Source organism: Thamnophis sirtalis, unplaced genomic scaffold (genome assembly GCF_051295495.1).
Source record: "Thamnophis sirtalis isolate CommonGarterSnake01/CBP01778 unplaced genomic scaffold, rThaSir2_p1.2 scaffold_2, whole genome shotgun sequence".
NCBI classification, from domain to species: Eukaryota; Metazoa; Chordata; class Lepidosauria; order Squamata; family Natricidae; genus Thamnophis; species Thamnophis sirtalis.
The window spans coordinates 104,382,175-104,526,353 of record NW_028261382.1 but is presented as its reverse complement, the minus strand read 5'-3'; the positions used below and the strand labels follow the sequence as shown (position 1 = coordinate 104,526,353).

Sequence of the window (144,179 nt, the reverse complement as noted above, 5' to 3'; positions counted from 1 at the left end):
AGAAGAAGTAGGACCGTTGTAAGATAAGATGGATCTATGGGATGTTAAAAAAGCAATCTTCAAGTATATTGTCAACAATAGGGAAAAATTGTTATAAATACATATTATTAATAACAGTTATGAGATCATATAATAGTGAATGTATATATGAAATTGATAAAATTAAAATAATTTTTTAAAAAAATCCTTCTGTATCTTGAGCCTGTCTTCCGGAGTGTTGGCTATTCCTGCCAGCTTGGTGTCGTCTGCAAATTTGATGAGATTTTGTGAAGGGTGGGGGGGCTTTGAAATTACACCAGAAGGATCAATGCTTCTCTTTGGAGAGTTGGCAGAAATAAGGAGGCTAAATTTATATTTATTGATTTGAATTTCCATGACCAACTCAGCACGGCCAACGTGCCATGGAACAACTTGCCCTGAGACAAGAGTTATACCAGTAATGAAGAAATCAACTAATAGAATCATTAAAGAAAGGATGCCGAAGAAGGGACAAAATAAAATGGGAGTGACAAAAATTCAAATATTTTAAAACTTGTGTTAAATAATTACACTGAATTGTTGAATTGTCCTGTGGGGAATTGTCCCGTTGCGAGTTGGCCATTGTGGGTTGGCTGTTGTGAGTTGGCTGCAGCAAGTTGTCCCATCCCCCACCAGGAGTTGGTGAGTTCTAGTCCCGCCTCAGGCATGGGAACCAGTTGGGTGACTTTGGGCCTATCACCAAGAGACTGTGAGTTCTAGTCCCACCTGAGGCATGAAAACCAGCTGGGTGACTTTGGGCCAATCACCAGGAGACTGTGAGTTCTAGTCCCACCTGAGGCATGAAAACCAGCTGGGTGACTTTGGGCCAATCACCAGGAGACTGTGAGTTCTAGTCCCACCTGAGGCATGAAAACCAGCTGGGTGACTTTGGGCCAATCACCAGGAGACTGTGAGTTCTAGTCCCACCTGAGGCATGAAAACCAGCTGGGTGACTTTGGGCCAATCACCAGGAGACGGTGAGTTCTAGTCCCACCTGAGGCATGAAAACCAGCTGGGTGACTTTGGGCCAATCGCCAGGAGACGGTGAGTTCTAGTTTCACCCGAGGCATGAAAACCAGCTGGGTGACTTTGGGCCAATCACCAGGAGACGGTGAGTTCTAGTCCTGCCTTAGGCATGCAACCTGGCAGGGTGATGTTGAGCAATCCTTTGGTTAAGCCTGGCTCACTTCACAAGCTTGTTGTGATAGGGAATACAGGAGGAGGAAGGAGTATTAGGTAAGTTGATCGCCTTGAGTCATTTATAAAAACAATAAAGGTGGGCTATAAAAAAGCTAAAATAAATAAATAAAAACCCTCCAGTTAGCGGCAATCACTTTTCATTTGAGTGGGAACGAGTTAAAACACATCTTTCCCGCTTTCCCTTCACTTCACATCACTTCCTCTGGGTTGAATTGTGCCAAAATATTTAAGAACTGGCATCTGCTCAAATTTTGGCAGAACTAAATATTACCAGCTGCAGGAGTCATGTCTACAAATGGGATTCTGGGCATTTAATGAGGCATTCATCAAATCTCCTTTTCTCACTGAAAATTTTAAATATCATCTGGGAGCGATTTGTTCCACTGAAAAGGCCGAAATTGTTAAATCAGACACAACTGGGATCATCTGATGATTTTGTGTGTTAAATCCCATGTTTCCCCAAAAATAAGACTCCAAAAGATGCATTAGGGCTTATTTTTCTGGCTAGGTCTTATTTTGGGGAAAATATGGTGCTAAATCAGGAGTGAAAGGCTACTGGTTTGGGCTGGCTTGCCTGAACTGGTAGAAAAAAATACTAAAAAAAGTTTTTTTTAAAAAAAAAAGTTCCGACAATCGCATGTTGCACAGCTGATTTTTGGAACTTTTTTTTAACCTTTTAAGCATTTTTTTTTACTACAGGATCACTAGAAATGCGGGAGTGGAGGTGCTGAGAAAGAAAGAAAGAAAGAAAGAAAGAAAGAGAAAAAAGAGGGAAGGAAGGAAGGAAGAAAGGAGAAAAAAGACAGAAAGAGGAGGAAGGAGGGAAGGAAGAAAGGAAGGAAGAAAAGAGAAAGAAAGAAAGAAAGAAAGAAAGAGAAGGAAGGAAGGAAGAAAAGAGAAAGAAAGAAAGAGGAGGAAGGAAGGAAGAAAGGAAGAAAGGAAGGAAGAAAGGAGAAAAAAGAAAGAAAGAGGAGGAAGGAGGGAAGGAAGAAAGGAGAAAGAAAGAAAGGAAGGAAGAAAGGAGAAAAAAGAAAGAAAGAGGAGGAAGGAGGGAAGGAAGAAAGGAAGGAAGAAAGGAGAAAGAAAGAAAGAAAGAAAGAAAGAAAGAAAGAAAGAAAGAAAGAGCAGGAAGGAAGAAAGGAGAAAGAAAGAAAGAGGAGGAAGGAAGGAAGGAGAAAGAAAGAAAGAAAGAAAGAAAGGAGGAAGGAAGGAAGGAAGGAATAAAGGAGAAAGAAAGAAAGAAAGAGAAAGAAAGAAAGAAAGAAAGGGAAGGAGGGAGGGAGGGAAAAAAGAGATGAAGGAAGGCCTACAAACCTGGCACTAGACGCAGCTTCAGAGGATAATCCAGGGCTGGGAGGGACCTAGAAGTCATCTAGTTCATCCCTGCTCCAGCAGGACATTGTTAAAGTGAGTTTCTGTCTTTTGATCCCCCGTTTACATGACTACATAGCCACGCCCACCCAGTCAGATGACCCCACAAAGCCACGCCCACAGAACCTGTAGTAAAAAAATTAGATTTCACCACTGCGCTAAATGCATCCATCTGACTGACCATCTTAACTGGGGCTTATTTTGGGGGTAGGGCTTATACTACAAGCATCCTGAAAAAAAATCACGCTAGAATTTATTTTCCAATTAGGTCTTATTTTCAGGGAAACTTCTGAGAGCAAGAAGAAAAAGAGAAAGGAAGAAGAAGGACTTCCAAATGCAGAAATTATGAAATTCTCACACCCAAAGAGACACAGAGGGGTAAGGATCGATTCAAAAACCACATAAATAGCAGAATTTTTGGACTGCTTGGCATTTATTTCCCCCAGTTAAAATTGCCTGCTGAACAGAAAGACTATTGCCTATGGCAGTCTTCCTCAACCTTCGCTGCTTTAAGCCATGTGGACTTCAATTCCCAGAATTCCCCAGCCAGCTGGCTGGGGAATTCTGGGAATTGAAGTCCACACAGCTTAACATAACCAAGGATGAGAAACAGTCTACAATTAAACCTCTGGTCACATAACCATAATTCGTTCCATAATTTTGGCTGTAAACCGATTTGGTCGTGAGCCAATCTAATTTTGGAAATTTGGCGCATGCAAAAAAAATGGCGCAGAAGGAGAAATCTTTCCCGCGGGGGGGAAATGTGAATTTTTGGGTTGGAACCCGATTTGGTCAATGATCAGAAGCATTCATCATCATTCATCTACTGTATTTCAGTGTCGACAAACCTTTTGGGCATTGAGTACCAAAAACGGGAGCTCGTGCGCGTGCCAGAAATCAAAAGAGCAGCCGCCTGGGACACATGCGCCTGCTGGGAAGCTGATCTTCCAGTTTCCAGAACATCTATGTGCACTGAAGTAGCTGGTCTTTGTGCACTCATGGATGCCAGAAACTGGAAGACCAGGTGGCTGGTGCGTATGCATCAGGGGTGGGTTTCGACCGGTTCGCACCGGTCCCTGCGATCCGGTTGGTCGCCGAACCCGGAAGTAAGTAACTTCCGGGAATGGCGAAGCCCCCCCCCCGCGCCCGCGCGCGCCCGCACACCCGCGCCCGCTCCTTACCCGGTTTTTTCGAATTTTGCGCTTTCCACGCATGCGCAGAACGCCTGCGCGATCCTCCAGGAGCAGCTGGAGCATCGCGCAGACGCTAGTATGCATGCACACGCTGCGTGCGTGCGCGAGGATGCCGCGTGCGTGCACGCACGTGCCACGTGCGTGCGCGAGGACGCCGCCGGCCTCGTTCCAACCGATCCGGTTGGAACGGGGCGAGAAACCCACCCCTGGTATGCATGCAGACCAGGTGGCTGCTTTTCTGGTTTCAGATGCTCCCACACGCATAAAGACTAGCTGGCTGATGCACCAGTAGGATGAGCAAAAGGTGACAGCTCGCGTGCCCGGAGAAATGGCTCTGCGTGCCACTTCCAGCACGCATGCCCTAGGTTGGCATCACAGCACTAGAGCGAGGAGGTAAGCAATGTTGATGAGGTGGCGCAGTGGTTAGGGTGCAGTACTGCAGGCCACTTTAACTGACTGTTATCTGCAGTTCAGCGGTTCTAATCTCACCGGCTCTAGGTTGACTCAGCCTTCCATCCTTCCGAGGTGGGTGAAATGAGGACCCAGACTGTGGGGGCGATATGCTGACTCTGTAAACCGCTTAGAGAGGGCTGAAAGCCCTATGAAGCGGTATATAAGTCTAACTGCTATTGCTATTGCTATTTATTCCCTCATCCAAATCATTGATGAAGACGTTGAAGAATATGATGTGTTGTCCCTGGGATGAGGGGCGTGGGGGGCTATTATTTGATTATTTTCTTCTATTAGTTTTTTTTTATTGAAGATGATTTTATATTCATGTAAGCCGCCCTGTGCAAATAGGTAGCAATATTAATTTTCTCAAGTAAATAAGTAAAATGAATAAATAGGAAGTTGGACATCAAAAATAAATACATCTATACCACATACGCAATCCGAACTATGAATATTCTCAACAATTTCTAAAAAGGCCTCTGATCAATGTAACATGAAATAAAGCCAGGTGTCAGGATTCCTTATTCCCTTTTTTCTTTTGCAATTTGTTAAAGAGTGGGAGAAAACCAGCCATCGCCCTGTGAGACTAACCAGAATCCTCCAATCTTTGTTCGTCACAAATAGGAAATAAAATATATTATTTAGTTAGATATTTGGTTATTTAAACTGTTAGAACAATTAATCAGTGGGACAATTTGCCTCCAGAAGTTGTGAATGCTCCAACAGCGTAAGTTTTTAAGAAGATGTTGATAACTATTTCTCTGAAGTGGTGTAGGGTTTCCTGCCTAGGCAGGGGGTTGGACTAGAAGACCTTCAAGGTCCCTTCCAACTCTGTTATTCTGTTCTATATTATTCAGTAGTGTATTATTGTTCTATATTATTCAGTACTCTTCACCTTCCTATGTTCAACAACAGGTTAATCCTGTTGTATGAAGAGAGCAAAGAATAACAATAGCTACTGCCACTAACAATCCCGGGCCAGAAAACCAGTTTGATGGAGCACCCACAACTTCTGGAGATAAGCAGTTTCACTGTTTAGTTAGTTTCCATCCATCATTTCTTCTCCTACCTTCTGGGCAAGGGTGGGTTTCTCCCAGTTCGCACTGGTACACCAGAACCGGTTCGTGAAATTTAGTGTCCCTTTTGGAACCCATTCCAAAAGGAAGAAAGGAAGGAAGGAAGGGGGAGAGTTACACACAAGAAAGGAAGGAAGGAATGGAGGGAGAGTGAGAGAAAAGAGAGAGAGAGATAGAAAGAGAAAGAAAAAAGAAAAAGAAAGAAATAGAAAGTGGGAGAGAGAGATGAAAGAAAGAAAGAAAGAAAGAAAGAGGGGGAGAGAGACAAAAGGAAGGAAGGAAAGAAAAAGAAAGAAAGAAAAAGAAAGAAAGAGAATTTATGATCACAATTGAGCCCAAAATTTTGGTTGCTAAGCAAGAGCATTGTTAAGTGGGTTTCAACATATTTTCCAAATTGGCCACACCCACCTGGTCATATGCCCACCAAGTCATGCCCGTCCGATCACATGACTGCCGAGCCACTCCCACAAAACAGGCCACACCTACAAAATAGGTTCTAAAAATTTTTGAAACCCACCACTGCTTCTGGTGCTTTGGAGAATAGGTCAAAGACCAAGATCAAGGAGGAAATTGGCCAGGTGAAACTGGAGTCTCTTCCCTCCCCTTAAGATGGGTGGTCAATCAATCAATCAATCAATCATGGATGGAAACTGAACAAGGCCCGCTTGATGTCACTCATGTCAGGGGTACCTCTGGTGGCCAAGTGCCAAGGCGGGACTTCCCTGAGAACCTCCCTCCCCTCTCATTATAATCTCCTTCCTTCCTTCCTTCCCTCTCTCTCTCCTTCCTTCCTTCCTTCCTTCCTTCCTTCCTTCCTTCCTTCTTTTCCTACCTCCCTCCTTCCGTCTTTTCTTCCTTCCTTCCTTCCTTCCTTCCTTCCTTCCTCACTTCCATTTCTTCTTTTTCCTTCACTTTTCATTCTCCTTTCTTCTTCCTTCCCCCCTTTCCTTCTTTTTACTTCCTTGCTCTCTTCCCATCTTCCCTTCTTTTTCTTTGTCTTTCCCCTTTCCCTTTCCTGTCCTTTCTTGCATGCTCAAATGCAAAAGGGGAAACATGTCTCCTTTTGTTTGGTTTTTAGTTTGCGGCGATAGCCCTCTGCCAGCGAAAACGGAGCCTGGGCGCACGATTCCCCCATGCCCCTTTTCGGCCCCTGCCTGCAGCCTCCTGATCCATCCTCTGGGCCTTGAGTTTGACACCCCTGTTCCAGATGTTCTTCTTGAACCTACACAGTAAAGATAAACATAAAGGTTTCCCTTGCACATATGTGCCAGTCGTTCCCGACTCTAGGGGGTGGTGATCATCTCCATTTCAAAGCCGAAGAGCCAGCGCTGTCCGAAGACGTCTCCGTGGTCATGTGGCCGGCATAACTAAACACCGAAGGCGCATGGGACACTGTTCCCTTCCCACAAAAGGTGGTTCCTATTTTTCTACTTGTATTTTTACATGTTTTCGAACTGCTAGGTTGGCAGAAGCTGGGACAAGTCACGGGAGCTCACTCCATTATGCGGCGCTAGGGATTCGAACTGCCAAGCTGCTGACCTTTCTGATCGACAAACTTAGCATCTTAGGCCATTGAGCCACTGCGCCACTTTTACCTCCCTAGTACATGTTCCTAGACTTGGAAGGCTGGAAATCCCGAGAGAGGTAGCCACAACATCTCAGGAGAACCACAATCCTTGGGGAAGCCACCTGAGATGTCAGAGGCAACAGTTGTCCCAGGGAAAAGCGCTAGCTTTGATGGACCCGATTCCCAGATCTCCAAACATTGTTTTTGGACTCTCCTGAACCAGAAGATGGCGAGGGTCCAACCTCCTTGTCCCCGGAGAGGCCACCTTTCCCCCCTTGCTTGAAAAATCCACCGCCCGGTCTGGTTCGGGGACAGGTTGGATCCCGACTGCCAACTTCTCCTCAGCTCAGCCAGAGGGCAAAAAAAACACACCAAAAAACCCAGCCGCATTCCTCCGTCGCCCAAGATAGAAAGTTTCCCATCGTTCTCCGCCGGCGGGAATGTCATATTTACAAGAGCAAACGGCTTCATCTGAAGTTAAAACAGCCGAGCGGAAAGGCAGAAAGGAAGATACGATCTTTCCTTGCTTTCAAGTTTGCTCAAGCTTGGGGTGGGGGGTGGGGGGGAGAGAAGAGAACCCAGATTAGATTTGTCAACATGTTTTTTTTTTAAAGGGCCTTTACTGCGATCGGCTGCATTCACATGTCCCTCAGCTCCATGTTGTCTTCCTGAATTAACCCCTAGGTTCGCAGACGGCACTGAGCCGCCCCAAAGCGAACTAACCCCGTTTGACTGTGGCGTGTTGTGTGAATGCAGCCCATTGTGGCTAATTCGGCCACCTGTGGCTTAGTCAATATAGATCAGGGATGGTGAACCTTTTCCTTACGGTGTGCCAAAATTGGCTCCGGAGGCTTTTCTGAAGCCTGGGGAAGGAGTATACGGCCTCTCCTGGCCCTCCAGAAGGGCGAGAAATCAGCTGGCTGGTACGCGTATGGGCGCCAGAGCTGACGGCTGGCGTGCCACCAAATATGGCTCTGCGTGCCACCTGTGGCGCACATGCCCTGGTTTCACAATCATGGATTTAGGTAATCTTGAACTTGCAACCATTGGTTAAGGGCAAGGGGTGGGATTCTACTGGTTCAGACCATTGAGCCCCCTTGGATGTCCACTAGATGGCAGCAAAGGAGTGTCACCTAGCGCCACCTGGTGGTCAGTAGGATTTTCATATCCCAGATTTGGGAGGCCTACCTGAAAAACAAGACAGGGGCCAAAATAACCAGACTTTGAGATAACCTTTGACCACCAACAGATGAGATTGTTGGATTATAAGAGCCGAGGTGGCACAGTGGCTAGAGAGCAGCACTGCAGGCTACTTCAGATGACTGCTAGCTGCAGTTCGGCAGTTCAAATCTCGCCAGGCTCAAGGTTGACTCAGGCTTCCATCCTTCCGAGGTGGGAAAAATGAGGACCAGATGGTTGGGGACAATAAGATGACTCTGTAAACCGCTTAGAGAAGACTGTAAAAGCACTATGAAACGGTATATAAGTCTAAGGAGTATTGCTATTATATAAAGCCATGTGTCAGGCCTGCAGCCATCTTTTTGGGGGGTCTTTGGCCTGCCACACTTTCTATTATTCTACTATGCATTTTCTATTGTGGGAAAATGGGAGGGGGGATTGTACGGAGTTAGATGATATGCAGCCATAACAACATTCTTTCTAGAAAGCCAAGGTCATCCTTTGTCTTTGCACCTCTGCACCTGACCAGAAGTGGATGGGTGGAAGCTGCCAGCATGGCAGTGGGAGATTGGACCATGGGATGGACTTGTGGGTGTGGGGGCAAGGTTCTTGAACTTCCAACTGAGTGGGGAAAACTTTCAGATTCGGGTTTTCCCAGATGTGCCAACATGTCTCTCTTAATTAAGTGGAATTTTGAGCAATACTTTGCCTTGGACTCTGATTTACTTTTGGATGCTATTTGGACGCCTGACACAGTGTTTCTCAGCCTTGGCAGCTGAAGATGGCTGGAGTTCAACTCCCAGAATTCCCCTGCCACACTAGCTTTTGAGTCTAGCCGGCGGGGGAATGCTGGGAGTTGAAGTCCTCTCATTTTCAAGCCTCCAAGATTGAGAAGAGTCGACATAAACGTTTACTCCAGCAAAAATCCTCATATCAATCATTGGATAAGAGTCACTAACACTCTGATAAACATTGTGGTTAAAACAAAAATTTTATCTTCAAAAATTTGTTGGGATCCTCTGAACGATACTGTCGATAGACCCCCCTCCCCGAACCGACTTGTGAAGTTCTACCTTGAACGGATTATTTCTTCAATAAAAGTTCATCGCTCTTCCAATCTCAGAGCAAAGATAAAAAATTTTCCCCCTTCTGTGCTGTGGGACTTTTCAGTTTATTGATTTAAAGTCCAGGATATTTTGGGCTTACGAGGGCCGGACTTCTGTTTGGTAAGCCTGCCCCTTATTCTCGTCCTCTTTCTAAAATTTGCAACGTTTAAATCTTCCCTGCGAAATGTTTTCTTTTCTGGGGAAAATAAATAGGCTGGTAACCAAAGGTTGAGTTGGTTAGAGGATGCCAGCTTTTGATGTCCCCCCCCCAAAAAAAATCTTGGCTTGAAGGGTGGAAAGTGGAAGGAGGAACACAAGGATGGAGTTGAGAAAACAAAGTTATTGCGATGTTACTGGCGACCTTAACAGAGAAAGTTACATCAATGCAAATAGTCCTTGACTTATGGCCACAATTGACCCCCAAATTTCTATGGCTAAGAGAGACAGTTTGCCCCATTTTACGAACTTTTCTTGCCATAGTTGTTAAGCAAATCACTGTAATCAAGTTAGTAACATGGTGTCAGGCCTGCAGCCATCTTTTCTTTTGGATCTTTAGCCTGCCACACTTTCTATTATTCTGCTATGCATTTTCTATTGTGGGAAAATGGGACTGGGGTTTGTACGGAGTTAGATGCTATGTAGCCATAACAACATTCTTTCTAGAAAGCCAAGGTCATCCTTTGTCTCTGCACCTCTGCACCTGACCGGAACTGGACGGGTGGAACTGTCCGCATGGCAGTGGGAGATTGGCCCATGGGATGGACTTGTGGGTGTGGGGGCAAGATCTTGAACTTTCAACTGGGTGGGGGAAACCGGGAAGCTTTCAGATTCGGGTTTCCCCAGATGTGCCAACATGGCTCTCTTCATAAATTAGAACTTTGAGAAATACTTTGACTAGGACTCTGATTTACTTTTGGATGCTATTTGGAAGCCTGACACAGGGTGGTTGAGTGAATTTGGCTTCGCCATTGACTTTGCTTGTCAGGAAGTCGCAAAAAGGGATCACACGACACTGAAACCGTCATAAATACAAGTCATTTTCCAAGCATCTGGATTTTGATCACGTGACCATATGGATGCTGCCAATGGATACAAGCATGAAGAAATGGTAATGTCACTTTTTTCAGTGGTTCCTTTCCAAGCTGGGAGAAAGACGCTGGAAACATGGAGGCTGATTGGAAAGAGGGTTTAATGGTGAAGCAGGACCACCAAGCACAGGGTCCTGGTTCAGCTGACCACATGGAGCTGAGAGTGAGGGGCTTTTATACCTTCTCTTGGGCTTTGCACTTGAGCTTCCTGTTCCTGTGCAAGAACATATATTTTATTGGCTGTTGTCAGATTCCTCTGGGGTCATTTTTGTCTGAGCTCTATCTATCTATCTATCTATCTATCTATCTATCTATCTATCTATCTATCTATCTATCTATCTATCTACCTACCTACCTACCTACCTACCTACCTACCTGTCTATTTTTACACATTTTTTATCTACTCATATAGTTATTTATACTTATATTTCTTCTATACCTATTACTCTTTCCGTGCACTTATTTCTATACAATACATCTTATATCCTTCCATGTACATATATTTCTCTTATAATTCTTACTCTGTGCTAGTTTATATACAATCTATCTTAATTTTCCACCCCCATCTTGCTAATTCTGCGGTTTTATGATTATTTTCTAATTTCTTAATTTTCCCTCCCTTTACTGCTTTCTTATTCTTTGCATCTTTCCTCCAGCCATTTGTACCATAAACTCCATACCAAGTAATACTCATATTCTTCTTTGTCTTTTATTTCTTTTTGTGAGTCTGTCCATTTCAGCGCCTTCTAATACATTTTTTTTTAAATCACCTTTTCTTCTGTTGGTGTATTTTTCTTTTTCCAGTTTTGTGCCTATAGGATTCTTGCTGCAGCTTTTACATGTAACATTAAATATTTGGTTTTTCCCACCCCCTCATAATTCCCAAAATATTTCATTCTTCTAGGAGAGAGCTGGCTGCTAACTTCGCCCAAGTGTCAGTATAATAAGTCCCTTTTTTGGTTATAAGTTTGCACGGTCCTTAAATAAAGCTGAAAGAGGCTTGGATCGGCCTGGATTTTGTTCCCGGGGCTGAAGATACAAGGCTGAAAATTGTTCCCCCCCCACCCCCCAAAAATGATAATTTGGAGGCAAAAAGTCATTGTTTGAACCATCTGATGATGTCACTGCCAATTCTTCTCTGTCTCCATTGGCATTTGCATGCGATATGTTTTATTTCCCACAGCCTGTGAAGTTTTACTGGATGGAGAAAGTCAAAGTTTGCTGGTTTCCTGCTTAGACAGGTTGTCAGGAAGATACAGAACAGGGCTTGGAGGTGTCCCCCCCCCCAAAGAGAGAGAAAAAACCATTAGTTAATTTGGAGACATGAGTGATTTGGGTGGGCCGCTGGGCTGGGTCGACTGGGAAATCACTCTGTCTGGATACGGAAGGTGCCAGCATCTCTGATCACTGCCCTGTCTGAAAATTTTGGAGAGGAACGTCTTCCTTGAACCTCCAGAGCCATCAAAGGAAAACGTGCATCTTCTTAGCCTCAATTTATCTCCGTCGTTCGAGCAGGTGTCTGGAAAACAAAGCACAGAGAATGCTTCCTCTCCCGCAATCTGTCTTTTACCGTTCAGTTATTCTTGCGGACCGGATTCTGGCTTAAAAGATGGTTAAATTAAATTCTTCCAGGCTCCCGTTTGAAGGAATCAGAGAAGGACTGAAAATATTGCAGTATTCCAGTATTTGAGGGCCTGCCATAACAGCAACAGTGTTGGAAGGGAGCTTGGAGGTCATCTAGCCCAACCCCCTGCTCACGCAGGAGACCTGCACTGCTGTTCCGGCAGGCCTGGGGCTGTTGACCTCACTGTTGAGGTCCAGCCCTGATTAGAATGAATGTATGTGGTGTTGTGATTTTAAACTGTCTTTTTCTCTCTCTCTCTCTCTCTTTTTTTTTTGTAAGCCGCCTGGAGTCCTTCGGGATTGGGCGGCATATAAATTTTGATAATAAATAAATAAATAAATAAATAAGTAAGTAAGTAAGTAAGTAAGTAAATAAATATAGGGTTTCCTGCACAACAACAACAACAACAACGGATGCCAGGAATAAACGGCATTTGCAGGAAATGTGATGCAAGTGTGAGAGAATGAGGTGGGTGGGTGTCCCAAGCTTAGCGTCGCTTGTGAACAGTTGTTTGGGGAAAGAGAAAAAAAGAACCCATCCTGATTGCAGTTGGGGAAGAGGGAGGGGGAAGAGAACTTAATTGGCGCTGTCAGGAAAAATAAAATGAATTGTGGCCGTTTGAGGGCAGGGGGTAAGCAAGGGGCTGTGAGAACACGCAGGGGGGGAAAAAAAGAAGGAAAGGTCACAACTGTAAACAAATAGATGTGGAAATGTATAGCGGAATGCAAGAACTTTCACATTCTCTTCTATTCTGAACTCAGCTTGCAGGTAAACAATTTAAGTGTTTAGTTGTGGAATAACGAGAACAAAGTCTCTTGGACATAATGTACGATTAGCGGGCCTTACGATTTCTCCCCCCCCTCCTGTTCTGCATTGGAGTTTCCCAACCGGTCCCAATAGGGATGAGTGACGGTAAAGGGAGCCGGGTTTGAAAACTTAGGAATTTTTCCCAAATCTTCTGACTTTGGGAATGAAATTGTCCTGCTTTCTTTCTTCTTCATCACTGCTTTCTTTCCTCTTTTATCCGTCGGCCGGATCCAGCTGGGAACCCAGAACATAGAATCCTAAGGCCTGGAAGGGTCCCGTCAACAGGTGGCGCAGTGGTTAGGGTGCAGTCCTGCAGGCACTTCAGCTGACTGTTATCTGAAGTTCAGCGGTTCAAATCTCACCGGCTCAAGGTTGACTCAGCCTCCGAGGTGGGTGAAATGAGGACCCAGACTGTGGGGGCGATGTGCTGACTCTGTAAACCGCTTAGAGAGGGCTGAAAGTCCTATGAAGCGGTATATAAGTCTAACTGCTATTGCTATTGTTTAACCAAGACAGAGTATAAAACTTTACTGGCACAGAAGCAGCAAAACCACCTCTGGGTATCCCACACAATAGAGTAGAATAGGCCTGTGATGGAGAACCTATGGCACTCATGCCAGAGGTGGCACACAGAGCCCTCTCTGTGGGAATGCGTGCCATCACCAGCTGCTCTTCTGGTTTCTGGCCAGCTGATCTTTGCGGGCGGAAAACGGCCAAAAACCAGGCCATTTTTCAGGCTGTTTGGGGGCTGTTTTGGGGCTGAAAAACGGCCCTGAAAATGCCGCCCAAATGGCCTGAAAACGGCCAAAAAACCATCTTCAGGCTTCGTGCTTCCAGGAGCAAAAGCATTGCTCCTGGAAGCACGAAGCCTGAAGATGACGAATGAGACTTCGTCGAAACGTCGCCAAGACACCTCCAATTTTACGCGGGAGAAAACCCGAATAACAAAAGACCTACATACTAACACCCGCGAAAACCTCAGAAAACAAATATATATATATGGAATACAGCCCAGGTTCGAATCCCAGTAAGGGTATGGCTAGCTGATGAGAGCTAAATAGCTTGAAATAGATCTATACTAGTCTCCCTTTATTTATTTATCAGCACACAGACACACACACACACACACACACACATACACACACACATATATAATCCTAAATAAAATCTGAAGTGGAAAAATCTCTGACAAACATAAATATGGAAAAATCGCCAGCCGTACAAAGACGCTCTTATTTCCCGGCAAGATGCAGAGAAACGTGAGGCTGTGAATGTGATGTTCTCGCCTTTCAGATAAATGAAAGTTTATTTGGTTTTGGAAACGGGGAATTTGTACAAAGGATGACAAGGTTTATACAGCGTCGACCGCAAGGAAGACAGAGAGGCAGCTCGCTTTCGCTTTCTGTCAAACTGAAAAAGGCTTTGCTTGGGCTAAATCTCGCTACAGACAGGTTCCATCTCCTATTAAATAAACAGGGCGGAGGAGAAGCCCGGGAAAACAGGATGCGATGGGACGAGGGAAGAAAGATAAATAAGCAGGAACTCTGGAAGAAACAGAACAGTTGGCTGTTGAGGGGGGGGGGACCCCAGAGCGGGGTGCGGGTCAAATTGAATCAAACCGTACACAAGGAGTCCTTGACTTAAGCGCAGCTGTTTAGCCACCGCTCGGAGTTACGACGGGACCTGAACAAGCTACTTAGGCCCCAGGATTCCAAGTTAGAACAGGTACGGTTAGTCCTCAACGCACGGCCACAACCGAACACCCCCCCCCACAATTTATGTGGCTGTGAGAAATTGGTCTTGCCACCTTTTACGACTTCACCACAACCGTCATAAATGCGAGCCCTTTGCCAAGCATCTGAATTTTTGATGGTGGGATCATAGGGGCAGCAACGGCTGTAGGTGTGAAAAATAGTCACAAGTCTATTGTTTTTTCCAGTGCCGTTGTAACTTCGAATGGTCACTAAATGTAGTGTTGTAAGTCAAGGACTAGCTGGATAAGTCTACTGCCTCACCTTTCTCTTACAAGAGACAAGTTCTTTATGTGGAAATCGAAAACCTTCAGGTTGTTTACAGCTATAAACTGTCAATTTATTCAGGACCATCAAATAGCACCACGCATCCCTTACCCTCCTCTCTGTCTTTCTCTCTCTCTCTCTCCTTCTCTCCCTCTCTTTTCTTCTCTCCCTCTCTCCCTCTTTCCTTCTCTCTTTCTCCCTCTCCCTCTTTCCTTCTCTCTTTTTCTCTCACCCTCTTTATCCTCTCCCTCTCTTTCCTCTCTCTCTCCCTCTTTCCTTCTCTTTCTCCCTCTCCCTCTCTTTCCTTCTCTCTTTTTCTCTCACCCTCTTTATCCCCTCCCTCTCTTTCCTTCTCTCTTTCTCCCTCTCTTTCCTTCTCTCTTTTTCTCTCACCCTCTTTATCCTCTCCCTCTCTTTCCTCTCTCTCTCCCTCTCTTTCCTTCTCTCTTTCTCCCTCTCCCTCTCTTTCCTTCTCTCTTTTTCTCTCACCCTCTTTATCCTCTCCTTCTCTTTCTTTCTCTCTCTCTCCCTCTCTTTCCGTCTCTCTTTCCCTCTCTTTTCTTCTCTCTTTTTCTCTCACCCTCTTTATCCTCTCCCTCTCTTTCCTTCTCTCCCTCTTTCCTTCTCTCTTTCTCCCTCTTCTTCTCTTTCCTTCTCTCTTTTTCTCTCACCCTCTTTATCCTCTCCCTCTCTTTCCTTCTCTCCCTCTTTCCTTCTCTCTTTCTCCCTCTTCTTCTCTTTCCTTCTCTCTTTTTCTCTCACCCTCTTTATCCTCTCCCTCTCTTTCCTTCTCTCCCTCTTTCCTTCTCTCTTTCTCCCTCTCCCTCTCTTTTCTTCTCTCTTTTTCTCTCACCCTCTTTATCCTCTCCCTCTCTTTCCGTCTCTCTTTCCCTCTCTTTTCTTCTCTCTTTTTCTCTCACCCTCTTTATCCTCTCCCTCTCTTTCCTTCTCTCCCTCTTTCCTTCTCTCTTTCTCTCTCTTCCTCTTTCCTTCTCTCTTTTTCTCTCACCCTCTTTATCCCTCTTCCTCTCTTTCCTTCTCTCTCTAGGCTCATGTACATCCTGCAATGTTTATAATGAAATGGAGTGAAGTTGCTTGAAAGACATCTTTTCAAGCAACTTCACTCAATTTCAGTATAAATATTTTTATATGGGAGGGAAAATATGTTCATATTTTCTTCTCAGTATTTGCAGAGGGCCTCACATCCCTTTTTGTGTAAGGGGGGGGGATCCCCTACTGGTTCCCAAGTGTTACTAAAGAACCGCAAATCCCCCCCCCCCAAATAGCATCACACAACGATGCCAGCTAATCCTGTCTCAATTGTGAAGTTTCTGGTTTCATATCTATACTCTTATACATTCAAAATAGGCAACAGTGTCAGCTAAAATTGCAGCCCAGACCCTTCCAATTATCGTTGCAATCATTTTTTTCCTGAATGGGACCTGCCTTTGTAAACGGAATATAATTATTCTGGCTATGAAAAAGGACACCCAGCCAGGCACCCCAGCTCTTCATTAAATTTCATGTGGAAAAATAATTAGGATTCCATTTCTATCAGGTCGCAATAAAGCAGCATTCTAGCAAAGCTCAAGAATCCTTTTTTTTTTTTTTAAAGCATACCTTAAATTAAAATAGGGTTTTCTGCACTTCTGGGCCAAAAAATATGTCTTAAGGATTAATGTAGAATTTTGAAGCAAACTTTTGATGATGTGCACTTCAGCTCCTATTCCTTTATATCATTTATTTATGTAATTTTCCCGTTCCTCAATGAATCTTCAAGCTATATACCGAAGAAAGTTTTTTTTAAGAAAGGAGGAAGAGGAGGAGGAGAAGGAGAAGGAAGGAGGAGGAGGAAGAGAAGGAAAGAGAAGGAAAGAGAAGGAGGGGGAGGAGGAGGAGAAGGAGTAGGAAGGAGGAGGAGAAGGAGAAGGGAGGAGGAGGAGGAGGAGGAGGAGAAGGAGAAGGAAGGAAGGAAGGAAGGAGGAGGAGGAGGAGGAGGAGAAGGAAAGAGAAGGAGGGGGAGGAGGAGGAGAAGAATTTGGCTTCCCCATTGACTTTGCTTTTCATGCCTGCAAGCCATCTTTTATTTTGGACTTCAGGCCTGCCACACTTTCTACTCCCACACTTTCTAATGTCACACTTTCTACTTTCTATTGTGTGAAAATGGGAAGGGGGATTATATGGAGTTGGATGATATGTAGCCATAATAACATTCTTCTTTAGAAACTCAAGGTCATCTTTGTCTCTGCACGTGGCTGGAGCTGGATGGGAGGAATCTGCCTTCGTGGCAGTGGGAGATTGGACCATGGGATGGACTTGTGGGTGTGGGGACAAGGTTGTGAACTTTCCTCTGGGTGGGGAAAACCAGGAAGCTTTCAGATTTGGGTTTTCCCGGATGTGCCAACATGGCTCTTTTAATAAATTGGAACATTGAGGAATATTTTGCCTCGGACTCTGATTTAATTTTAGATGCTATTTGGAACCCTGAAGAGGAGGAGGAGGAGGAGAGGGAGAAGCAGGGTGGTGGTGGTGAAGGAGGGGGAGGAGGAAAGGGAAGGAGGAGGAGAAGGAGAAGAGAAGAAGGAGAAGTAGGGTGGTGATGGAGGAGGAGGAAAGGGAAGGAGGAGGAGGAGGAGGAGGAGGAGGAGGAGGAGGAGGAGGAGGAGGAGGAGGAGGAGAAGGCAAAGTGGGGTAGAGGTGGTGGAGGAGGAGGGGAAGGGAAGGGAAGAGGAGAAGGAGAAGAAGGAGAAGTAGGGTGATGGTGGAGGTGGAGGAGAAGGGAAGGAGAAGGAGGAAAAACATGGACAATTTCAAAACAAGAAAGGTTTCCATACCCTGAAAGACATTTGAGAGACAGAATATTGCACTATTGTGCTGTGGAAAGACTATAGTAACTTTCCTCCTTATAAAAACAATTGAAAAAAGAAGAACGTTGCTGTAGGTTATAAAACCCAGGAAGATTTGGGAAAGAAGCCATAAACTTTAAAGGAAGGCCAATAAAACAACAACCATAATTTCCTTGCAGACCTTTTCCAGTCTTCTGAAATCCTGAGTGATGCAGCCCCAGTTTGCCTTAATTTCTGACGGGGCAAGTCGTCTTAACCTCGCGTAAAAGCCGTCACCCTCCAGACGCTTTTATCGCTCAGGCCCATTTTGAGCAGCGCAGATAAGAGGAGGCTGAGCCAGCAAAGGCAAAGAGGCCGGCCAGCACTTGCTGAAAGCAGTCCAGGAATCCTCCGGCTGTTCACTGGCTGGGAACTGGGAAGTCTGGGCTTACGATTAGGTGGAAGAGCTGCAGGGCAGAGTCCAATGAATCAACATGGCACCCACCCTGGGCCATCAGAGCCCCCCGCTCACCTTTGGGTAGAGCACATAAAAATGGCGAAATTGTGATCATACCAAAGTGAGTACCATAGCTAAGGGCTATGGCACATCTGTCTGTCCACCCACCCACCCATTATCTATCCATCCGTCCGTCCGTCTATCTATCCACCCATCCACCCATCCATCCATCCATTATCTATCTATCTATCTATCTATCTATCTATCTATCTATCTATCTATCTATCTATCTATCATGTATCTATGTATCTATGTATCTATGTATCTATGTATCTATGTATCTATCTATCATGAGCCGAGGTGGCGCAGTGGTTAAATGCAGCACTGCAGGCTACTGCTAGATCAGCAGTTCAGCGGTTCAAATCTCACCGGCTCAGGGTTGACTCAGCCTTCCATCCTTCCGAGGTGGGTAAAATGAGGACCCAGATTGTTGGGGGCAATATGCTGACTCTCTGTAAACCGCTTAGAGAGGGCTGAAAGCCCTATGAAGCGGTATATAAGTCTACTGCTATTGCTATTGCTATGTATCCATCCATCCATCCATCCATCCATTATCTATCTATCTATCTATCTATCTATCTATCTATCTATCTATCTATCTATCCATCCATCCATTATCTATCTATCTATCTATCTATCTATCTATCTATCTATCCATCCATCCATCTATCCATCCATCTATCTATCTATCTATCTATCTATCTATCTATCTATCTATCTATCTATCCATCCATCCATCCATCCATTATCTATCTATCTATCTATCCATCCATCCATCCATCTATCCATCCATTATCTATCTATCTATCTATCTATCTATCTATCTATCTATCTATCTATCTATGTATCTATCTATGTATCCATCCATCCATCCATTATCTATCTATTATCTATCTATCTATCCATCCATCCACCCATCCATTATCTATCTATTATCTATTATCTATTATCTATTATCTATTATCTATTATCTATTATCTATTATCTATTATCTATTATCTATTATCTATTATCTATTATCTATTATCTATTATCTATTATCTATTATCTATTATCTATTATCTATCTATCTATCTATCTATCTATCCATCCATCCATCCATCCATCCATCCATCCATCCATCCATCCATTATCTATCTATTATCTATTCATCCATCCCTCCATTATCTATCTATCCATCCATCCTTCCATCCACCCACCCATCCATTATCTATCTATCTATCTATCTATCTATCTATCTATCTATCTATCTATCTATCTATCTATCCATGTCTGTCTGTCCGTCCATCCGTCTGTCCATCCGTCCGTCTGTCCATCCGTCCGTCTATCCACCCATCCAACCCACCCACCCATCCATTATCCATCCATCCATCCATCCATCCATCCATCCATCCATCCATCCATCCATCCATCCATCCATTCCTGATCTTAAGCATAGGCTATCTGGAATTTCTTAGTCCCATATTTATTTTGTATATAATCAATCCATTTTTCCAGTCTCGTTTATATCTCTCATTTGAGTGGTCTTTAAGATATGCACCTTCGCAACAGAAATTTTGAGCTCAATTACGGTGGTAAGTTAAGGATTATCTATATTTCTTGAGCTTTCCAGGGATTTCAAAAGCCATTTGAAGTGGGCAATGTTCACAACTGATGGGGGTGGAAGGCCCTTTTGCAAAATGTTTGCATAACTGGAGACGGTTGAGAACAAAATGTTTAAATTCTTCCATATCCTACCATTTTAGGCCAGCTTTCGGATGGAGAGTTTTGAAACTTTTGTGTATATCGAATGTTTGAAATATAGCCTTTTTTTTTAGAGGGTCTTATTCATACAGATGACATATAAAAAGAGCTGTGCTTTCCATACTGTAACTCTTTGCTATAAACACGTTTTTTTAAAAAAAATGCTCATAAACCCAAACTGCAGTTTGAAACACAAGCATCGTAAATTTCAAAATGTGATTTGTTGCTGTCCTATCTTAAATTAGGACCATCTAAGGTTTCTGCCTCAGATAAAATCCCCACTTCAAGGAAGGTTGACAGGAAAGTCTGCTTAAAATTGGATGCCTTCACAAGGGTAGGTTTGCAGGGGGAAAAAACACATTTTATTATATATGTCATGCGTTTTTGTTATTCCATTAATTTTATCTTCAAAGGCTGATGGGGAGAGGATTTATCAAGGATTATCAATCCCCCTCAGGATTTTTGCTCACTAAATTTTAAAGATTTTTTTTAAAAAAAAATAAATTCTGAGCAATCATAGAGAATAATCAGAGATGATACTTCTTCAGAGCTGGTAAAAAAAAAACCTTCTAACAATTAATAATCCAAAATTCTTTAAACATAAAAGTTATTAATTCCTTAATTTAGTTCCTTAAAGTGATTTTAAGACATTTGGGTCTAGTATAGATTAACTTTGGGGTTGTGGAAAAGGAATGAATCCATGGTCCTTTTATGGATTTTTCCTTCCCCCCCCCCCCCCTTACAGGTATCAAAGTGTTGATCACAGCATCTGCCCTATCTTGGGTTATCTGGAAAAAGCTTAATTAGGATAGGAGACCACTAGGAAATAACAGGATATTTGAATAGGAGACCACTAGGAAATAACAGGATATTTTGCTAAATGGGGAAGCTGCAAAAGATTTGGGGGTTGGGGGGAGGGAATAGCAAACCACTTTTACAGCCGAGGTGGCGCAGTGGTTAGGGTGCAGTACTACAGGCCACTTCAGCTGACTGTTATCTGCAGTTCAGCGGTTCTAATCTCACCGGCTCAAGGTTGACTCAGCCTTCCATCCTTCCGAGGTGGGTGAAATGAGGACCCAGACTGTGGGGGCGATATGCTGACTCTGTAAACCGCTTAGAGGGGGCTGAAAGCCCTATGAAGCGGTATATAAGTCTAACTGCTATTGCTATTGCTTTTATTCTGTTGCTAGGAAAACTATGTCATCATGTCCAGTGGTGAGTTTCACATTTTGTTACCACTGGATTACTGTCCGTGTGTGACCTCGCTTTGCTTCCGCACATGGGCCTGGCATTCTGTGCATGCACTTTGCTCACACATGGGCCTTCCATGCATGCGCCCGGCCTCAAAAACATGCCTAAATCGGATGGCATAGAGCCAGAGTGGGTGGGCAAGGCCCACCCACTCTTTCCGCTACCAATTTGGGCTAATTGTTCTGAGCTAGCTGAATACCACCTCTGATCATGTCTGTTAAATTTCTTTATGTATTTTTAGATCTTTAAAAATCCTGGTTTTATTATTGTTATAAATAACTCAAGGTGGTGAACATACTTAATATTCCTTCCTCCTCCTATTTCTCTCACAACATCCCTGTGAGGTGGGGTGGGCTGAGAAAGTGAGGAACTTAAAGTCACCCAGCTGTTTTTCATGCCTGGCGTGAGACTAAAATTCACCGTCCCCTGGGCACTATCTAATAAAATGAGATTCAATGGTGAAAAGAGTCAGGTTCTACATTTAGGCAACAAAAACGAAACGCACAGGGACAGTATAGGTGGCACCTTGCTCAACAGTAGTAACTGTGAGAGGGATCTTGGAGTTCTAGTGGACAACCATTTCAATAGGAGCCAGCCGTGTGCAGCAGCTGCCAAAAAAGCCAACACAGTTCTAGGCTACATAAACAGAGGGATAGAATCAAGATCACGTGAAGTGTTAATACCACTTTATAAGGCCTTGGTAAGGCCACACTTGGAATACCGCATTCCGTTTTGGTTGCCACGATGTAGAAAAGATGTGGAGACTCTTGAAAGAGTGCAGAGAAGAGGAACAAAGAGGATTAGGGGACTGGAGGCTAAAACATATGAAGAACAGTTGCAGGAACTGGGGATGTCTAGTTTAATGAAAAGAAGGACCAGGGGAGACATGATAGCAATCTTCCAATATCTCAGGGGTTGCCACAAAGAAGAGGGAGTCAAACTATTCTCCAAGGCACCTGAGGGTAGAACAAGAAGCAATGGGTGGAAACTAATCAAGGAGAGAAGCAACTTAGAACGGAGGAGACCTTTCCTGACAGTTAGAACAATTAATCAGTGGAACATAAGTTGCCTCCAGACGTTGTGAATGCCCCAACAGTGGAAATTTTAAGAAGATGTTGGACAGCCATTCGTCTGAAACGGTATAGGGTTTGCTGCCTAGGCAGGGGGTTGGACTAGAAGACCTCCAAGGTCCCTTCCAACTTTGCTATTGTATTGTATTGTATTGTATTGTATTGTATTGTATTGTATTGTATTGTATTGTATTGTATTGTATTGTATTGTATTATTGTATTGTATTGTATTGTATTGTATTGTATTGTATTGTATTGTATTGTATTGTATTGTATTGTATTGTATTGTATTGTATTGTATTGATTAGCCCAAAGTCACCCAGCTGGCTTTCCTGCCTAATGCAGGACTAGAACTCACCCTCTCCTGGTGATTGGGGCAAGCTCACTCGATGGGTTTTCATGCTTAAGGTGGGACTAGAACTCACTGTCTCCTGAGGATTGACCCAAAGTCACCCAGCCAACTTTCGTGCCTTTTGTGACCACAAGCAAACCAGAAGTCACTCCGGAGGGCGAAAAACGGTCCTAGGGCCAAACCGGAAGTCACCATTCCCAAACTTCCGGGTTGCCCGTAGGGCCGTTTTTCGCCCCCTGGAGGCTTCAGGGAAGCTCCTGAAGCCTTCCAAGGGCCTCGTGGGGGGGGGGGGGAGATTGTTTTCACCCTCCCAGGGTCCTAAAAAGCCTCTGGAGCCTGGGGAGGGCGAAAAAAGCGTGCCAAAAGGGGAGGGGGAGTCACGCTGGTCACGCTCTGTGTGTGTATGTGTGTGTTGCGTGCGCATGTGGATGTGGGCCCGCTTGCGCACAACTCCCCCTGCTTTTGGCACACGATCCAAAAAAGCTTAGCCATCAGTGGGGTAAGTCATCTGTGTACCAAGTTTGGTTGAAATTGCTCGAGGCGTTCCAGAGTTACGCTGGAACACACACACACATACGTCAGTGGTGGGTTCCGGATCCCGTTGCAACCCGTATTCTGCCACGGGGCCCGGCGCCCACCCCCACGTGAACGCACGCAGCACGTGCACGCGTACTTACTGCCTGCGACGCTCCAGCTGCTTGGTGGAGCGTCGCGCAGGCGCTGTACGCTCCGTGCGCGAAAGCCCCGATCAGCTCAAATAGCGGTAAGGAGAACGGGCGGGAGGTTGGGCCCTCCAGAGCACCGGAGGTACCTGGTGCTCCCAGCAGGCACCGGTACCAGGGCGTACCTGTTGTAAACCCACCACTGACGCACATACACAGAGCCGTTTTTATAGAGAGAGATTTTCAGCTTTCTGAGCTCCAATCACCCCGTGTTTTCCAAGGCTAGGAGGACAGTTGGAGTTTTTAAGCAGTAATTTTTAGCTAGCTGTCTCCAATGACAGGGGAAAGAGAGGTGGGTTCAGGGACCCTTGCCAACAGCTAAACATCCGCTTGCAGGGCCTGTCCAGAAGTGATGACAACCAATGGTTTGTCTATCTGGGTCTCTGTGTGTGTGTGTGTGTGTTGTGTTTAATAAGCAACACAAGACACAAAACAGAGCAGCTGGACGTGGATTGTGATGATTGGCATCGACGCAAAACAGTGTAAATCCTCTGTAGCGGTTAAGGAACATTTCCTAACCCTCCCAGGTTCAGCTGCTGTTTCGAACCTCTCAGAAAACTACAATCGTGTTCTGCAAATGGCAGACTGAATTGTGTAGTAATATCAGAATAAAAATAGTGTTGGAAGGGACCCTGGATGTCCTCCAGTCCAACCTTCTGCTCAGGCAGGAGACCCTATACCAGTGAGGGCTAACCTTTCTCTAAAGGGGTGCCAAAACTCTGTGGGTCTGTGCTATCGCGCATGTCCGCATGCCCACCCACTTGTCCATGCATGCACAAACTTCCAGTTTGCCTGTTGGGCCTGTTTTCCGCCTTCCTCAGGCTCCAGGGACTTTCCTGAAGGCTGGGGAGGGTGAAAACAGCCTCCCCCATACCTCTGGAATGCCAAAAATCAGCTGGCTGATGTGCATATGCACCAGAGCCGAGGGCTGCCATGTCAGCAAATATGGCTCCATGTGCCATCTATGGCATGCATTCCACAGGTTTGCCATCACGGCCATATACCATTCTGGACAAATGGCTGTCCAGAGCTGAAGAAGCTTCTTGGATGAGAAGCGAAATGTCTTCAAAGAAAAAGAAAAAGTCTAGGTGTTCTTTGAAAAAACACCTTTGGGACAGCGATGACCTGGATGATTGAGAATCTCCATTGGCTGTCCAATCTCTTCTTCTTAAAGACTTCCAGTGGGCATTCACAACTTCTGGAGGCACCTTCTGTTCCACTGATTAATTGTTCTCACTGTCAGGAAATTTCTCCTCAGTTCTAAGCTGCTTCTCTCCTTGATTAGTTTCCACCCGTTGCTTCTTGTCCTGCCCTCAGGTGCTTTGGAGAATAGCTTGTCTCCCTCTTCTTAATTTGCTTAATTTTAATTAAGAAGGACAGGATTTAGGATTAAGAAGAAGAGGACATCACCTTTAGGACCTAATAGGATTAACCCACTACTATTGAAATAGCAAAAGACACAAGGCTCACTACATTGCACAACCCCCTGGAGCATCTCAAACACAAAACGCCAAAGAATGTATAAACGCCCACCTCTCCCAACTTCATATTGCCAGCTGTCCCAGAACTGCATGCTGTTGTTGGTTCTTCTTTCCAGTCAGCCTCCATTTTATTTCCAGCGTCTTTCTCCATTACCTCCACGCGACCTATTAGATCTCATCGATTAGGCCTCCTCTGAGTTCCATCTGCCGGTCAATGCCGACTGGCAACTACGCGGAGGAGAGCCTTCTTGGTGGTAGCTCCGACCCTATGGAACGATCTCCCCGTGGAGATTCGTACCCTCACCACCCTCCAGACCTTCCGCACAGCCCTCAGAATCTGGCTATCCCGTCAGGCCTGGGGCTAAGACTGTAACCCGCCCGAATGGTATGAATGTTGTGTTTTTTAATTATGTATTGTCTTATATGTTAAAAAGTTTGTCTCCCCTTCCCCCTTGGATTGTGAGCCGCCCTGAGTCCCCCCAGGGAAAAGGGCGGCATATAAATAAACTTCTATCTATCTATCTATCTATCTATCTATCTATCTATCTATCTATCTATCTATCTATCTATCTATCTATCTATCTATCTATCTATCTATCCTGGCTTGGAACCGGACTGGATATTTCCTAACAGTGAGAATAATTCACCCTGCGGAATGACTTGCTACCAGAAATTGTGGGTGCTCCATCACTGGAGGGCTTTAAGAAGAGGTTGGACCACCGTTTGTCTGAACTGGTGCAGGGTCTCCTGCTTGAGCCGGGGGTTGGAGTAGAAGTTAGAAGGTCCCTTTCCACTCTTGTTATCCTGTTAAATGAAATTGTCCCATTTTTTCAGGGAAAATAGACTTTCACTGGGAATTTAGCATGGATGATGGTGATGCTCTTTCCCCCCATTCTGAGCACCATTCCTTTTTTTTTCCCCCCTTTGGTAAAACATTGAACCGAACGCTGCAATTCCAGTTTTTATTCCGCATCACATTTTAGCTTATAACAGTGTTCCTCAACCTTGGCCACTTGAAGATGTCTGGACTTCAAGTCCCAGAATTCCCCAGCCAGCATTCGCTGGCTGGGGAATTCTGGGACTTGAAGTCCAGACATCTTCAAGTTGACAAGGTTGAGAAACACTGGCTTATAATAAGGACTGGGGGGAACCGTAGATTACATTGCAGGCCAAATTCTTTTGAAGCCTTGAGATATCTAAAAGCTGAAAAGTTCCCCAGCGTTGCATTGTGTGTTCAATTTTTTTTAAAAAATGAATATATTCTCAAATAAAAAGTTCTCTGAGTCGGAGAACTCGGCAGATTGGATGCATTTAAAAGAAAAAAGGACTGACCTCTTCCCTCCCCCCATTCCTCGGAGTAAACTTATTATTATTTTTTTTGACCAATAATCTTCAGAAAAAAACAATATATATAAAAGAGGCAATGTTGACCTCTGGAAAGCTTGGAAAAACCTGCCCCCTTGTTAAACCTTGCAAACTTTGAAGCTGGTCGCAGTGGAAAGAACTGAAGGAACATGGGAAGAACCAACCTTTTCCATCCCAAAGAGAAAAAAATTAAAGTTATGACATCAGCCGCTGTGACGCAACTATTTTGAGTTTTGGAAGGGATGACGCCCCTTTTTCAAGGCTGCAGCCAGATAGCAATAGACTTATATACCGCTTCATAGGGCTTTCAGCCCTCTCTAAGCGGTTTACAGAGAGTCAGCATATCGCCCCCAACAACAATCTGGGTCCTCATTTTACCCACCTCGGAAGGATGGAAGGCTGAGTCAACCCTGAGCTGGTGAGATTTGAACCGCTGAACTGCTGATCTAGCAGTAGCCTGCAGTGCTGCATTTAACCACTGCGCCACCTTGGCTCTTGTCATGAATCTTACTCTTCTTGGAAAAATAGGATGGCTTTCCTTGAAATGACAAGTATGGGTAGTCCTTGAGTTCCCACCATTCGCTTAATGACCGTTGAAGTTTGCAATGTCGCTGAAGAAAAGCGACTTCTGCAAGGAATATCAGTCCTTCCATTCCTAACCATCCGGTCAGAGCTGAAGAAGCTTCTAGGAAGAGAAGGAAAACGTCTTCAAAGGAAAAAAAAAACAGAAAGTCCAGTTGCCTCCTGAAAAAAGCACCTTTGGGACATCTATGACCTGGATGACGGAGAATCTCCATTGGAGACTTCTTTTCTCAAGGATCTTCCATTAAGTTCTCCTTTTCTTCTAGCCTAACCATGGTTAAGTCTGCGGGGGCCTTCGTGCTCTCTGAGCTTGGTGGTTTTGGTGCAGATGTTTCATTATTGCACTGATGATGTTACTTAGTTTGGTAATGAAACGTCTGCAAACTTCTGCAAAGAAGACCAAGGACCCCACAATAATCCTCCTCCTCCTCCTCCTCCTCCTCCTCCTCCTCCTCCTCCTCCTCCTCCTCCTCCTCCTCCTCCTCCTCCTCCTCCTCCTCCTCCTCCTCTATACAAACCCACTCCCTTCCACCACTGAGAACCTACTTACCTAGTTTGGCCAACTATCTGACTATATATTAGAGCCATGATGGTGCAGTGGTTGGAATGCAGTATTGCAGGCTAATTCTGTCGACTGCCAGCAGTTCGATTCTCACTCGCTCAAGGTTGACTCGGCCTTCCATCCTTCCGAGGTCGGTAAAATGAGGACCCAGGTTGTTGGGGGTGATATGCTGGCTCTGTAAACCACTTAGAGAGGGCTGTAAAGCACTGTGAAGCGATATATAATTCTACATGCTACTGCTCTTAGTCCATTATGAAAACTCATCCCGTGCAATGAGTTATATAGTTCTGTGTATCCCATGAAGCCAGCAAATTGGCTCAGTTGAGCCAAAATGAAGCAAAAAGTTAACTAAGAGTTTGATGAAGAGAAGGCCCAGGGGAGACAGGATAGCAGTCTTCCAATATCTCAGGGGCTGCCACAAAGAAGAGGGAGCCAAGCTATTCTCCAAGGCACCTGAGGGTAGGACAAGAAGCAATTGGTAGAATGGAATGGAATGGAATAGAATAGAACTCACTGAACAAATGTCTCACTTAGCCACCGAAATTTGGGGCTCCATTGTGGTCGTAAGTCGAGGACTACCTGTAGTTACAAAAGGGATCTCAAGATTTATGTTGATTTTGGCCAGATGGTTGAGTGACGCCACCTTCTGGCTGTGTTGAATGGTTGCACACAATTTCTCCATGTGAAATCTAACAAATAGAGAATAGAGTAGAGTAGAATAGAATAGAATAGAATAATAAAATAAAATAATAAAATAATAAAATAAAATCAATAAAATAAAATAAAATAATAAAGTAAATAAAATAAATAAAATAAATAAAAAAATAAAAAAAATAATAAAATCAATAAATAAAAAAATAAATACATAAAATAAATAAAATAAATAAAATAAATAAAAAAATAAAATAAATAAAATAAATAAAATAAATAAAATAAATAAAATAAATAAAAAAATAAAATAAATAAAATAAATAAAATAAATAATAAATAAAATAAATAAAATAAATAATAAATAAAATAAATAAAATAAATAAAATAAATAAAATAAATAAAATAAATAAAATAAATAAAATAAATAAAATAAATAAAATAAATAATAAATAAAATAAATAAAATAAATAAAATAAATAAAATAAATAAAATAAATAAAATAAACAAAATAAATAAAATAAATAAATAGAATAGAATAGAATAGAATAGAATAGAATAGAATTCTTTATTGGCCAAGTGTGATTGGACACACAAGGAATTTGTCTTTGGAGCAGATGCTCTCAGTGGACATAAAGACATGAAAAGACATGGAAACTAATCAAGGAGAGAAACAACCTGAAATTAAGGAGAAACTTCCTGACAGTGAGAACAATTCAGAAGTTGCCTCCAGAAGTTGTGAATGCTCCAACACTGGAGGTTTTTAAGAAGAGATTGGACAGCCACTTGTCTGAAATGGTGCAGGATTTCCTGCCTGAGCAGTGGGTTAGACTAGAAGATCTCCAAGGTCCCTTCCAACTGTTACTCTGTTAAGCGTTCTCAAAGAACGGGCAAAACATAGGAATTGTTCCTCAAGAACCAGAGAAAGACGACTGTCGGCCTGCCTTTATGTGTTTACAAGAAATTCCTTATTTATGACATTCCCTGCAGCGGTTCACCATTTTTGGGAAATGCTACCTTTTTAACTACTTGCAAAGCTTGAGAATGCAGCTGGCGCCCTCTGTTGGCTTCCTTTGCACCAAACCCCCCTGTCGATGATTTCCCCCAAAACGCAAAAGCAAAAAATCCACTCCCTCGCTAAATGGGAAAATGTTATTACTCATCTGCAGGACCTAGGCAATGAAACCAAATCCCTCTGGTGTAATTTATTTGACAACAGACAAATGGAGCGCGACCTTATTATTTATCAGCAGCTCTTGCTGAGACGGGTGGAAAATGAAATGTATTTATAGCTTCGGAGCCAGTTCTGCACTGCAGAGGTAGTTCCTTGACTTCTCCGCTTATGCTGCTGCCTGTTTCATTTTGCCAACTTCAGAAATTCTAGGCTGGGGCGCAGTACGGGAAGAAGGAAGAATTGCCTACTATTCAAGAATGGACGTTAAAAGTAACAAACTTAGCAGAGAAGACTAAAATATCAGCATATTTGAAGGACCATTCAGATGAGAAATACAAATTGGAATGGAGAAGATGGACTGATTATATTCAACATAAATATGGGACTAAGAAATATCAGTTAGCTTATGAATGAATGAACAAGGAATGTTGCAATTTATCTAAAGTTAGCTTTACAAAAGGGGAGTTAAAGTATAAGCGAAGGGACGATACTAAAGTTTGTTAGTTTATTTTAGTTTATGAATGCTAAATGTTTATATCCTGTATTTGCTCTGGGAGGTGGGGGGGAGGGTGGGAGGGGAGGTGGGACTGGGGGGGAGGGAGGGAAGGGGAAAGGTATATAATTGTAAAACTCTCTAAACTAGCCTTACCCAATTCCTGCAACTGTTCTTTACATGCCTTTAATCATCTTAGTTGCCCTTCTCTGCACTTTTTCCAAACTCTCAACATCCTTTTTGTAATGTGGTGACCAAAACTGGATGCAGGATCCCAGGGGTGACCTTACTTTATAAAGAGGTACTAATACTTCATGTGATTTTGATTCTATTTTGATTTTATTTTATTATATTATTATTTTATTATTTTATTTTATTTTATTATTCTTTTCTATTCTATTCTACTCTACTCTACTCTATTCTCTATTTGTTAGATTTCACATGGAGAAATTGTGTGCAACCATTCAACACAGCCAGAAGGTGGCATCACTCAACCATCTGGCCAAAATCAACATAAATCTTGAGATCCCTTTTGTAACTACAGGTAGTCCTCGACTTACGACCACAATGGAGCCCCACATTTCGGTGGCTAAGTGAGACATTTGTTCAGTGAGTTTTGCCACATTTTACGACCTTCCTGGCCGTGGCTATTCAGTGAATCACTGCAGTTGCTAAGTTAGTGACCAACCGTTGTAAAATGAATCTGGCTTCCCCATTGTGGGAAGGTGGCAAAAGGGGATCAGATGACCCCCCCCGGGACACTGCAACCGTCATAAATATGAGTCAGTTGCCAAATGCCTGAATTTCGACCATGGGGATGCGGCAACGGTTGTAAGTGCAAAAAACAATCTCTCTTTTCTCAGTGCCGTCGTAACTTTGAATGGTTACTAAACAAACTGTTGTAAGTCGAGGACTACCTGCAACCTGCAATCCCTTTTATTACAAGAGAGACATTTTTGTGAGCCGCTGCTCCCATAGTCAGTTGCATTGAATGTCTATATAGGTGTACTAGCTGGATACCCGGGCTTCGCGACGAAACTATGTGATTGGGCCATGCAGGAAAAATTTGATTCACAATCCATTGGCTCAATAGTGGTCAGTGATTGAAACACATAAGGGAATATCGTTCCCGCCGCCTTGAGTCTGGAAGCAGTTCCATAGGTGGAAGGGTTCGATGAGGTACTGACATTTAGTAATGTAAGGAGTACCAGGCCGCTCCTGAGTGAAGGAGTGGAATGTTTGCCAGTTTAACCTGAGGTAACGGAATGTGAGGCGGCTGGCAGTTGGAACAGAGTTCTTTTCAGGTGGGGAAGGGGAGTAGAACTCCTTAGCATCAGAGCAGATTAATTACTGTATAAGAATTTCGAAAAACCCTTTCTTAGCGAGCACCTAGAAGCCAAGAGGAACATATGTGCCAAATTTCGTAGGCTTTATGGTTCTGGAGATTGATGAGGTAGATAGATAGATAGATAGATAGATAGATAGATAGATAGATAGATAGATAGATAGATAGATAGATAGATAGATAGATAGATAGATGATAGATAGATATAGATAAATATAGATATAGATATATAAATATATAGATAGATAGATATACAGAATTCCTCATGCAGGTTGTTCAGAATTTCAAATATTGTGTTGAAATGTTGTGTTGTATTGAAATGCCGTATTTCTCAAATATATATCGCGACCCCATGGACAACATTCCTCCAGGCCATCCTGTCCTCTACCATCCTCTGGAGTCCATTTAAGCTCACATCTACTGCTTCAGTGACTCCATCCAGCCACCTCCTTCTCTCCCGTCCCCTTCTTCTTCTTTTGCCCTCCATCGTTCCCAGCATGAGGCTCTTCTCCAGGGAGTCCTTCTTCCTTCTCATTAGGTGGCCAAAGTATTGGAGTTTCCTCTTCAGGATCTGGCCTTCTAAAGAGCAGTCAGGGTTGATCTCCTCTAGGACTGACTGGTTGGATTGCCTTGCAGTCCAAGGGGCTCGCAGGAGTCTTCTCCAGCACCAGAGTTCAAAGGCCTCCATTCTTTGGCATTCAGCCTTCCTTATGGTCCAACCTTCACAGCCATCCATTGCAAAACCACAGCCTTGACTATAGGCACTTTTGTTGGCAAGGTGATGTCTCTGCTTTTTAGTATGCTGTCTAGATTTGCCATAGCTTTCCTCCCCAGGAGCAAATCACTTTTAATTTCAAGTCCCCCCATCTGCGGTGATCTTGGAGCCCAGGAAAATCATTACACATTTATTTTTTTTATTGATACCAATAACCACAACTTTCCATTCATTTAGACAGTTTCAGAAAGTGCTGGTTCTGCCAGCAGGCCTGGGGAACCCAGAGCTGGATGGAGCCCATTAAATGTTCTTGTGTGAGGTGCTGTTGCCGGGGTGTGTGTGTGTGTGTGATTTTTATTATATTCATTTATGACTCTTCTTTTGCTAGTTTTATTGTCTTTATATGAGGTTTTATATTCCGTAAGCCACCCTTGAGTCGCCACGTGGGAATTATAAGTCAGAAGGATGGAAGGTGGAGTCAAGCTTGAGCCTGGTGGGATTCGAACTCTCAAATTGCAGGCAGCCGGCAGTCAGCAGAAGTAGCCTGTAGTAGTGCACTCTAGCAATAGCAATAGCAGTTAGACTTATATACCGCTTCCTAGGGCTTTCAGCCCTCTCTAAGCGGTTTGCAGAGTCAGCATATTTGCCCCCAACAACAATCCGGGTCCTCGTTTTACCCACCTCGGAAGGATGGAAGGCTGAGTCAACCTTTGAGCCGGTGAGATTTGAACAGCCGAACTGCAGAACTGCAGTCAGCTGAAGTAGCCTGCAGTGCTGCATTTAACCACTGCGCCACCGAGGCTCTTGAGATGATGGAGTTTGTTTCCATGTTTCCTCCTTTAGAGGTTTAGCCTTCGTTTGACTTCTTTGATGGCTTAGGCAGATGTCAGTTTCTCTATCCAAGCGGAGAAAAAATAAACCAGGAAGGGCAGGAAATCTGGTATTGTCTCACCGCCTTCCTTAACGGATGGGAAGAGAGCAGCCTACAGATTAGACAACTCCGTAAAGGACTTGTTAAAAGTTTCAGCTTCTGGGCTCTGAATGAGGAGGGAGGGGGAAAATAAAAGCATCTTTGGGGACATGGATTGGAAGGAGCAGATTGCATCTCGGAGAACCAGTTTATTTTGGCAGCCGTGGCAGAACAAGCCGAGGTTAAAAGTCAACGCTTTCTCTCCCATCAGAAGCACGGCTCCATATCCTCAGGGGACCTGCCTCTCTTCCACTTGGTAGTTTTCCTATCTGCAGTGGGTTGCACGGAAGAACATGGGAAGGCCCCCCCCCCAAGAGTCAGCGTGCCCAGACTCTTCACGTGAGGAAGAGTCGGTCAAGATTCGGTCCCAAGGAAGGCTGAGGGGGGGTCACCTAATCAGCATTGCATTCAAGAGGACATCTATCGTTTGCATGGAAAGAGGGTAGAAAATGTGTTTGATGTCTCGGGGAGGTCACCCTTCCTCACTCGCATCTCGCACTAGGTCCTACGCAGATGATCTTCGGAGTGAGGGAGGAGGAGGAGGAATAAGAAGAAGAAGAAGGAAGAGGAAGAAAAAGAGGAGAAGAGGAAGGAGGAGGCCGCGTGGAGGAGGAGAAGAAGAAACGGAAGCAGAAGAAGAGGAGGAGGAAGAGAAGGGGGAGGAGGGGGAGAAGAGGAGGAGAAGAGGAAGTAGATGGAGGAGGAGAAAAGAAGGAGGAGGGAAGGGAAGGCAGAGGAGGAGGAAGAAGAGAAGGAAGAGGAAGAAAAAGTGGAGGAGAAGAGGAAGTAGATGGAGAAGGAGGAGAAAAGAAGGAGGAGGGAAGGGAAGGAGGAGGAGGAGGAGGAAGAGAAGGAAGAGGAAGAAAAAGAGGAGGAGAAGAGGAAGTAGATGGAGAAGGAGGAGAAAAGAAGGAGGAGGGAAGGGAAGGCAGAGGAGGAGGAAGAAGAGAAGGAAGAGGAAGAAAAAGAGGAGGAGAAGAGGAAGGAAGATGAGGAGAAGGAAGTAGAAATAAAGGAGGAAGAAAAGAAGGAAGTAGAAATAAAAGAGATGGAGGGGAAGGAAAAATGGAGGAGTAGGGGGAGAAGAAGAAATGGAAGTGGAAGAAAAGGGGGAGTAAGAGAAGGAGGAGAGGAGAAGGGGAAGGAGGAGAAGAGGAGGAAGAGGAAGAAAAGGAAGAGGAGGAGGAGAAGGAGAAGAAGAAATGGAAGTGGAAGGAGAGGATGAGAAGCAGGAGAAGGAGAAATGGAAGTAGAAGAAGAGGATGAAGAGAAGGAGGAGAGGAGAAGAAGAAACGGAAGTGGAAAAAGAGGAGGAGGAAGGAGGAGGAGAAGAAGAAAAAGGAGAGAGTTCTTAATGATCTTGCTTACTCTGAAAGGGAATAGAATGACATCATAATGGGAAAGTCTAATTCCTTTATTCATTGTTATACTTCAGAAATAACCCACACATTCTCTTAGCTTAAGTATTGAAAAACTTGTGTTTTCATGGAATAGAGACAAATAAGAAAAAAAAAACCCAGACAGCTGTCCTTCCCTTCACTCTGTGGTTTAGAGTAAACAATGTTGTTTATTCTATCTGCAGGTGTTGTATAAATGTTAACACACTCTTGGTAGGAAATGTAGCCGTATTCCCCCGCCAACATAACAATCAAAGCGTGAAGTCTGTTTTGGCTGGGTAAAAGGGTTCGGTGAAACAGCCCAGCAACTCACACGCACCACAAGCCACAGCACACCTCGAGACGGGCACCATCTGCCACCCCTCACTGGAGGTGTGTCTTATCACCTGGGAAATCAAGGTCTTCCAACGGCTAAGCAAACCACATCCAGCCAAACATCTGTGGAAGCTGGGATAGGGAGAAAACAGCTGTTCCACGAATGCACGGGAACAATAACATTGAAAGAATCCGATTCCTAAGATAATGGAGGAAGCAGGAAATGGGCTTGGATTACAACTGAGAATCAGAATCGAGCTGGAAGGGTTCTTCGAGGTCTTCTAGTCCAGCCCCCAGCTCAAGCAGGAGACCCTATACCAATGATGGCTAATCTTTTTTTGTCATCACATTGCACAATGCAATGTGTGCGCGACACCTCCCGCCCCCTGCACATGCGTACGCGATCTCGCTATCATCCATCCATCTCTATCCGTCCTACCTATCCATCTATCAGTATCCTATCTATCTAGCAATGGGTGGAAACTAATCAAGGGGAGAAGCAACCTAGAACTAAGGAGATGTTTCCTGACAGTTAAAACAATTAATCAGTGGAACAGAAGTTGCCTCCAGAAGTTGTGAATGCCCCAACACTGGAAGTCTTTAAGAAGATGTTCGATAGCATTTGTCTGGAACGGTATAGGGTTTCCTGCCTAGGCAGGGGGTTGGACTAGAAGACCTCCAAGGTCCCTTCCAACTCTGCTATTGTATTTTTGTATTATCTGTATCCTCTCATCCATTCATCCATCTCCTATCATCCATTCATCTATTTGTCCTATCTGTCTGTCCGTCCATCTATCCAATCTATCTAACGTCCGTCCGTCCGTCCATCCATCCATCCATCCATCCATCCATCCATCCATCATTTGTCCTATCTGTTTGTCCGTCCATCTATCCAATCCAATCTATCTAACGTCCATCCATCCATCCATCCATCCATCCATCCATCCATCCATCCATCCATCCATCCATCATTTGTCCTATCTGTCTGTCCGTCCATCTATCCAATCCAATCTATCTAACGTCCGTCCATCCATCCATCCATCCATCCATCCATCCATCCATCCATCCATCCATCCATCCATCCATCCATCCATTCATCTATTTGTCCTATCTGTCTGTCCGTCCATCTATCCAATCCAATCTATCTAACGTCCGTCCGTCCGACCATCCATCCATCCATCCATCCATCCATCCATCCATCCATCTGTCCTATCTGTCTGTCCGTCCATCTATCCAATCCAATCTATCTAACGTCCGTCCGTCCGACCATCCATCCATCCATCCATCCATCCATCCATGTTTTTTTCCCCTTCGAAATCTGGGTCTCACCCAACGTCTAGATTCCGTTGGCTAAATAACTCAACTTAATTACCCCACGTTTCGGGGAGGTAGCAGCAGAACTTCCCAAATGAGCAAGGGCTGAGTAATTGCTCTACTACTTTCCTACGAGTCTCTTCGCAAGCCGCCCACGCCCGCCTTGAAGTTACTCATAACGTTTACCATTCAAAGCAGTGGGCTTTGTCTCCCAGGTGCCATTTCAGGTGCTTCTGCTTCTTCGGAACGTGATGCTTAGCTGCGCTGCGCAACAAGCTGCAACCGGCCAGCTTTCTCACTTCCTCCTAGCCTTTTAATCACCGTGCATCTGGTGAAGCCCACAGCCAAGTTCACACGCAGTTCATCAATGCAATTTAACTGCTGCACTGACCTGCATTTCAGTCAGTGGGGTGTTATGCTCAGCGGCTGTGCGCCCCCCTCCCCGCCTATGCTAGGATGCTGTTCTAAGATAACAGAGGTGGTGGAAGGGACCTTGGAGGTTTTCTAGTCCAGCAGTCACCAACTGGTGGTCTGTGAGAAAATTTTGGTGGTCTGCAGAAAAATTATTTTTTTATATTGCACTAAATTTGGGGGTCCTCAAAACCACGGCTGCTGGGACGGGCATGTGCAATGAACGTTTGTGTTGCTGCAGTCTCTCCCGCTTCGGGGTCTTTTTGTGAGGGTCGGAGGGGGGCAGAAATTCTGACTTGGGGTCTGCTTCAGCCTCCTGGTGGGGGGCTTTGGGCGAAGGTTGGTGGCAAAGAGTGGCCTGGAACTGGCTGGCTATCTCAGCCCGCTGAACCTCCAGGCGCCAGTACCTGGCCTTGCACTCAATACAATAGCAGAGTTGGAAGGGACCTTGGAGGTCTTCTAGTCCAACCCCTTGCCTAGGCAGAAAACCCTATATCGTTTCAGACAAATGGCTATCCAACATCTTCTTAAAGACTTGCAGTGTTAGGGCATTCACAACTTCTGGAGGCAACTTCTGTTCCACTGATTGTTCTCACTGTCAGGAAATTTCTCCTCAGTTCTAAGTTGCTTTTCTCCTTGATTAGTTTCCACCCATTGCTTCTTGTTCTACTCTCAGGTGCCTTGGAGAATAGTTTGACTCCCTCTTCTTTGTGGCAACCCCTGAGATATTGGAAGGCTCCTATCGTGTCTCCCCTGGTCCTTCTTTTCATTAAACTAGACAAACCCAGTTCCTGCAACCGTTCTTCATATATTTTAGTCTCCAGTCCCCTAATCCTCTTTGTTGCTCTTCTCTGCACTCTTTCTAGAGTCTCCACATCTTTTCTACATCGTGGTGACCAAAACTGGATGCCGTATTCCAAGTGTGGCCTTACCAAGGCCTTATAAAGTGGTATTAACCCTTCACGTGATCTTGATTCTCTCCCTCTGTTGATGCAGCCTAGAACTGTGTTGGCTTTTTTGGCAGCTGCTGCACACGGCTGGCTCCTATTTAAGTGATCGTCCACTAGGACTCCAAGATCCCTCTCAGTTACTACTATTGAGCAATGTACCACCTATACTGTACCTGTGCATTTCGTTTTTGTTGCCTAAATGTAGAACCTGACTCTTTTCACCATTGAATTTCATTTTATTAGATAGTGCCCAATGTTCAAGTTCATCAAGATCCTTCTGTATCTTGAGCTTGTCTTCTGGAGTGTTGGCTATTCCTGCCAGCTTGGTGTCATCTGCAAATTTGATGAGTTCCCCATTTATTCCCTCATCCAAATCATTGATGAAGATGTTGAAGAGTACTGGGCCGAAAGGAGAGCCTCGGGGTTCTCCACTACATACTTCCCCCCATGTATTATTAGTGGTCCGTGGGATTTAAAATTATGAATTTAGTGGTTCCTGTGGTCCGAAAGATTTGAGGACCCCTTTTTCTAGTTCAACCCTCCTCCCTACTCAAGGCAGGAAACCTTATGCCATTTCAGACAAGTGGCTGTCCAATCTCTAATTGGAGATTGCTTGACTGTTTGCTAAAAAAAAACTTTTCCTGCTTGTTGCGGGGGCCATTTTGTGTGAAGTCCAGCTGCTTTTGCATTGTGTGTGTCAGTTGTGCAGCTTTTGTGTTATTTTTGTGTGAAGTGTGATAATTAGTTTTTGAGCTCTGACTCCGTGAGGTTCCTGCTGGTTGCAGGGGCCATTTTGTGCCAAGCCACGCCCACCCAGTCACATGACCAACAAGCCACACCCACCCAGTCACATGACCAACAAGCCACACCCACCCAGTGACATGACCAAGCCACGCCCACCAAACCGTAGGGAAAACTTTGATTTCACCACTGTTAAGCGGTAAACATTTGATAAACAAATTACACAATTATTGTGTGTCCCATCCGACAACGCACATCCCCAATGAGAAAAACCCACTGCCACACAAGAGTCTCATATAAAACAGTGAAGCCTTTTATTTTATTTCACTTTGTTGTGGTTGGAGGCCAAAAAAAAAATTGCCTTAGGATGTTTTTTCCCCCAAGAATTCTCTCACCACTCAGAAACAAAAGGATTATTAAAAAAGACATAGTTTTGTTTTTTCACAGGACTTGAGCAAAAAACAGGTACATCTTATTTTATTTGTAAGGGGGAGGGGAAGTTGTTTGTCATGATTATAAAGTGTCAAGATTCTAGATCTCATTGGCAGACCTCAACATCAATGTTTTACCTGATAAAAAGAGCACCGGAAAAGTCATCCCCATCGTAATTAAGCAGGGTTCGGAATAGAACAGGGGTGTGTGTGTCAACCGTGGCGACGTTAAAACCCATGGACTTCAATTCCCAGAATTCCCCAGCCAGCATAGCTGGCTGGGGGATTCTGGGAGTTGAAGTCCACAGGTCTGAAAAGTCGCCAACGTTGGACCCGCCCACTTTAAAGTCACAGCATCCATTTCTCATTTTGTGAACCACCAAGACTTTTGCCACTTTTAGGACCTGTGGACTTCCACTCCCAGAATTCCCCAGCCAACATGGCTGACTGGGGAATTGTGGGAGTTGAAGTCCACACGCCTTAAAAGCAGCCAAGGCTGCACACCCCTGCTTTAAAAGCCTCAGCATCAATTCCTTTTTTTTTGTGAACTACCAAGACTCACGGAGTTGTGCGGCTGACGAAGTCAATTAACGGGGGCTGTCCCGGACATAAATAACGGCCATTGCGATCCGCGATCCTTTTCCAATTAAGAACAATAAAAATAACCATCACAATTCTCCTCGCACATTATATTAGCTACTAATTGCACATTATATTAGCTACTAATTCTTCCTCCGATTTACTGCCAGGTGTGCTGGATGACTTACAGACACGAAACCTTACAATTCATTGAATCGTAATTTTTAGGAGACCGTCAACCACGTGAAGGCCTCCTTTTCAAGACGCAAATTTGGCACCAACCATCCCCGGCACCTTTCCCGCCTCGGTATTTCTCTCAGCTGGCCAGAAAACGGAACGTGTGAATGTGTCACAGGACAACCACACCTTCAGTGTTCCGGATTTTCAATCAAGAGGTAGGGAAGAGTCAACGGGAAAAGCAGTTTCTATGGATGGCCAAGAGTGACTTGGGTGTAAGAGGACAGGAGATGCTGGTGTTAAGAAAAGAGATGGACATTTTTCACTTTCCTCACTGTTCCTCCTAAACCCACTTCAGATGCCACTGGAATTGGCTCTTTAATAAACTGATTTTGGGCATGTGCCTCGGAGAAGAAGGCCTAGATGTTCTCCTGGGATGTTGCCTTTTGAGCTTGTCAACTTTCTCCACCCTGAAGATCCTCCAGATCAGGGGTCTCCGACCTTGGCAACTTTTAAGCCTTGGCCGCCAAGGCTTAAAATTCCCAAGGTTGGAGACCCCTGCTCCAGATGGGTGAACTTCAATTCAATTTCTGGGATTCCAAAGTCCATGCTTCTGGGAAAACCCCTGGGTTTTATACCTCAGGTACGTTTGTGCATGAGTGGAGCATGGAACCTTTCTGGAAAAGATTGCACTGAATTTCTGGCATCCAAAGTAGCAGGGACCCCAACACAAGACCCACAATTCTCACTGTTGCCTTTTGCAACATACACATTTCACATTCTCAGAAGCTGCGTCGAAAGGATCGAGAATAGATTAGGGATGTGTTTTTTTCTCTCTCTCTCTCTATTTCCCAGGGTTTGATTCCAATAACCACGTACAAAGGCTATATAACGTGTCTTCCTCTGCAACAGTTGTGAAGACACCCCGTCCCCCCCACCCCCCACCCCCAAAACACAGAGGCGTTGCAGTTAATTCTCTTTTTGTTCATTTCTATACATACTTCTTCCAGCTAAGATTACACACACGCTTTTATTTTTTTTTAATATTCAAAACTTTTTCACACTATAAGGCTATTAAAAATGCTGGTATGTTTGTAAATGACTAATTCTGAAATCATCTCTGAAAACCACCTACGTGCTCTGGATGTTTTTCTCTCCCCCCCCCCCAAAAAAAGAATGTTTTTGCAAAGGGACCGCAGGATGAGAGGAAGAAGATCCATCGCCATTAAGAAAAAAACCCCACTATGATCTATTTTATAAAACTTTTGGAGTTGCGCCTTTGAAAAGACATTCTTGATCTACAACGTGAGAAGCTGTCTGTCTCTTCCACCTTCTCTCTCTTCAATACCCAACGGAGGGTATCAAGATATGAGTGCCTTTCATTTTGTGTGTGTGTGTGTGTGCATGTGTGTGTGCGTGCGTTCGTGCATGAGTGGCCCATGTGTCTGTCCATACATCAGTTGCTCCTACGCCATGAGGTAATGGGCTTGGTGGAAGGAGGCACATGTGGGAATGGACTTGCCCTGAAAGATGTCCTCCATCAGCCAAAAATCACTCTCTGGGAATAAAGCTGTGATCATGACTGAATTCGGGTGGACCACAATCTTCTGAATTAATCGTTCTGGAGTCTCCACCTGATCCTAAGGCCAGTGGAAGCTGTGCTTCATCAGCTGGTTTTGGGAAGGGAACTAGGCGTGAACATTTTTACCACCTAAAGAGGGAGGGTCCAATCTTGGCTACTCTGAGATTTGTGGACTTCAGCTCCCAGCTGCCTGGGGAATTCTGATTGTTGAAATCCCACAAGTCTTAAAAGTTGCCAAGGTTGATGGGAAAAGGAGAGGAAGCAGTGAATCAGAAAAAGGTTCCTCTCCTTCCAACAAGCTGGATGTCTCCACAAAGTCCAGATCATCAGTCTGAAATAATTTCAAACCCTTTCATGTTCCTACTCCAATTCGGCACCAGTTCTGGTTCAGAAGCAAAAGAGGACCACGCCGGATTGTAATTTGAGATCCACACTATTCAACGTGGGGCGTTATTTTCTTCCCCGTTTTTGTTTAAACTTTCAGGAGAAGTCCAAATTTGGGCAAGTCAACTCAAGAAGCCAATATGCCTTCTTGGTCCATCACACCCACACTGAAGCTCTCCACCCAGAAGAGCACATTCCTCAAATCCAAAAACACCAGAGATGACTGCCTACTTTACACTCAACTCCCAAACAGAACCAAAGTACCAGAAACACTAAATCCCTAAGCCTCAGTTGGCCGAGAGACGTCAAGGTCCGTCTCCAGCTATTCCAGAAAAAAAAAAAATTGAAGCTTTTATTTTTTAAAAAAAGCGGAAGCCCGTCGCTCTGCGATTTCATGGCAATAAATAGAATTTCACTCCTTTTTGCGTTGCTCAAATTTAGCCGCTAATTCAGCCTGCCAAATATCTTTCTCCAAATAGCAACACTTTTTTGGGGGGGAAAAGAAAAAGAGCATTTATCCGTTATTTTAGCTCCTCTACCCTGCACAAAATTGCTTCTTATGCAATCACTGCTTCCAGAGATGCTGCAGAATCTGCCTGCCTCCTATTTAATTCGATGCTGATACACAAAAGAGCCAAGAACAGGGGAGTGTGCAAAATATATTCATCCCAAAACAGGCCAATTTCAAAAATCACTATTCTTCTTTTTTGGGGTGGGGGTGGGGTGGGGAGCTATTTCCAAACGTCCTACTCTCACAAAGGGGACCTGAGTGACCCAGCATTTGCCAGAGGTAAGAATAGCCTGCACTCTGCAACTCTCGAACTTACACAACTTTTTAAACAGCCACAAAGTGCGGTGACGCTTTGACACGGAGGCTGTTCTTGTGAAGCACCCAGGAAAAAAAAAAAGAGTCTTTCCAAGCAATGAATCAAGCCAGAATCAACTGGATCACCCATGCCAGGAACAGCACCAGTGGATTGAAAGAGACACACATCAAAACCTTGCAGGGAGAACACGCTTAGTCAAGCTTTATCTCCCTAGTTAGAATGAGGAGCAGACTGCAGGCCACCAGGACTGTCTCTAAAATTTCATTGTTTTTTTTTTTAAAGAGAGGAAAGTTTCTAGATCTCATGATCTTGAAGGAAGCGTCTGGACAACGGCCGAGATTACAGTACTTAGTAAGACAGTTTGTATCTTGGTAGGAGCTGAGAGAGAGAGAGAAAGAGAGAAAGAGAGAGACCACATGAAGCATCTCTGCAAAGATAAGGACTCTCCAAAATTTAAAAAGTCCCTTGAAACATCAGTCGAGAGTTTATGCCAGATGTCTGGAGCCGCATGTGGCTTTTTCATCCCTCTGCTGCGGCTCCGTGTCACCGGTTGGTGCCTCAATTTTGAGAGCAGCTTCCAGGTTTTTTTTTGGGGGGGGGGAAGCACGGACGGCCAGGAGGAGACTCTATGGCAAGGGGTGGGTTTTCCAGTTGGCTCCACAATTGATAGGGCTTTTGGTTAGAACAGGTAGAGGAAAAAGGACACTCTGCTAGGAGGAGCCTCTATGGTGGGGGAACTGGACTTCCAGGTTGGCTCCAGAATTGAATGGGAAGGTTTCTGGTTAGGACCTTTGTGGCTCCCGGTGTTTTCCTTTTTGTGAGTCCAAATGGCTCTTTGAGTGTTTAAGGTTGCCAACCTCTGGTTTATGCAGTGATGCTCACACAAGGGAAAGCAACATGCCCTTTTGGGGGGGGGGGGGTTCTAGAATGTCTCCCAATCTACAAAGAGCTAAATCAAACTATGATCCAAGTTCTCCTCTGCCCAACTGCTGAATCCTTGTCTCCCCCCAAAATCACAAGTCCTCCGTAGGTATCAAGGCAGGTGGCAAAATGTCACTTATTCACTGGTCTCCTAATACCACCAACCATACCAGCGTCCAGAATCTAAGCTCATTAAGTCTCTTTCTGGGACAATTGGATCATCCCTAAATAAAGCCGACGGATGACATCTTATTTCATCCATTTAAGGTTCTCCGTTTTCAACAGAGGTGGTATTCCGCCACTTTGGACCGGTTCCCTCGAATCGTTAGTGGAAATCGCGGGTAGGCCCACCCAACTAGGCTCTAGGCCCTGCCATGCGCGGAAGGCTGAGTGCGTGCGCGGATGGTGGCGCTCACATTTGCGAACTGGTAAGGAAAGTTAAGTGAATACCACCTCTGATTTTCAACCTCGTGATTCCTTTTCTCTCTCCACGGAGAACCTCAGAAATGATTGTGGAGGCACATCACAGCGACTGACAAAATTGGGATTTAAGCCCGGGGCAGGAAGACTTATGTTATAAAAGGAACTAAAAATGGCTCTGCTTCAAGAGGGAGGAGCGGGGAGGTTCAGGACTTCAGAACAGCAGGGAAGTTTCTGCCGTAATATCCTTCCAACCACATGCCAACAGAGGACGCAGAGACAAAACCCAGCGGTTCAAGAAAGGGAGAAGGGGCCACCAATGTCCTTGTCCATCTTGAACTTTTACCAGCCGGGATTTATTTCAAGCGTCTTGGTGTGAAACCTTTCTTATTTGTCATTTCTACGTTTCAAATCCCAGCCCTCAAGATTCTCATATCCACCCGCATTAAAAAAAAAAGAAACAAGTCAGCGATTAAAAAATATATATATATAAATATATATAAACAGGAGGACAGATTAAAAAGTCTCAACTCCTTCATGAGTTCAACTGGAGTTGACAGGCTGGATTGACTCAGGAGATTTTTCTGGATTAACAGAAACAAGTTTTGGGGAGCAGGTGATGACGCCCCCAGATCTACGCAGGAACCTGTGGTTTCTATGGATAAAAGACAACTGGCAGTTGGAGATATCAAAGAACTACACGAGAGGCTGTAATCGGTTCTCCTGAGTAACCAGGACTGAAATAAGATATAGTCCTGGTGATTTGTGAGGGCACAAGTCTCCTCACAAGGAGTGTCAGGTGAGGACGTATGTACAAAAGTGCATTGCACACACATTGGAGAAAACTGTAAAACTCAAAAAGAGTTCCCTCTACCCTCTGTGGACTTCCACTCCCAGAATTCCTGAGCTAGTAGCCATGTTGGCTCAAGGATTCTGGGAGTTGAAGTCTAAAGGTCGTGAAGGGACCGTAATTGCCCAGTCTTGCTCTAGGGTCAGTGGGGGGGGGGGGGGGAGAAACTAGGGCCCTTTAATGACTTGTGGACTTCAACTCCCACAATTCCTGAGCCTGGCTGAGGAATTCTGGGAGTTGAAGTCCACATAAAAGGGCCCTCGTTCCACTCCTTGCTCTAGGGCTGTGATGGTGAACCTGGGGGCATGTGTGCCATTGCCAGCTGCTCTTCTGCTTTCCAGTGTGCCAGCTGGTCTTTGCGGGCGCCCAAAAATGTCCAAAAAACAGACCTTTGGGGGGGCATTTTCCGACCTTTTCCAGGCTGCTTTTTAGGCCAAAAACAGTCTGAAAAATGGCCTGGAAATAGCCGCCCCAAAACAGGCCATTTTCTGGCTGTTTTGGGGCTTTTTCTGGGCCATTTTCTGCGCCGAAAAAGACCAAAATGGGCAAAAAACAGGCATCTGTGTGCTGGCCAGCTGGTCTTTGGTGTTTCCAGTGCTCTGGCTCATGCAAAGATCAGCTGGCCAGCTGATCCGGTTTGGGCACTCAAAAGGTTTGCCATCACAGCTCTAGGATCCATAAAATCACAGGGGGGATGTGAAGAGGCTTTATTTAAAAAAAAAAAACATCAATTCCACAAAGTCAATACTGAATGTTTACGAAAAATGATTCTCGGCCAGCTACTTCCACAAGACAAAAAGAAAAAAAACCTAACCCTTCAGAAAAGGGATGTTCTCAGCTTCCTCCTCAAAACCTCTGAACCTATTGTGACCAATGATACCGAGACCCCACCCCAAAAACAAGTGCCACTCCGTACGATCAATAATTCCCACCTCCCAATTCCCCCACCTTCCCTTCGGTTCTCTCTCTTCAACACAGGCCACCTTTCCTCTCTCCAACTCTCCAACCTCAACCCCTTTCTTCTCCAAGAACATCCAAAAGTAGCAACACTTATCCGATCGATGGGGAGTTTTATGACTTCATGGGCATAAAGGGAAACGGCATACCGTTGGAGGTGAGGGGGAGTGGAAGACACCTCGGGATCAAGGGATTCATCTCTACCGACTAGGTGGTCTCCTGTTCAAGGGGATGGCTCTCAACCCTGGCAGGAAAGGATGACCCATCAACCTGTTCAAACACGAAAGCCAGGGAGCCAATGAACCAAGCACAGCACAGCACAACACCCACTTGTACCCCGCAACTAACTCAGCTTCCACGGTGTATCTAGGTTTATCTCGGCCCAGAAATAAGTGGGCTTTAACTACAGGCCTGTCCAATCCCTACGGCCCTTCTACTTTAGCTAATTCATTCCTTAACCCATCCCATCAAGTTCTCCGGAGGAAAAGAGAACGCTCCGGAGTTATTGCATTGAAAGTTGATGTCGTTATACAAAGAGTTTTACGGCAGGACAAAATATTCGGGAAAAGGAGGAGAGAGGGAAGGGGGGGGGGGAGGAAAAACCAGCGTTATTTCAAGGCTTTGAAACCAAACGAGGGAGGGGCAAACCAGCGTTCTCCTTGCCTGGGAACGATTCAAAAAAAAAAAAGGGAGGAGGGGAAAATTGTGACAAAAATGTTCTCTGCAAACATCAGAAGTACAAGCCCTGTGCATTTTGAGTGTGGCATGGTTCGTCTCCCCGTGCCCCCCCTCGGGTGGGATTCCGGGCAAGAGACCCCACGGAGGTTACATGATGCAGCATTTATTCTTGTGGTTCTGGGGGTCCTTGAAACGCAGGCGCTGCTTGGGGCGGTATTTCTCCAAGTAGGTCAGCTGTTTGCTGTTGATGGCTCCTCGGCGTTTCCTGCAGGAGAGGAGGAGGAGGAGAAAGGCATGTTGGGTGCTGCTCAAAATGTCTGAAAGCGAAGGGCATCTTTCCAATGTACGGGTGAGACATTCTGGTTTGGTGGTTAAGGCTAGAAACCGGGAGATGGTGAGTTCTAGTCCTGCCTTAGGCATGAAAACTGGCTGGGAGACTTTGAGCCAATCGCCAGGAGATGGGGGAGTTCTAGTCCTGCCTTAGGCATGACAGCTGGGTGGGTGACATTGGGCTAATCACCAGGAGACAGTGAGTTCTAGTATCACCTTAGGCATGAAAGCCAACTGGGTGACTTTGGGCCAATCACCAGGAGAAAGTGAATTCTAGTCCTGTCTTAGTCATGAAAGCCGGCTGGGTGACTTTGAACCAACCACCAGGAGATGGGGAGTTCTAGTCCTGCCTTAGGCATGAAAGCCACCTGGGTGACTTTAGGCCAATCACCAGGAGACAATGAGTTCTAGTCCCGTCTTAGGCATGAAAGCCGGCTGGGTGACTTTGGGCCAATTACCAGGAGACGGTGAGTTCTAGTCCTGCCTCAGGCATGAAAGCCAGCTGGATGACTTTGGGCCAATCACGAGGAGACGGTGAGTTCTAGTCCTGCCTCAGGCATGAAAGCCAGCTGGGTGACTTTGAACCAATTACCAGGAGATAGTGAGTTCTAGTCCTGCCTCAGGCATGAAAGCCAGCTGGGTGACTTTGAACCAATCACCAGGAGACAGTGAGTTCTAGTCCCGTCTTAGGCATGAAAGCCGGCTTTGGAAAAGTCACTCTGAAAAATACGGTAGATTGTAAGCAGTTTCTCATGCTTAAGACAATGCATGAATTACAGTTTTGTTACGGATTGGGGAGGGGGGATTTCAAGCACCTCCCCATTTATACCCCGAAGTGGTACACCCCAGCAGGGCAGCTTCCTATCAACTGTCTGTTCCTTTGGGATGTAAATCATGTAAATGCATATAAATGAAATAAATCCTAATCCTAATGTCCAGGTGGTTGGCCACCGACCTGGGGCCGTTCACCTCCACCAGAACAGGTGGCGCAGAGAGTTTCCAGAGGAGAAACTTACTGTCTAATGAACTGGATGGCGTCTTCGTATTTCATCCCGCTCTCAATTAGGGCCAGCGCAACCAGAACTGGAGCCCTAAACATAAAAAGACAGAAGTGAGATCAGGCCGACAAAGTGATGTTAGTCCAATCTGTAAAAATTCAAAACTGAAAAAAAAAAAAAGAAAGATACTTGAATGTGCAGAAATGGAATTATAAACACCATCAACATAAAACGGAGCTCGCTCAGAAGCTGAAATACACCAAGTAGATGAGATGGAGAGTGTGAAGTAGAGGAGAGAGGTAAGGGAAGAAGAGAGGGATAGGAGAGAGGGCGGGGGGGGGGAGAGGAGGAGAAAAAGGAGGAGTGGAAAGGGGAGAGAGGAGAAGGAGAGAGGAAGGGGAAGTAGAGAAGAGAAGGATGATAGAGGGAAGAAAGGAGGTACGGAGGGAGAGGAGAGAGGGAGAAGAGAGGGATAGGAGAGAGGGCAAGGGGGGGAAGAGGAGGAGAGAAATGAGGAGTGGAAAGGGGAGAGAGGAGAAGGAGGTAGGAAGGGGAAGTAGAGAAGAGAAGGATGACAGAGGGAAGAAAGGAGGTACGGAGGGAGAGGAGAGAGGGAGAAGAGAGGGATAGGAGAGAGGGCAAGGGGGGGAAGAGGAGGAGAGAAATGAGGAGTGGAAAGGGGAGAGAGGAGAAGGAGAGAGGAAGGGGAAGTAAAGTAGAGTAGAGAAGGATGACAGAGGGAAGAAAGGAGGTAGGGAGGGAGAGGAGAGAGGGAGAAGAAAGTGATGGCTAAGGTACAAATATGGTGTATGGAGAGCAGAAGAGCCAATAATTGTTTTTGGGAGTTGATGGCAAGATGAACTGATGAAAACATTTAATAATACAATACGATGTTGACTATGTAACATTATGTGATTTATATGTTATGAAAATGGAAAAATAAAACACACAGGGATGGCACTCACCGTCCCAGGCCAGCTACACAATGGACAGCAACGCAGCACCCGGGGTCCTCGCAGAATTTGGTTTTCAGCAGGTTGAGCCAGTCGTCCACAATTTTGTTGGGTGGTGGCGCTCCATCGTCAAAGGGCCAATCCTGGAGGAGAAGACCAGAGATCAAGGGGGACATTTTCAACTAACAGGAGGAGGGTTAAGAGAATATTTTAACTTGTTTGTTAAATAAGTCCTCAAAATGGGAGTACGGGCTGTCCTCATATTGCATTCATTGAGTGACTGTTTGAAGTTAAAATGGTACTGGAAAAAAGTGACTTATGACCGTTTATCGCACTTATGACGGTTGCAGCATCCCCATGGTCATGTGACCAAAAGTCAGATGCTTGTCAGCTAAGTTGTATTTATGACAGTTTCAGCATCCCAGGGTCACACGTGTTGTGGCCCACCAGTGGAGCTGGCAGCAGATTCAGACAGTGAGGAGGGTTGGGGAGGAACCTGGGCCAGTCCTGGAGTCTGGGGAAGGCTCGGATGAGGGCTCTGTGTCGGAGGCAGAGAGGGGGCCAGGGCCGTCCGACAGTTATCAGCTGCCTTCGGAGTCAGACATCAGTGAGGCAGATGAACAGCTGGAGCCTGTTCCCAGTGTGCGCATGCACAGAGCGGCCAGACAAAGGGAACAACTAAGGAACAGAAGTCGACTTGAAAGTAAGGCCACAGGTGGACGGTGAATGGCCCCTCCCAGAGGGAATAAAAGAGGAGCGACAGGGGAGTGGAGCTTGCAGGAGACAATTAGTCCATTCCTGCATTCTTGCCAAGCATTGCGGCGTCTGAAAAGATATCGGCCTGGCTGCTCTCCAAGCCTGATAAAGGTTGACAATTGTGAACTATCTTGAAAGACTGTGGGAGAGGAAAGACTTTGCTGGAGAGGGATTCACTGTACATTAAATAAAAGAGGCTTATCGGGACGAGGACTCGGCTTCGTGCTGCTGGGGAAGCCTCGGTCAGGAAGCGCTTGAAACCCCACATTCACACAGCCAGGAAAGATACCTCTGGACCCCGGAAAAGAATCCTGGGGGTGGGGTGGGGTGGGTGGATTTCGGAAACGAAGGAAGTTGCGTAATGAATGAAGAAGTGGTAACGTTCCAGACTGACAGCTGGGATGAGGACGAAGCAGGATACATGAAGCGGCTTGTGTTTTTTCAATCAAAAGATGAGTTTTTTTTTTCATACTGTTATCCCCCCTCCTTGTTTTAAAACGGAAAGCCCAGAAGGTTAAGTTTACAACACCTGCATCCGAGGCGTTCTTTGATCCCATCCTGCACCTGCAGCTCAGGATTGGCTCTCGGCCGCGGGCAGGAAACCACCGCGGAGAGGCTCCCTAAGTCCTCCCTTGCCTCACAAACCGTACAACACAACTCCCTGAAGCCAAGACTGGGGGGACCTGGTGGGAGATCTTCCGATGGGAGGTGGACCCACAACCTCGCAGAGGTTTACCCCTGATTCGCACATGCACACTTTCTTCGCGAGCGTGCGTGCCTTCCACGCATACTTTGCTTGCACACATGCAAACAGTTTTAAAAGGGGAAATCAAATGGTCCCAAGGTATGTATGTATGAACTGGTTGTCAAGTGTCTGAATTTCAATCGCGGGGAGTTGCAGTGGACGTTAAGTGTGAAAAATGGCCATAAGAGCCTTTTTTCCAGTGCCGTTGTAACTCTGAACAGTCACCAAGCGAACTATGGAGAGTACTTGTGAGGAAATGTATAAGGCAGCAAAGCTTGCATCCGAAATAAAACCCTACAACTGTGCTTAGAAGTACAGGTAGTCCTCAACTTACGACCACAACGTGGTTCTCGCTATGTGAGAAATTGGTTGAGTGAGTTTTGCCCTCGTTCTACAACGTTTTTTGCCCCATTTGGTAGGTGAATCCCTGCAAGTTGTTAAATTAGTCCCATGGTCGTTAAATAAATCTGGGTTCCTCTCCCTCCATCGACATCGCTTGTCTGAAGGTTGCTAAAGGGGATGAGATGACCCCCGGGGGATGGTGCGACCGTCGTAAATAGGAACATCGCTTGTCTGAAGGTTGCTAAAGGGGATGACATGACCCCCGGGAGATGGTGCGACCGTCGTAAATAGGAACCACATCGCTTGTCCGAAGGTTGCTAAAGGGGATGACATGACCCCTGGGGGATGGTGCGACCGTCGTAAATAGGAACATCGCTTGTCCGAAGGTTGCTAAAGGGGATGACATGACCCCCGGGAGATGGTGCGACCGTCGTAAATAGGAACCACATCGCTTGTCCGAAGGTTGCTAAAGGGGATGACATGACCCCTGGGGGATGGTGCGACCGTCGTAAATAGGAACATCGCTTGTCTGAAGGTTGCTAAAGGGGATGACATGACCCCCGGGGGATGGTGCGACCGTCGTAAATAGGAACCACATCGCTTGTCCGAAGGTTGCTAAAGGGGATGACATGAACCCCCGGGGGATGGTGCGACCGTCGTAAATACGAACCAGTTGCCGGGGGGTCTGAATTTCGATCACACGACCATGGGGATGCTGCTGCGGTCGTTAGGTATGAAAAATGCCACTTTCCCTAGCGCCGTTGTAACTCCAAATGGTCACTACTGTTGTTAAGTCGAGGACTCCCTGTAACGATCCATTTCTTCCCATTCGTGATGCCTGTTCTTCCCGGCGGCTTTAGCAGAGATTAAAAAAAATAATAATAATAATTTCAAAGCAGGAGACTCACCATCACTTTTATGCCATCCTTTTCCAGGGGAGTCTTGTCATAGGTCACTTCACACACTCTCACAACTGTGGTTGCGCCGTATTTCTTCAGGTCCTGTCGGAGAGGGAGGAAAAAAAAGGGGAAAATATTTTAAGATTACCTACTCTCTGGCTTAGATTGCTGTCGTAGCAATTCTCTATAAGAATCAAGATCACGTGGAAGTGTTAGTACCACTTTATAATCCCTTGGTAAGGCCACACTTGGGATATTTGCATCCAGGTTTGGTCACCACGATGTAGAAAAGATGTGGAGACTCTGGAAAGAGTGCAGAGAAGAGCAACCAAGAGGATTAGGAGACTGGAGGCTAAAACATATGAAGAACGGCTGCAGGAACTGGGTATGTCTAGTTTAATGAAAAGAAGGACTAGGGGTGACATGATAGCAGTCTTCCAATATCTCAGGGGTTGCCACAAAGAAGAGGGAGTCAAGCTATTCTCCAAGGCACCTGAGGGTAGAACAAGAAGCAATGGGTGGAAACTAATCAAGGAGAGAAGCAACTTAGAACTGAAGAGAAATTTCCTGAGAGTTAGAACAATTCATCAGTGGAACAACTTGCCTCCAGAAGTTGTGAATGCCTCAACACTGGAAGTCTTCACTAGACTGGCCCACTTTGCTTGTCGGAATGTCGCAAAACGGGCTCACGTGACCTCGGGACACGGCAATGGCCATTAAAGCATGAATTTTGATCTCAGGATCCTGGGGATGCTTCAGAGGCCGTCGTTGTGAAAAAAAATCCCTTTGAACCATCACTAACTAAACTTTCGCAATCCGAGGACTCATCTTACCAACCCCATAATCCCTTGAGGGGCAAAGTCTAGGCAACTGAATGGAGCTAGCTAGCAGTGTTTGAATGGCCAGATGCCTTTCCTGTTGCCGATGAGGAGTTCTGTTCAGCAGATACATTCTCAGCATCCTGAGAGAGAGAGAGAGAAGAAATATCCGCATCTACCTGGGATCGAACTCACAGCCTCCCGATTGTGAGGCGAGAACTCCACCCCTAGGCCACCACACACCACTCCTTGTATATTGTTGTTAAACACTGAAATGCAAGATCTATTGATACCCTGACCTTAAAGGCCTGCCAAGCATGGTCCCTTTGGCCGAGATAAGATTTTAGAGCTATTTTCGGTACCTGAGGACTGCACTAATTCTTCTTAATGGCCAAAACATGGCTAGCAAGCTATGTTGGTGGAAATGTTGACCACGGGAGGAAGGAGCGTGGCCAATGCTCTCGGGTTTCTTGGGCGGGAAGAATGTTGTTTTCGAACATCTCATGCTCAGTTTAGTGCTTACACATCCTCTCCTTGGCCATCTCCTCTTGAGACGGCCCCGAGCAGTTGCTGTTGTCAGATTCTTAGCGATCTTAAGTCAGAAGACTTGAGGACTTGAAGGTCCCAAGGTCATTATCTGAATCCCCTTGATTTCTATAAAGTTGGGTCAAGTTAGGACAGTTCCAATGCCTATCGAGACTGGTTTTCTGTGGCGCATCTGCCAATTTTGGAAATAATTTAGACAATATGGGGGGTAGCCCTCATCGTATGATTAAAATTGAGCCCAAAATGTTGGTTGTGCCACAGTTCCAATTAATTAACTCTGAGGCTAGAAGTCCCTCAAAGTTCCATTTTATTAGAGATGCCATACTGGCTTGAAAATATAATTGCTATATATGTATACTTTTTTTTCCCCTTTCAAAAAAAGGAGGAGGATGATATATGTTAAAACTAAAGATGTGTATTAAAATGAAATTATAAATACCATCAACATAAAATGGAGCTCTGTAAAATACACCAAGTCAATGAGATGAAGAGTGTGAAGTAGAGGAGAGAGGTAAGGGAAGAAGAGAGGGATAGGAGAGAGGGCAGGGGGGGGGAGAGGAGAAGAGAAATGAGGAGTGGAAAGGGGAGAGAGGAGAAGGAGAGGAAGTAGAGAAGAGAAGGATGATAGAAGGAAGAAAGGAGGTATGGAGGGATAGGAGAGAGGGATAGGAGAGAGGGCGGGGGGGAGATGAGAAGAGAAATGAGGAGTGGAAAGGGGAGAGAGGAGAAGGAGAGAGGAAGGGGAAGTAGAGAAGAGAAGGATGACAGAGGGAAGAAAGAAGGTAGTGAGGGGAAGGAGAGAGGGAGAAGAAAGTGATGGATAAGGTTCAAATATGGTGTATGGAGAGCAGAAGAGCCAATAATTGTTTTTGGGAGATCTTTGGGGACACCCTGAAGAATTGCAGCTCTTGGAATGGGACAACTTGCCACAGACAACTTGCTCTGGCCACCTCACTATGGACAACGCCCCATGGACAACTGCAGGACAATTGATCAATTCAATGTAATTATTTAAGGTAAAGGTTCCCCTTGCACATATGTGCTAGTCGTTCCCGACTCTAGGGGGCAATGCTCATCTCCGTTTCAAAGCCAAAGAGCCAGCGCTGTCTGAAGACGTCTCCGTGGTCATGTGGCCGGCCTGACTCAACGCCAAAGGCGCACGGAACGCTGTTACCTTCCCACCAAAGGTGGTTCCTATTTCTCTACTTGCCTTTTTACATGCTTTCGAACTGCTAGGTCGGCAGAAGCTGGGACAAGTAATGGGAGCTCGCTCCGTTACACGGCGCTGGGGATTCGAACCGCCGAACTTTCTGATCGACAAGCTCAGCGTCTTAGCTACCGCGTCCCCGTAATGATTTAAAATAGCTAAAAATTCATCGGAATTTTGGCCACCCACCTTCCTTTCTTTAATGATTATATCCCCTTCCCTGGTTTGATATTGCCGTACCTCTTGTCCCGCAGTGAATTTTCATAGTGAATTTTCAGTGAAAATCTATCCCAGCCTGTCCATCTCTCGCTGATCCAAAGAGTAAACAAGGGTATTTATTTTTAATCCTCCCAGGTATGCAACAATTTTGGCAAGTTGTAACCCAGAGCAACCTCTGTGGAAAACGCAGCCTCATTGGAGGGAAGGCAGGGGAAGGTACGGCTATAAACAGCACACACCTTGGCTAAGAGCCATGTATCACAGCAAAAACCAACAACCTCTTACATATCTATGCGCTCTGCGCACGCTAAAAAGGAAGAGAAGATCAGGAAGGGAACAGATGGGTGGAAAAGTGCCAAAGACTCACAAAAGGGGAAGGCATCGTTTGGGATAAGATCTTGACAGACTTGAACCCTATCTAACAAAATGAAATTTGATGTAGAGAAAAGTCAAGCCTTAAAACTTAGGCAATTAAAACCAAAGGGACACATATAGTCTGGGTGAAACCAGGCTTAATAACAGGAACTGTGATAGGTATCTTGGGAATCTTAGTGGACAACTAATTAAATATGAGCCAGCCCTGTGCAGTTCTAGCCAAAAAAAGCCCACTGCAATCCTAAATTGCATTAACAGGAGGATACGATCAAGATCCAGGGAGGTAACTAACACCACTGTATAAAGCCTTAGTAAGACCACACCTAGAGTACTGCATAGCAATAGCAATAGCAGTTAAGACTTATATACCGCTTCATAGGGCTTTCGGCCTTCTCTAAGCGGTTTACAGAGAGTCAGCATATTGCCCCCAACAACAATCCGGGTCCTCATTTTACCCACCTCGGAAGGATGGAAGGCTGAGTCAACCCTGAGCCGGTGAGATTTGAACAGCCGAACAGTAGCCTGCAGTGCTGCATTTAACCACTGCGCCACCTCGGCACTATGCATCCAGTTTTGGTCACCACACTATAAAAAAGATGTTGAAACTCTAGAAAAAGTGCAGAGAAGAGCAACAAAGAGGATTAGGGGACTGGAGACTAAAACATATGAAGAACGGTTGCAGGAACTGGGCATGGCTATTCTAGTGAAGAGAAGGACCAGGGGAGACATGATAGCAATCTTCCAATATTTGAGAGAAAGGGGGTCAAACTATTTTCCAAAGCACCTCAAGGCCAGACAAGGAACAATGGATGGAAACCGAACAAGGAGAGATTCAACCTAGAAATAAGGAGAGATTTTCTAACAGCGAGGACAATCAACCCGTGGAACAGAAGTTGCCTTCGGAAGTTGTGGGAGCTTCGTCCCTGGAAGCTTTCAAGAAGAGACTGGACTGCCGTCTGTCAGAAATGGCGTAAGGTCTCCTGCTTGGATGGGAGGGGTTGGACTAGATGACCTACAAGGTCCCTTCCAACTCTTGTTAATCTGCAAAGCACGGAGGGTTTATGACGGCTATTGCGTGAAATCTCTGTACAGGCACTTGGAAAAGGAGGAGGAGAAGAAGAAACCACCAACGCACCTGGTCCAGGTGATCACACTGCACACCTAAACCTGTCTGAACAGGCTCAGTTCAGCTGAGGGGGAAAACCCTGCAACCGTTTTCCCAAAATAAGAGTTGCTTTGAAGGATCTCAAGTGGGCCCCATGTAAACCTTCTCAAATCAGGAGCCTTTCTTGAAGATTCAGCCCATCCTCGACTTACAACCGTTTGTTTAGTGGACTGTTCAAAGATACAACGGCCACTGGGGGGGGAAAAGGGACTTACGGCTCTTTCTCGCGCTGATGACCTTCGCAGCATCCCCCTGTGGCCGTGGGATCAAAATCAAGAGGCTTGGCAGCTGGCATGAACTAATGACGGTTGAAACGTCCCGGGGTCACGTGGCAAGCGAAGTCAGAAGGTCGCAAAAGGGGAAGCCAGATAACACTTGGCAACCGCGTTACTTCACAATGGCGGTGAGTCGTTTAACAGAACTGGGGCAAGAAAGACGGGGTAAGGCTCGCTTAACCACAGAAACGTTGGGTTCCATTATGGTCGTACTTGGAGGACTACCTTGCCTCGGAAAAACTCTCTCTCTCATGGTTTGTTTCGGTGTTCCATCTTGAATATGGTTTCCAAGACGGAGAAGGTACCACAAAGAGATCCAAGCCAGAAGAGTTATAGCCATAGCCCTGCCTCTCTGCAAACGTCCCTGTAGATATTGAGATAATCTCCATCAAAAGGATCAGGTATGAAGGTAGTTGGAGAGAACCTTCTTGGAATCATAGGGCCGGAAGGAATCGTCGGAGACCAAATCTTTGACCAAGGTAGAAGACCTGTGATGGCGGACCTATGCCACAATTGCCACAGTTGGCACGCCGAGAGCCCTCTGTACGGGTATGCAAGCTGTCGCCCCAGCTCCGCTCCACGGCACATGCGCGCATGCCTCCTGGCTAGTTTCCGGGTCTCTGCCACGCATGTTGCGGGGGGTGGGTGGGGGCGCATGTGGGAGATGCCTGTGCATGCAGGGGTGAGGTGCACGTAGGGGGAAAGGGCGCACGGAAGTGGTGCCGTTCACACGCTGCATTATGGGTGCGCGCAGACGCTTTTGGCACTCAGCCACAAAAAGGTTAGCCATCACTATTTTACACCAGTGGTCTCCAACCTTGGCAACTTTAAGACTTGTGAACTTCAACTCCCAGAACTCTGGGAGTTGAAGTCCACATGTCTTAAAGCTGCCAAGGTTGGAGACCACTGCTTTAGACCATCTCGGACAAATGGGTGTCCAATCTTTTTTGGAAAAAAAACCCTCCTGTGATGGAGCATACACAACTGCTCGGCTCTTCAGGATTCACAGGTGTGTTTTCTGGGTGAGCCTTGAGAAGGTTGGCTACTATCTATGTCAGAGATACAGACGTCTCACACCCACAGAGAACATCGTCAGAGTTGGAAGGGACCTTGGAGGTCTTCTAGTCCAACCCTGTTTAGGCAGGACCAGGGACGGCGAACCTTTTCGGCACCGAGTGCCAAAATGGGAACGCACATGGGCGTGTGTGCCAGAAACTGGAAGAGCAGCTACGCACTGGGAATATCTTTTGGTTTCCAGCCTGCGCACGCACACCAGGTGGCTGCTCTTCCCGTTTCTGGCACGCATGTGTACACGAAGACCAGCTGGTCAGTATGCACGCACATGACAGAAACGGGAAGATCATCTTCTCAGTGTGCATGCGCGCTGGCCGGTGCTCTTCCAGTTTCTGCCGTTCCCGTGAAGACCAGCTGGTTGGCGCACCAGAACCCGGAAGAGCAACAGGCAACGGCTCGCGTGCCCCAAGATGACTCTGCATGCCACTTCCGGCACGCGTGCCACAGGTTCACCATCGACTGTTGCTCTGTGTCCTGCTTTTTTATTTTTTATTTTTATTTTTTTCCCCTTCAGGTCACCCTCTGAAGAGGAGAATATGTAAACACAACAACGGTTAGAGTGGATGGAGGGAGGAGTAGAAGGAAAGATAGGAAGGAGAGGAGAAAGGAGAGGAATAGGAGAAAGGGAAAGGCAGAGGAAGAATGGGAGGGAATGTAAGAGTAGGAAAGAGGGGAGGAATGGGAAGAAGAGGGGAAGGGTAAAGGGGAGGAAGGGGAAGGAGAGAAGGGAAAGGAGAGGAGAAAGGAAGGAAGGAGAGGAGAAAGAGAAGAAAGGGGGGTAAGAAGGAGGGAGGGAAGGAGGGAGGGAAGCAAGGAGGGAAGGAAGGAGAGAAGGAGAGAAGAAAGGAGGGAAGGAAGGAGAGAAGAAAGGAGGGAAGGAAGGAGGGAAGGAAGGAATGTAGGAGAGAAGGAAGGGGGGAAGGAAGGAGGAAAGGAAGGGGGAAAGGAAGGAGAGAAGGAGAAAAGAAAGGAGGGAAGGAAGGAGGGAAGGAGAGAAGGAGGGAGGGAAGGAAGGGGAGTAGGAGAGAAGAAACGAGGGAAGGAAAGAGGGAGGGAGGGAAGAAGTAGGACCATTGTAAGATAAGATGGATCTATGGGATGATAAAAAAGCAATCCTCAAGTATATTGTCAACAGTAGGGAAAAATTGTTATAAATACATATTATTAATAACAGTTATGAGATCATATAATTGTGAATGTATATATAAAATTGATAAAATAAAACAAATAAATAAATAAAAAAGAAATTTTTTATCTATGTTGTCTGATGTAGCACCTTGGTCCTGGGGAAACGTTGTTTCGTTTCACTGTGTACTATACTGCATATTGTTGAAATGACAATAAAACTTGACTTGACTTGAGGTTGCTTCCCTCCTTAATTAATCTCCATCCATTGTTGCTTGTCCTGCGCTCATGTGCCTTGGAGAATAGTTTGACTCCCTCTTCTTTGTGGCAGCCACTGAGATATTGGAAGACTGCTATCATGTCTCCCCTAATCCTTCTTTTCATTAAACTAGACATACCCAGTTCCTGCAACCGTTCTTCATGTGTTTTAGCCTCCAGTCCCCTAATCCTCTTTCTTGCTCTTCTCTGCACTCGTTCCAGATTGCAGATTGTCCTCCACTTACGACAGTTTATTTAATGACCGTTCAGTTACAACAGCATTGAAAAATGTGACTTACAACCATTTTCCCGCAGTTATGATCTTTGCAGCATCCCCCACCATTATGTGATCAAAATTCAGAGCCTTGGCAACTGGTTCATACTTACGACGGTTGCAGCGTCCCGCAATCATGTCATCAGGTTTTTTTTTTGCGACCTTCTAATAAGCAAAGTCAACAGGGAAGCCCGATTCACTTAACAACCAGCTTTTACTAACTTACCCACCACAGCGATTCACTTAACAAATGTGGCCACAAATGTCATAAAATGGTGCAAAATTCAATCAATCCTCACTTAACAACATAAATGTGGGGCTCAATTGGGGTCGTACGTCAAGGACTACCTATAAAACTTGCCTACAATGCTGGGGGGGTGGTTGGGTGGTTCTTTCATTAAGTTCTAACCAGGCCAGAACCTGGTTTGTCCTGAAATTTCACAAGACCAAGAATCTCTGTGACTTTTATTTACATCCAGTGGCGGGAGATGCTCTCTCTCTCACTGGTATCTTACCTCAATGAAAGTGTTCAGTGTGGCATTTGTTGGGTTGTGGGTTATCAGGAACCTCATGTTCTTGTAGCACACTTCCACAGGGGCAGGCCTGTTCATGCGCGCCATGGTGGAGACAAGCAGAGGTGGCCTCTTGAGAAAAAAAACCAATTGCAAATCCAAAACGGGACCAAGTGTCGAGAGCCGGACCAGACTCTCTCCTTTCCCGCCTTCACAATCAACACAAACGTTGTGCAAATAGGATAACGCTGGATTCTCTAAAATCCTCGAATTTTTTTAAAAAAGGGACCCTGTGCTTGAGACTGAGTAATACTTGTTTTCCTTTTTTTTAAAAAAAAAAATCCGTAGTGTGCAATTTTAAGTAGTCGTCCTTCAGTGCTGCCCAACTTCCCTTCTTAGTTCTCCACTTCTTCTTCTCCTCCTCCTCCTCTTCCTCACAAAGGCCTCTGCATTCAGCGAACGCGCTGGTGTTATCTCGCAGGCTTTCACGTTACCCCATCTGGATATGTGAAATATTTGGGGGCAGCGAGAGGAGCCCGGGGCAGCTCAGAATTGGGTAAGTAAAAGCTTCCCGCGGACTGCAACAGCCATCCACGGGGTCTCTGAATGGTGAAGCCCAAGGGGCTCTAGGAGGCCAGGTTTGGGCGGGACACTGTCCTCTTTCAACGGGAGGGATGCTGTGCGTGGCAGTGCTCAAAAGTGCGCCCAGCCCCCTCCATAAATCCACAGGCGATCAGCATGCAGGACGATCTGGAAGGAGAAAAAGAGACATTTCGGTTAGCACCAGGATTCTACCCAATGGTTTCTAGGTTGCGAAAGGGGTTCAAGCAGACAATCGTATACATTTAGGACCTGTGTGTCAAAAAAACAACAACAACAACAGAAAATGCATAACTCAGAATAGAATAAAAGAGTTGGAAGGCACCTTGGAGGTCTTCTAGTCCAACCTCCTGCCTAGACAGGAAATTCTCCTCCACTTCAGACAAATGGCTATCCAATCTCTTCTTAAAAAACTTCCAATATTGGAGAATTCTCCTGCCTCCTCCTGTAGAGGGCGCTTTTTTAGAGGCTTTTTTAAACAGTTAAGCAGAGTCATCCACGGTGACTCTGGCAGCAACTAGCCCAGCCTGACCTCAGCTCTTGCCTTTTTCCTTTTACATTTTTTTTTTCTTTCCATGATGGCAGGCAAGAGCAGAGTTGAAATCCCCTCTGAAACAGCTGGAAAAGGTACGTGTGGGTCGGAGGGAGGAATTAAAACCATCCTCCTGGTGCAACTTTGTGTGTGTGTGTGAGAGAGAGGGGGGAGGGAGGGAGGAAGGAGGGGAAGGGAGAAGAAAAAGAAAGAAGCTTATTTAGCAAAGGAGAAAAACAAATGCTGTTGCTTTAAATCGGAACTGAGCATGCCTGGCTGTGGAATTCTGGGAGTTGAAGTCCACAAGTCTAAAAACATTGCTGCCTCACCAGCCGTAAACCTCACTGCATGTCACTGGTTCTACCTGTTGTGGTCCGTCAGTGGCCAGCAGAGCTGGTAGCAGTTTCGGGCAGCGAGGAAGTTGGGGAGGAACATGGGCCAGTCCTGGAGGCTGGGGAAGGTTCATACAAGGGCGCTGCGTTGGAGGTAGAGAGGGGATGGAGGCCATCTGGCAGTTCTCAACTGCCTTCAAAGCTAGACAGCAATGAGGCAGAGGAACAGCTGGAGCCTGTTCCCAGTGTGCGCATGCGCAGAGCTGCCAGAAGAAAAGAACAGCGTAGAAATCAGGGTCGACTTGGGAGTAAAGCCACAGATGGACAGTGAATGGCCCCTCCCATAGGAAATAAAAGAGGAGCGAAAGGGGAGTGGCCTTTGCAGGAAACAATTCGTTCGTTTCAGGAGTGTGAAGATCTGTCCATGAATCTCAGAGACTCTGTGCCCAGTCTTTCCTTGCACAGCACCTCGTTTGGAAAATATTTAAATGGCAGCTTTCCCAGCTAGATTAGGTCTGTGGTCATAAATTCACCTTTGAAAGACTGTTTGCCAGGCCTTTGCTGAATGTGAATGAGAGGAATTCACATTTGTTTAATAAAAGGGGTTTTGTCGGGACCAGGAAATCTGCTTCATGCTTTTTGGGGAAGCCTAGGTCTGGACACTACCATCACAGTATGGGACATGTGAGGTCATAATAGAGAACAGGGGAAGGGGCACCCTCCCTCTAACCCTCAAGGCTCCCCCCCTTCCCCGGGCAAACCAAGGTAATTCAAGGAATGGGACAACGATTTTTAGAACCAAGGAGGTCCAAAGGGACTAGAAACATGACTGAAGGTTAAAGTTGACCTTTTAGAAAGCCTGGTGATTTGGGTCCTCTTTAATTTGATTGTGTAAATGAGCCTTAGAGCAGGCCAGGTCTTGGAGGAACACTAGAAGCTCCCTTAGATCAAACCAGCCCATGTTATTAAGACCTCAGGGCCTTTCTTGTCATACAGCTGGTTAACCGGTCTTCACAGCTGGAATGCGCAAATCAGCCACAGATTCAGGACTGCCAGATGTTGACTTTAAGTCCTGGAAAATTACCAGCACCTGCTCTGCAAAGAATTACAGAAAGACCAACTATCAAGTAAGCGATTCCCCAACCACGAAATTGCCACAGTAAAACAGCCCAACCAAAGAATTCCCTAAGCCACCAAGAGAGGCAAGATACCAGAATATAAATCTGGTAACAAACACTACTCCTTTACTAGCACAGATGTTACCTAGTTGGGTAATGAAACGTCTGCAACAAAACAAGCCAGCACAGAGAGCACCAGGGGACCCTAATTACAGAAAGGCTTGAGGTACCCCCATATTTCCAGCAAATCTGACATAAAGAGTTTCAGCCAAAAGCGTTAATGCAATTGTAGGGATAAACCAGGAACAGAACTGAGATTGTTATTTCTCTACCTGAAAGCAGGACAAGAAACGATGGATGGAAACTAATACAGGGGAGAAGCAACTTGGAATTAAGGAGAAACTTCCTAAAAGGGAGGACAATTAACCACCGGAACAGCTTGCCACCAGAAGTTGTGGGTGCTCCAGCACTGGAGGTTTTTAAGGAGAGACTAGACAGCCGTTTCCCTGGAATGGTATAGAGTTCCCTGCCTAGGCAGGGGGTTGGACTAGAAGACCTCCAGGTTTCCTCCAATTTCCCATGCTGCCTGGGGAATTCTGGGATTTGAAGTCCACAAGTCTTAAAGTTGCCACGGTTAGACATTCTTGCCTTAAGGAGAGGGAAAAATAGTGTCTAAACCAAATACGATGAAGATCTTTGCAAAAGAGAAGAATGGTGTGGTGGCCGAGAGGTGGAGCTCTTGCCTCACTATCAGGAGTCTGTGAGTTCAATCCTAGGTAGAAGCAGATAGCTCTCTCTCCGAGCACAATGGGAATATATTTGCTGAACAAAACTCCGCATCGGCCAGAGGAAGGGCATCCGGCCATTAAACGCCGACTTCCGGACAGAGAGTCTTCTGGACAGAGTGTCTTCCAGCAGCCGGCCCACCATAGAGAGCACTCCTAGAGCGGCCGATGCTGGAGGACTCGGCAGCGGAGTTTTGGAGTTTGGAAGTTATGCTCAGAGCGTGGCGGCGGCGGTGCCCTGGTAGAGCTTGCGTGGTCACCTCATGGCTGCTTCGCCCCTGAGGCTGTGCCCGGCTCTTCGGGAGCCCGCTCGCAAGGGAGCAGCCACCCAGCAGCTCCCCCCTCCGGCCAGGCAGAACACCACTCCCCAATCTAGCGGTATCCTGAAGGCGGCAAGCAACGTGAGCGCCTTTCCCTCCCCCCTCCCATGGCTTGGCTCCTTCGGGATACCGCTAGGTCGGTGAGCGGTGCTCTGCCTGTCCGGAGGGGGGGGGGTATTTTCGGGGGGGGGGGGGGCTTATATTAGATTAGATTTGTTTTATTTATATGCTGCCCTTTTCCGGGAGGGACTCAGGGCGGCGAACAACTCAAAAGGGGAAAGGGGAAACATAGAACACAATACAAATAGTTAAAATAGCCAAGAATCACACAACCACACAGGTCGAGAGGGGAGGGGAACTCATCAACCCCAGGCCTGCCGGCAAAGCCAGGTTTTGACGGCTTTCCGGAAGGCCTGGAGAGAGGTGAGGGCCCACACGAAAAATGTGGCAAGGCGTTAGTTCCGGGACAGGTCATATTTTCAGGGAAACATGGCATTGAAATCTATGTTGAAAAGGTACCCTAGAAAAAAATATCCCACAGCTTTGGGGGGTGGGGGGGACATCAACAACAGAAGCAGATGCAGATCATTAAGGAATAGAACAGAATATATAGAGCACAGGGTTGAATTGCGGCATTTTGGGCGATTTCCGAGTCTTTAGTTTATGTACTTGGAGTGCACTGATGAGGTTACCTAGTTGGGTGATGAAATGTCTGCAGGCAAACAGTCAAGCATGGCTGGCTGGGGAATTCTGGGAGCTGAAGTCCACTGGTCTTAAAAGTTGCCAAGCTTGGAAATCCATGCCTTAAGGAGAGGGAGCTGTCAAGAATCACGAGAATGTGTAACTTTTGTTTGATGAACTAATTAAAAAAAATGAAATAAATTGTGGTCCGGGGCTACCTGTCTACAGTTTTCAGTTATGTACCTAGCCAGCAAGGAGAGATTACAGAGGTAGTGGAGAAATCTCACTCTGCAGACACAAAGATATTTCCACTGCGACTGATAATCCCTGAGAAGCACATGACTTAATCTGGTATTAAAAAGTCTCTTCTCATCCTGTTCTGAACCCAAGGCACGAGGCGGCCCAAAAGGGAACGCAGCACGAACTCTGTAATACGCTTAACAGCATCGCAAGGAAGGCTCATTACGGGAATTTATCAAGGATTTATCAACACAACTTTGAACTTTTGGCTGTTTGGCCTAAACTTGGTGGAACCCCAAATTTAACTGAGATTGGCTTCCTTCCTTCCCTCCCTCCCTGTCTCTCCTCTCCCTCCCTCTGTTCCTTCTCTCTCTCTCTCTCCTCTCATTTTTCCTTCTTTCCTCCTCCCTGTTCCTTCCTTCCCTCTTCTCTCCCTCCCTGTTCCTTCTCTCTCTCATGTCTCCTCCCTCCCTCCATCTCTCCCTCTTTCTTTCCCTCTCCCACTGTTCCTTCTCTCTCTCTCTCCTCTCATGTCTCCTTCCTGCCCCCCTCTTCCTTCCTTCTCTCTCTTTTCTCCCTCCCTCCCTTCGGTAGTCTTCCGTTCAAACTTACAACAGCCTTGAAAGATGTGACTTATGACCATTTTTCACACTTATGACCGCTGTAGCAATCCCATGGTCACTGATCCAAATTCAGAGCTTTGGGAACTGACGCATATTTATGACCGCTGTAGGGTCCCGGGGGTCACATGATCCACTTTTGTGACCTGCCTAAAGCGGGACTAGAATTCACAATCGCCTAGTGACGGGTCAAAAATTCAACCAGTTCTCATGCCTCAGGAAAGACTAGAACTCACAGCTGCCTGGTGATTGGCCCAAAAAGTCACCCAACCAGCTTTCCTGCCTAAAGCGGGACTAGAATTCACAATCACCTAGTGACGGGTCAAAAATTCAACCAGTTTTCACGCCTCAGGAAAGACTAGAACTCACAGTTGCCTGATGAATGGCCTCCAAAGTCACCCAACCAGCTTTCCTGCCTAAGGTGGGACTATAATTCACAGTCGCCTAGTGACGGGTCAAAAATTCAACCAGTTTTCACGCCTCAGGAAAGACTAGAACTCACAGTTGCCTGATAAATGGCCTCCAAAGTCACCCAACCAGCTTTCCTGCCTAAGGTGGGACTATAATTCACAGTCGCATAGTGACGGGTCAAAAATTCAACCAGTTTTCACGCCTCAGGAAAGACTAGAACTCACAGTTGCCTGATGAATGGCCTCCAAAGTCACCCAACCAGCTTTCCTGCCTAAGGCGGGACTATAATTCACAGTCGCCTAGTGATGGGTCAAAAATTCAACCAGTTTTCACGCCTCAGGAAAGACTAGAACTCACAGTTGCCTGATGAATGGCCTCCAAAAAGTCACCCAACCAGCTTTCCTGCCTAAGGTGGGACTATAATTCACAGTCGCCTAGTGATGGGTCAAAAATTCAACCAGTTTTCACGCCTCAGGAAAGACTAGAACTCACAGTTGCCTGATGAATGGCCTCCAAAGTCACCCAACCAGCTTTCCTGCCTAAGGCGGGACTATAATTCACAGTCGCCTAGTGACGGGTCAAAAATTCAACCAGTTTTCACACCTCAGGAAAGACTAGAACTCACAGTCGCCTGATAAATGGCCTCCAAAGTCACCCAACCAAGCTTTCCTGCCTAAGGCGGGACTATAATTCAAATCGCCTAGTGACGGGTCAAAAACTCAACCAGTTTTCACGCCTCAGGAAAGACTAGAACTCACAGTTGCCTGATGAATGGCCTCCAAAGTCACCCAACCAAGCTTTCCTGCCTAAGGCGGGACTATAATTCAAATCGCCTAGTGACGGATCAAAAATTCAACCTGTTTTCACGCCTCAGGGAAGACTAGAACTCAGTCGCCTAATGAATGGCCCCAAAAATCACCCAACCAGCTTTCCTACCCAAATCTTGTAAAAACATTCCTCCCCCACTCTGCTTGTTTTCCTCACGACAACAACCCTGTGAGGTGGCTTCGGCTGAGAGGGACTGGCCCAAAGTCACCCGGTTGTTAAATGAATGCACGTTAAGTTGAGGGCTACCTATATTAGCCCGAAAGGTGCTTTTTTTCCTCAGGAGACAATGGGACTTTCTTGTTTTTTCTTTTTCTTTTGAAGACATTTTGCTTCTCATCCAATTTCAGCTGTGACTGGACTGTGGGGAACAGAAGGATTGATATTCCTTGCAGACAGCTGGTCATTTGCATCCTTTGAGGGCAGGGGTGTCAAACTGGATTTCTTTGAGGGCCAGATCAGCATTGTAGTTCTCCTCCGTGGGCCAGCCGTGGGGGATGATGGGGAGATGGGATGGACGTTCTCCCACAGCCTGTTTTCGGCCTCCATGGCCTCCTGCAGCACTCTGCTGGCTGAAAACGGGCCATTGGAAGGCCTCACGCCCTCCGCCCCTCTCGTGGCCCGTTTCGGCACAGCGGGCCAATCCCCTGATATTTCTAGGCCTGGCCCGCGGGCCGGATCTAAGCACCTTGTGGGCCGCCTCTGGCCCACGGGCCTTGAATGCCACACACCCTTGTTTTAGAGGTTCGTTGAAGCACTTGGGAGGTTTATCTCTGTCCTCAGGGTCCCCTGAGTGGTGCAAATGGTTCCTGTAGTCTGCAGTTGTTTTCCCTCAGGAAATCCATTCCTACTCCCACACCATTCGAATGGTCTTCATCCCAAATTGTATACCTCCTAAAATTCTCTGGAGATTCTCAAGTCATCCAGGTCATGGTTGTCCCAAAGACAATCTCTACAGACTTTTAGCTGTATCAAGACCCCAAAAACATATCCTTGAAGACCAAGAAGTTCTCTGAGGAATGGCTCCAATATGGAGTCCGAAAGCTTGAAAGAACAAAACTTCTCAAACCCACTCAAGATTTGATCATGTATTACAGTTGCTTCCATTCACAAGACCTCCAAAATATGAAGGTGAATCCGTGAATCCCTTCCAGAAGACCACCAAGAAGGCATTCAGATAGTCCTCGACTTACAACCGTTCGAAATTACAACGGCACTGAAAAAAAGAGACTTATGACCATTTTTCACCCTCATCACCGCTGCATCATCCCCACAGTGACGTGACCAAAATTTGGATGGTTGGCAGCTGACTCATATTTATGACGGTCGCAGTGGCCCGGGGGGCGGGGGGTGTAACGTGACCACCCCCGTTAGCGACCTTCAGACAAGCAAAGTCCACCGGGGGTGGGAGGGGAAGAGAGCCAGATTCACTTAACAACCATGTGGCTAATTTAACAACTGCAGGGATTCGCCTAACAAACGTGGCGGAAAATGTTGTAAAATGGGGGGGCTCAAAACTCACTTAACAAATTTCTCGCTTAGCAACATAAATTCTGGGCTCTGTTGTGGTCGTAAGGCGAGGACTATGTGTACCTCTAAGCACAGTTTTATTTTTTAATAAAGGGGTTTTATTTTGGATGCAAACTTGGCTGCCCTACGCATTTCCTCACAAGTACTTACAACAATTCATTTAGTGACAGTTCAAAGTTACAACGGCACTGAGAAAAGAGACAGACGACCATTTTCCACACTTATAAATCATGCAATCCCCTTTTACGACCTTCTCACAAGCAACGGGGAATCCCGATTCGCTTAACAACCGAGTCACCAACTTAACAACTGCAGTGAATCTCTTCACCAGCGTGTCAAGAAAAGTCATAAAACCGGGGGAGGGAAACTCACTTAACCAGTTGCTCACTTAGTAACCTAAATTCTGGGGTTCAACTGTGGTCATAAATCAAGGACTTCCTGTTAAGAGAACAGCTCATTTTCTTTTTTAAAAAAATAAATTATTTATTTATTTATTTATTTTCAAAACAAACATATATTGTAAAAAGTATATCAGCTGGTTACAAAAAGCTTTTGTGCATCTCTTCCACCGTCATCAAATATAATTCATATCAATTCAAATATCTTAACTCAAATATTTACTATATTGACATCATCATACCTCCACTTTTATTTGACTACAGTTATTTAAACATCCTTCATCCTTAAGTATACCAAGATTCAATCCATAACCACATGCTGGCATTTCATTTACTTATTTATAAAATCCTCCATTAACATTAAGTCCTCATATCCTGTTTTAGCTAAACATCCATAATATTTAATACCAAAGTTTTCTAATCCTCCATGTATATAATTTATTATCATTATCCTTTCTTTATTTAACTATATCCTATATCATAGCATTTTCCCCCTATTAGTTAAAATTTAACTCTATATAGTTTTGTTTTTTAATTTTTTGTTTTTTTAATTTTTAATTTTTTAATTTTGTTTTTTAATTTTTAATTAAATGGTCCTTATCCCCGTCAGGCCTGGGGATAAGGACCATTACCCCGCCCGAATGGTGTATGCATGTTGTGTATTATTTTATTATGTGTCGTTGTCTTAGTATTGTATTGTATTGTATTCCCCTTTCCCTGGTTTCTGTGAGCCGCCCTGAGTCCCCTCAGGGAAAAGGGCGGCCTACAAATAAAATCAATTCCAATTCCAATTCCAATTATTATTGTTATTAATAATCTTTATATATAGTCCAAAAATATTTCTAACCTTCCCTTCTCATATCCAATTATTACTTATCATAACAGCTCAACATTATATACATTACTATCATTATCAATTTTTATTTAACTATACCTATTACCAATGGATTTAACTAAGTTTAGCTAATTTTAAATTATACTCTTCCATCTATCAACCTGTATCTCTCCAATAACAGAACAGTCTTATATCTGCTGCCATTTGTGGATCCGATTCTCCAAACATCTTTTTGAACAAAAAATCTCATTTTCGAGGGAACAACCTACAAATTTAACAACCGCAGTGAATCCCTTAAGCGTGTCGAGAAACGCCATCAAATGGGGGAGGACGGGGAGAAACTCGCTTAACCGATTTCTCACTTAGCGACATAAATCCTGACCTCAACCGCGGCCGTAAGTTGAGGACTTTCCTGCCAAGAGAACACCTAATTTAGGAGCGAAACGATCAACTTGAGAGACCGCCTGCTGCCAATTACCTCCAACAGACCCATTAGATCTCACAGGGTTGGCCTCCTCCGGGTGCCATCTACCAGCCAATGCCACCTGGCTATTACCCGGGGGAGGGCCTTCTCTGTGGCAGCTCCGGCCCTCTGGAACGAACTCCCCGCAGGGATTCGGACCCTCACCTCTCTCCAGGCCTTCCGAAAAGCCGTCAAAACCTGGCTTTGCCGGCAGGCCTGGGGGTGATGAGTTCCCCTCCCCTCTCGACATGTATGGTTGTGCGACTGTTGTTTACTTTTATTATTTGTATTTTGTCTTTCTATGTTCCCCTTTTTCCCCCTTGAATTGTTCGCCGCCCTGAGTCCTCCCGGAGAAGGGCGGCATACAAATAATAAAATTGCAATTCTAATTCTAACTTTCAAGGACCCAGAAAGACTCCAGAGAGAAACTTCATCTCCGAGCGTTGGGAGAAAAATCCCTCTAAAACGATTGTGCTATTTTGGGTACAATATTCTCACTTGGCAAAGCAGGTACGAAATTAAGAACTAGAGATTGAATAACCAGAATGTGCAAGCAAGAAAGGAGGGGGGGGGAGAGAAATCTCTCTACGCCTTACCTGAATGTCCAGAGCTTCCCAGGCGACAGATATAAAAGCACACAATACCATCCAGGGTTTTTTTTGGGAGGGTGGGTGGGGAATAAAATAAAGAAAAGCAGAACGAGCTGCAATTCCTCGTGCTCCCAAGGAGCACAATTGTTATGGACAGACTATTCTTAAAACTTCTGAGGTCACCTTCCCTCTTCCTGCCAAGCTGGTTTGGTCATTTCCTCGGAGGAGGAACGCGTCTTTCTCCTTCTGGGTTTTTAACTTTCCTTCTGATACCGGAGGGACGCTCTCGGTTGCAACCGAAAACCTGTCTGTGCGTGACACCAGGACGGACAAGAATATGCCTGCGTGTGCAAACTCCCGAAAGCTTTCGACACACTTAAGGAGGCAAGCCAGAAGCAAGCACGAGAGAGTTAGGGAGATCCCTCCTCCAGAAAGGGATGGGTGTGCCGGGCATCGTCAGCGGACAATTTCCTCTTCTTTTCCACCCTGAAAGTGTCACGCTGACAGAGAGAGACAGACGTCCGCACATCAGAAAGCTAATAAAATCAAAAAGAGGCTTTAGCCAAAACCCACGTGAGAAGCTGGCTGACTAAAGGAACCATGAGGCACAACACACGATGTTCCTTGAACGACAATGCCTTGGACTGTCAGGCGAGGCAGTCAAAAAGACAGAGGAATATTTTAGTTTCGGATAAATAACTACAGGTAGTTGTCACTTACAACCATCTGTTTAGTGAATGTTACAATGCGGTGAAAAAAAGGGGACTTTTGAATATAAACTAATTGGCATTCATTAAAATGAATTTTTGTTTCGTATAGCTCTCAAAAAATTAACAATAGTTAATATATATTAATCGTTTCTGTATGTCCGTGGAGATTCCACACCCATCGTCCAATCTGTGAAAATCCCCCACCATCCAAGCTGAAGAAGCTTCTTGGATGAGAAGCGAAAGGAGGAGGAGGAAAAGGAGGAAGAGAAGGAAAGGAGGAGGAAGAGGAAGAGAAAGAGGAGGAGAAAGAGGAGGAAGAGGAAGAGAAGGAAGAGAAAGTGGAGGAGGAGGAGGAGGAGAAAGGAGGTTAGGAAGAAGAAGAAGGAGGAGGAGGAGAAGAAGAAGAAGAAAACAGGAGGAGGAAGAGGAAGAGAAAGAGGAGGAGAAAGAGGAGGAAGAGGAAGAGAAGGAAGAGAAAGTGGAGGAGGAGGAGGAGGAGAAAGAAGGAGAAGGAGGTTAGGAAGAAGAAGAAGGAGGAGGAGGAGGAGGAGAAGAAGAAAACAGGAGGAGGAAGAGGAAGAGAAAGAGGAGAAAGAGGAGGAAGAGGAAGAGAAGGAAGAGAAAGTGGAGGAGGAGGAGGAGAAAGAAGGAGAAGGAGGTTAGGAAGAAGAAGGAGGAGGAGGAGGAGAAGAAGAAGAAGAAAACAGGAGGAGGAAGAGGAAGAGAAAGAGGAGGAGAAAGAGGAGGAAGAGAAAGTGGAGGAGGAGGAGGAGGAGAAAGAAAGAGAAGGAGGTTAGGAAGAAGAAGAAGGAGGAGGAGGAGGAGGAGAAGAAGAAGAAAACAGGAGGAGGAAGAGGAAGAGAAAGAGGAGGAGAAAGAGGAGGAAGAGGAAGAGAAGGAAGAGAAAGTGGAGGAGGAGGAGGAGAAAGAAGGAGGTTAGGAAGAAGAAGAAGGAGGCGGAGGAGGAGGAGAAGAAAACAACTCCAGTTGCCTCTTTTGGGACAACCATTTGCAGAACATAAACCTTTCTGGCAAACCCCAAAACTTCGTTTTCTCTATCCCAAGCATAAAGTCCAGAAAGAGTTTCCAAACAACTGCAGTGATGCACTGAACAGATTGTAAACGGGGACAAAAGTTACTTAACAACTGTCTTCCTTAGCAAGAGAAATTTTGAGCTAAATTGTGGTTGCAAGTGAAATCCAACCCCCCCCCCCAAAAAACCCCTAAAAAGTAATCCCTGTAGAAAACGAGCTTGCTAAACATCTGGGCCACTTTCAGTCTCCCCTGCCTCGGTTTTACCTTTTGCATGAAGAAAAGAACTTCCTGCTCGGCCGAGCGCCTTTCGCAGCCAGCTTTTCAGCTGTTCCCCTCTGGCTGGATTCCCTTCCGAGAAGCCAAGCTGCTGGTGTGATCTGCTCAAAAGCTCGTTTTGCAATGCCTACCTTCCTCTGGGTCACAGGCTGCTAAGCGCTATGTGGCCGCGGCCTCAAAATAGAACATACGCATGTAAATATATGCAGGAGAGGGCAGGTTTTTGGCAAGCCGATGAAGCAAAGGGGATGCGCAGGGAAGCCGTCGTCGCAACTGTGTATGCCACACAACTGAATCACGAACCAGTCGGACGTGTTTTAGCTTAGAGGGTCCTTTACGAAACTGAAGAAGTGTCACTTTCTTCAGTGGGTGGCATGAAAGAGTGAGAGAAAGCAAGGAAGGAAGAGAGAGAGAGAGAGAGAGAGAGAGAAGGAAGGGAGGGAAAGAAAGAAAAAAGGAAAAGGAAAAAAGAAGAAAAGAGAAAGGAAGGAAGGAAGAGGGAGAGAGAGAGAAGGGAGGGAAAGAAAGAAAAAAGGACAAAAGAAAAAGAAGAAAAGATAAAGGAAGGAAGGAAGAGGGAGGGAGAGAGAGAGAGAAGGAAGGAAAAGAAAGAAAAAAGGAAAAGAAAAAAAGAAAGAAAAAAGAAAAGAGAAAGGAAGGAAGGAAGAGGGAGAGAGAGAGAGAAGGAAGGGAGGGAAAGAAAGAAAAAAGGAAAAGGAAAAAAGAAAGAAAAAAGAAGAAAAGAGAAAGGAGGGAAGGAAGGAAGGAGAGAAAGAGAGAGAAAGAAAGGAAAAGGGGGAGAGACTAAATAAGAAAGTGGGCAGAAAGAGAAAGAAAGAAAAATAAGAGAAAAAGAAGGAAAGAAAGGAGAGAGAGAGAGAGAGAAAGAGAAAAGGAAGGAAGAGAGAGAGAGAAGGAAGGGAGGGAAAGAAAGAAAAAAGGAAAAGGAAAAAAGAAGAAAAGAGAAAGGAAGGAAGGAAGAGGGAGAGAGAGAGAAGGAAGGGAGGGAAAGAAAGAAAAAAGGAAAAGGAAAAAAGAAAGAAAAAAGAAAAGACAAAGGAAGGAAGAGGGAGAGAGAGAGAGAAGGAATTGAGGGAAAGAAAGAAAAAAGGAAAAGGAAAAAAGAAAGAAAAAGAAGAAAAGAGAAAGGAGGGAAGGAAGGAAGGAGAGAAAGAAAGGAAAAGGGGGGAGAGACTAAATAAGAAAGTGGGCAGAAAGAGAAAGAAAGAAAAAGAAGAGAAAAAGAAGGAAAGAAAGGAGAGAGAGAGAGAGAAAGAGAAAAGGAAGGGAGAAAAATATTGATTTAATAAAGACCTAGGTTCCCAAACTTTCTGGGTGGACGGGATCCTCAACATCTCAACACTTTTGTTTTTGTGTCACTCCTAGTGTGACAACCCTGCCCAGTGGCACGCCAGGAATAGTTAGGACTATTATGTTTATGAAGGAGTAAAATTACCCAAGGGTCCTGGCCATGCAGCTTGGGAACTGCAGCTGTAAGACAATGGCATTTAGTCTTAGTGAGTCCTATCAGAAGCCCAAATCAGCAATAAAAGATACCAGTGGTCCCAATCCGTTCCTTCAAAGCACCTGAGGACAAGGGAAGACGTCATGGATGGAAACTAATCAAGGAGAGAAGCCACCTAGAATTAAGGAGAAATTTCCTCATCGTTAGAACAATCAGTGGAACAACTTGCCTCCAGAAGTTGTGAATGCTCCAACACTGGAAGTGTTAAAAGAAGATGTTGAACAACCATTCCTCTGAAATGGTGTAGGATTTCCTGCCTGAGCAGGGGGTGGACTAGAAGACCTCCAAGGTCCCTTCCAACTCTCTTATACTGTATGGATTCAGTATAAGGTTTGCCTTTAAAAAAAAATAGCCCACCAGCTCTTTAATGCCAGCTTTATTCTTAGGATAAACTCCTGTTCACATAACACAGAGGAAATATTAAATCGACAAACACAAACAGCCATTTTCAGGCCTAAATACTTATGAATTTATTTTTTTACTTGGCTCATAATGTCAGCTACGCAAACTTTGGGCCCTCAAATCACAGAACTGATCTTTCTGATGGGCCATTATTCCTCCACGTAAGACTTATATTTAGGTTTCATATTTAGGAAGCGCTCGCCTGCCTCACGGAGCAACTTTGGGGTGTGTAAAAATAGAGCAAAACAAGAAATCTTATGTCTCTTGGGCTATTAGGATGTTTACACAGGTGTGCATCAACACCTACACCAGACTAAAAAAAAAGGTTGTATATGTCCTGTAACTTTTCCGCTTGATTCAAGCCACATTGGGGGCAGCCACTGACTTTTGTTAAATGTCTTCCTAGCTTCCTAGCGGTTCCACCACAAAACCGCGGAGAACAAAATCGCGCTCGACGAAAGCGCGCATTTGACGTCATCACAGCGTGACGAAAACATTGTGCTGTGATCGAAAAATGTAAAAATAAAGCGAAAACCTTACCCTAAACCCCCAAACGTAACCCTAAATCTAACCCTAAACGTAACCCTTAACCTAACGCTAAACCTAACGCTAACCCTTAACCTAACGCTAAACGTAACCCTAACGCTCTAAACCTAACCCTAACCCTTAACCTAACCCTAACCCTTACCTTTATGTGAATCGGCTTGCTTTAATTTTAATTTTATTTCAATTTTTAATTTTTTTCATCGCGCTATGATGATGTCAAATGCACGCTTTCGTTGAGCGCGATTTTGTCCTCCGCGGTTTTGACGGGTCACGCTTCCTAGCAACCCTACACAGTGGCCTACAAAAACCCAGCCTAGATTTATATGATGCAGGATATTGTCTGGGTTCACACAATATTCTTACTGTGAGTTAACAAAATTGCTATGTTCAGGAATTAAATGATGCTTAAATGAATCCTATAGTGCAGTGGTTCTCAACCTGTGGGTCGGGACCCCTGGGGGGGACGGGACCCTTTCACAGGTCGCCTAAAACCATCAGAAAACACATATTTTTGAAAAAATACGGAAAATTTAAAATAATTTTATGGTTGGGGGTCACCACAACATGAGGAACTGTATTAAAGGGTCGTGGCATTAGGAAGGTTGAGACCCACTGCTATAGGGTTTTAACAAGGGGGGGGGCTAGGCCAGCATTTCAAAAACCTCAGTCTGGGCTAAAAACTTTGGCTGTGCAAAAGAGCTAGATAAGTGGCAGAAACTACGGGACCGAAATGTTAAATTGCATATAATGTCAACTGCACAGAAAGAAAATTTGTACAAAATGTTTTAAGGATGGCACTTTGCACCAGCAAGATTGACCAAAAATGCATAAAATAGGTTCAGGTTGGAATAGGTTAAATGTTAAATAGGTTAAATGTTGGAAATGTAATCATTTTTTTAAAATAATTTTTTTATTTTATCAATTTCATATATACATTCACAATTATATGATCTCATCACTGTTGTTAATAATATGTATTTATAACAATTTTTTTCCTACAGTTGACAATATACTTGAAGATTGCTTTCTTACCATCCCATAGATCCATCTTATCTTACAACGGTCCTACTTCTTCTTTCCTCCCTCCCTCCCTCTTTCCTTCCCTCGTTTCTTCTCTCCTACTCTCCTTCCTTCCCTCCCTCCTTTCTTCTCTCCTTCCCTCCCTCCTTCCTTCCCTCCTTTCTTCTCTCCTTACCTCCTTCCTTCTCTCCTACATTCCCTCCTTCCCTCCTTTCTTCTCTCCTTCCTTCCCTCCTTCCTTCACTAGGTTCATACTATCATATGTGGTGGACCTGCCACAAAGTTAAAAAATTCTGGATGAAAATACATACTTGGTTGGTAAAAATGATAACGCAGTATATTGATTTGAAACCTGAGATTTTTTGGGGGGAGGGGGGCATTCTACCGGAAAAAATATGACAAAAAGACTACATATCTGGTTTTACAGATATTAACTGCATCTAGAATTGCATTTGTGCAACAATGGAAAAATGATGAAATACCATCAGATGAGAGTGTAAATAAGAAAATATTAGAATGTGCAGAAATGTACTGATTAATACTCATTATTAAGGATAAAGGAGAGTATTTCCTGATGTGGGGCGTATTCTACCAATGGTTAGACAATAGAAACAGAAGTTAGAAAAAAGGAGATACAAAAAAGGAGGAAATGTTAATGTGGAGAGAAGTTGATGATGATGAAGATGTTATGTACTATTGTAATTGTATTGCTATATAGTTATATTTATTAATAGTATTGTGATGAATATTATAACAAATATGTGGATTTTGATTGTCCAAAACCTACACTGTTCGGTGGAAATGGGAAGTAATAGAAATAAAATAAAACAATAAGTCTAGATAATAGTTGAGATTCCCACCAAATGCTGAGTCCTGGACGCAACTTTGCACCCCATTTCAATACCCCGTTGCGTAAATCCAGCACCCAAGTTGTGAAGCAGAATTTACAAACCACAACAACACACACACACAAAAAGAACCAAATCAAGCTAAATAAGCTGTTTGGATGAGAAGCAAAACGTCTTTTGATTGATTGATCTTTATAGAAATGGCTTGCTCTTATTCTTACGGAAAAGCAAAAAGTTGTGATTCGATGTTAACGCAAACGTGGTTTGTTTTACTGCAAAGGAGAGTCGGAAGTCAATCAATGCTTCTTTTTCTTTTCCCCACCCTTCTCGTCCCCCTCTTCCTCCCCACTGTTTTCCTCCTTACTTTTGTATCTTATTTTTTTCTTCTCATAACTTAATAAAAATGTTAAATGAGAGAGGCGAAAGATCTTCAAAGAAAAAAAACAAACGAACAAAATCCAGTTTGGAAAAAACAACCAAATCAATCGTTTTGTTGACTTAACGCTGCAGATTATTCTGCACTTAAGTCTACATTTGGGTCAAGTGGATGGTTCTGGCCCACTGCCTTTTCTTTTTACACAACCGGCCTTTTTCAACCCAACACGTGTGAAGTTGCTTTTTTTTATTTTTAATTTTTTCTTTTCTATTTGAAGATTGCTTTCTTACCATCCCATAGATCCATCTTATCTTACAACGGTCCTACTTCTTCTTCCCTCCCTCCCTCTTTCCTTCCCTCATTTCTTCTCCCCTACTCCCCTTCCTTCCTTCCCTCCCTCCTTCCCCTTCCCTCCTTTCTTTTCTCCTTCTCTCCTTCCTTTCCTCCTTCCTTCCCCCCTTCCTTCTCTCCTACATTCCCTCCTTCCTTCCCTTTCTTTTCTCCTTCTCTCCTTCCTTTCCCCCTTCCTTTCCTCCTTCCTTCCCCCCTCCCTTCTCTCCTACATTCCCTCCTTCCTTCTCTCCTTCTTCCTTCCCTCCTTTCTTCTCTCCTTCCTTCCCTCCTTGCTTCCCTCCCTCCTTCCCCTTCCCTCCTTCCTTCCTTCCCTCCTTTCTTTTCTCCTTCTCTCCTTCCTTTCCCCTTCCTTCTCTCCTACATTCCCTCCTTCCTTCCCTTTCTTCTCTCCTTCTCTCCTTCCTTCCCTCCCTCCTTCTCTCCCTCCTTCCTACCCCCCCTCTTCTCTTTCTTCTCTCCTTCCTTCCTTCCTCCTCTCCTTTCCCTTCTCTCCTGTGTGAAGTTGCTTTTGTGTGTGTGTGTGTGTGTGTGTGTATCTCTGGAATGACAGAGAACAGGTCTTCCCCCTTGGCCTTTATTACATAAACCTCTACCAATTTCAGGCTATGCCTTGAGCCGCTGGCCACGATCGGAAGAGGATGCCATAATATCTTTGCTGCCAAGGGGCTCGGTTTTGAGTTCTTCCACATCTTTTCAAAACTGCACAAATGCTCACTTGGCTCGAGTGATCCCTTCAACCGCAGATCCAGGAGGAAAGCTAGCTGAGAGAGAAGGACGGGGGGGGGGGCTATTTAGACGGCAGGAAAAAAGAGCTCCTTGCCTCGGGCTCTATTTATAACCGAAAAATCACATTACACAGGAATCCCCCCCCCCCGTCTGCAACGAGGGTGCAGCTTCTTAGCTGAGGTTGCTTTGAAAGACATTTCCTGTGCAATGTTTTGGGGGCTGTTTTGCTGCACCTGCTTTCTGTTTTCAAGACACAAACCACAGCACGCAACAGTTGGGGGTGTGGTTAGATTATTCCCCCCCCCCCCTTGTGTAAGAGATTCACACCAGGACTCAAGAACAGAAAGCCGTTCGGTAGGGCCAGTCTGAGCAGGTGCGACCGAGTCAGGGGCAACGTTTAATGAACACCTAAGCCAGGGGTCCCCAACTTTTTGGACTTCCGGGACCACTGAATTCATAATTTGAAATCCCGCAGAACCACTAATATGATCTGCTAATAACTGGCTGGGTGGGTGTGGCTAGGTGGTCATGTGACTGGGTAGGCGTGGCCAACTCGATGCCAGTCCCGTCAAGGGGCGCCTCGCCCGCCTCTTCTCGCTCCTCCCCTCCCAGCTACTCCTCGCCTGCCCGCCCGGGGCTCCTTAAGGCCCCAATAGAAAGCAGTTGCTGGAGCTAAGCAGCCACCACGAGAAAGAGTTTGCAAAACAGCTCAGTTCAAATTGGATCGGACCAAGAAGGAGGCGCTCAGCAGAAGCACCTCACTGAGGACTAGGAGCATAGGCTTTCCAAGCAGACCTGCAGGAGTGCAAGGCCAGGTGCCGGCGCCTGGAGGCTCAGCGGGCTGAGATGGTCAGCTAGTTCCAGGCCCTGATGCAGTCCCACTGGAACAAGCCCCACTCCGGCTCTTCGCCACCAGCGGCCTTCCCTCTAACCTTTGCCCAAAGCCCCCCACCAGGAGGCTGAAGCAGACCCCAAGTTGGAATTTCTGCCCCTCCTCTGACCCACATAAAAAAAACCCAAAGGGGGAGACTCTCTGCAGCAACACAAGTGTTTATCACATGTATCTGGGTTAGGGGGCATAGTTTGAGGACCCCTGATTTAGTGCAATATAAAAAAATGCAAATAATGTTTGCATTTCCCCCCAAATTTTCACCAAAATTTTCTTATGGACCACTGGTGGTTCATGGACCAAGTTCATGGACCAAGAACTGGTTCATGGACCACCAGTTGGTGCCCACTGGACTAGAAGACCCCCAGGGTCCCCTCCAACCCTATGATTCTACATTCTATCAGAGTCAGCCAGTACAGAGAATAGGGGAAGCAGAAGAGAGAGGAACAAACAAGGGGAGAATGTATGGCATCCAACAGTGCCATCCATGTCTGTTAAGTATTTGACAACTTGACAACTTTAAGACCTGTGGACTTCAATTCCCAGAATTCCTCAGCCAACCCTGGTCATTTCATACTTCAAATAAGAACTCTTAAAGGACTTGTTTTGTGAACATGATTTCTAGCTCTTTACAAGCTTCAACACATCAGATGTCATCAAGTTTCAAACTAGACAGTCCTCGACTTGCAATGCTTCATTTAGTGGCCGTCTGAAGTTACAACGGCCCTGAAAAAAAAAACTGACGTAGGACCACTTTTCATACTTACACGAGGGCTGTAAGCATCCCCAAGGTCACATGATCAAAATTAAAACCCTCGGCAACTGTCTCATAAGAGCCGAGGTGGCGCAGTGGTTAGGGTGCAGTACTTCAGGCCACTTCAGCTGACTGTGATCTGCAGTTCAGCGGTTCAAATCTCACTGGCTCAAGGTCGACTTAGCCTTCCATCCTTCCGAGGTGGGTGAAATGAGGACCCAGACTGTGGGGGCAATATCCGGACTCTGTAAACTGCTTAGAGAGGGCTGAAAGCCCTATTAAGCGGTATAGAAGTCTAATAAATAAATAAATAAAATAAATAAATTGATGATGGTTGCAATGCCCCAGGGATCATGGATCCCCTTTTGTGACCGTTTGACAAGCAAAGACAATGGAGAAACCAGATTCACTTCTCATCAGGGTTACTAGCTGAACAGCTGCAGTGATTCACTTAACAACGGTGGCAAGGAAGGTCGCGAGGCAGAGAGGGGGGCCCAGGGCCATCTGCTAGTGATGTGCTTGCCTCCAGGGTCTGACATCAGCGAGGCAGAAGAACTGTGTGAGCCTGTTCCCAGTGCGCGCATGCGCAAAGCTGCCAGAAGGCAAGAACAATTAAGACAAAAGGGCCGACTCAGGAGAAAGGCTTGGAGATGATTGCCCCCCCCCCCCCCAAAAAAAAATAAGACAGAAAAGAGGAGCAAACCAATGTGAGCCTCTGCAGGAAGCAATTTTGTTCGTTGTGGTCGGTTTAAACTCTGAAGCTCTGTTGGACTCTGTGCTCCGTTTGGCCTTGCAAAACGAATTGGCAATTTAGGTCTCTGGCAGCGTTTCAAGGGAGAGAAAGGTGGGTGCTTAGCAGCCTTACCCTGAAAGACTGTGGCAAACTACTGTCGGACTCTTCACAGACTGGTTGTCAATCATTATGGGCTGTGAATAAACATAATTCACAGCCGTTTAAATAAAAATAGGGTTTTAAGCAGGTGATTTTTTACTGTTTCAGGAATCCTAGGTCAGAACACCCGGTAAATAATGCCGGGATTACCAAATGCCCAAATTTTGACTGTGGGGATGCTGCGACCATGCTAAATGTGAGGAGAAGTCCTAAGTCAGTTTCCAGTTAGCGTCGTAACTTCAAAACAGTCATTCATCTGAGGACTACTGTACTGAGAAAGAAGATTCTGCGGCCATGCCACCTCAGTCTCCAAGTGTTTATATCCTGAAGAGTTGGGAGAACCTGTCCGAGTCCAGGATCTTCCCAGCAGCTCCGAAGGGCAAAGGCAGGTGGGGCTGAGAACTGAACTCTTGGCTGGTGGAGGGGGGACAGATTTGAATACAGGTGAGAGGAGAGGAAGGTGCCAATATGGAAATCCTCGGGGATCGAGAGAGGAAGGGAGGGAGGGGGGAAAGGCCGGGTCTGCCCCACATTTGCATGCAGAATGGCAGCAGCTTGGCAGACATTTCTAGTCATGCCCAACGCAACACAAAGAGATGACTGTGTTGCATAACAAAGGGTGTGGGACTTGACAAGTTTTGTCTCCTCCAGAACATCTATTTGCCCCCCCCTTCTCTCTCTGTTTCTTTGATATGTGACTATGCTCATCTATCAATCTATCATCCGTATTCATCTCTTCCTTTCATGCATATTTATTTTCTATCAGTCTCTATATTCACATCTATCTCTATCATCTCTCTCTCTCCCTCCCCTGTTTTATTGGTATCCCATCATCTCCCTCCCCTGTGTATCTATTGGTATCCTGTCTGTCTGTCTACCTCTATCATCTCTCCCTCCCTCTGTATCTATAGGTATCCTATCTGTCTTCCTCCCTCCCTATGTATCTATCAGTATCCTTCCTTCCTTCCTATCCATCCATCATCTAATTTCTCTCTCCATGCATCTGTGAGTACCTTATCTCTCTTTCTCATCCCTCTCTCTCTCTCTATGTATCTATTGGTACCCTGTCTGTCTGCCTGCCTACATTTCTATCTTTCTCATCTCTCTCCCCCTCCCCTATGTTCTATTGGTATCCTATCATCTCCCTCCCCATCATCTCCCTCCCCTGTGTATCTTTTGGTATTCTGTCTTGTGTCCATCTCTATCATCTCCCCCTCCCTCCCCTCTGTATCTATTGGTATCCTGTCTGTTGGTCTATCTCTATCATCTCTCCCTCCCTCTGTATCTATAGGTATCCTATCTATCTTCCTTCCTCCCTATGTGTCTATCGGTATCCTTCCTTCCTATTCATCCATCATCTAATTTCTCTCTCTGTGCATCTGTGAGTACCTTATCTCTCTTTCTCATCCCCCTCCCTCCCTACCTATAGATACCTATAGATACCTATAGATACCTCTGTATCTATAGGTATCCTATCTATCTGTCTGTCTTCCTCCCTCCCTATGTATCTATCGGTATCCTTCCTTCCTTCCTTCCTTCCTTCCTCCCTTCCTATCTATCCATCCATCATCTAATTTCTCTCTCCATGCATATGTGAGTACCTTATCTATCTATCTATCTATCTATCTATCTATCTATCTATCTATCTATCTATCTATCTATCTATCTATCTATCGGTATCCTGTCTGTTTGCCTACATGTCTATCTTTATCATCTCCCTCCCTCCCTATATATCTATTGATATCCTTCCTTCTTTCCTATCCATGCATCATCTCATTCCTCCCTATGTATCTATCGGTATCCTTCCTTCCTTCCTTCCTTCCTATCCATCCATCATCTAATTTCTCTCTCCATGCATATGTGAGTTATCTATCTATCTATCTATCTATCTATCTATCTATCTATCTATCTATCTATTTATCTAAATATCTATCTAAATATCTATCTATCATCTATCTATCTATCTGTCTGTCTGTCTGTCTGTCTGTCTGTATCCTGTCTGCCTACATGTCTATCTTTATCATCTCCCTCCCTCCCTATATATCTATTGATATCCTTCCTTCTTTCCTATCCATCCATCATCTCATTTCTCTCCATGCATCCATGAGTATCTGATCTCTTTTTCTCACCTCTGTCTCTCTCTCCCTCTCGCTATGTATCTATTGGTATCCAACCTATTATCCATCCATAACCCGAGGACTACCTGTATGAAGCATTTGAAGCCAAGCATCTGAATTTCGATCAGGTCACCATGGGAGACTGCAACAGTCGTTAAGTGTGAAAAATGATAGTAGGTCACTCCCCCCCTCCCCGCAAGTTTTGTTATCACTCTGAAAGGGACACTAAACAAATTATTGTTAGCTTAAGGACGACCTGCATTTAATTTGCTTTTTTCATACTTTCGAACTAAGAAAGCCACACCTTGCTGTGTGGTAATTTTTCCCTGCTTTCCGGGGCGGATTAAGAGAGCTTTGCAATTGAGGACAACGGCGGTGTGAGATGTAACACCTGCTCGCAACTCCTGAGAGCTGCTAAGTCTTCAGGTCACGTGGCTGATCTCTGTAGGTGCCCGTGCGTGCCCGGGAATAGAGGGGATTTGCTCTAAGGAGAGGCGGAGAAGCTGCTTTTGCTCTCTCGAGCTCCATGATGCCTTGTCACTTTCAAATCTGCGATGCATTATGCGCCCCTAGAGATTAGAATCTGTGTGGAAGAGACGGGGCAAGGAAGCAAGCTGCTAACCCTTGGTCCTTCCCCTGCACAGGGTACATTCATGTCCCAATGGCTGTGAGTTTGATCCTCAGGAGAGGCCGACTACCTCCCATAGACCGATTAGATCTCACAGGTTAGGTCTCCTCCGGATTCCATCTGCCAGCCAACGTCGGCTGGCGACTCCCCGGGGGGAGAGCCTTCTCTGTTGCAGCTCCAGTCCTTTGGAACGAGCTCCCCGTGGAGATCCGGACCCTTACTACCCTCCCGGCCTTCCGCAAAGCCACCAAGTCCTGGCTGCTCCAGCAGGCCGGGGGGCTTGTGAAATATCCAGCCCCACGGTAACTGTGAATGTTGTGTATTTTAAAGTGTTGTTTTGTTTATTTATCCCCTTCCCTTGTTTATTGTAAGCCGCCTGGAGTCCTTCGGGAGTGGGCGGCATACAAGACCAATAAACTCAAACTCAACTCAAACTCAAATATTTCTCTCTCTGGGCTCACTGAATATATATCTGCTGAAAAACAAAACAAAACTCCGGACTGGCAACAGGAAAGGCATCTGGCCAGTAAATATTCAGCTCCATTCAGTTGCTAAGTAACTCTGGGCCAATCACTCTCAGCCCAACCCACCTCGCTGCATCCTTTCCTCATCCTTTCCTCCTGTCCCGTTAATGTAGCAACGTTGCCCTTGCTGGCTCCCAACATGAGGTTTGCAACCCGGGTTCAACGTTAGCTTTCCACCTGGGAAACAAAAGCTTTGCTCCTCGAGTAGCAATGGCAACAGCACTTAAGACCTCTATACTACTTCACAGTGCTTTACAGCCCTCTCTAAGCGGTTTACAGAGTCAGCATCTTGCCTCCAACAATCTGGGCTGGCATGGCTCAATGCCGAAGGCGCACGGAATGTTGTTCCCTTCCCACCAAAGCTGGTCCCTATTTTTCTACTTGCATTTTTTACCTGCTTTTGAACTGCTAGGTTGGCAAAAGCTGGGACAAGTAACGGGAGCTCACTCCGTTACATGGCACTAAGGATTCGAACCGCCGACCTTTCTGATCGACAAGCTCAGCCTCTAAGCCATTGAGCCCTTTTCCAAGGGCTACCAGGAAATTAATCATCTGACAGGCAACTGCAGATGTCCATATATCCTCAAAACATCAGTAACACAACCCACTACAAGTCTGTCTGGACTCCACGAAGACAACAACTATAGAGAGAAGGTTTCTGGCGTGAGCTGCGAAGCAACTTGCTCAGAAAGCCTCTTTGAACAGATCAAGTCTACTTGAGTGCCCGATCAACACGTCTTGAATACCTTCCTCCTTTAGCTTGGAAATAATTATACTCAACTCTTGAGTAGGAAGCCTCAGAGAACCACAAGGGTGGAGGTTAGACCAGGAAAAACATCCAGGAAGAAGGCCATGGCAGGTGGACACTGTGGATGTGACCATCAAGTCAACTTGAAGGAGATGCTTCTCTTGCCTTGTAGAATCTTCCCAACCTAAGAACCACATTCTATTTACAACAGGGCTCTCCAACCTTGGCAACTTTTAAGACTTGTGGACTTCAACTCCCAGAATTCAGCAAAGCTGGCTGAGGAATTCTGGGGGTTGAAGTCCACAAGTCTTAGAGTTGCCAAGATAGGAGACCTCTGATTTAGAATACTTCCCAGACCTTCTGTGTAAAAGAGGACTCCCTACTTGGCAAACCCAACCTTCATGATAGTGTTGTGCCTCTTCAACTTGAGGCTGGGAGATCTTTGCGTGTCACTCCTCGTAAAGTTTTGTTCCAGAAGCCTAGCGTGGTAAGAATTCCTCGCTCAGCCTGTTCAACACATGCCATTTCTGTTGGCCACACACATATGACATATCTTATGGAGCATCCTTTTTTTTCAGCTTGAAGTGGTGAAGGCCACCTTCTGAGCAGAATCTGGGGCGCTGCACCGCCAACCACGTCTAGCAACGTCAAAGAAGAGGGATTCAACAGAAGGCAAGACGAGAAGCAACCGATGGAAACAAATCAAGGAGAGAAGCAACCTGGAATTAAGGAGAAACTTCCTAGCAGTGAGAACAATTAACCGGTGGAACAGCTTGCCTCCAGAAATCGTGGGTGCTCCATCACTGGAGGCTTTTAAGAAGAGTCTAGATATGTGATGGCAAACCTGTGACATGCGTAGCCCTCTCTGTCGGCACATCAGCTGTCACTCCAGCCAGTTCCCCCATGGATGTGTGCATGCCTCCCCAGCCAGCTGATTTTTGGGTCTCTCTCATATGCAGGGGGGGGCGCATGTGGGCGATGTGCATGCATGCACAGCGGGTCACATGCGCATGCTCAGGGTGGAGCGCGGGGGTGCGGTTTCCCCCCCGAAAGCCATCACTTTGCTACACAAATAATTCCCTCACCACTGCCAAACTATTCACTAAGGCTGCATTGCTATTACTACTAGTCCTCCCGGAGAAGGGCGGCATACAAATAATAAAATTCTATTCTAATTCTAATTCTATTAGTCTTCTCATTGTTCCTATCACCCATCTCCTCCCACTTATGACTGCAGGACTGTAACTTTGTTGCTTGTATCCTTATGATTGATATTGGTATTGATTGTTTCCTGATTGCTTATTTGTACCCTATGACTATCATTAAGTGTTGTATCTTATGATTCTTGACTAATGTATCTTGTCTTTTTATGTATACAGAGAGCATCTGCACCAAAGACAAATTCCTTGTGTGTCCAATCACACTTGGCAAACAAAGAATTCTACTCTACTCCATTCTCTATTCTATTCTATTCTCTATTGTATTCTATTCTCTATTCCATTCTATTCTACTCCATTTCATTCTCTATTCTATTCTACTCCATTCCATTCGCTATTTTATTCTATTCTATTCCATTCAATTCTCTATTCTATTCTACTCTACTCCATTCCATTCTCTATTCTATTCTACTCCATTCCATTCTTTATTCTATTCTATTCCATTCTCTATTCTATTCTACTCCATTCCATTTTCTATTCTATTCCATTCTCTATTGTATTCTATTCTATTCCATTCCATTCTCTACTCCATTCCTTTCCCTATTCTATTCTATTCCATTCCATTCCATTCTCTACTCCATTCCTTTCCCTATTCTATTCTATTCCATTCTCTATTCTATTCTATTCTACTCTACTCTAATCTATTCTAAAAATGGGGAAGACAGTTGTGAGTTTCCCAGACCTAAGGAAAAAAAATTCCTCCACAAATTCATTTTGACGATATGAAAAAAAGATCCTGAATTCAAACTTCTAAAAGAAAAAAAAAAAACCCCACACCTCGATCTTAAAACGTTTTACTTTTACGTGCGTTTATTCGGGATAATTGTTGAAACGCTTAAGCTGCCAAGTCAGCCTGGCACCGATTTATTATAAATGAACTTGTGAAATGGAAAATTTTCCGCAGATAAATGAAGCACTTAAGATTATTTTAAAAAATCTTTACAGGGAGGGGGGGGGGGAAAAAGACCAGTGGAATATTTTCCACGAATATTGTAGAGAACTGAGATAAACAGGCCAGTCGGCACTGAAGAGCTCTACGCAATGACATTTCATTTTAATGTATGCCGATTAGGGTACATTTCAAAGTGACAATAAGGTTATTCTAAGTCTAAGGCAGTCAAAACCAGTGAGCCAGGACATTTGGTCGGATCCAAGAATGACACACCAGTAATCTCCAGTTTCAAAGCTGTTCTTGTACGGGAGCCAGCTGATCACATGGCCTGGACCACCCAATGCCTTAAAATAAAACGTTAAGCACATCAAAGAAACGTTGTTGAGACTCTGGAACGAGTGCAGAGAAGAGCAACAAGGATGATTAGGGTGCTGGAGGCTAAAACATAATGAAACGTGAAGTCCTTCTAATGAAAAGCTTACGAAAAACAGATGCAGGATTGGGGTTTGGCTAATCCGGGTGTCTGCAACCTGTGGCTCCGGAGCCGCATGTGGCTCTTTGCGCCCTCTGCTGTGGCTCTCGGTCAGGTGATTCCACTACTGGCTGGCCCTGCCCCTCACCCTCCCCTCCTAGTCACTCCTTGCCTGGCCTGAGAAGGTAAGGGCAACGGCGGGGGATAGAGAAAGGGCTGGGGCGGATTCTCCGGCCTTTGGTGGTGGTGGGCGTGCCTCGGTCACTTGGGGAGACACGCAACCTGCTCTCTGCGCCGAGACACTGGCCCAACCCAGCCACGACTGATACCGGCTTTGCTAACACCAGGGTGGGAATGGGATCTGGGAGGAGGGGACGATGGAAAGGGGGAAAGATGGAGATAAGAAAGAGATGTCAAAAGGTTTTTGTGGTCCCGGGTGTTTTTTAACAACCAGTTCTCTGCCCTAATGACTGGCTGAGTAGGCGTGGCAGGTGTGTGTGTCATGTGACTGGGTGGGAGGGAGTGATGTTGAGTTGGCCACGCCCACTCAGGTTTTGTGACTCCCGGTGTTTTCTCTTCTGTGGGAAATGGGTCCAAATGTCTCTTTTGAGTGTTTAAGGTTGCGGACCCCTGGGCTAGTCTAAAGAAAAGAAGAATTAGGGGTGACAGGATAGCAGCATTCCAGTATTTGAGGGGCTGCCACAACGAAGAAGAGGTCAAATTATTCTCCAAAGCACCCGAGGCCTCTTGGGGAAAAAAAAAGCATCTTTGGGTTATTTTGATCTCCTGAACCCAGGCCATTATCTAGCCCAGTGGTCTCCAACCTTGGCAACTTTAAGACTTGTGGACTTCAACTCCCAGAGTTCCTCAGCCAGCAAAGCAAAGCTGGCTGAGGAACTCTGGGAGTTGAAGTCCACAGGTCTTAAATTTGCCAAGGTTATACTATCATATATGGTGGACTTGTAAAAAGGTTAAAGCATTTTGGATAAAAATATGGTGGATTATGCAAAATGTTCTTTTAAAAAAGGGCAAAGTTTACCCCTCAGTTATTCTTGTTAGGTATAATTACTGATTGTACAGTTATAGAGATTAACCTGATTTTTGCATTTAATAACGGCAGCAAGACTGTTGGTGGCGCAATACTGGAAGAAGGAAGATTTGCCTACTATTCAAGAATGGACATTAAAAGTAACAAACCTAGCAGAGATGGCTAAAATATCAGCATATCACAAGGACCACTCAGATGAGAGATATAAACTGGAGTGGAGAAGATGGATTGACTATATTCAAAATAAATTTGGGACTAAGAAATTCCAGATAGTTTATGACTGAAGAAACAAGGAATGATATAATCGGTTTAGACTTAGCCTAGCTAAGAGGAGTTAAAGCTCACATGAAAGATGATACCAACTTTTTTTTAAAGTTTATTTTAGAACATCTTTGTTAAAGATTTATACCCTGTATTGGTTCTGGGAAGTCGGGGGGGGGGGGGGGGGGAGGTTCGTGACCCGTCAAAAGCGCGGATGACGAAACCGCGCTCGACGAAAGCACGCATGTGACGTCATCACAGCGCGACGAAAAAAATTAAAAATTGAAATAAAATTAACATTAAAGCAAGCCGATTCACATAAAGGTAAGGGTTAGGGTTAGGTTTAGAGCGTTAGCGTTAGGTTAAGGGTTAGCGTTAGGTTTAGCGTTACGTTAACGGTTAGGTTTAGGGTTAGATTTAGGGTTAGGTTTGGGGGGGGTTAGGGTAAGGTTTTAGCTTTATTTTTACATTTTTCGATCACAGCGTGATGTTTTTGTCGCACTGTGATGACGTCAAATGCGCGCTTTCGTCGAGCGCGATTTTGTCCTCCGCGATTTTGTGGTGGAACCGGGGAGGTTGAGGGGGGGGGGTAGGATTTGGATGGGGAGGGTAGGGGGGAGGAGGTAAACATTTGTAAAAGTTTTTTTCCCCTAAAATTTTCAATTTTTTAAAAAAAGTTGCCAAAGTTGGAGACCACTGACATAGCCAACTTGTGTCTCTACAAACCAAAATCTCTTTCGTCAACTTCACTGGCGCTGCCGTTCCTTTCATCGGAAGGTTTCACCTTTCTTCTGCCGCGGACCAAAAAGATAGGACGAGAAGACCCCCCTGGAGGTCTTTTCACACCAACTAGCATTCCCAACCCTGGGATGGTATGTTGCAGCTGCTCCTAACAGTATTACATGTCCTTGATTTTAAGGTTAGCAAGAAGGGGATAACTGGTGGAGAGCCGTGGATCCGAAAAGTCTTGGATGCTACGCTGTCACATTCTTAACCTTTGCAAAACCTGCAAATCCAGACGGCGTACAGTTTTTCAGTGCCGTTGAAGCTCCGGGCGGTCACTAAACGGTTTTAAGTCGAGCTCTACCTGTAAACTAACATCCCCTTCAGGTGTTTAAAACAAAATAGCAATAGCAATAGCAGTTAGACTTATATACCGCTTCATAGGGCTTTCAGCCCTCTCTAAGCGGTTTACAGAGTCAGCATATTGCCCCCAACAACAATCCGGGTCCTCATTTCACCCACCTCGGAAGGATGGAAGGCTGAGTCAACCCTGAGCCGGTGAGATTTGAACAGCTGAACTGCAGAACTGCAGTCAGCTGAAGTAGCCTGCAGTGCTGCATTTAACCACTGCGCCACCTCGGCGCAGACGAGCGAGAACACACGGACACAGATTTCATAAGGATTGCAACGCGGTCGCGAGGGAAGAAAACCCACCTCTCTCCCCTTAAAACCAGAATTATTTCTGGATTATCTTATTATATGCTATGTGGGCGGAGAGGTGGAGAGCCACAGAGTTAAGCAGGCCTCATATATAGATTTGTGGGTTGTAAAAAGTGTAAAATAAGACTCACTTCCCTTCCTATGGTTTCCAGCACAAAAATAAACCACACTAGCCAGAAATAACCCCCCCCTTTTTTTTTTACTATTTACAGATTGCCAAATACAGATTTCCCAATACCTTCATCGAGACGCGATTCAAGCATACGCTTTAAATAAAAGTTTCTTTTTTGCTGAGGGAAAGAAAATCTCTCTCATTTCCTCATATTTACCCTTACAGGAATTCGCCTTAAGAATATTTATAGGCGGAGTCCTCGACTTACGACCAGTAATGGAGCAGAACATTCCTGTTGCTAAGCAAGACAGTTGTTCGGGGGGGGGGTTTGCTCCGTTTTACGACCTTTCTTGCCCCCGTTGTTCAGGGAATCCCTCCAGTTGTTAAATGAGTCATAGGGTCGTTAAGTGAAGCTGGCTTCCCCCCATTGGACTTCGCTTGTGCCACAAAAGGGGATCACGTGAAACCATCATGAGTCTCAGTTGCACAAAGTTTTAACTTTGATCACATGACCACAGGGATGCTGCAAACAGTCGTAAGTGTGAAGAAAAGTCGTAAGTCACTTTCTTAAAGTGATATTGTAGAGCCGAGGTGGCGCAGTGGTTAAATGCAGCATTGCAGGCTACTTCAGCTGACTGCAGTTCTGCAGTTCGGCTGTTCAAATCTCACTGGCTCAGGGTTGACTCAGCCTTCCATCCTTCCGAGGTGGGTAAAATGAGGACCCGGATTGTTGTTGGGGGCAATATGCTGACTCTGTAAACCGCTTAGAGAGGGCTGAAAGCCCTATGAAGCGGTATATAAGTCTAACTGCTACTGCTAACAAAGAGCCAGAAAGAGAATTAGTGGGCTGGAGGCTAAATTGTACGATAAGCTACATCTAGTTTAGGATTGAGGGGAGCATGATAATGATTTTCCAATATTTGAGGATTTGTCAACACTTAATTCTCCAAAGCACCTGAGTGCAGGACAAGAAGGAATGGGTGGAAGGTGTATTAAAGAGAAATTCAACCTAGAAATAAGCAGACATTTCCTGCCAGTGAGAACAATCAATAAAATTATCTTGCTTCCTGGAGTTAGGAGGGAGGGGGGGGGGTCTCCATCACTGGAAGTTTTCAAACATCACCTGGATGGTACGGATAATCCTTGAGTTATGACCACAATCGACACCAAAATGTATGTTGCTAAGCGAAGCATTGGCCAAGTGAGTTTTTGCCCCATTTGACAGCTTTCCTGACCACCGTCGTTAAGTGAATCATTGTAGGTTTTTTAAAAAAGTTAGGGACACGGTTCTTAAGTGGAACTGGATTCCCTGTTGACTTGGCTTGTCAGAAGCTCGCAAATGGAGATTGCGTCACTTCTGGGAGACTGCAACCGTCATAAATAGGAACCACTTGCCAAGAGTCTGAATTTTGATTCGCGTGACCGTGGGGGAAGACCGAAATGGTGGTCAAGTGTGAAAAACAGTCGTAAGTCACATTTTTTCAGCATCGATTGCAATTTTGAACGGTCACTGTTGTAAGTCGAGGACTACCTGAATAAAGTCTCCTGCCTTGAGCAAGGGGTCAAACCAGAAGACCTCTGAGAGCCCTTCCAACCCTATCACAGGTAGTCCTCGACTTACAACAGTGACCGTTCAAAATTGCAACGATACTGAAAAAAATGTGACTTACGACCATTTTTCACACTTAACAACCATTTCAGCCTTCCCCGTGATCGAAATTCAAACGCTTGGCCACTGACTCGTACTTAGGCCGGTTGCAAAGTTCTGGGGGAATCATGTGACCCCCTTTTGTGACCTTCTGAGAAGTCAAGCCAAGGGATTCACTTAACGACCGGGTTACTAACTTACCCATTGCAGCGACGCCCCGATTTCCACCGAAACTCACCGAACCAACCCAACAACAGAAACGTCAGGCTCAACCCTGGTCGTATGTCGAGGACTTGCCCGTATTCCACATCCGAGGCAAGCCGCAGGAAGGCAGTGTGAGCCCATCTGTTCCCCCCCCCCAACACTTCCCAGCGGTCGGAAGGGCGCGGAAAAGAAACAGGATGCGGAGAACGAAAGGTTGCAGGGAAGAGATGGGGAAGGCCCAGCCGGATTGACATCTGCAGAAATGCACTTGGCTTTGGAAAAGAGGAGGAGGAGGAGAAATGGGTGGGCGGAAGCCACCCGGTGTCACGGGTGCACGCCTTTTTCCCTGAATGAACAAAAGCCACAGAGGGACCGGGAGAGTTTGCAACCATCTGTTGCTCCTCCGGAAATTGGCCGAATTTGCAGACGGATAACAGATCCCCCCCCCCCCGTGGAAGAAAGCTTCTGCATTTGGGAGGCAGGAGGAAGTGGCTATAAAAAGAAAGATGGACGTGTCTCTCAAAAATGTCCTCTTCCGGTCCGTGTCTCACCCCCCCCCCCACCGGCCTGCTCTTCCCTTTCCTCTCCGTCGCACTCGCGCTTCCGCTCGGATGGACGGGCACTCTGCACATGCTTAAAGCATCGTCGCTGTTCCCTCTGGAAAGACGAGCAAGGAGAAGCAAAAGGAATGGAAAATCTTTTTCATCTTACACCGGCCACCTTCCCGCCTTGATTGCAAATGCAGAAGCAAGTTTAAGTTTAATAAATTTATATGCCGCCCGATCCCGAAGGACTCCGGGCGGCTTACATAAAAGGCAATTTAAAAAGTACTAAAAGATTTAAAAAGTAAAAAGACAAAGCAGGTTAAAACACAACACACACTCAACCGTGGTTCCACCACAAATCCGCGGTAGACTAAAGCACGCTCGACGAAAGCGCGTACGTGACGTCATCACAGCGCGACGAAAACGGCACGCTGTGAGCGGTAAATTTAAAATTAACACGAAAACCTTACCCTAACCCCCCCAAACCTAACCCTAAACCTAACCCTAAGCCTAACCCTTAACCTAACCCTAACCCTAACCCTTAACCTAACGCTAACCCTTAACCTAACCCTAAACCTAACCCTAACGCTTAACGTAACCCTAAACCTAACCCTTAACCTAACCCTAACCCTTACCTTTATGTGAATCGGCTTGCTTTAATTTTATTTTAATTTAATTTATTTTTAATTTTATTTGTCGCGCTGATGATATCACGTACGCGCTTTCGTCGGGCGCGCTTTAGTGGACCGCGGTTTTGATGGGTCACGCTCAACCGTAGTGGGGCTGGACTTCATTCAAGAGGTCAACAGCTCCAGGCCTGCCAGAAAAGCCAGGTCTTAATAGACTTTTTGAAGGCCGCGAGAGTGGGGAGGGTCCGGATCTCAGGGGGTAGATCGTTCCATAGGGCCGGAGCAGCTACAGAGAAGGCCCTCCCCCGAGGAGCCGCCAAACGACATTGTCTAGTTGACGGCACCCGGAGAAGGCCCACCCTGTGAGATCTTATTGGGCGCTGGGAGGTATGTGGCAGAAGATGGTCCCGTAGATATCCAGGCCCTAAGCCATGTAGGGCTTTAAAGGTGATAACCAGCACCTTGAAGCGCATTCGGAGACCAATCGGGAGCCAGTGCAGCTCGCAGAGGATGGGTGTTAACATGCAACCTGGAATTCAGGAAGAAACTTCCCGACGGTGAGGACAATTAACCCGTGGAACGGCTTGCCACTAGAAATCATGGATGCTCCATCCCTGGAGGTTTTTAAGAAGAGACTGGACATAGAGACTAATTTGATTCTGAATTTAACAACGGCAGCAAGGCTGTTGGTGGCGCAGTACTGGATGAAGGAAGAATTGCCTACTATTCAAGAATGGACGTTAAAAGTAACAAACTTAGCGGAGATGGCCAAAATATCAGCATACCTCAAGGACCGTTCAGATGAGAAATACAAGTTGGAATGGAGAAGATGGACTGATTATATTCAACATAAATATGGGACTAAGAAATATCAGTTAGCTTATGAATGAATGAACAAGGAATGTTATAATTTATCTAAAGTTAGCTTTACAAAAGGGGAGTTAAAGTATAAGTGAAGGGACGATGCTAAAGTTAGTTTATTTTAGGGTATGATTGCTAAATGTTTATACCCTGTATTTGCTCTGGGAGGTTGGGGGGGGAGAGGGTAGGAGGGGATGTGAGACTGGGGGGGGGGGGGGAGAGAGGGAAGACTCCAGACTCTCCGGGAGAATCTCTGGAGGGGGAAGCGTGAGCTAATGGTATCTGGGGGCTTTTTTTAAAATCACTTCACTGTTTCATCTTCTTTCTTCACTCCTCCTTCCTTCATGCTTTTAATTCTCTCCTGGTTTCCACGGAGGTTTTGCTAACGGTGGGAAACAGAAACGCACTCCAAAGCCAGCCTAATATTTTTTGGTGAAATAGAAATAAAATGTTCAAAAGCTGAACATCCCAAGAGAAGACTTCCTATCGGGCCCTTCTTAAAGACTTCAAGCAATGACGATATGCAGGAAGTCCAGAACTCACAATGAAGTGGTGTCTTTTATAGTGACTGCATCACATTTGCCAAGATCTGCTTTGGTATGTCAGCTATTTTTTTTTTAAAGTAAAGAATCATCCTTTTTTGCTTCGTTTTCCCAAGGTGGAACCTGGTGTGTGACACACACATTCTATATACCAACATCTAAGAACCTGTTTCAAACTACAGTTGCAGGAACTGGGTATGTCTAGTTTAATGAAAAGAAGGACCAGGGGAGACATGATAGCAGTCTTCCAATATCTCAGGGTTTGCCACAAAGAAGTGGGAGTCAAGCTATTCTCCAAAGCATCAGAAGGCAGGACAAGAAGCAATGGGTGGAAACTAATCAAGGAGAGAAGCAACTTAGAACTAAGGAGAAATTTCCTGATAGTTAGAACAATTCATCAGTGGAACGACCTGCCTCCAGAAGTTGTGAATGCTCCAACACTGGAAGTCTTTAAGAAGAGGTTGCATGAAGTGGCTTAGGGTATAAATAAAGGAGAATATTTGTAGCTTAGGGTTAAAATGAGGGATCCTTGGTGCTCTCTTAAGCTTTCTTTCTTTCTTACAGATGTTTCATTACCCCTAACTAGATAACATCATCATGCTAGGTAATGAAATGTCTCCAAGGATACAAGCCAGCTTTGAGAGCACAGAGGACCCATTATGGTACAGGGTACAGATTAACAAGAGTTGGAAGGGACCTTGTAGGTCATCTAATCCACACACCCCCCCCCGCCCAAAGCAGGAAACCCTACACCATTTCTGACAGATGGAAGTCCAGTCTCTTCTTGAAAGCTTCCAGTCTCCTGCTTGAGTGGGAGGGGGTTGGATTAGAAGACCTCCAAAGTCCCCTTCCAATTCTGTTATTCTGCTAGGGCAATTTGGACCCAAAGGTTCAATCCAATAGGCACAACAGAATCCTTCCAATTAATTCATCTTGCAAGAATTCAGATCCATCCGACCAGACGCACTCCCAATTTCTGTCTGGAATTCAGGAATGCAAAGTCTTCCCCTCGCCCCCAAAACCTCATTTCCCCAACCGCTTGGCTTCCCTGGATAAAGACCACGGCCAAATCTTCTCCACAGCCCACCCCGGTTGCCAAGGGCCGGGGACAGCTGCGTCACAGGCGAGGGTATCCCCCGCTCAACCGTCCCGTCCCAGCCTCCTTAAGCAACAGCTGGAAGCCTTCAAACTTCCCTTCTCCTGTTCCTGAAAATCCTATTGGAACTCCAAGGAGTTGGGGGGAGAGAGCAGACGGATGACGGGAATGCAAGGCTCAGCCCAGAAGAACGCAAAATAAGATATTTAGGGGGGCTTCTAAAGAAACTTTCTCCCTCAAGAAAAGAAGCTTTGCAGACTCACCTGGTTTGACTTCCGAAGGCGAAGAGGGGGGAGAAACGACGGTGCAGCAAGACTAACCCTGCCTGCCTCCAATTAGAAATCTCAAATGCCAGAAAGAGAGAGAGAGAGAAGAAGAGGAGAGAGAGAAAAGAGAGAGACCAACTCCAGGGGGAATTGTAATTTCATTATTTAAACTGGCAGCTCTGCAAGGCATTGGACTTCTCCAGCCCGGGTGGCAGGAAGCCAAGGCCTAAAGCAAGCAACAAGCAGTGTGTGTAGTGGAAGGAGGGGAGAGGGAGGGTGGTGGGTGGCGGCAGCAGCTGGAAAGCAGGGAAACTGGCCGGTACGTTTCCCATTGAACTGTTGCACGGAGAGGAGCTCTAAGATCGCAATCAACCAGAAGAGGAGAAAGGAGGCTGATAGGAACTACAGAACAGTCACTAGCCTACATGCCTCAGAGAGATCCATGTTGGCTTGCCTAGATCCGTGATGGCAAATCTATGGCACGCGTGCCAAAGGTGGAATGCAGAGCCCTCCCTTTCTGTAGGTACGCGTGCCGCCAGCTGGGCTTCATGGGCACCGGACTGCTGGAAAACAGCCAAAAAAACCAGCCAAAAGAACCAGTCTGTTTTTCGGGCTGTTTTTCCAGGCCCTTTTCAAACCATTTTTGGGACCGTTTTCAGCTGTTTTTGGTCTGAAAAACAGCCAAACATACAGCCTAAAATGCCAGCTGGGCTTCATGGGCACCGGAGTGCTGGGAAATGGCAAAAAAACCAGCCAAAAGAACCAGTCCATTTTTCCGGCTGTTTTCCAGGCCATTTTCAAGCCATTTTTGGGGCCGTTTTCAGCTGTTTTTTGGTCTGAAAAACAGCCAAACATACAGCCTAAAATGCCCCCGAAAATGGTCAAAAAAGGGCCTGAAAATGCCCCCCCCAAGGCAAAAAAACCCCTAAGCATGTGCATGCCAGCCAGCTGGTCGTCAGATTTCCGGCACACGCATGAATGTTCCAGTTTGGGCACTCGGTGCTGAAAAGGTTCGCCATCACTGGCCTAGATTGAGAGGTTTGGGGTCCTTGGTGCCTTCTAACCTTGGTGGTGTTCTTGTAGACCTTTTATGACCCAACTAGGGAACATCATCAGTGTTGGGTGTTGGGACACCTGCAAGAAAACTGCTCACAATCAACCAGGAGGTCTCCGATAGGAACCACATCACCCGTCACTAGCAAGTTGCTAGAGGGATATCCACGTTGGTTTGTCTAGACCAGTGTTTCTCAACCTTGGCAACTTGAAGATGTCTGGACTTCAAGTCCCAGAATTCCCCAGCCAGCATTCGCTGGCTGGGGAATTCTGGGACTTGAAGTCCAGACATCTTCAAGTTGCCAAGGTTGAGAAGCACTGGTCTAGACCGAGAGGTGTGGAGTTCTTCGTGCCCTCTAAGCTTGGGGGTGTTCCCTCCTTGTCCCCAGTCCTTGTTTTTCAAGCAAGCTCCCTCAGGCCAATGCAAGAAATGAAATCCAATGTAGAGAAAAGCAAAGTCTTAGGCAAGAAAAACAAAACCACAAATATAGACTGGGTGAAACCAGGTTTAATAGCAGTGACTGTGAGAGGGAATCTTGGGAGTTTTAGTGGACAGCCAATTAAATATGAGCCAAGAAGGGTGCAGCGGCAGCTAAAAAAGCCAATGCAATCCTAAACTGCATTAACAGAGGGATAAAATCAAGATCAAGTGATGTACTAATACCACTCTATAAAGCCTTAGTAAGACCATAACTAGAGCACTACATCCAGTTTTGGTCACCACACTATAAAAAGGATGTTGAAACTCTAGAAAAAGTGCAGAGAAGAGCAACAAAGAGGATTAGGGGGCTGGAGACAAAAAGATATGATGGATGGTTGCAGGAAGCGGACATGGCTAGTCTAGTGAAGAGAAGGACCAGGGGAGACATGATAGCAGTCTTCCAATATTTGAGGGGCTGCCCCAGAGAGGAGGAAGGGAGTCAAGCTATTCTCCAAAGCACCCAAAGGCCAGACAAGGAAGAATGGGTGGAAACTGACCAAGGAGAGATTCAACCTGGAAATAAAGAGGAATTTTCTAACAGTGAGAACAATCAACCTATGGAACAGAAGTTGCCTCCAGAAGTTGTGGGAGCTTCATCCCTGGAGGTTTTCAAGAAGAGACTGGACTGCCATCTGTCAGAACTGGTGTAAGGTCTCCTGCTTGAGCAGGGGGTCGGACTAGATGGCCATACCAGGTCCCTTCCAGCTCCGTTAATCTGTTCAAATCTTGGCCACCTCAATTACCAGCTTCAACACTGGCTAACCTGCAGGAGCCAATCTTCCTCTGCAGGTGCGTCACACACCTTCATGAGCCGAGGTGGCGCAGTGGTTAGAATGCAGTACTGCAGGCCACTTCAGCTGACTGCTATCTGCAGTTCGGCGGTTCAAATCTCACCGGCTCAAGATTGACTCAGCCTTCCATCCTTCCGAGGTGGGTGAAATGAGGACCCGGATTGTTGGGGGCGATATGCTGACTCTGTAAACCGCTTAGAGAGGGCTGAAAGCCCTATGAAGCGGTATATAAGTCGAACTGCTATTGCTATTGCTATTTTAAAAGCAAGGCCGATGTGACCAGCCTCAAAGGTTGCAGTGGCACCAAAGAATAAATTATGAACAACTGCTCTCTAAGCACGGTGCTTTTTCCTAAACTACTAAAACTTGTCAGAAGGCCACAAAAAGGAATCACACGATCCTGGAACACTGCGACCGTCACAACTCCATGCCAGTCGTCTGAATTTTGATCACATGACCCCAGGGATGCTACGGCAGTGACTTTTTAAGTGCTTCTGTGACTTTGGTCACTAAGCGTGACCTTTAAGCATGATTTTTTTCAGGGCTGTTATACGTTTGGTCACTAAAATGAATGGTCGTTAAGTCAAGGAGTACCTGGGTGTTAACTAAATCCACTTATAACAGTTCGCTGAATGACCATTATTCAAAGTTACAACGGCACTGGAAAAAGTGACTTACGGGCAGGTTTCACACTTATGACCGCTGCAGCATCTCCATGGTCACCTGATTTATATACGGATGCTCAACGACTGACTCACCTTTATGACGGTTGCAGTGTCCCGCGGTCAAGATTCCCGGACAAGCAAAGTTAAGGGGGAAACCGGATTTACTTAACAAGCGTGTGACTGGTTTAACCTCCGCAGCGATTCCCTTAACAAAAGCGGCAAGGAAAATCGTAAAACGAGGCAAAACTCACTTAACGAAAAACAGGGCAAAGCTTATTTAACCAATGTCTCCGTTAGCGACATAAATGTTGGGCTCAATTGTGGTCGTATGTCGAGGACTACCTGTTCTGACCGAGGCTTCCCAAGAGCATGAAGCAAATTCCTGATCCCGACAAAAACCCCTTTTATTAACTGACTGTGAATCCTGCTCATTCACATCCAGCAAAGTCTTTCAAGGGAGGATTTACAGTCACAGACCTTATCTGGCTTGGAGAGCTGCCAGGATGATATCTGCAAAACTCAGCAAGGAGTCTCGGAGAGTCACGAACCAATTAAGTGAACAAATTGTCTCCTGCAAACTCCACTCCCCTTTTGCTCCCCTTTTATTTCCTCTGGGAGGGGTCATTCACCGTCCACCTGTGGCCTTACTCCCAAGTCGACCCCTGTTCTTTAGCTGTTTCCTTCGTCTGGCAACTCTGCGCATGCGCCCACTGGGAAAAGGCTCCAGTTGTTCTTCTGCTTCTCTGATGTCTGATTCCGAAGGCAGCGGATAACTGTCAGACGGGCCTGTCCCCCTCTCTGCCTCCGACACAGAGCCCTCATCAGAGCCTTCCCCAGACTCCAGGACTGGCCCAGGTTCAGTGGTGGGTTTCAAAATTTTTTGGCACCTACTCTGTGGGTGTGGCCTCCTTTGTGGGAGTGGCTTGCCGGCCATGTGACCTGGTGGGAGTGGCTTGCCGGCCATGTGTCCTCTCTCTCTCTCTCCTTCCTTTTGTCTCTCTGTTCCTTTTTTCTTTCATCTCTCTCTCACTCTTTTTCTTTCTTTTTTCTTTCATTCTTTATTTCTTCCTTTATTTCTCTTTCTGTGTGTGTGTGTGTGTGTGTGTGTGTGTCAGTGGTGGGTTTCAAAAATTTTTGGAACCTCTTCGGTAGGTGTGGCCTGCTTTCCGGGTCCACTGGTAAGATTTGACGAACCGGTTCTACCGAATAGGTGCGAACTGGTAGGAACCCCCCCTCTGCCCAGGTTCCTCCCAAATCTTCTCACTGTCCGAATATCTACCAGCTCTGCTGGCCGCTGGAAAGACCACAACGCTACCTGTACTTGGCTTCCAGATTAGAAAGCTGCAACGGAGGAAGTTGATGAAGAAAAATAATAATGTTGTGTCTTGCAAAAGACATTTCTGATTACTCAGAGGCACAAGGGTTTCTTAATTGCTGGGTATCTCCAACCTTAATCATACTACAGGTTCACAGTCTCCAGCTTCAAACCTCAAAACCAACACAACAATTCAGCATGGCGTGCCTGAAGACTTTAAAATAGTCCTGCCTCTTGTCTGCTGACAATTTCCCAAAGCTTCAACAGGTCCAGAGAAGTTAATTACTTCTTCGTTATGCAACTCGGTTATCAAAGTGGGATCTTTGTTCTCGGTCTGAAGAAGCAAAGCTAGCAGGGAACATATAATTTTTATTTTATTTACTAGCTGATAGCCCGGCACTGCCCAGGTTTTTATTCATCCCAATCCTCCTTCCATGAATATCGCCGCAATTTCCAATGTTGGATTTCCCCCCCATGTGAAGCCGTTACCATGGCAACTCCACTGCACTGCACAGTAGAAGCCATTTTAAGGCAGTATGGTAGAAGCCGTTTTAAGGCACAACAGGCTCTTAACAGAACACCGACACCCTCGAGGGTGTTACGAGTGTCTTACCTCCACAGTAAAGGCAGAGAATGTTCCTACTGATCCTTCAAGTTCCCGTTTCCCCACCAAAACAACAACTCTGTGAGGTGGATTGGGCTGAGAGTGAGGAACGGGCCCAAAGCCACCCATCTCACACCGACTGCTGATTTGGCTAGAGTCCCCAACTGCTTTCATGCTTTAAGGCTGACAGCTTGAAGATAGCTGGACTTCAACTCCCAGAATGCCTTGGACACCCATTCTGGCTGGGGGAATTCTGGGAGAAGTAGTACCCAAGTCTCAAAAGCTGCCAAGGTTGGACATCCCTGGTTTAAACGGCGGCTCCAAGGAGTTGAAATGCTGAAACTCAACATTAAGAAAACTAAGATGATGGCATCCGGCCCTCTCAAGTCCTGGCAAATAGATGGGGAAGAAATGGAGGAAGTGACAGATTTTATTTTCCTGGGCTCTAAGATCACCGCAGATGGGGGGACTTGCAGCCAAGAAATTAAAACACACTTGCTCCTGGAGAGGAAAGCTATGGCAAATCTAGACAGCATCCTAAAAAGCAGAGACATCACCCTGCCAACAAAAGTGCCTATAGTCAAGGATGTGGTTTTCCCAGTTGCAATGGATGGCTGTGAAGGTTGGACCATAAGGAAGGCTGAGAATGGAGGCCTTTGAACTCTGGTGCTGGAGAAGACTCCTGCATTGAGTCCCTTGGACTACAAGGCCATCCAACCGGTCAGTCCTAGAGGAGATCCACCCTGACTGCTCTTTAGAAGGCCAGATCCTGAAGAGGAAACTCAAAGACTTTGGCCACCTAATGAGAAGGAAGAAGGACTCCCTGGAGAAGAGCCTCATGCTGGGAAGGATAGAGGGCAAAAGAAGAAGGACTGCAAGGCCATCCAACCGGTCAGTCCTAGAGGAGATCCACCCTGGCTGCTCTTTAGAAGGCCAGATCCTGAAGAGGAAACTCAAAGACTTTGGCCACCTAATGAGAAGGAAGAAGGACTCCCTGGAGAAGAGCCTCATGCTGGGAACAATGGAGGACAACAGAAGAAGAAGGGGACGGCAGAGAAGGAGGTGGCTGGATGGAGTCACAGAAGGAGTAGGTTTGAACTTAAATGGACTCCAGAGGATGGTAGAGGACAGGAAGGCCTGGAGGAACATTGTCCATGGGGTCATAATGGGTCGGACAAAGACTTCGCAACTAACAACAACAACCCAAGAGTTTTGTGACAATTCCACCTGCCAGATTGCTAAATTCAAGCCGTTTACGTACGTTGATAGATGTTAAAATCCCTTTTTAAAATGTTTGTCCTTTGTGGCAACTCAGGGACGGAGGAGAACCAATCCCGTTGCCTCTCACACACACACACCACAGAGGTTTTACACAACCCTCCTCAACCTGATGCCCTACAGATTAAGCTAGGAGCACGCTATTTCCGTGGCGGCCTGCCAACACACATCAAGCGCGTGCCAAGTTAGAGAAGAGTGGCGAAAACTGGAAAAGTGAGAGAAAAGCAAGTGACCCCTGGGGGGCTCAGTTGCTTCAGGAGGTGGCCTGGTTGGTTGCCCGCTGGCTTTTAGGTGTCACTCTACACGCAGTCCTCGACTTACGACAAGTGAGCCCAAAATTTCCGTTGCTAAGTGGGAAACATCAGTTAAGTGAATTTTGCTCCATTTTAACTTTCTTGCCGCTGTTAAGTGATTGATTGATTGATTGATTATATTTGTATGCCGCCCTTTTCCCCCGAAGGGGACTCAGGGCGGCTCGCAATTCAAATCAGGGAAGGGGGTACAGACAAAAAATAAAACAAAACATAATAATGCATAATTTAAAAACACACAACAGTCATACCATTCGAGACGGGGGCAACAGCTCTTTAGCCCCAGGCCTGTCGGAACAGCCAGGTTTTAAGGGCTTTGCGGAAGGCCTGGAGGGTGGTGAGGGTTCGAATCTCCACGGGGAGTTCGTTCCAGAGGGTCGGAGCAGCCACAGAGAAGGCTCTACTCCGGGTAGTCGCCAGTCGACACTGGCCGGCGGATGGAATTCGGAGGAGGCCTAATCTGTGGGATCTAATCGGTCTAGTGGGGGTGATTGGCAGTGAATCAGAGAATAGAAAAAAAATACAATAACAGAGTTGGAAGGGACCTTGTAGGTCATCTAGTCCAACCCCCTTGCTCAAGCAGGAGACCCTTCACCGCTTCTGGCAGATGCTTTGATTTCTGACACATGTTATCGGTCTTCCAATATTTGAGGAGCTGCCACAAAGGAAAAAAAAAGGGTCAACCTATTCTCCAAAGCACCAGGACAAGAAGTGATGGAGGGAAACTAATCAAGGAGAGGAGCAACCTGGAACTAAGGAGAAAGTTCCTGACAGTGAGAACAATTCATCAGTGGAACAGAAGTTGCCTTCAGAAGCTGAGGGTGGCTCCTTCACTGGAGGCATTGAAGAAGAGATTGGATTTGTCTGCAATGGTGTAGGATCTCCTGCTGGAGCAGGGGGTTGGACTAGAAGACCTCTGAAGTCCTTTCCGAGTCTGTTTTTCTGTATTGTCTTAGGTAAACCGTGACTGAACTGACGTCTGAAATGCAAATTCTTCCGGTAAATTCTGTCCATTACAACATCGTTACCTACGTCATACGTATAATTCTAGAGATATGCTCCGAAGAGAAAACCTGGGATGATGGCCAACAGGCCCGGTGTACTATTGTCAACAGGCTGCTAATTCCACAAGCTTACACAAAGCCAGAAAATGCCTTGACGTAATGGTGTACACACACCCACCCACCGATGATTTATGTGCACCCAGATGGGACACGGATGAGTAGACAAAAAGGAAACCTGCTCATTCTCTCTAGTCCTGTGCGAGTTCAAGCCAAAAGCTTTCATCCAGGAGCACAAACGCCTTTATCCAACGGACCGGAAAGAGAAATGCCAAAGCCAAAGGAGAGCAGATGATTCCCAACTTTGGAGAAGTTACTGTACTGATTGTACTTAGATGTTTCCAGCTTGGGTATTGATATTTGTAAGGGGGATAATTCCCCCACCCCCTGCAAACATTTCATTACTCAACTAGGTAACCTCATCAATGCTAGAAGGGCATGGGGATTGCGGGGTGGAGGAGGTGGCATGTGGGGCCTTTGATGCTCTTTCGAGATCAGTTGTTTTCCTGCAGACGTTTCATTACCCAACTAGGTAACATCATCCATGTCAGAAGGCCATGGGGCTTCCAGGGTAGAAGAGAAAGACTATGGAGTCCTTGGTGCTCTCTCTGAGCTTGGTGGTTTTATTGTAGACATTCCATGACCAAACTAGAGAACATCATCAGGGCTAGAAAGGCGTGGAGTTTGCTTTTCTTAAACACTAGTAGAGGTGACTCTTGATCTTCCTGAGAAGTTACTCACGGGACAGGTAGGTCTTCATTTTGCAACGATTGATTTAATGGCCTTCGCAGTTACAACGGCGTAGAAAACAGTAACGATTTATGACGATTCTGCACGCTTTTGACCGCTGAAGCATCCCCATAGTCGCGTGATTTACGACAACTGACTCATATTTATGACGGTTGCAGAATCCCGGGGTCACGCGATCCTCCGTTGCGACCTCCTGATGAGCAAAGTCCACGGGGGAGCCAACTTCACTTAACAACCGGGTTACTCAGGCAACAGCCGCACCGATTCAGTTAGCAACCATAAAAATGGGGCCCTTAACAACTCTCTCGCTTAGCAACAGGAATTCTGTGCTCCATTGTGGCCGTAGGTCGAGGACTATCTGTGCTATTGGGCGTTTTCGTACAGAGGTTCGCAACGCCGTAACATCTGGATCACTGACTTGACGGAAAGCCAGCGAAAATAAAAGTTCCGAGAATGAGAAAATTGCAAGCCTACAACGGCGGAAGGGAGAGAGGACTTGGAAGGCGTGAAGGGAGCGGGAGAGTTCGTGTGGGAGTCACGGGGGAAAACCCGGGTACTTTTTACACTCCAGGGCAAGGCCACGCCCAGCACGGGCATGAGAAGGAAGGCGGCACCTGCAGCTGGCACCAGCTGCAAGGCGGAGGCTTGCACAATTTCGACTGCACAGACCTAGCAAAGATCTCCATCCCTTTGGCAAACCAGGTCATATAAGTTCACTCCACAGCTCTCCGTGTGATCCTCCAGTTTTTACTCCAGGTGTGCAGTGATCTGATTCCAAGGGGTGTCCTTCCGTCCTTCTTTTTCTTTCTTTCTTCCCTCCCTTCTTTATCTCTGCTTCTTTCTCTTCCTTCCCTTTCCTTCTCCCTTCCTTCCTGAAAGCCTGCTTTCCTCCGTCCCCTCCTTTCTTCCTTCCCTCCCTATTCCTTATCTTTATCTTCCTTTCCTTTACCTACCTACCTACCTACCTACCTACCTACCTACCTACCTACCTACCTACCTACCAACCAACCAACCAACCAACCAACCAACCAACCAACCAACCAACCAACCAACCAACCATCTAGCTAGCTGGGGAGGGCAGAAATGAGCAAAAAATGGGCCGTTTTTTTGCCCCCAGCACTCTGCAAGGCCCCCCCCCCAAGTTATTCATGCCTTTTATTTGAAAAAAACAAACAACGGGCCCGTTTTCGCAAAAAATGGGCTGTTTTGGGGAGGTTTGCAGAGAGCAAAAACTCCCCCCCCCCTTTCGGAAAGCTTTTTAATTAGAGTGATTGATGACGGGTCGGGGGAGGGAGCTGGAATCGGTTCGAAACAGCACAGTAGATTTGTGGGACCTCTTCTACAGAAGAGCTTAGAACTGGCAGGAACCCACCTCTGCTATCTACTCTCCCTCTCTCCCTCCCTACTGTATTTCTCTTTCTCTCTCTCTCTATCCCTCTACCTACCTGCCTACCTACTTACTCTCTTTCTCTCTCTCCCTGCCTACTGTATTTCTCTCTCTCTCTTTCCCTCTATTTACCTACCTATCTATGCTCTCTCTCCCTACCTACCTACTGTATTTCTCTCTCTCTCCATCCCTCTACCTACCTACCTACCTACCTTTTTAAAAAAAAAATGCCTCTTCAAAACCTTGGTGCGTCTTATACTCCAGTGCGTCTTATACTCCGAAAAATACAGTATCTATCTATCTATCATCTATCTATCTATCTATCTATCTATCTATCTATCTATCTATCTATCTATCTATCTATCTAATCTATCTATCTATCTATCAATCATCTTCTACCTACCTATCTACCTACCCACAGTGTTTCCCCAAAAACAAGACAGGGTCTTATTTTCTTTTGACCCCTGAAATAAGTGTTTGGCATTATTTTCGGGGAGGTCTTATTATTTTTGAATTGCAGGAGGCAGTGAGCGTGGTCATCTCATGGCTGCTGTTGTGTTGCAATATTTTCAGGGAGGGCTTATTTTCAGGAAAACAAGGTATCTATATCTATCTCTCTATCTACCTACCCACCCACCCACCCACTTACCCACCCACTTACCTACCTACCTATCATCTACCTATCATTCATCCATCCATCCATCCCTGTCCGTCCGTCCACCCACCCACCCACCTACCTATCGAACACCAAACCTACTGAAGCCTCAAGTAGCTGTGTCCTTGTGTCATTACCCTAAGACAGTGGCCTCCATCTTTTGGGTATTGGGGACTGATACCATGGAGAGTTATTTTTACACGGGCTGGGAAGAATGGGGGTTTTGCACTTGCGTGGACCATTGCTAGCCAGGCCACTGACCGGTGACAGGCTGCGGTCTAGGGGTTGGGGACCACTGACCTAAGAAAAATGTGGAGTCTGTTAAGCAGAGACGAAACCTTGATGTTCTCCAAAAGTTGGGACAACAAGAGCTTTAAGTCATGTCGGGCAACGTGAAATAACGACATGGAGCAACATTTGAAGCTGTCCTACAGGATCTCGGTTGGAATCTAAAGGCGACGCACGGACAGACTTTAATATAAACAACAACAAGAACGTGTCTTCATTGCACACCTTCACAAAGGTGTGGTACAGATCAACAGAAAAACAGAACTGTTGCAAAATCCTGCTTGGCCAAATAAAGTTCATGGCTCAATTGGCCCCCGAGTAAAAACCAATAATTCAGAATCAAAACAAATCAAAGGCAACCCTACGTGTATTTAAAGGAACGCCTTAGGAAGGTGTAGAGTTTGCAAACAGCCATAATTAATATAAATACAAATAGTATCTTGAGAGCTATCCACCCCCATGAAAGCAAAATAACGTAATTAAAGCCTGGAGTAACTCATTAGCAAAATACAGGTAGTCCTCGGCGTAGGACCAAAACGGAGACCCAAATCTATTTCGTTAAGCAAGACAATTAAGTGAGCCACACCCCATTTGTACGACCTTTCCCACCCACCGTTGGAAAGCGAATCGCTGCATTTCTTAAAGTTAGTCCCAGGGTTGTTAAGGGAATCTGGCTTCCGCATGGACGTTGCTCGTCGGAAGGTCGCAAAAGGGGATCACGATAGATAGATATAGACCCGGGGACAATGCAACCGTCATAAATGTGAGTCAGTTGCCAGGGGTCTTGAATTTTGATCACGTGAGCATGGGGATGCTGCAATGGTCGTATGTGTGAAGAATGGCCGTAAGTCACTTTTTCCCCCAATGCTGTCGTAACTTTGAACGAGCACTAAACAAACCGTTGTAAGTCGAGGACTACCTGTAAGAGGTAAAAGACTAGAAAAAATACAATCCAGATGAGAAAGCTTCACTTCACCAGATTCACTTAACGGCCGGGTTCCTAATTTAACAAGTGCAGTGATTCACTTAGCAACGGTGGTAAGAAATGGGGCAGAATTCACTGAACCAGGGTCTTGCTTAGCAACACCAAGTTTGGGCTCCCTTGAGGTCCATGACGGGGAACCTATGGCACGCGTGCCACAAGGAGCTATATCTGAGGGCACCTGAGGCGTTGCCCTATGCCCCCTCCAGCGTGCATGCCCACGCTGGCCAGCTGATTTTCGGCCTTCCGGAAGGCGTGGGGGGGCTGTTTTCGCCCTCCCCAGACTCCAGGAAAACCTCCTGAAGCCCGTGATTGGCGAAAAACGGCGTGACCCGACAAATGCGCACACGACAAAACCGCGGCGAGAAAACCACGATGTCATAAACGCGTCCACAACGCACCGACAAAACTGCGCCCACAAAAGCGAATGAAGCGAACTAATTGTCTCCTGCAAACTCCACTCCCCTGTTGCTCCTCTTTTATTCCCTCTGGGAGGGGCCATTCATCGTCCACCTGTGGCCTCACTCCCAAGTCCACCCCTGTTCTTTAGCTGTTCCTTTTGTCTGGCAACTCTGCGCATGCGCACACTGGGAACAGGCTCCAGCTGTTCCTCTGCCTCACTGATGTCTGACTCTGAAGGCAGCTGATAACTGGCATACGGCTCTGTTCCCCCTCTCTGACTCCGACACAGAGCCCTCCTCCGAGCCTTCCCCAGACTCCAGGACTGGCCCGTGTTCCTTCCCAACCTCCCCACTGTCCGAATCTGCCGCCAGGTGGGAGCACACCTGTGGTAGGCCACAGCAAACCCCCCGTTTGCTACAATCCACCCCATCATCCTTCAGCGCTGTGTGACTTACCAAAATTAGAACAGATTTCCAGAACAGTGCCCGATATAGCCCAACGCTGCGCCAAATAATTTCATCTCCGTTCTTGGATTTCCATCCTTGGCACTTCTTCCCAAGTAACAATGCACCAGGCCACACCTGGAAAGGAAAAGAGACGGATTGAAATCCTACAACGGAACCTTAAAACGGCTCGGTCCTCCAACTTACAACCATTCGTTTTAGTGACTGTTTGGGATTAACGGCGGCCCCTGAGAAAAAGTGACTTATGACTGTTTTTCCACTATATGTGGGAAGGCTCCATTATGATCGTACTTCAAGGGCGGAAGACAAAACTTCTGGATCCAAAGACCGACCCAGATTGGATCCTGGAACATAAATGGAGTTGGAGTTTATTCAATTTGTAGGCCGCCCTATTCCCCGAAGGGACTCAGGGCGGCTGAACGAAAGCCAAGGGAGGGGAAATTACAAAAAGTAAGACAAAAACAATCAGACGATACGAACAATTTAAAAGCACAACAGACACAGCAAATTCGAGTAGGGGGGGCGAACTCAACCCCAGGCTTGCTGAGACAGCCAGGTCTTCACGGCCGTCCGGAAGGCCCGAAGGGTGGAGAGGGTCCGAATCTCCACGGGGAGCTCGTCCCAAAGGGCCGGGGCAGCCACAGAGAAGGCCCTCCTCCGAGTAGTCGCCAGCCGACATTGGCCGGCAGATGGAATACAGAGGAGGCCTAATCTGTGGGATCGAATGGGTCTGTGGGAGGTAATCGGCAGAAGGCGGTCTCTCAAGTACCCAGGTCCAATACCATGTAGGGCTTTATAAGTAATAACTAGCACCCTGAAGCGTATCCGGAGACCAATAGGTAGCCAGTGCAGCTCGCGGAGGATAGGTGTAACGTGGGTGTACCGGGGTGCACCCACAATCGCTCGCGCGGCTGCATTCTGGACCAGCTGGAGTCTCCGAACACTCTTCAAGGGCTGCCCCATGTAGAGCGCATTGCAGTAAATGACTGCCAGTGATGGAGAACCTTTTCAGCATCGACTGCCCAAAACTGGAACGGGTGCTCCCGTGAACATGCTGGAACGCCCGAAACCCAAAGACCAAGCTGGCTGGTGCATGCTTGTTTTTTTGGCTGTTTTCAGGCCACTTTACAGGCCTGGAAAACAACCCCAAAACCAGCCTGAAAACAGCCCGAAAAAGGCCCCAAAGCAGCCTGGAAAACGGGGCCCATTTTTCAGGTCGTGAAGACCAGCTGGCCGGGGCGCATGAGAAGCAGCTGGCGATGGCGCATCGTGCCCACAGAAAGGGCTCTGCATGCCACCTGCAGCACACATGCCATGCAGTTTGCCATCACGGGCCCATGCAATGCATTTGTGGGAAGCTCCCCTCATCCCCGAAGGAGGAAATATTTTGGGAAATATTAAAACATATTTTTTTTTAAATGTATTATTTCCCAGCATGCTCTTGAAGGCAGAAAGGAGACACCTTATCTCGCTGAGAGCACTGCCAGCTTCCAAACACAAAGCAAAACTTGGCAATGTCTCATAAATGGAATTTTCTGGACCGAAGGAACAAATTGTTTCCTGCAAAAGCCCACTCCCCATTTGCAACTCTTTCGTTTCCTCTGGGAGGGGCCAATCACCCCCCAAGGTGTGGATTTACTCTTAAGTCGACCCTGGTTTCTTAACTGTTCTTGTCTTCTGCGCATGCATACACTGGGAACAGGCTCCAGCTGTTCTTCTGCCTCACTGCTGTCTAACTCCCTCTCTGCGTCCGAGGCAGAGCCCTCAGTCTGGGCTTTCCTAAACCCCCAAAACTGGCCCATGTTCCTCCCCAACCTCCTCACTGTCCCGACTCCCACTGTCCGTCCGCTGGGTCACAACACCCAGATGGATTTTCCGGTTCCACCACAAAACCGCGCTCGACTAAAGCACGCTCGATGAAACCGCATAGCTGACGTCATCACAGGGTGACAACAGCGCGGAGACAGAAGCACGCTGTAAACGCTAAACCTAAAATTAACCCCTAAACGTAAACCTAACCCCCCTAAACCTAATCCTAAACCTAACCCTTAACCTAACCCTAAACCTAATCCTAACCCTTAACCTAACCCTAAAGCTAACCCTAAAGCTAACCCTTACCTTAACTTGAATCGGCTTGCTTTCAAAGCGCTATTTAAAGCGCCCTTCTTTCTCCGTGCTCGCTGTTGTCGCCCTGTTGATGACGTCAGCGACGCGGTTTAATCGGGCGCGCTTTAGTCGAGCGCGGTTTTGTCGTGCCACGGATTTTCCTTCCAACGCAATAATAATATTCAGAGTAGGAACAGATCAGGTCGAGATGCTACTCTAAAACCTATCACCGCTGGATTTTAAAAATAATCTTTCCAAGGAAGTATTGCTCATTACCTAATTTTTTTTTTTTTTTTTTAGCCTTCCAACTGGAAAGTTTAACCGGATGCCAAACTCACCGAGAGTCTTCCTTCATGATTTCTTAAGCCGGTTGGGCAAAGTTACTTGGCAGCTCGACAACCCTTTGCACAAATCTGCTTTTTAACGAAGCTCCTTTTAATTTAATCAACAGAGGAAGTCCACTAAAAATGGAAGATCTAATCTTTGCAGCCACCTGGGTCCTTTTTTTGTTCCCGAAAGCCAAGATTTAACTCCGCTAATTTTTCAGGGGCCAAAATTGTGGTTTTGAGCCAACGGGTTAGGGTTAGATCAATGGGAAAACGGGCAGCCCCCAACGTACGACCACAATTCAGCCTGACATTTCTGCCAGTAAGTGAGACATTTGTTAAGGGAGTTTTGCCCCATCTTGCGAGATTTTTTGCCCCGTTGTTAAGTGAATCACTACAGCTGTTAAAGTTAGCCACACGGTTGTTGAGTGCATCTCCCTTCCCCATTGACCTTGTTTGCCAGGTAGCAAAAGGGCATTACATGTCCCCGGGACATTGCATCCGTCGTAAATATGAACCAGAATTTCAAATCACGTAACCACGGGGATTTCTGCCATGGTTGTAAGTGCGAATAACGGCCGCAAGTCCCTTTTTTCCCCACAGCCGTTGTAACTTCCAACGGTCACTAAATGAACTGTTAAGTCAAGGACCAGCTGTATACAGTAAAGTCTTCATGTATTCAATTTGGTTTGATATGTTGTTAAGTCAATCGATCACTGAAATAAAAAAACATTTTACAGCAGGGGTGGGGCAGATGAGGCCCGCAGGGTGCTTAGATTTGACCCGTGGTGCCAGCCTGGAAATATCAAAAAACCGGCCCGTGATGCCTTTGCTGGCCAAAATGGGCTGTGGGGGGGGGGGGGGGGGGCTCGTGTGGCCAGTTTTTGGCCTCCTCCAGCCAAAAGCAGTCCGCGTGGGAGCCTCATGAGACCCACCTTCAGCCTGTTTTTGGCTGGCAGAGTACTGTGGGAGGCCGTGGAGGCTGAAAATGGGCTGTGCAAGCCCCCCTTCCCACTTTGGCTGGCAAAGCACTGGTGGCGGCCAGAAACGGGCCTCACAAGGTCCCTGCAGGGTCCGTTTTCGGCCTGGACGATCTCCTGCAGCGTTCTTGCCAGATGAAAATGGGCCACGCAACAGCCTCATGATATGCCTGCATGGTCTGTTTTTGGCCTCCCGCAGCACTCTGGCGGCCCAAAAACGGGCTGTGTGGGAAACTCGTCAGACCCATCTGCGGCCTGTTTTTGGTCGGCCGTGCTGCAGGAGGGCTGCGAGGCTGAAAATGGGCCGCAGGGGAGGGGGCTTTGTGAGCCCCCCCCCCAAAAAACCCCACTTGGGCTGGCAAAGTGCTGCAGGAGGCTGTCCAGGCCGAAAACGGGGAACGGGTGGTGGTGGTGGGTAGTGTGATGCCATCCCATGCCCCGATTTGGGTGGCAGGTGCAGCAAGAGGCATACGTCCTTTCTCCCTCCTGTTCTCCTCCTCCCTCCCACCCACCCACCCACCCCCCGGTCAGGATCTGGAGGAGAACTACAATGCTGACCTGGCCCTCGAATTAATCCAGTTTGACACCCCTGTTTTACGGCTTTCTTCCTTTGGAAAGATCGTAAAGTTCGTGCAATCTTTTTTTTCCCCCCTGGATAATTTTTATTTTATTTTAAACACATCAACAAAAACAAACACATAACATTAAAAACAACATAGGAACAATTAAGTTCCATCGTATATCATACAGCAGTTCCGAATCGGTTTCTTTGCAGTTAAGTGTTTTCCCTACTATACATTTCTATCTTTCATTCATAATCTCCTTATTCGTTATCCATTTGTATGTACATTTCTTTATTTGTGTTTTTTATTTGTGCTGATAAATAAATAAAGGGAGACTAGTATAGATCTATTTCAAGCTATTTAGCTCTCATCAGCTAGCCATACCCTTACTGGGATTTGAACCTTTATTTATTTAAACTTAGCTACTTATGACCAGATATTATTTACCTATATTATGCTATATATTTTTACTGTCGTTTGTTCTCTTACATACAGATTATAGATATACATTCACATAATTATTCTTTCTCTTCGCCATTCTTATATTATTATTATTATCCCATTTGGAAGGTTATAAGGTATAGTTTAGAACGCTTTGTTTACCATCCTTCGCACCTGCTAAGACACCACCTTGTTTTCTCTTCCTTTCTCCCTCCCTTCCTTCTCTACTTCCTTCCTTCCTAGTCTCCATCCCCTTCTTCTTTCCCTTATCTCTTCCCTACTCCTACCCTTTTTCTTCCCCTTCCTACCTTCTCTCCTTCTCTTTCTTTCTCTTCCTCCCTCCTCTTCTTCTTTTTCTCTCCGCTCTACCCACCCTTCCCTTACAATCGTGCAATCTTATCCAAAGCACACAATGGCTTTTTCAAAAGAGATGTTTACTCGTTTGTGGTTTGCAGAGACCAGCAAGGATTTTAAGGGCGTCCTTAAAAACCAACCACAAGGACTTTTGAGGAGCCCATCAGCTTCGCTGGACTCCATGGAGAGAGAGAGAGAGAGAGAGAGAGAGAGAGAGAGAGAGAGGGAGACATTTGTCCCCAGGTAACCTTCTCACTGGCTTGAGTAGGAGTTCCCTTACTCTTTGTACAAGGAACACCTTGTCACCTACCACCAGTTGCTGAGAACTTAAGAGTAAACTGCCTTTATTGTCCTGAACGAATATTGAACTGAGATGATGAAGGATTTGCAAGGTGAAGGAGAAAGAGAGAGACATCTTTACTACCGTGGCACGACAAAACCGCGCTCGACTAAAGCGCGCCCGATGAAACCGCGTCGCTGACGACATCAACAGGGCAACAACAGCGAGCGCGGAGAAAGAAGGGCGCTTTAAATAGCGCTTTGAAAGCAAGCCGATTCAAGTTAAGGTAAGGGTTAGGTTTAGGGTTAGGTTAAGGGTTAGGGTTAGGTTTAGGTTAAGGGTTAGGATTAGGTTTAGCGTTAGGTTAAGGGTTAGGTTTAGGGGTTAATCTTAGGTTTAGTGTTCACAGCGTGCTTTTTTCTCCGCGCTGTGATGACGTCAGCTACGCGGTTTCGTCGAGTGCCCTTTAGTCGAACGCGGTTTTGTGGTGGAACCCTTTACTACAAATCCCCGGTACGCGTAGATATAACGTTAAAGAAAAGAACTGTTATTTGTGTCAGGATAAACAGCCTACCCAGGTTGACAAAGTGAGCTTTCACTATTCACATAGAGGGATTGGATTTTGTGATTGGATCACTCCTACGGGCAGCTCATCTCGGTTTACAAATCCCCCCCCCCCCCCGCAAAAGAAACCGGAGCCGTCATTTGAAACCATGTTTACCAAATGCCCTGCAGAGATTCACTCAAGACAGGGAGAAACTCGATTTAACCAAAGACAAGCAGACCACGAACCTCTTCGGAGCCAGCAGCCCCTTCTCCACTAGTCCCCCAAATAGATCGGGATTATTTGACAGGTAATCCTTGGCTTATGACCATCACGGAAGCCAACATTTCTGCTGTTAAGCAAAACACTTGTTGAGCTTTGCCCGATTTTATGAGCTTTCTTCCCCCGGTTGTTAAGGGAATCGACAAGGGTGTTATTAACAAGATTGTTAAGTGAATCTGGCGTCCCCCTTGACTTGACCTCTCAGAAGGTCGCAAAAAAAAAAAAGGGTTTACATGACCCTGGGGACACTACAATGGTCATAAATCTGAGTCAGTTGCCATATTTGAATATTGAGCTCATGAACGGGAGTCATAAATGTGAGAAACAGTCATCAGTATACCAGAATATCAGAGTTGGAAGACACACGTAAATTTGATAAATGAAATAAAGGTAATCCTCGATTTACAACAGTTAGCAATAGCAATAGCAGTTAGACTTATATACTCCCTTCCAACTCTGTTGATCTATTAAGACTAATGATAATCTAGGTAAGAGAACCAATTTGAGTTTGGGATGCTTGTAAGGCGACTGTGATACAAGGGCATTTTTATACAATTCAGCAATTAAGAGGAACGTGGATGAACGAAATCCAAAATGTGCTACAAAAAATTAAACTGAAGGAGAGGAAACTCCAGAATTCACCGGAGGATCTTAACATACTCAATCAACTAAAATGATTGCAGCAACAAATTTCTTAGTTTCGGATAGTGAATAGAAACGGAAATAGACAAAATGATGCTTTTTTTGAACATGCAAATAAACCAGAGAGATGGTTGGCATATAGAAACTGAGAAAACAAAAGAAAATGATAATTAAAATTCAAGAGGAGAATAAAATGGACAGCAAAAGCATTCAAAGACTTTTAGAATTAATATGCCAATATACATAGACAACAGGAAAGACCCCTGGCCCACGAATAACCGAATCAATTCTAATTATAACAAGTAGTCCTCATCTTACGACCAAGATTGAAACCAGAATTTGGTTTGCTGGAGCAAAATGGTTGCTAAGCGAGTCACATCCAATTGTAAGACCTTTTTTTAAAAACCATGCTTGTTAAGCAAATCACAGCACTTAATTGAATCATATTGTCGTTAAGCAGATCTGGCTCGTTTGTTGGAACGTCGCAACAGCAAACACACAACTCCAAAACATGAGGTACATACACACCGTTGGTCCATAGTGCCTGAAATTTTTTTATCGCAAGTTAAAAAATTGGGTAACCCCATGGGGTTGCCGTGACGGTCGTTAAGAGCGAACAACGGTCATAAGTCACATTTTTGAGGGCCGTTGTAACTTTGGGCGCTAAACGGATAGTCGTAAATCAAGGATTATCTGCAACGGGTTAAAAATGGAGCGATTATGGCGATGTACATCAAACCCAAACTTTTGAGGGGCTGCAAAGGAGACGTAACGTTATCACGATGAGTTAAAAAGTCAAAACCGGAATCGTGTCCACCAGGGTGAATTAATTTCCTGGGAATATGAAAATTTGGCAGAGGGGATTTCTTGGCCCTTTTCCTTTCGCACAAGAATCCAAAAATACCGCTCCCAGCTGCAATGGGTTTTTTTTCTTCTCATTTAGTACGTAGGGGACAAGTTTCTCAAAACTCAGGACGACACCCCGTGAAAGGGGTCAGCGGAGTCGGTCAACTGGCCTCTTTGGAACTGCGGGGAGGCCAAATTTCGAAGGGAGCCAGGGGTTTCCTTTGCTTATTTGGGAAGCCCAAAATACATCTGAAGGAGGAGCAGAAGCAAAATGGGAACATGCGCATAAATTATCCCCGAATAGCACACCTCGGGGTAAATTCTCAAAAGATGCATTATGCACGCAGACAAGAGTTTTACATATACGTTGTTTGCATATATATATATATATATATATATATATATATATATATATATATATATATATATATATATATATATATATATATATATATATATATATATATATATATATATATATGCATATATATATATATATATGCATATATATGCATATATATGCATATATATGCATATATATGCATATATATGCATATATATATATATATATATATATATATATATACACACACATACATACATACATACATACATACATACATACATACACACATATTCAGCTGATAAGGAGGAGACCTGTGGCTTAATGGCTAAGATGTTTGCCTAAGAAGCAATACAGCACAGGTTCGAATCCCAGCAAGGGTATGGCTAGCTGATGAGAGCTAAATAGCTTGAAATAGATCTATACTAGTCTCCCTTTATTTATTTATCAGCACAAATAAAACACACACACACACACACACATATATATATTCTGAGGTTTTCGCGGGTGTTAGTATGTAGGTCTCTAGTTATTCGGGTTTTCTCCCGCGTAGAATTGGAGATGTCTTGCCGACGTTTCGACGAAGTCTCATTCCATAGCCTGAAGATGACAAATGAGACTTTGTCGAAACGTCGCCAAGACATCTCCAATTCTACGTGGGAGAAAACCCGAATAACTAGAGACACACATATATATATATATATATATGTATTCCTCAAAGGTACGATTTTAGTTTTCCAACTCTTTCTAAATATGTTGTCTACAAATTTAGTGTATGCATGTGTGTGCACCTTGTTTCCCTGAAAATAAACCCTCCCCCAAATATAAGCCCTCCCCGAATATATTGCAACACAGCAGCAGCAGCCGTGAGGTGATCACGCTCATCACCTCCTGCACTTCAAAAATAATAGAATAAGATCTCCCCCAAAATAAGGCCAAGCACTTATTTTGGGGGGGGTCAAAAGAAAATAAGACCCTGTCTTTTCGGGGAAACACAGTGTGTGTGTGTGTGTATGTTTGTGTGTGTATGTATATACATATATTATTGTATATATATTGAGAGCTTATGCACTGGAAAAAATTCTTTGTGTATCTAATCACACATAAAGAATTCTAATTCTTATTCTATTCTGTTTGTATTTCTATTCTACCGTCCTATTTGTATGTGTATCGTATTTAATAAATTTATAGGCCGCCAATCCCAAAGGACTCCGGGCAGCTTACAGAAAGTAAATTTTAAAAAATAAGGAATTAAAAAACAGGACACAGAATTAAAAAAAAAACACATCGTACACCCAATCTGGTCGGGGCTGGACCTCAGTCATGAGGTCAACAGCCCCAGGCCTGCCGGAATAGCCAGGTTTTGACAGCCTTTCGAAAGGCCATGAGAGTGGGCAGAGTCCGGATCTCTGGGGGTAGTTCATTCCATAGGGTCGGAGTGGCTACAGAGAAGGCACTCCCCTGGGGAGCCGCCAGCCGACATTGTGTGGTTGACGGCACCTGGAGAAGGCCCAACCTGTGCGATCTTATCGGCCGTTGGGAGGTATGCGGCAGTAGGCGGTCTCGCAGGTATCCAGGTCCTAGGCCATGTAGGGCTTTAAAGGTAATAACCAGCACCTTGAATTGCGTTCGGAGACCAATAGGAAGCCAGTGCAGCTCGCAGAGGATAGGTGTAACATGGGTGTATCTTGGTACACCCAGTATCGCTCGCGCGGCTGCATTCTGGACTAGTTGTAGTCTCTGAACACTTTTCAGGGGCAGCCCCATGTAGAAATTCTATCCCAATTCTATTCTCTCTATGTACAGTATATCACAGATATATTTTGTCGGCGCGCTATTGTTTTGCGCACATTTGTCGGGTCACGCCCCCACGTACACCCCGCGCTCCCCCTGCTTTTAGCACGCAATGGGAAAAAGGTTAGCCATCACTGGTATAGGGTCTCCTGCTTCAATGGGGGGAGGGGGGGTTGGACCACAAGACCTCCAATGTCCCTTCCAACCCTGTGATTCTATATTTCATTGGTATTTACTGCCTTTGTGGAACTCAACGGGGACGTCCACTAAAAAGCATCATGTCCTTGATGAGGTTATTTCTGCTAAAACCGAGCCAGCTGGTGGAAGATGCTTCTCTTTGCGAGGTTCTTCAAGACAAAAATGAACCCAGAAATTGGAGTAATCGAAAGGGAGCAGACAGACATGCGTGCAAACTTTTTAGAGATTAAGAGGAGGGAAGGGGGCATGTTGGCATGTGATCAACTTGCAGAAATCTCCCGCCCACCAGTTTGGGGGATGAAGTTGATGCCTAGAGGTCACCTTCTGAAGAACTTCAGATTCACGGAGCCATTGCCAGCTCGCCTCCCGTCCCACAAAAACAGCTTTGTTCTTCCTGGATTTCTCCCTCCCTCGGAGCCTTGCACCAGCCATTCCAATCTGAATTTTGCCAGCAATTCATACGATTCTTCTCCCTTTCTCTGATGCTAAAGAACAAACCCAAATCTACATTTATAGGACCGAACGTTCAAAGGCACAAAGGCTGTTTTTGAAGATGGGGAGACGCAGGACAGTATTAATTGGGTTCGAAGGTCACTCTTACCAATTTTCTACCACTAGCTGCAGATGCCAAGTTGGCAGAGTTGCTTTTGAAATTTGCATTTTCTTGGCCCCCGCTAGGAAGATTTTGAAGCTCGGTTTAATAGGTAAAGAAACCTACTCCCCATTCGAAAGAAAAGACCTTTGATAATAAAACCTTTGAAACGGATTAAAGACTCTCTTATCTGATCCGCATAGCAGGACGTACCAAAGGACATCCATATAAAACATGAAATTTAGAGGAGGCGTTCCTTCATTCCTTCAGAATAAAGCCTGGAAGGGACCTTGGAGGTCCTCTAGTCCAACCCTCTGATCAAGCGGGAAACCCTTATTTTATTTCAAAGAAATGGGTGTCCAATCTCTTCTTTGAAACCTCCAGTGACTTCACAACCCACAACTTCTGGAGGTAACCTGTTCCATTGGCTAATTGTTCTCACTGTCAGGAAATTTCTCCTTACTTCTAAAGTTGCTTCTCTCCTTGGTGAGTTTCCATCCGTTGCTTCTTGTCCTGCCTTCATGTACTTTGGAAAATAAGTTGACTCCCTCTTCTTTGTGATAGCCCCTCAAATATTGGAACACTGCTATCACGTTGTCCCTAGTGTCTTCATTAAACTTCTTGTTGTTAGTTGCGAAGTCGTGTCTGACCCATTGCGACCCCATGGACAATGTTCCCCCAGACCTTCTTGCCCTCTACCATCCTCTGGAGTCCATTTAAACTCACGCCGAATGCTTCAGTGACTCCATCCAGCCACCTCATTCTCTGTCGTCCCCTTCTTCTTTTGCCCTCCATCGTTCCCAGCATGAGGCTCTTCTCCAGGGAGTCCTTCCTCCTTCTCATTAGGTGGCCAAAGGATTTGAGTTCCCTCTTCAGGATCTGGCCTTCTAAAGAGCAGCCAGGGTTGATCTCCTCTAGGACTGACCAGTTGGATCGCCTGGCAGTCCAAGGGACTCGCAGGAGTCTTCTCCAGCACCAGAGTTCAAAGGCCTCCATTCTTTGGCGCTCAGCCTTCCTTATAGTCCAATCTTCCCAGCCATCCCATTGCAACTGGGAAAACCACAGCCTTGACTATAGGCACTTTTGTTGGCAGGGTGATGTCTCTGCTTTTTAATATGCTGTCTAACTTTGCCGTTAAGCTAGATGTATCCAATTCCTGCAACCATTCTTCATATGTTTTAACCTTCAGCTTCCTAATCATCCTAGTTGCTCTTCTCTGCACCCTTTCCAAAGTTTTTAATTGCATGGTGACCAAAACTGGATGCAATACTCTAGGTGTGGTCTTACCAACGCATTATAAACTGACATTAACACTTCACGTGATCTTGGTACTATCCCTCTGCTAATGCAACCTAGGATTGCATTGGCTGCACCCGCACACCGCTGGCTCATATTTAACTGGTTATCCACTAAGACTCTAAGATTCCCTCGCGCAGTTACTACTCTAGAGTCAAATTTAACCTCCTCTGTACCTGTCCATTGGGTTTTTTTTCCCTCCCTAAGTGCAAGACCTTACTTTTCTCTACATCAAGTCAAATTTTGTTGGATGGATAACATTTTATTTGGTTAGATCCTGGTAGGACAGCTCTGAATCTGACGTGCGTCATTCAACAAGCTTCTTCACTCTTTTATCTTCCAAGCATTGTGATCTGGCTGCAAGATTGGTGCTGGAAAACATGTGGGCTGTTGGGCCTTGAGGGACATTTTCCTTCATACTCAGCATTCTTCTGCATGGAAGAAGCCTAGATTAAAATCCAGAGATGCCCTCAGTGAAATGTGACCGGCACTGCAGATATGGGCGCCCACGAGGCAATTCCCACGTTAAATGGAATCTGAGATGGGAAAGAGGTGATTTGTGAGATATGCGATGATCTATATCCAACCTAAGGGTGAACATCTGGAGATCTTCCGCAAGACACCATGTCTCCAAGGTCATCATGTTTCATGGTTATGTGATGTGGCCCAGCAGGAGCCGTTGGAGCTGCCGATGGACTCCGATAGCGAGGGACCCTACGAGTTGGCTCTGAAAGACGTGGAGGACCCTGGGCAGGGTTCAGACTCCAAGCAGGGACCAGAGAGGCTGGTTGGCCACCAGGAGGTACCTGAGGCATGGAGCAGTGGGGAAGATCAAAGGGAGTTTGTCCCCGACGCCAGGCAACGTAGGGTGGAGAAACAGAGGCAGCAGTTATGGAGACAGACTCATAAGAGATAATCAAGCCCAGGTGGTTGTGGCTTGGCTCCTCCCAAGAGAGTATATAAGAAGAGACTTTGGGAGGAGTCCTTTTGCAGGACACAACCGTTTGTAACAATCTTAACAGATGTGGCATGAAAGGTTGTAAAATGAAGCAAAACTCGCTTAACAAATGCTTCACTTAGCAACATAAATTTTGCGTTCAATATTGGTCGTAACTCAAGAACTGCCTTGATCTATTATTATAATCTGTTATATGAGAATATAAATAAGCATCACACATCCAGCTAGTGACATCATCATGAATTAACCAGTTGCCATTCACTACAATTTGTTGTTAAATTAGACTACAATTTGTTGTTAAATGAGACATCTGGTTCAGTGAATTTTGCCCCATCTGACAATTTTTTTTCCCTCATAGTAGTTGTTCCGCGAGTTCTTGCCCCAATCTTATGAATTTTCTTCCCGTAGTTGTTAGGTGAATCAATGCAGTTCCCAAATTGGGAATCTGGTTGTTAAGGGAATCACACTGGGTTAGGTCCACGGAGGATGTTTTTGATACAACAGCCACACCAAGCCCCACATCAGCTGTGACAACAACCGGAGGCTAACTCCAAATTGGGCCTTTCGAGGGTGCAGTTCGGGGCCACAAGTCTAAACTGTATTTGTGTGATTCATTTCACCACAATAACGATCTCCAGGTGGCTGCACAGAGATCTCAATCTTGATTTCCAGAGGTGTGTCCCGAAACCTAATTAAGAATTTACAGACTACAATTAAACCGGCATTTGAAGTGAATTGTGGGGCGGTCAACATTCCTGCCGATCGGAATCAAGATTTTAGCTAGGTAATTTAAAGAGCGAAAATCTGGATGCACCAAACCAACTTCCCAGTTGAGAAGAAACTTTTTCTGGTGACAAAGTATGGTGGCAATGCTCGAAGAAGCCACCTACTTGTTTACAAGTAGTCCTTGATTTACAGCAATTCACTTAGTGACTGTTCGGAGTCACAACAGCCCTGAAAAAAATGACTTATGACCGTATTTCACACTTAACAGCCATCCCGACAGTCAAGGGATCAAAATTCGGAGGTTTGGAAACTGACGAAATAAACAACTGACAAAGTTAAGATTTACCAATTGGAAACTACTGATAATCCTTGACTTACAAGTTTATTTATCGACCGTTCAAAGTTACATCACTGAAGAAAGTGACTTATGATCGTCTTTTACACTTACGACCATTGCCGCATCCCCATGATTAAGTGATCAAAATTCAGCCCCTTGACAACTCACATTTATGACGGTTGCAGTATCCTAACCCCTTTTTGCGACCTCTGACAAGCAAAGTTAATGGGGAAACCAGTTTCATTTACCAACCATGTTATTAATTTAAGAACTGCAGGGATTCACTTAGCAGATTTGACATATTCAAGACATTTGGCACCTTCAGTTACCTTCCCACCACCAAAGCTGGTTCCTATTTTTATACTTACATTTTTTTTACGTGCTTTCGAACTGCTAGGTTGGCAGAAGCGGGGACGAGTAACGGGAGCTCACTCCCTTAGGGGGGGCTAGGGATTCGAACAGCCAAACTGCCGACCATTCTGATTGACAGGCTCAGCGTCTTAGCCACTGAGCCATTGCATCCCCTATTAATTTGCTTAACAATGCTAATTATATTCTTAATCTCCACCCCTTTTCCCCAACCACTGGTACAAAAAATTCCATGTTTTGATAGTATTGTGTCTTCTTTCTGCTTAATTCTCAATGTCAATCTGTCCATTTCTGCACAATCTAGTATCTTAATTATCTCGTCTTGTGGGTTTTTCTTCGTTTGTCCAATGTTGCACGAATATAATCCTCGCTGCTGTTACAACATGCAGTATTAAATACATACTTTTCTTAACTAATTGGTCTATTATACCTAATAAAAACAGTTCATTCTTTAAAATCTACATGTTTCACCATCATCTTTTTTTTTAACCACCTGTTTCTTTGGCCCAATTTTTTTATCACCAGGTTAACTTATCTTAACTGCAGTGATTCACTTAACAACTGTGGCACAGAAGGTCAGGAAATGGAGCAAAACTCACTTAACTGTCTCGTTTAGCAAAGAAATTTTGGGCTCAATTGACCCCAACTTACTGCCGAGCTTTTTGATTGATAAGCTCAGCATCTTAGCCACTGAGCCACCGTGTCCCCATAAGTCTGCATTACTATTAGTCTTCTCATCGTTCCTCCTACTTATGACTGCAGACTGTAACTTTGTTGCTTGTATCCTTACGATTTATAGTTTCCTAGTATGATTTGATTGCTTCTTTGTACCCGCTGACTATCATTAAGGGATATGATTTTTGACGAATGTATCTTGTTTTTTTATGTACATTGAGAGTATATGCACCAAAGATAAATTCCTTGTGTGTCCAATCACATTTGGCCAATAAAGAATTGAATTCTTTCTATTGTTTTTTATTCTTCCCTATCCTATCCATCTATCCATCCATTCATCATTCATTCAATTCTACTGTTTTTTATTCTTCTCTATTTTATTCTATTCTATTGTTTTTTTTAATTCTTCCCTATCCTATCCATCCATCCATCCTTCATTCATTCAATTCTGCTTTTATTCTTCTCTATTCTATTCTTTTTTATTCTTCCCTATCCTATCCATCCATCCATTCAATTCTACTGTTTTTATTCTTCTCTATTTTATTCTCTTCTATTGTTTTTATTCTTCCCTATCCTATCTATCTATCATCTATCTATCTATCTATCTATCTATCTATCTATCTATCTATCTATCTATCTATCATCTATCTATCTATCTATCTATCATCTATCTATCTATCTATCTATCTATCTATCTATCTATCTATCTATCTATCTATCACCCATCTATCTACCTACCTACCTACCTACCTTTCTATTATATTGTATTGCATTGTAATATATTCTAGTCTATTCTATATGAATGGTTGTAACTCAAGGACTAACAAGCTGAAGGCCATAATGGTTCTCCCTGATCAATATGGTGAGATCCTCGCAGGTTAATACCTCTTTCTTAATTTAGGTATCATCTAAGAATTGGGCTAAATACTATCAAATTCGGTATTTTATACAAACTATTAAGGTCCAAAGCAGCCTAAACGGCTAAATTATGGTTCCAAACTCAGAGAATGGATCCATAAAAAAACAAATTAAGGTGGAACCGATCCAACTTTGCTTTGATGGCGTACTTTTAATCCAATAAGGGCTTGAAATACAGGTTAACTCCTCCACTTACAACAGTTCACTCAGTGACTGTCCAAAGCTACAACGGCACTGAAAGGAGTGACTCATGACTATTTTCACACTTATGACGTGGCGGACTCGCCGTGGTCATGTGATCAAAACTCAAGAGACGCTCGGCAATTGTTTCATACTTATGACTGTTACTGTTTCCCATGGTCACGTGATCTCCTTTTGCGATCTTCCGACGAGCAATGTGATTCACTTAACAACCGAGTCCCCAACTTACAAAACAGCAGTGATTCACTTAACAACCGCAAGAAAAATCGTAAAATGGGACAAGGTTCACTTAACAGGTGTCTCATTTTGCGACATAAATTTTGGGCTCCGTTGTGATCGTAACTCAAGGATTACTTGTCGTGTACAGATAATCCTCAATTTACGACCAACCTCTCCGAGAGCCCTTAGAACCCAGATTCAAAATTCTGACGGCTGGATTCCCACCTTCATGGCTGCACTTTGGCCACCAAGACCACAGCTGTAGCCATTTGTGGCATCCTGCGGCCACGTTATCTCATTTAATGACGGTTTTGCAAAAAAACACAAACAACCACCAGGAATTCGCTTTTTGCACAAGCATCTCCTAGCAAACCATCGAATAATTCACAACCACGTCAAAAACAATGCTCATAAAATTAGATCACTCCCTTTGGACGACTCGATTAACAACCGTTATCAATACCGACCATTTTAGGCAAGCTCCATTACAGTCTTAACTTGAGGACCTGTTTAGTGCAGCTTCAGTGGCTAAAAAGACGCATGAGGTGTAAACACATCACCTGTCTTTGCGCTACCTGTCTCCCTCCCACAGGATAACACCACAGATGTGGAACAGATGTTTGATCCCAGGAAGACACACAGCCAAAGCAATGTTCTGCCTTTGATCCCAGAGTGTGGCTCTCCTAAAACTCTTTTAATGACCAAAAAACGGCCGAAGACTAAAGCTCCAAGGAAGTTTTGAATTCCTTCTCTACAGGCCTGCAAAGATTATCCGGTGCATTCCTGTATTTAAAAGTTACGTAGTGCAACATTAGCATATTAAAAAGTTACATGATGCGCGCCCCGTTCTGTGCATGTCTAAAGGCCACAGACAACTCTACGAAATGTCATGTCGTAACTACAGGCCTCTTTTGCAAGGGCTGATGCCTTCGTGCTTGCAATATAGATAGATAGATAGATAGATAGATAGATAGATAGATAGATAGATAGATAGATAGATAGATAGATAGATAGATAAGATAGATGATAGATAGATAAGATGATAGATGGATGAATGGTTAGTTGTTAGATGATAGATAGATGACGAATGAATTGTTAGATAGATGATAGATGATATAGATGATAGATAGATGGATGAATGGATGGATTGTTAGATGATAGATAGCTAGATAGATGATAGCTAGATAGATGATAGCTAGCTAGATAGATGATAGATAGCTAGATAGATGATAGATAGATGATAGATAGATGGATGAATGGATTGTTAGTTGTTAGATGATAGATAGATGATGGATAGATGATGGATGAATTGTTAGATAGATGATAGATGATATAGATGATAGATGGATGGATGAATGGATGGATTGTTGATAGCTAGATAGATGATAGATAGCTAGATAGATGATAGCTAGATAGATGATAGATGGATGATAGATAGATGATAGATGGATGGTTAGATGGGATAGGATGCATGGATTGTTAGATGATAGATAGATGATTGTTAGATAGATAGATGGATGAATGGATTCTTAGATGATAGAGGATAGATAGATGATTGATAGATAGATGGATGAATGGATTGTTAGATGATAGAGGATAGATAGATGATTGATAGATAGATAGATGGATGAATGGATTCTTAGATGATAGAGGATAGATAGATGATTGATAGATAGATGATAGATGGATGATAGATGGATGGTTAGATGGGATAGGATGCATGGATTGTTAGATGATAGATAGATGATTGATAGATAGATAGATGGATGAATGGATTGTTAGATGATAGAGGATAGATAGATGATTGATAGATAGATAGATGGATGAATGGATTGTTAGATGATAGAGGATAGATAGATGATTGATAGATAGATAGATGGATGAATGGATTGTTAGATGATAGAGGATAGATAGATTAGATAGATGATAGATGATAGATAGATAGATGATAGATAGATAGATAGATAGATAGATAGATAGATAGATAGATAGATAGATAGATAGATAGAGCGGGTGGGAGGTCAGACTGTCAAGAAAGGTGCCTGGACCCAGCTTTCCTGCCAAAGGTAAACACGGTCTTTCACCAGGTGCAGGAGGTGGTTCTTCCAGACTTCTGCCCAAACCCGACCAGGGAGCAGGAGCACAGTTGGCACCATTTAGATGTAAGAAGGGCCTTACAGATTTACCTAAGGCGGACGGCGGAGTTTCATAGGTCTGAGGCTCTGTTTGTATCCTTCCAACCCTCGTCACTAGTGGGGAGGGTCTCCCCGTCCACCATTAGCCAATGGATCCATCTGGCCATTGCCCTCACCTACGAGATGCAGAACTTGCCGGTTCCGGCCGGCATCACGGCCCACTCCACTAGGAGTGTGGCCACCTCGGTGGCCTGGGCTTCCCAGGCCCCTATAGAAGACATCTGCAGGGCAGCGACGTGGGCATCCCCATCGCCCTTCATCCGGCACTACAGGCTGGATTCCTTCACATCTTCCGACACGGCGCTCGGCCACAGGGTCCTGCAACAGGTCCTGTCGGATCAGTGAGGGCCCACCCTTGGGACGAGGCGTTTGCAGGATGGACCAGTTCCCACCCGAGGTTAGATAGACAGTATTGGGGTGGGGTGGAGGTGTCTCCTTTGTGACTTGTTTTCGGGATCTCGGGAGCGCATACTGCATTGAAACTGGGGGTGAGAGGAGCCCAGAGGCGTGGCTTCAGCTTCAACTCAGTCTCGAGGCCAATTGGCTGTGATAATACCATCTCTGGACCATCCTGCAAACTCACTCTAGAAAATGACAGTTCGTCTTACCTGAACTGTTATTTTAAGAGGTGTTTGCAGGATGGGCCAGTTCCCATCCTAGGTTAGATAGACAGTATTGGGGGGTGGAGGTGTCTCCATTGTGACTCGTTTTCGGGATCTCGGGAGCGCATACTGCGTTGAAACTGGGGGTGAGAGGAGCCCAGAGGCGTGGCTTCAGCTTCAACCCAGTCTCGAGGCCAATTGGCTGTGATAATACCATCTCTGGACCATCCTGCAAACCCATTCTAGGGGAAAAAAATATGTTTTAAAGCAGTGTTTCTACCCTGGCTACTTTTAAGATGGGTGGACCTCCAACTCCCAGAATCCCCCCAGCCAGGAGTCCACCCATCTTAAAAGTAACCAAGCTTGGAAAACAGTTTTAGACCTCAAAACTGCCACTATGCATTATTATTTTTTAAATATCCCTCAAAATATTTCATCCTTCTATGGAAGGGGGCTTCCCACAAACTGCTACTAAGCAAAGCAAAGTTTTAGATCACACCCCGGTTGTTAAATCCATCTTTTGCAACGGGTTTCAATAAAACCTTAAGTAAGGCCACTCCTGCATCCAGGTTTTGGTCCACCCCGTTACTAAAAAGAGGTTGGAAAAAGTGCAGAGAAACGCAGCTAAGATGATGAAAGGCCCTTGAGTTGCAGCAAGTCTCACGCCTCCCCGAAATTGGTAGTTTTCCAAATTTAGACAGCTCTTAAAACTTGAGTCAGCTGTGTGCGGCCGCCACCACCAAAACTAATACAATCCTCGGTTGTATAAACAGAGAGAATTAAGATCGTGTAAAGTTTTAGTACCGCTTTATAAAGCCTTAGCAAGACCACACCTAGAATACTGCACCCAGTTTTGGTCACACTATAAAAAATGATGTTGAGACTCTAGAAAGAGTGCAGAGAAGAACGGTTCCACCACAAATCCGCGGCAGACTAAAGCGCGCTCGACGAAAGTGCGTACGTGACGTCATCACAGCGTGACGAAAACGGCACGCTGTGAGCGGTAAATTTAAAATTAACGCGAAAACCTTACCCTAACCCCCCCAAACCTAACCCTAAACCTAACCCTTAACCTAACGCTTAACGTAACCCTAAACCTAACCCTAACCTTTATGTGAATCGGCTTGCTTTAATTTTATTTTAATTTATTTTTAATTTTATTTGTCGCGCTGCTGATGACGTCACGTACGCGCTTTGATCGGGCGCGCTTTAGTGGACCGCGGTTTTGACGGGTCACGGAGAAGAACAACCAGGATGATTAGAGGGCTGGAGGCTAAAACATACGATGAACGATTGCAAGATTTGGGGGTACCTAGTCTAGAGAAAAGAAGGACTAGGGGGGGGGGAACATGATAGCTGTATTCCAGTATTTGGGGGGGCTGCCACAAAGAAGAGGGGGGGGGTCAACCTATTTTCCAAAGCACCAGAAGGCAACGTAAGAAGAAATGGTTGGAAACTAATCAGAGAGAGATATCTATGGAGATTCTCCGTCATTCAAATCCCAGCTGTCCCAAAGATGCTTTTTCAAGAGGCCACTGGAGTTTCTGGTTTTTCTCTCAAGACGGTTTGCTTCCCATCCAAGAAGCTGCTTGGATGAGAAGCGGGGAAAAAACCAAAAAGTCCAGTGGCCTCTTGAAAAAGCGCCTGTGGGGCAATCAAGGAGAGAAGCAACATGGAATTAAGGAGAAACTTCCTAACAGTGAGGACAGTTAACCAGTGGAACAGCTTGACACCAGAAGTTGTGGGTGCTCCAATCACTGGAGGATTTGGAAGAAGAGACTGGACATGTCTGAAATGATATATATAGGCTCTCCTGCTTGAGCAGGGGGAGGGGGGGTGGACTAGAAGACCTCCGAGATCCCTCCCAGCTCTATTCTGATTGATTGGTGGACCCTTCTTTCCAAATTCTGCTCCATTCTAGACCCAACCTCAAGAACCAGGAAACCCCCAAGCATCTTCTTTTTCCAACAATAAGGAGGACCCCTCACTCATTTAGATTCAAATCCCTTCATCTGGCCATTTCCCCCTGGTTTCGCAGGGGAGAATGACCCACAATGGGATGCATTCACACAACCATAGTGGGCTTAAAGGTGGTTTGTTCCCTGCCACGCCTCTTGGAGTCCCAGGGGTTGACTCCACCAGGCATAAGACAAGGAAGGAAAGCAAGAAAGAGAGAGAAAGGAAGATGATAGGGAAGGATGAAGGAGGATGAGGAAGAAAAGAGTAAGGAAGGAAGGAAAGAAAGAAGGAAGAGGAGGGAAAGAAAGGTGGGAACGAAAGAGAAAATAAAAGAAAAAAGAGAAAAGAAGGAAGGAAAGAGAAAAAAGAAGATGATGGAGCGGGATGAAGGAGGATGAGGAAGAAAAGAGGAAGGAAGGAAAGGAAGATGAAGGAAAGAAAGAGAAAACGAAAGAAAAAGAGATGAAGAGAAAAGGAAGGAAGGAGAGAGAGAGAGAAAGGAAGATGATGGGGAGGGACGAAGGAGGAAAAAGAAAAAAGGGGAAGGAAGGAAATAAGGAAGGAAGGTGAGGGAAAGAAAGAAAAAACAAGAGAGAAGGAAGAAAGAAAAGTAGGAAAGAAAGAAATCCATGCAAAATAATAAACCATGATTCCGATCATCCCAGCTTTCTCGTCTAGTCTGAATGCAACGGATGCAGGCTTAGCCTGCCGGGGTCGCTTCTGGGGTGGTGGTGGTTTACAACCCCCCCTCTTAACCGGGTTTGCTGCCCAGCCCGATGGGCTTTGGAATCGGGGGTCTTCCTGCAAGCCCCGGGGCCAGGTTTTGCACCCACGTGCACAATTAAGACCCTGCAAATCCGGCATTTGCTGCACACACACCCCTCCCCGGGTTCGGGTCTCTCGCCCTTCCTTCCCCTTCCCCACCCGGGAGCCGCTCCAAGGATCGGTCCGCAGAATGCCAAAGCAGCAACCGGGCGGGTGCAATGCAAAATCCGGGTTAGGCCTTTCGGTGCAATCGAAAGGAGGGAGGGGGGGGAGAAAAGAAATTATTTTTATTTTATATTTAATTTTGCAACCGCGCAGTCTCCCCCCGCCCCGCTTGCAAATCCCCCCCGGGATCGCGGACCCCCCGCAGAAAGAAGGGCGAGGCCCAAGCAAAACCCCAACCGTGCAATGCATGCAAACCTCCCAGAAGAAGAAAAACCCACCCACCCAATTTCCCCCGGTCATTCTCCCCGGGGTGCACCCCGGGCTTTTGCAACCCCAGCCTTGCACCCACCCCTCCTTGAAGCAGCTGAAGCCATGCACGCTTCTCGGGGAGGGGGGATAGAAAAGAAAAGCCGGGGTGCCCCCTCCCCTCCACGCGTGGGTGGGTGGGGGAGTGAGTGGGATGCATCCTCCCCGCGCCTTTTCCCCACGAGCAGCCTTACCCGTATTTTGGAAATTTGGAGGTTTTTTTTTTCATTTATTTTTTTGCAAATCCGGAGCAGCAGCGCAGTCCTCGCGCCTCCCGCGTGCAAAGCCCGGGCGGAAGGTGGGAGGAGGAGAGCGGGGGGGGGGGCAGAGAGTGAGAGCGAGAGAAAAAAAAAAAAGCCAGAGAGCGAGAGAGAGAGAGAGGAGGAGCGCGTGCGCAAGCGCGTGCAGGCAAAGGCGTTCCACCGCGGGAGGAGGGGCGCCAGAGCACAGAGAGCGAAGCAGCCAATCGGGCCCCGCGCACGCACGCGCGCGCGCGCGCCAGAGCCGGCGTAGCCTGAGCGGCCAATCGGAGCGCGCCTGTCTCTCTCTCTCTCTTTCTTTTTAGGTCCGGGAACTCGGTCCCGCCCCGAGAGACAGAGAGAGAGGGGAGGGGCTCTCCCCGGCCACGCCCCTTTCCTCCCCCCCCCCCGCTGCCTGCCTGCCTGCCTGCCAGACGGGAGCGAGTCCGGCTGCGGGCTGGTCACGTGATGCGGCGGGCGGGGTCAGGGTTGCCCCGAAGCGCAGGGCGCGGCTCTGCTTTTGCAACCGGGCGCTCGCGGGCTCCTTGTGGGGGAGGGGTCGTTTCGGATGATCCCTGTTGGGGAAATCAGCTTTGCCTCCGGTTTAGAGGGTTAGCGTCTCCGGCGTGGACTTTTTCGTGGCTTGAGGGAGCCTGGGTGGATAACGAGGGCCGCGTGTCCTACGTGCCCTACAGTACATCGAGATAGCATAGAATAGAAATGAATAGAGTATTTCCAGTTTTTTGCAAATAACAATTCTGGCTGCTGTTAACACATTTACAATCAGATATTTTAAGTCTTTGTTGTAGGTTTCTGGTATGATTCCCAATAAAAAGACCTCTGGTTTAAAGTCTATTTGTTTGTGTGTCATTTTCTCCAACCACATGTGGATTTTAGTCCAGTATCTTTTAGCTTCAGTGCAAGTCCACCCCATGTGGTAGTATGAGCCAGGTATATTGTATGTGATGATAGGGGTTCCCCCCCCTTTTTTTTCTTCTCCTTTTCCCATTGTTTTTTTTTCCTATTGTCATGTGATGTTGTCTATGTAATAAAAAATAAAATTAAAAAGAAATGAATAGAGTAGAATTGGGAATGGAATAGAAATGAATAGAATAGGGAATAGAATAGAATAAGGAATAGAAGTAGCCTCAACGACTCTAAAAAGAATGCAAATAACCACAATATTCTAGAATATATAGAATATCCTAGACTAGTCTATTCTTTTCCACTCCATTCTTTATCCTAATCCTATTCTGTTCTGTTCCCATATTTTCTATTCTATTCCCATTCCATTCCATTCTAAGTGTTCTCATAGACTCAAGTTTCCTTCCACAGCCTGGAGGAATAGCAATTGATTAGATCAATTAAGTGCCATCCACTGAATGTCAATTCTTGGCAACTTCCTACTGTAGGTCAAGAGATGGGGCAACTCTGGCCCTTTGTCGACCTGTGGACTTCAACTCCCAGAATCCCTGAGCCCGCATGTCCTCAAGGGGACAGAGGTGCCCACGCCTGCTGTAATCCAAAAGGTGCTTTTTTTTTTTTTCAAGAGGCAACTGGACTTTCTGTTTGTTTTTTTTTAAGACATTTTGCTTCTCATCCAAGCTTCTTCAGCTCTGACTGCATGGTGGGAATTTGAAGGATTGATACTCCTTGCAAACAGCTGATCATTAGCATCCTTTTAGAGCAGTGTTTCTCAACCTTAGCAACTTGAAGATGTCCGGACTTCAACTCCCAGAATTCCCCAGCCAGCATTCGCTGGCTGGGGAATTCTGAGAGTTGAAGTCCGGACATCTTCAAGTTGCCAAGGTTGAGAAACACTGTTTTAGAGGGTCCCTGAGGCCACTTGGCGGTCTATCTGTTTCTTCAGGGTCACCTGAGTGGCGCAAATGTAGCCTGCAATTTTTTCATCTGGAAATCCATTCTTACTTCCACACCATTCCAAGGGTCTTCATCCCAAATTGCATAGCTAAAGATCTATAGAGATTCTCAGTCATCCAGGTGCTTTTTCAGGAGGCAACTGGACTTTCTGGTTTTTCCTTTTGAAGGCGTTTTGCTTCTCACCCAAGAAGCTTCTTCAGCTCTGGCTGGATGGTAGAGAATGGAGGATTGATACTCCTTGCAGACAGCTGGCCATTTGCATTCTTTTCATTGAGTCATTGAGGCCACTTGGATACAGATACATCTCCAAGTGGCTCCCTTCCCTTCCATCTGAAGGGACAGCCTATGTATATTAACAGATAAATGAATAATGCCAGTTTCTCTCTACTAAGTAACTTAATGCATTGGGGTTTCCTAGTTTTGCACGCAGTGAAGTTTGAGAAACCGAAGAGGAGCGTTTTACGAGCCTCATAAACGCACCATTACTACTGACTTTGATGGGAACAGTTAAAACATTAAAAAAAAGATCATTGGCATTACAAAGATTTAAAATATCACTTGCTGCTTGAAACAGAAATCTGGAGAGCCTTTATCCCATGCCAATTCTCTTAAGGACTGAATTCTTGGAAAAAGAAGGCTAAATTTTAATGAGTCGCCATAAATATTCTTATATAAAAAGTTTGGGGCAGATGTATCAGGGCGTTGAAGGGTTAGCCTGCTGTTTTTCAATCCCAGAGCATTTTCAATCTCAAAGGCATTTTCTCAAGACCCAACTTTACTTTTCCGAGTTCTTCAGCAACCCCGATTGCCCATTTGTGTTGTTCCCGTGTCTTTAATTAGTGCATTTTAATTTTCATTTCATGGGCAGGAAGATCCACTCTTGAGCTGAGTGTGAATCCTGTTGTGGCCCGGCAGGATCCGTTGGAGCTGGCAGAGCTGACTGGAGAATTCTGGGAGTTGAAGTCCACAAGTCTTAAAGTTGCCAAGTTTGGGAACCACTGCCCTAGGGACTCTGGGCGGCTCACAACAAGTAAAAGCATTTAAAACATTTAAAATTACAGAATTAAAATCAACACAACATCCATTCCATCAAATGGGGCTGGAAGTTAATCAACAGCCCCAAGCCTGCCGGAACAGCCAAGTCTTGGTCGCTTTACGGAAGGCCGGGAGGGTGGTGAGGATCCGGATCTCTGCAGGGAGCTCGTTCCACAAGGCGGGTGCAGCTACAGAGAAGGCCCTCCCTCGGAGAGCCGCCAACCTAAGGAGACGTAGGGAAAAGTGCAAAGAAGAGCAACTAAGACGATGGAAGGCCTGGAGCAGTGGTGGGATTCAAATAATTTACCAACCAGTTCTCTGCCCTAATGACCAGCTGGGTAGGCGGGGCTCGGTGGTCATGTGATCATGTGGGCGTGGCCAAGTCAATGTCACTCAGGTCGATGGGCGCTTCGCTTTAGTTGTTACAATGGTAATAAGGGTTAACCAGAGAGGCAGTTTCTGCAATCAGGGCAATAAAGATGAGGCTAGAAACAACAGCAGAATGTTTCCTTCCTGCCTTCCTTACAGGATTAGCCCTGTAAAGTGGGGAAAAAACAAAAGGAGATTTCTTCCAACAACCGGTTCTCCCAACTGCTTAGGAAGTTACCAACCGGTTCTCCCGAATAGGTGCGAACCGGCTGAATCCCACCACTGGCCTGGAGACAAAAATATATGAAGAACGGTTGCAGGAATCGGGTATGGCTAATCTAGAGACAAGAAGGACTAGGGGGGGTGGGCATGATAGCAGTCTTCCAATATCTAAGGGGCTATTCTGAATATCCACCTATTTTCCAAAGCACCTGAAGGCAGGACAAGAAGTTATGGAGGAAAACTAATCAAGGAAAGAAGCAATCTGCAACTAAGGAGAAATTTCCTGACAGTGGGAACAATTCATCCGTGAAACGATTTGCCTCCAGAAGTCGTGGTTGCCCCGACACTGGAAGTTTTAAAGAAGAGATTGGACAGCCATTGGTATGGGATGGGATGGGATCTCCTGCTTAATTAGAGGGCTGGACTAGAAGATCTCCAAAGTTCCTTCCACCTCTCTTATTCTGTTAATTAATCAGTGGAATGTTTTCCCTCTAGAACAGTGGTTCCCAAACTTGGCAACTTTAAGACTTGTGGACTTCAACTCCCAGAATTCTCCAGCCAGCAGAGCTGGCTGGAGAATTCTGGGAGTTGAAGTCCACAAGTCTTAAAGTTGCCAAGTTTGGGAACCACTGCTCTAGAAGTTGTAGGTTTTTAAAGGAGAGATTGGACAACCCCTTGTTCGAAATGGAAGAGGACCATGATGGTGAAACTATGGCACCGGGGGGGAGGGGGGTTGCGCGCATATGCGCAGGGGGATGGCACGCATGCGCAGGGGGATGGCACGTGCTCCCCTTGCTTTTGGCACACGATGGCAAAAAGGTTAGCCATCACTGGCATAGGGCCTCCTGCTTGAGCAGTGGGGGTTGGACTAGAAGACCTCTAAGGTCCCTTCCAACTCTTATACTGGTTGAGATGTTTTTGCTGTTCTCTTTTTTTTTTTTTAATTTCAAAATTTTATTTCCATTCCATTCTATACAATCACATGTTTACTGTGCATAACCGGGTGTCATATAACATTGAATAATAAACACAGCCCTCACTTATATAGAAAGTGCCCTCTACAATACAAACCCAATATACCTCCTTGGCCCACCATACACCCTCTTTCAACCCCCTCCAACTTTCATTCTCCCTTCTCACATACCCCTCTACACCTAATTCCCCTCCCCCTCTATCTAACCCTAACCCTATCACTCCCTCTCTTAATCCATTCCCTCCCTTCCTACTCCTCCTCCTCTCTCTCACCCTCTCCACCCTCCTTCTTCTTTCACTCAGCTCCTCCCTTCGATATACTTCTATTACCTTCCAATATATTCGGTTTGTTCTGTTTTGAGATGTTTTTAAGAGGAGGCTGGACAAGGATGATTTCAACTGGGTTTCCTGCACCCCCGCAGAGAGAGTCAGACTAGATGACCTCCCCGGTGACTCCTGCCAATCCAATCATTCTCTCACCAGATCAACTCCTGGCTCAGGAGATGTTTCTTAAGTCAGGGAAAGTATTGAGTGTCTGTGTGCTGGCAGAGGGAGAGTTTTATCTTTTTTTTTTATTTTTTTTTTAATTTTTTTTAAAAAAAGAAGAGCTTCTCACAGTGTAGGTTACACGGGGTTTATTTAAAGGCCCCTTCTGAATTCTTCGGGTGGGTTATCCCAAGAAAGCACCGGATGGGAAGACAGATTAGCCGGCAGCTGGGTCTTCCTTGCACAGCCCTAGGGAGCCTGGAATGACGTCATTCTTGGACCGGAGCACAGCCTGCCACAGCCTGAGATGGCTCGAGGATCCCCAGAGAGAGTCTGTTTACAGCAGTGCTCTCTCTCGGAGGTGGCGCAGAAGCTGGAAATGAGCAAGGGGGCCTGAGATACCTTTGCAAAAAATAAAAAAATCTGCCAGAGACACAGAAAGTTGCTAACGACCCCCTCGCCATGTGATCTCAGCCGTCCCAACGAAACGCCCTTATGGATGTTTTGGAGCCATCTTTTAATATAATAACAGAGTTGGAAGGGACCTTGGAGGTCTTCTAGTCCAACCCCTTGCTTAGGCAGGAAACCCTACAACCGCTTCAGACAAAGGGTTATCCAGCATCTTCTTAAAACCTTCCACTGTTGGAGCATTCACAATTTCTGGAGGCAACTTCTGTCCCACTGATTGATTGTTCTAACTGTCAGGAAAGTTCTAAGTTGCTTCTCTCCTTGATTAGTTTCCACCCATTGCTTCTTCTTTTTTTAAAAAAGATTTTTATTAACAAACATGTAAAATACACACACAAATTTGATGTACACCACATTTATACAATAGCAATAGCAATAGCAGTTAGACATATACTGCTTCATAGGGCTTTTAGCCCTCTCTAAGTGGTTTACAGAGTCAGCATATCACCCTCACAGTCTAGGTCCTCATTTCACCCACCTCGGAAGGATGGAAGGCTGAGTCAACCCTGAGCCGGTGAGATTTGAACAGCCGAACTGCAGAACTGCAGTCAGCTGAAGTAGCCTGCAATGCTGCATTTAACCACTCCGCCACCTCGGCTCTATACTTGTATCGTACAATACAATACGAACAGGAATTTCCTGTTCTTTATAATAGGAATCACCAATCGATACCGCTCACCTTATATTATTTCCCCTTCTATTGTATTTCATTTGGATTTCACCAGTCTTAACCCTCTTACTTTACTCATAGCTATTGTTTTTTGAGTTTTATTATATTCCTTCATTGATTTTTGTTTCTTTCCTCCATCCACCTATACCATTTATCCCATATCTGGTAGAATTCCCATTGCTTCTTGTTCTACCCTCAGGTGCCTTGGAGAATAGTTTGACTCCCTCTTCTTTGTGGCAACCCCTGAGATATTGGAAGACTGCTATCCTGTCTCCCCTGGTTCTTCTTTCTATTAAACGAGACATACCCAGTTCCTGCAACCGTTCTTCATATGTTTCAGCCTCCAGTCCCCTAATCACCTTTGTTGCTCTTCTCTGCACTCTTTCTAGAGTCTCCACATCTTTTCTACATCGTGGTGACCAAAACTGGATGCAAATATTCCAAGATCTTAGTTCAGGTCCTTTCTTCTGTAGGTAAACTTTCTGGGTAGTGTTTAACCTGCTTCTCTTGTTCTCAAACTCAGCCATGGGAGAAGCAAATTAGAACCGAGGAGAAATTTCCTGACAGTTAGAACAATTAACCAGTGGAACAACTTGCCTCCAGAAGTTGTGAATGCCCCAACACTGGAAGTTTTAAAGAAGAGATAGGACAGTCACTTCTCCGAAATGGTATAGGTTCTCTTGCTTGAACAAGGGGCTGGACTAGAAGACCTCCAAGGTCTCTTCCAGCCCTGTGGTTCTAGGAGAAGACACTCTTGCAAACTTCGAAATGGACATCATCCCAGCTGGAGGTTTGCAGATTTAGAATATGATACACCAGGAGGCTCAAAAGTAACATTCAATTCTGTGTATGTTGCTTTGTGAGATTTCAAATGCTGGGAATCTGATCTGGGGGGAAAAAGTAGCATTTCAGAATATTAATCGGTGTTTTTTTTTTTTTAGAGTGGAAAGTTATCTACTGGTGACCCCTAGTGTTCATTTGTAAAAAGACAATCGGAATAGCAGAGACGGGGAATAGAATAATAGAGTTTGGAAGGGACCTTGTAGGTCATCTAGTCCAACCCCCTGCCCAAACAGGAGACCCTACCCCATTTCTGACAAATGATTGTCCAATCTCTTCTTTAAAACACCCAATATTGGAGCGCGCACAACTTCCGAAGGCAACTTCTGTTCCCTGGGTTGATTGTTCTCTCTGTCAGGAAATTCCTCCTTATTTAGCAATAGCAATAGCAGTTAGACTTATATACCGCTTCATAGGGCTTTCAGCCCTCTCTAAGCGGTTTACAGAGTCAGCGTATCGCCCCCAACAACAATCCGGGTCCTCATTTTACCCACCTCGGAAGGATGGAAGGCTGAGTCAACCCTGAGCCGGCGAGATTTGAACCGCCGAACTGCAGAACTGCAGTCAGCTGAAGTAGCCTGCAGTGCTGCATTTAACCACTGCGCCACCTTGGCTCTTTCCAGGTTGAATCTCTCCTTGGTCAGTTTCCATCCATTATTCCTTGTCCGGCCTTCGGGTGCCTTGGAAAATAGCTTGACCTCCTCCTTTCTCTAGCAGCCCCTCAAATATTGGAACACTGCTGATTTTAAATTTGAATAAATGACTAAGAAAAAAAAGGTGGAGGGAACATGGATCAAAATTTGCACATGCCAGAAAATTGGGTAGGGTGCCTAATGCCCTTGAAGATGGAAATGAATGTTGAAATAATCTTGACAGGTTTCTCAACCTTAAGCTCATGAAAGTGTGTGGACTTCAGCTCCCAGAATTCCCGAGGCAGCATGCTTGACCCCTGAGCTACAAATCTTCTGTTGTGATGACTTATAGATAATTTCATTTATTTAAGCAATACACATAGCCACCTCTCTTGCTGAAGTAGACAAGAATTGAAACCACCTACCCCCAAAATCTCTCTTTATATAAAAATGGCTCTCCCTCCCTCCCTCCCCCCCCCTCTCTCTGTTTTCCAGCATAATTCTGGAACGCCTTGAACAATTTCCACCAAACTTGGTACACAGATGACTTACTCTCTGGAAGGGGTAAGACACCCCTAACACCCCTCGGGGGTGGTGGTGTTCTGTTAAGATGCAGCCTGTTGTGCCTTTAAATGGCTTCTACCGTACTGCCGTAAAATGGCTTCTATTGTGTAGCGTAGTGGAGTTGCCATGGCATGGCACCTTTCCAAGATAGATAAGGTCGGTAGTCATAAATATTCCTTTGAAAGACTGTTTGCCAGGCCTTTGCTGAATGTGAATGAGAGGAATTCACGTTTGTTTATTAAAAGAGGTTTTTGTCGGGACCAGGAATCTGTTTCGTGCTTTTTGGGGAAGCCTAGGTTAGAACAATGGATGGATGGATGGATGGATGGACAGGCAAATTAATATGGGAGGCATGTCAAAAAAATGAATGGGAATTGAAATACTAAAAGGGGCAAGATGTGATGGATAGAGTAAAGATTGGCTTTATGTGGAGCTAAAACAGGGGCAGAAACAAGCAATTGGGGGAATATTATTATGCATGCTTGTATATAATATGCTAAAAGCAATAGCTAGAAGTAAAGATCAGATGTTAAAAATGGTGTCATTGTATATGTCTTCATGTTATTGTTATTGTCATTAGAATGGGGTACTAAAAAACTGAGCAACTAAACCACGAAGGCCCATATTCTAACACAGGTACGTATAATAACTTTGCAATTATGTAAGTATGATTAAAATAACAAATATTACCAATACTACCATTACTACCTGTACTCCAAATGAATGATGCCCAGATGCCTCGTTGTTCATGTATTGATATTGCATAGTGCATCATTGGTTAAGTGAGTTTTGCCCCGTTTGACAACCTTTCTTGCCGGCGGTCACAAAAAGGGGGATTGCGTGACCCCGGGACACTGCGACCATCATAAGTGCAAGTCAGTTGCCAAACCTCTGCATTTTGATCACCTGATCGTAGGGGGATGTTGCAACGGTCGTATGTGTGAGAAATGGTTATAAGCAGAGGTGGGTTCCTACCGGTTTGGCCCGGTTCGGCCGAGGAGGTAGTAACTCGGTCTGCCACGCCCCTGAATTGGTTCTATTGGTGGCGGCACCATCTTGATTTTCAGTTCTGCGCATGCCCAGAACAATCTTCAATGCAGAAATTTAATTTTTCTTCCCTTTTTTAACCTGTGCGTGCAAAAATTTTGTTTTGCACACCGAATCAGCATTAATGCCGCCAGCAGCCCACTCTCTGGTCGTAAGTTTCCTTTTCCAGGGATGTCATTTTGAACGGTCTCTAAATGAACTGTTGTAAGTCAAGGACTACCTGTGTGCTAAATGTTGACTCTCCGGCTACAAATTTCCTCCCAATTGGGGAGGAGAAAAAACCCACCTTGGAAAAAAAGAACATTTTAATTCTCTTATTGGGAATTCCCAGTTCTCCCCTTCGCCCACTAGGGCGCGCTAGTGGGCCACGTTCAGGATAGCTCCGGGTGATATCTCCTATTTTTCTGTGGATGCTGGAAGGGAAACTTGAGGGATGTCGAGGTGGCAGGCCTGAGGAAGGAAGGAAAGAATCGTCTTATGGTAAATTTCCAAGCCCGTTAATCTCTCGCTTGCCCAAAAAAAAAAAAGGAGGCTCACATTCATTACTGTTGCCGACGAGTTTCTGATACTTCCTAGCGTGTCAGAAGGCTGTTTGTCTGCAGAATGGATGTTCTCATTACCGGAAGGGCTTTAGGGAAAAAAGATTTCCAAGAAGAAGTTGTCTCGGGCTAAGCCAGGAGCTGGGAGGCCGCTGGCTCTTTCCGCGACAAGAGAGGAACGATCCGGAGAAGCATCAGATTTATGGCTCATCCATGGAGTTCTTGTTCGGAAGACCGCGGAGTTTCTCAGATGCTTCTTGGATGAGAAGTGAAATGTCTTCAAGGGAAAACGAAGTCCAGCTGCTTTTGGAAAAAGCACCTGCAAAAAGTTAGCACGCACCCTTCTCCGGTTCACCGACAAAAGCGCGCCTGAGGAAACTGCGGCAAGAAAACCGGGAGTTCTAAACCGCACGGACTAATGAGCGCAGAAGCGCGCCGACAACAGCGCGCCGACAGAAGTGCGCTCTAAACCTAACCCTACACCTAACCCTGAACCTAACCCTAACCCTAACCCTAACCCTAACCCTAACCCTAACCCTAACCCTAACCCTAACCCTAACCCTAACCCTAACCCTAACCCTAACCCTAACCCTAACCCTAACCCTAGCCTTAACCTTAACCCTACACCTAACCCTGAACCTAACCCTGAACCTAACCCAAACCCTAACCCTAACCCTAACCCTAACCCTAAACCTAAACCTAACCCTAACCTTAACCCTAACCCTAACCCTAACCCTAACCCTAACCTTAACCTTAACCCTACACCTAACCCTGAACCTAACCCTGAACCTAACCCTAACCCTAACCCTAACCTTAACCCTAAACCTAAACCTAAACCTAACCCTAACCTTAACCTTAACCCTACACCTAACCCTGAACCTAACCCTAACCCTAACCCTAACCCTAACCCTAACCCTAACCCTAACCCTAACCCTAACCTTAACCCTAACCCTAACCTTAACCTTAACCCTAACCTTAACCTTAACCCTACACCTAACCCTGAACCTAACCCTGAACCTCACCCAAACCCTAACCCTACACCTAACCCTAAACCTAACCCTGAACCTAACTTTTACCTTAACTTAAATTGTGCTTCCCATACCAGGAGGCTGAAGCAGACCCCAAGTTGGAATTTCTGCCCCCCCCCTCTGACCCACATAAAAAGACCCCAAAGGGGGAGACTCTCTGCAGCATCACAAACGTTCATTGCACGTATCCAGCCTAGGGGCCGTACTATGAGGACCCCTGATTCAGTGCAATATAAAAAAATGCAAATAATTTCTCTGCGGACCGCTAACATTTCCTCGTGGACCACCGGTTGGTGACCGCTGGACTAGAAGACCTCCAAGGTCCCTTCTAACCCTATTAATCTGCTCTCTTGTAACTCCTCCATAAGGACAGGAAAGACATTTTGCTATTTTCCCACCGTTGCTGCGTGCTGGAGTTTCTCCTTTTTTTTTTCCTGCAGAAGCCCTGTGAAATCAACTTGTGAGAGGCCCTTTCAAATTACAGTGCTGAATTAAAAATGCTTTTATTAAGATTTGTGACCTAAATAAAAGCCTCTTTTAGGGACCACCGAGGTCAAAAATGTTTAATCACAAAACTGGTTGCAGGGATCTTCGAGACAATAATTTCCCTGTTTCTGTTACGGCAATCTCTGTAGTGATACTGAAAGGCTAAAGTTATTATCTCACAGAGCTCCAAAAGCACTTTTATTAAAGCCCAAACACATTGGCCTTTTTATTAAATTCATAAAATACACCCCACCTCACCCCGTCCTGGGGTTTCTAGTCCCTTTTTTTCCATGATTGAACATTCTGGTGTTTTTTAAAATTATTCCAGGAATAGATGTTCAGAACAGCATCGGAAAGGGATCTGATATAACCAAGTATAGCCAGTCCTTGACTTACGACTATCATTAAGCTTCGAATTATGGCCATAAATTGTGTGGCTCATCAAGTGAGTCAGCAGGAGACCGATACAATTTAGAATAGAATAGAGTAGAGTAGAATAGAATGTAGAACAGAACAGAATAGAATAGAACAGAATGTAGAAGAATAGAATAGAGTAGAACAGAACAGAACTGAATAGAATTGAACAGAATGTAGAAGAATAGAATAGAGTAGAATAGAATGTAGAACAGAACAGAATAGAATTGAACAGAATGTAGAAGAATAGAATAGAATAGAATGTAGAACAGAACAGAATAGAATAGAACAGAATGTAGAAGAATAGAATAGAATAGAATGTAGAACAGAACAGAATAGAACAGAATGTAGAAGAGTAGAGTAGAATAGAATGTAGAACAGAACAGAATAGTTGAACAGAATGTAGAAGAATAGAATAGAATAGAATGTAGAACAGAACAGAATGTAGAAGAGTAGAGTAGAATAGAATGTAGAACAAAACAGAATAGAATTGAACAGAATGTAGAAGAATAGAATAGAATAGAGTAGAACAGAACAGAATAGAACAGAATGTAGAAGAATAGAATAGAGTAGAATAGAATGGAATAGAATGTAGAACAGAATAGAATAGAACAGAATGTAGAAGAGTAGAGTAGAATAGAATGTAGAACAGAAAAGAACAGAAAAGAACAGAATAGAACAGAACAGAATGTAGAAGAATAGAATAGAGGAGAACAGAATAGAATAGAACAGAATGTAGAAGAATAGAGTAGAATAGAATGGGATAGAATGTAGAACAGAAAAGAACAGAATAGAATTGAACAGAATGTAGAAGAATATAATAGAGTAGAACAGAACAGAACAGAATAGAACAGAATGTAGAAGAATAGAATAGAGGAGAACAGAACAGAATAGAATAGACCAGAATGTAGAAGAATAGAGTAGAATAGAATGTAGAACAGAATAGAATAGAACAGAACAGAATGTAGAAGAATAGAATAGAGTAGAACAGAATAGAATAGAACAGAATGTAGAATAGAGTAGAATAGAATAGAATGTAGAACAGTATAGAATAGAATAGAACAGAATGTAGAAGAATAGAATAGACTAGAGTAGACTAGAATAGAATGTAGAACAGAACAGAACAGAATAGAATAGAATAAAGTAGAGTAGAGTAGAATATAATAGAACAGAATGTAGAACATAGAATAGAATAGAACAGAATAGAGTAGAATGGCCGTCCGCTCTCTTCTTAAAAACTTTTTAAGTTGCATTTACAACTTCTGAAGGCAATTTGTTCCATTGATTAATTGTTCCAACTGTCAGGAAATTTCTCCTCAGTTCTAAGTTGCTTCTCAGCCAGGGGTGAGAGTTGGAGGTTCTCCAAACCAGCCCTAACATTAGCTACAGTTTCTCCTGAACCCATAGCAGCCCACCCTTGGCCCCAGTGTCCACGTCTGTCGCGATCTTTCTGGCTCTTGAGCCTATCTTCTCCAGTGACGTGTCATCTGCATCATTAATCCCAACATCTGGTGCCTTTGGGGTGGCTTGGTGGGCTAAACACGCCACCCTCTGGCTTGAGATGCCCCCGTGGCTTAATCTTGCTCAAAAGGGGGCAGGTTTTGTTGTCAACCTCTTAATGAAATAAATGGCGGCTTGAAAAGTAATTGGGGAGAAAACATCCTTGCCAGTGAGGGGGCGAAGGCAAATTCCTATAATTTACAGCTCATCCCTGTTAATTGAGATAAATGTATTTTGCCTCTTCTTTCCCCTTATCACCTGACTAGGAATGGCGGCCAGGCGGAGCATTTGGTGTCGGGATTGATGCCTTGGCAGAGGGAGGTGATTAATGAGACTTACTTTGATGGCAGGAACCGGGGATTTTATTTTAGTTGCAATTATTGCTGCGGCTTCCATGAAAGAATTTAACAGAGTGGGGAGGGACCTTGTAGGTCATCTAGTCCAACCCCCTGCTCAAGTAGGAGACTGTACAGCATTTCTGACAAATGGCAATCCAGTCTCTTCTTGAAAGCCTCCAGGGATGAAGCTCCCACAACTTCTGAAGTTTATTTCATATCATTTTATTCTGTTTATTGATCGCAGTGATTGGTTTAATCCCAGCTTTCTCCTGGGGATCCCCCAAGGCAACTCTTAAAATTGAAATTAAGCAGACAGCCAACCAACCAAACACTCCCAGATCATTAAAGAAAAATAGGATGAGTTTGGCTGGACAACATAAACCTTTTTGTCCACAGCTGACTCAGAGCCTTTCTCTAAAACAACAACAACAACACAAACCGTGAATTGCTTTTCCTTCTGGAGGCCCCGTTTAGGATCCGGGGGAAAGAAGGAGAATTGGAGATCACCTCCATAATTTTCTCCGTAGGCTCCCAGTTGGCATCCCCAAGATTGAGCAGAAGGTTTAGGCCTTAAGCAGTGTTGGAAGAAATGCCCATCTGGGTTCAGCTCCAAGTGGGGAAAAAGACACTGGAAACATGGAGGCTGCTTGGAAAGATGGTTTAATGGTGGACAGGATCACGTGGCTTGAGGTCCTGGACCAAGAAAGAGAGAGGGAGGGGGAGAGAGAGAGAGAGAGAGATTGGAGAGAGAGAGAGAGAGAGAGAGAGAGAGAGAGAGAGAGAGAGAGAGAGAGAGAGAGAGAGAGAGAGAGAGAGAGAGAGATATTTATACACTCTTGTGCCCGGCTTTGGAGCTTCCTATTCCTGGGTAAGAAATGTATTCTAATTGGTTGCCAGAGTCCCATTAGACCATGCAGGAGTAACTTTGTAATGTCTTGAGTCCCAAGCTTGGTTGAATCTTCCTGGGTGATGTAATCTTCCCAGTTGCCATGTGGTGAGATCTGTTGCTAGATGAGTAGAGGGCTAATCCTATCTTTGTTGGATCTTGAATGAGGGCATTTGCCTATGAATAGACCTAGCTATCTCTTTATCTCTTAAGTGCGGACACCTGCATTATTGGGCTATTGAGGAGGGTGGGGGCTATTAAGAGTGAGTCTGCTTCCTGCCTTAAAAACACGTTTCTCCATTTGTAATTCAGGGAAATGTAATATTCTGCCTTTTTAATACTTCCTAAAATGTCTCGTTTTCCTAGGAGAGGCATGGGGGCTAACTTCCTACAGCAGAATAACAGAAGAATTGGAAGGGAGAAATCCATTCCATTCATTATTTGTTCTCATGGTTTGGAAATTTCTCTTCAGTTCTAGATTGCTCCTCTCCTTAGTTAGCAGGAGCACATATTTTGCATCAAAAAACCCTGGTTCCTCATCCAGAATATTCAGAAATGGCTGGAAAAACATCAGCTTAGCACCTCATCTTTAGAAGAGACCAATCCATCAAGATTTTTTTTTGTTTTGTTACATCTCAGAAGAACAATCTGGCTATTTTTTATGGCCTTGTCCTTTCACCAGGCTTGTTCCTACTTTGAAGGAATAGGTGAAATGCATTCAATTTAATTAGTTTACCTGATTTATTATGTGTTTCCAGCTCCATAGCTCACCCGAGATGCCAACTTCTCATCAATAAAAGGGACTTGGGGAAAAGAAAGCATTGATGATTCAGAGCAAACAAAACTTTATCGATAAAAAAGTGGTAGATAATTGCCCTGTACGATAGC

At 45.4% G+C, this 144,179-nt stretch overlaps 1 protein-coding gene across 3 annotated transcripts; it reads right to left on the bottom strand.

Annotated features, from left to right (window-relative positions):
• Nucleotides 1-43,431: 43,431 nt before the first annotated feature.
• PTP4A3 (protein tyrosine phosphatase 4A3) lies at nucleotides 43,432-106,812 on the bottom strand. 3 transcript variants are annotated; one of them, XM_087706635.1, is made up of 6 exons: nucleotides 106,685-106,812; nucleotides 58,324-59,070; nucleotides 50,482-50,574; nucleotides 47,743-47,873; nucleotides 46,796-46,870; nucleotides 43,432-45,714 (listed from the first exon to the last, which is right to left on the bottom strand). In XM_087706635.1, exons 2-6 carry the CDS (start codon nucleotides 58,426-58,428, stop codon nucleotides 45,597-45,599), a joined length of 522 nt encoding a protein of 173 aa, XP_087562761.1. In that variant the 5' UTR covers nucleotides 58,429-59,070; nucleotides 106,685-106,812; the 3' UTR covers nucleotides 43,432-45,596. The 3 variants fall into 3 exon arrangements, with proteins under 3 accessions (XP_087562761.1, XP_087562760.1, XP_087562763.1); XM_087706634.1 differs by lacking the exon at nucleotides 106,685-106,812 and adding an exon at nucleotides 70,610-70,763; XM_087706637.1 differs by lacking the exon at nucleotides 106,685-106,812 and adding an exon at nucleotides 68,607-68,898.
• Nucleotides 106,813-144,179: the final 37,367 nt, after the last annotated feature.

What these genes read in the sequence shown, in the direction of transcription:
- PTP4A3 (XM_087706635.1), bottom strand. Translation starts at nt 58,428, where the DNA reads ATGGCGCGCATGAACAGGCCTGCCCCTGTGGAAGTGTGCTACAAGAAC. An exon ending in TGTGTAGCTGGCCTGGGACG is followed by an intron (nt 46,871 to 47,742) that starts GTGAGTGCCATC and finishes TTTTATGTTTAG; the next exon opens with GGCTCCAGTTCTGGTTGCGC. An exon ending in GCCATCCAGTTCATTAGACA is followed by an intron (nt 45,715 to 46,795) that starts GTAAGTTTCTCC and finishes CCTCTCCTGCAG; the next exon opens with GAAACGCCGAGGAGCCATCA.